This window comes from Coptis chinensis, chromosome 2, assembly GCF_015680905.1.
Source record: "Coptis chinensis isolate HL-2020 chromosome 2, ASM1568090v1, whole genome shotgun sequence".
In the NCBI taxonomy this organism is placed as follows: Eukaryota; Viridiplantae; Streptophyta; class Magnoliopsida; order Ranunculales; family Ranunculaceae; genus Coptis; species Coptis chinensis.
This window is the reverse complement of record NC_141457.1, coordinates 104415606-104537088: the sequence shown is the minus strand read 5'-3', so window position 1 is coordinate 104537088 and position 121483 is coordinate 104415606. Positions and strand designations below refer to the sequence as shown.

Here is a 121483-nt window from a genome sequence, read left to right as displayed (position 1 = left end):
AGATTCAGGGATACTTGGCAAACCCCTCACCATTCCTTTGCTTTGCTGAGTCTGAAGTCCTTTGTAGCTGAGGTGGCCATATCTACGGTGCCAAAGATGAGCTAGGTCATAAGTAGTTGCTTGGAGACATACCTCCTTTGGTTCCTTCTTGATTAGTTGCGAGTTTGATAGCAATACAAACATCCTGTTGGCTGTCATGTTGGTTTGAATGATTAAGCCCTTCGTGGGATGGTAGATTCGGCACTGATTAGACCGCATTAGAACGGCTAGGCCCTTTTCTTGCAGTTGCCCGACACTGAGAAGGTGACTCTTCAATTCTAGTACATAAAATACATCTTTTACAAGATGACTGACACCATCCAAAAATAAGCGCACACTTCCTTTGCCAACAATATTCAGCCTTGTATGATTGCCCAATCTGACCACCTTTTTGAACCCCTCCTTCAACTCACAGAAAAGAGATGAATCACCACACATATGGTTGCTGCAACCTGAATCAAGGAATCACACATCATCTCGGTTTACTCCATGTAATTCAACAAAGGCCATGAGTATCGTCTCCTCTGACTCATCTAGTTCTGCATAATTTGCTTCCTTCGAACTTGGACACTCGTATTGGAAGTGTCCGAATTGATGACATCGGTAGCACTCAATAGTTGCCTTATTGAATTTTTGGCGACCTCTACCTCTACCTCTTCCTCCTCGGAAAGTAGCTCTCCCATGTCCTCGTCCACCATAACCTCCATAACCTTCAACATGTGACACCGTGAGTGCTTGTTCCTCTTCTCCACCCCTTTTGAACTTTTGCTCATGAACAAGCAGTGAACTCTGCAACGCATTGACGGAGAGTTGATCGATATCCTGTGCTTCTTCTATGGAACAAACAATGTAATTCCATTTTTCAGTGAGAGTTCTCATAATCTTCTTGACGATCTTGACATCAGTCATGTCTTCCCCACAATTCCTCATGTCGTTTGCAACCACCATCACTCGACCAAAGTAGTCAATGATCGATTCACCTTGTTTCATTGTCAGAACCTCAAAATCTCTGCGAAGACGATTGAGTTGGGCCCTCTGTACGCATGCATTGCCCTGACACTTCATCTTCATGGACTCCCAAAGTTGTTTAGACGTATCCTTTTGTGTGATTGTCTTTAGAATTGACTTGTCAAGGGATTGAAACAAGTAATTCTTGGCCTTTAGATCTTTCAACTTCATCTCCTTTAAAGTTTTTCTCTATGCAGCAGTCAGCTTCTCTTCATCATCAGGTTGTGAATAACCGGATTCCACAACAGTCCAATATTCCTTGGATTAGATAAGATTCTCCATGATCATGCTCCAGTGATCATAGTCACCATCGAACTTCGGAATAGAAGGTTAAGCAAAGTCACTGTTTATTCCTGACCCCATCTCGTGGACACTCCCTTGTTGTCTCTCTAACTCACTCTTTCAATCTCTCAAGTTATGCTCTGATACCAGATTGTTAGAATGCAAGCAACTGAGAATGCAAAGAACAATTCTGGAATAACTTAATTATTGAGACTGAGAAGCAGCAGCATATAAATAGCTTTCTTACAGAATGACTGAAACAAACTACACTCACGTTCTTCCTAGAATCGTGGTAACAAACTTGACTAAATCAAATGACAGCAGTTCCTAAAAACTAGGACTTTATTAACAAACTAAATCTTATCATATTCTGTCCATTCAGAGCATCTCTAGGTGGAGGCATCAACTGCATATTTGCCTCCACCATTTAGAATTTTACCAAAAACCATTCTAGGTGTAATTTTGTGGAGGCAAACATTACGACATATTTGCCTCCACCATTCGAAACTTCTAAACTGCATACTTACCATTCCGTGGAGGCAAATTTGCGGTTTCAAATGCGGATGTGGCGCGACAGTGGTAATGTCGCCCGAAACTTTTTTTTTGACTTTGAACAGAACCACTGCAACACTACTAATATCGCGCGATAATCTCACTGTCGCGTGCTCCAACGGGAGAAAAAGGGCAAAAAAATGGTCTAAATTCTACCTCCATATATCTACACTCATTTCCTTCTTCATTTTACATACACTCAACACTAAAACATTCAACTCAACTATTTCACATCAATCCTCACCAAACAATACACACACACACATTGCTAAAAATAAATCATGAAGTGTATGATTTTTTCCCCCTTCAATCTTCATCATCATCTTCATCTTTGTCTTCTCCAGTGGAAAACTCTGTAGATAGTCTTGATGAGGAATTTGTTAACGTCATTCTTCTTATCAAGCACAGTTTGGCTGTACTTGCACAAGTACAAGTGCATGTTCCGAAGGCACCACATGGTTCAAAGAATGGTCAAAAAGTGAAACATAAAAACTATGCTTTGAGTTTGGAAATCTTGAAGCCCAACTACTTCGTCGATTGTCTTATTTTTCCGAAAGAGGATTTCAAGACGTTTTCGTATGAAAAAACCTTTATTCCTTCACATCTTCAACAATCTTTATTCTCATTTTAAGTACTTTCAGTCTAAAGTTAACAATATTGATAAACCTGGGATAGATCATTTGATCAAGGTAGCTATGGCTTTATGTATTCTTGGTTATGGTACGGTGACTGATCAAATTGACGATCAATTATACATTTATGAGCAATCTGGAAACCAGACGTTGAGGCATTTATAGGACGCAATTATCAAATTGTACGGTTCAGTTTACTTGCGAAGGCCAAACATTACAAACACAAAACGCTTATTTGCACAATTTACCGAACGTGGATGGTCTGGTATGTTGGGAAGCATTGATTGCATGCATTGGGGATGACATAATTGTCCAATTGGATGGCAAAGTGCTCACAGTGGTCATTCTGGAAAACCATATGTTATTCTTGAAGTTGTTGCAACCAAAGACTTGTGGATATGACATTCTTTCTTTGAGATATCAGGGTCACACAATGAACATCAACGTATTGGACAACTCCTAGGTGTTTGAGCACATGATTAATGATACTTCCCCCTGTTTATTTTGATGTAAATCATCATAGCTACAATATGTGGTATTATTTAGCTGATGGTATCTATCCTGACTACGCGACACTTATACAAACAATTTCAAAACCTAATACTCCAAAGATGAAGTGGTTCGCAACGACGCAGGAAACTGCAAGGAAAAATATTGAAAAAGCTTTTGAGGCTTTGTAATCTAAATTTGGGATTTTGACAAAATCTTGTAAATTATGACATGTGGAGACAATGTGTATTATTATCAGAGCATGTATCATATTGCACAATATGATAATCGGAACTAATAAGAATAAAAATTGTGAAATGAGGAGGTATATTCCTGATCTAGAAGGGCAGCCACATATCTCATATACTCGAAGAGGCTACATTGAGGGGACTCTACAAGTTCAATCAAAAACTATGCATGATAGACTTAAAAGTGACCTTGTCGAGCATCTACGGAGCATTAAGGGTGACCAACATTAAGTCAATTATTGTAATTTAATTCAATTTCGTAAATGTATGTTTCCTCTTAATCATCAATAAAGATGTCAATCAATTCCTCTTTTATTATATATATATTTTAATTAAACTAACAGATATTCATAAAAAAAAAAAAAATTCATTCATATTAAAAATAACACATTATATATTCATAGAAAATAAACTGATTACAGTAGTCTTAACCACTCTTAACATTTTCTATTACAGTACCCAACCACTCACATTTTTCACACACAATACACTTCAATAGATCAAGACCTTTTCCTTCAAGGTTCGCAAATTTCTTCAGCTCTCTGACACCATCACAACCATTTGGACATGGTATATGTGCATAGGGACAATACTTATACCAATAATCTTCCTCGCCACAACATGTGCATATCAACTCTCTCTCTCTCTCTACCAGGGCATGAATCATACATGCATTTCAAAAATCTTATTTCTTCACCATCTTCATCACACCTTCTATATATGATCATATAACCTTTGTAATGTGGTGTTTTAGGACATCTTGTATTCATATACTTGCATGATAATGCAACGTGTTTACTTGAGGTGCAAATTTGACACCTCAGTCAGTATATATGTTGGGTAGTTTTTTGCAATGGTGAAAAAGATGTCATGGTAAAATGAATGGTTGTGGAGATAGTTTTGGAATTTGAGTGTGGGGTGAGAATAAAGCAGTGAACTAAAATTTGCATTTTTTTACTCGATAGCACGCGCCATGGTAATGTCGCGTGACATTTGTTGGAGTTATCCCTCGCATGAGAAGATGAGAGAAATTAGTTTAGCTTGTGTGGAAAAGACAGAGCGCGCCCCGCGCCCTCCACAGCCTATTCTGAAGCGCGCCTTGTGCTCAAGTGCCTGGACATCGACTCAGGCAAGAGCGCGTCCCGTGCCCTCCACAGGCAAATCTCAAGTGCATGGACATCGTCCAAGGCAAGAGCGCGCCCCGCGCCTATGCCTAATTTTGGCAGAATTCTATTTTTAAGGATCCCGAGTTTTGCATTATATGTTGGGATTTTTGGCAAAACCTAACACACGAGAGACAACACAGAAGTAAGAGAAAACCCAATTTTGAAAGCTATCACTACACCATAACAGCTTTTTTGTGACACTAGGTTTTTCTCGTTTGTGACGCCAAATTGGCGTCAGGAATTTTGTGACGGCATTTTGGCATCACTAAACTGCTAAAGCCGTCACCAATAATTAGAGAATTATTTCAATTAAATGTTGTGGAATTTTACTAAATAAAGTGACGGCAAAAGAGCGTGAAGAACGAAAATTACAATTAAGGGACCGCATTTTCTCGGAAAAATTACGACCCAAACACTGCTCTCTCGCCACAGTGCCCATCTATCTCATCTTTCTTCACCACTCTCTCTCAACTTCCCACCACTACCTCTGAAAAAGATACATAAACCTAGAAATGATGATTGGTCAGTCACCGTTAAACGATTGAAGTATTTAGATCTAAAGCTTCAAAATTTCTTTATTGTCAAACTATTAAACGATTGAAGTATCTGAAGGCAAAGACACTGAAAAAGGAGCTCGAAGATGTGATTGATTTAATGGAGAAAGGTACTTACGCCATGAAAGTTTGTGATTAATTTGAAATCAAGTTAGGGTATTCAAATTTCTAATTTACTTAGTTCGTTATTCTAGTGTAATCTAGTTTGAATTCATTAATGTTTGGTGTGAAAAAATTGTAACTTTACTGTCTTGCGTGATTGATTGAATTCGGTCAATTTATGTTTACTTTCGTGTTATTGCAACAGAGAACTCCAATAACTCAAAAATGGGAGCAGATGTGGCATCAGCTATGGAGCTCTTAGCTTCACATTGTCTTGAAGTTGCAGAATCAGTCAGTGCAGATCATGATCGGGTGGCTTCCGTTGTAAGGTCGGCTGTTGGCGTTAGAACCCCAAAGGATCTTATGACTCTTATTGCTGCAGCTGCAACAGGTAACTCCACTTAATTGCTTAGTCTCTTGTGGACTTTTCTGAACAATTATGGCATGTAAAACTTCTCATTTTATTGAAGAAAAGCAGCGCTTTTGTGAATGCTTCACAGCTTCATGAATTGATAATTAACCGGTGGTACAATTTTCTATTGCTAAAGCTTTTACGAGGAGCTGCCAGACCGAAAGCAAGATCGCTAAAAAGAAGCAAGGAACAATGCAACCATTATTCCCTATGAAAGGGGTCTTACAGAGATTTGTCATTCTGAACTGGAAATCATGGATTCTCCCTGCAAGGGAGGATTACTTCTTCGGACACAAACAGGTACTATTTTCATGATAACGGTATTAGTTTTCTCACACTTTCTGAAAAGGGGGAAAGAAGTTTCCTGAGAATGAATTGAGAACTGAGACATACATGTATACAGTAGTTAATGAAATGTTCATGCTAGGCTAGCAATCCAGCATATAAGAAGTGTGGCTACCATAAATTACATCTCTTGTGATATTCCATGATATATGATGATCTATACTTTCTTAGTGGACGGTTGACAACAAATTAATTGCGTAAAGATATTTAGAGTGGTAACATAATTAAAGTATTACAGCAGATCGAGATTTTTTTTGAAGAGACGGTTCTCTGAGTAACATTGGGCAAGATTTCACCTAATGGCTTAAATGAGTATTCTGCTTGCGTTATATGTCTTTGCAAGTATTAAGTGGAATCTCAAATATTCAATCCATTCATGAAACAAATAATGGACTTGGCTAACTTTTTTTTCGGACCATAGTACTTGTTTTTACATTCCTATTTATCATGGTTATCATCGGATCATCGATATCGAATATGGAGCAAACCAATCTTGTTACTTTTCTATTTGCATCTCTCGGGTTTTGAATGAATAATTATCATCAAATTATCGTTATCTTTTTCATTTCTTTTCTATTTTGCATCTCTTGTATGTTTTGTCCATTTGTATTTTAATTGTCTTAAGGAATCAAGTTTCCTGCATTGCCTTGTTTAGTTTTTTCTATACCTATAAAAAGACATTGCTATATATCAGATCAGTTGGTATAGGCGTTATATATAACACAGTACAAGTTTTTGTTTTCTAATCTTATTCTGCTGATTTTGTGTTTCCTCTTTGCACGGATAGGTTACCTTAAAACAGTTTTTGTGTCTATTCACATTAACTCCTTTAACTAAACCAGGGGAAAATGTCATATGTGTCTAGGGAGTAGGGGTTTGAAGTTGTTGCTAGACATAATCCAACTCTCCACCATTCACTCATGGCAACTAGTTACACTCGAATGCTAGCCTCAATAATACCTAGATGTTTACTTCAATATGTTTTACTTCGTATGTGTAGATATTATATTGTACAACTTTAAAGTATATATATATATATATATATATATATATATATATATATATATATATATATATATATATATATATATATATTTTTTTATTTTTTTTTTTTTTTATTTTTATTTTTGCAAAAGATTATTGAGTCTGGTTAGTTTTGAGTTTGGACGCATATACGAATCATGCTTCTAGTTGTTGAAAAGTTATTTGAGGTTTTTCATTTTGAGATTTTCAATCATTATTGCAAGATAGTGAGAGTTCCTCGAACATAAACTATGAAAGGAAGATTTTCTAGGAAAAAAAGTTGATTGTGTGAATGGACTGGGTCGATCTGCACCTCAAGTTCTGAGCGTGTCACTGCTGAGTTGCTAGTGTGCCTAGTGGCACTTTCAGCTTTTGACTGCATAGCTCAGCTTATCTTTACAATTTTTGTAGTCATCTTTTGAGTGTTGCAACTCAGCTTTCTAAGTATATTATGTCCTTAAAGATTCCTTCAAGTTCTGTCATAATTTTCTTTTTAAATTTCTTTTCCGCTACTGTTTAGCTAGTCTTCGAAAGCTTGATGAACAGCCTAAATTGTTGAAAGGAGGAAAACTTTGAGATTATCAGCTTGAGAGCTTAAACTTTCTAGTTAACAGGTATGCTATATCCACCTTTCAAGAGTGATGTATAGGTAATTAGCAACATCCTTAGTAATATGGTAATCAGTGGTTTGTTTGTGACAGTTGGAGGAATGATACAAATGTAATTCTTGCTGATGAGATGGGTTTTGGCAAAACTGTTCATTCTGTTTCCATGCTAGGTTTTCTTCAGGTACGATCTTTTGGTTCTTTATGATATGGTTTTTAACCTTTAGTTATACCCTCTTTTTCTCAAGAATATCTTCTTTTGAATTTTCTGCAGAATGCTCAACAAATCCATGGGCCTTTTCTTGTTGTTGTACCACTGTCGACTTTGTCCAACTGGGCGAAAGAGTTTAAGAAGTGGCTCCCTGAGTTGAATGTTATTGTATATATTGGAAATCATGCAAGTCGAGAGGTAGGCAATGTTTTGTATGGTGATATATATGGCTAGTTGCAAACACATTGTTTTTTCTCAGGTTTCTGTTGCTAGATAATTGTAGTTAGTAGTTGCTACTTCTATGCTTAGTTTTTTGCTAAGTTTCTGCTTTACTTTGGGGTTCCCATGGTCTCTGCTAGCGGACCACATAATCTGTAACTAGTGCTCAAGTTAACCGTGGAGGGTGCAAGGGGCAATGGTAGTTTAGGACATTCTTTGTGTGATCTTTGTGTGTCTCCATGAAATTTTGTTTTAAGGATAAAAAATGAACAAGAAAAAGCAAATTAAATTGTGTGATACACCATCTTATTAATGTAAGTCAGTTTCCATGTCTTATGACACCAGGCTATATACTAGAAGGTAGAGGCAGTACCCGTTTAGTTGTATATATGTCACCTTGTTGTTCATATAGCTTCTAGGGATAAAGAGGCTCCCATAGGTGCTTTACTGTGTATTAGTGTTGTGTTGTCAAATAGTAATGGCCTATAGCTTCTTTGATATCCTAGTGGCATGGTTACCTTCTTGCTATGTTACTAATTTGGTAGACTAGAAACTATGTCACTTATTTTTAATTAGTATAAGTGAACCTATTGGTGTATATATCTCTCATTACATTTTAAGGTAGAAGTCTATCTAAACTCTTTTGTTAAATGAAACAGGTAATGCATGTGGCATTTGTTTGTTGCCGACCTTGAAGGATGGAGGTGGTTGATATTGCCACTTGGACACTTTCTAATAAGAAGACTTTCTTTCTAGCTAGTTGTAAGCATAATGTAATGTACTTTTTCGCTTTGATAAATGAAGTACTTGGTGTTTACAAGTGATTTGTATTTTCCTTGCGCTTGGAAAATTGAAGTATTTGGTGTTTACAAGTGACTTGATCATTTTGAGTGATAGAATGAATGTTTTATTCTTGAATGGGATTGACGGTGTGATTGCGTATTTTATGGAATGGACTATTTTTTAAAAGAGTTGTATCTTGGCTAGTTCATATAGCAACCGGTGGTGACTAGAGCTAGTTGCATCTCGAATAATAATAATAATAATAATAATTGGTTGATATACATCCACCGGTGGATGTATAGCAACCAATTTTTTTTTTTCTAAAATATATTTTGTGACGTCATAATGCCGTCACAAATTCAAAATACCATCACAAAATTACTGACGCCAAAATGTCGTCACAAATTCAAAATACCGTCACAATATTACTGACGCCAAAATGCCGTCACAAATTCAAAATACCGTCACAAAATTACTGACGCCAAAATGTCGTCACAAATTACTGATGCCAAAATGGCGTCATAAATTTTTGTGAAGCAAATTGGGATGCCTAAATTGTGACGCCTATTTGGTGTAATGTATCAAGATTGAGAGATAACCTTTACAGAGATACAAACCTGTAAAGAGAGAGGAGTGATCTAGTAAGGTGAGAGATTACAAAGAGTGATTGTAATCTTCATTCCCAATTTATAAAAAGACTAGCTCTTGTGGAAGTAGGCACCATTGGCCAAACCATGGTATATCTTTGTGTTGTGGTTTGCTTTTATTGCTTTACATTATTATCTGTTGTTAATAGTTGTTTAGTGAGTTGGGCATGTCAGTTTGGTTGTAGGAAATATTTAGATTGTTAATTGGAGTGGTTATTGTTCAAATACAAGTTATCTGTGTAGTGGGGAATCGATTGGTATCGGTGTTTAACCCCAACAAGTGGTATCAGAGCCTTGGTTAGATGAACCTAGGGTGTTATCCAAATCTTGGTCGGAAGGTGTTTGACAAACTCCTAAAAGAAGATTTGAGTTTAAATAACTTGTAGAGATGGACAATTCCGTGAACACTCGCATGACGAGTTTGAATAGGAAGAACTACACCATTTGGAAAGCCAAGATAAAAGACTTGCTTTATTGCAAGGACTTGACACAACCCATTGAGAATGGATGAGAAAGACCGGAACGGTTGTTGTGAGTACCAAACGACAACGAATTTGTTTGAAGAATTGGTTTGTTTGTTTGAAGAATTTGTGGATACCCATTCAAAACCCGAAAAATCGGGTTTGGGCCTGGTTTGGTACTCCTTCTTCGGCTATCCACCAATTCTTCAAACAAACCAAAGCTTCTAAGGTACTTGGAAGTAATTGTGACCTGTACTCAGACATAATTCTTCCACCTGCACTAAAAGCAGACTCGGAAGGAACTGTAGACACAGGAACACATAATAGATCACGCGCAATTACCGAAAGAACTGGAAAAGTTCCGGCGTAAGTCCTCCAATAATCCAATAACTTAGGGATAAGTTCATCAACTGCAGCACTATTATATTATTGCTTGCATTATCCAAAGTTATAGTGCTAATTTTGCCAACAATCTCATACTCAATAAGTTTTTCCATCAAAGCTTTAGCAATATATATTCCATTATGTGGTTCTGGATGCTCAAAATAAGCAATAATTCTTTTGCTAATTTTCCAATCATTGTCAATCCAATGTGTTGTGATACACATAAATTAAGATTGAGCTATTGAAGTCCAAAGATCAGAAGTAAGAGAAATCTTTATAGGAGCATTTTTCAACAATGAAATAATATCCAATTTTTTGGACTTGTCATTTTTTTGAATATCTCTACTAAGCGTTTGTCTAGAAATATTTTTGAAATTTGGAAAATAAGCACCCTTAATAAATTCCGAATAATATTTATCTTCAACCATTAAGAAAGGAAATTCTCTCATTACAAAAAAATTGATTGTGTGAAAGCGTTCTTGTGTTGAATTATATGACCAGATTGAAACTTCACCCATACTACTTCTAGACAAATTAGTTTGGTTAGCATTGGGTGCAATATTTTGTACACATCTTTCCACGTGACTTCTAAGAGCAGTAATTCCATTTGATGCAGAATGAGCTAATGGTTTTTGACAATGGCGACAAGATTACTTAATTATAAATAAATATAATTACTTAATATCCCATTCTTTATTTAATGGGGGAGCACCAAGATTATTTGAATCACTTTCATATCCCATTCTGTGGGATCATTATCATCATTCTTTTTTTTTTTTTACTAAAAAATATAAATAAATAAAAAACACTACAACCAAATAATATATATTACTTAATAACAAGAGAGTGGGGTTTGTGGAGAGAGTAATAAGTACCTAATTATATAATGAAAACTTAAATTGTGAAAGAAGTACTAACTGAATTAACTTTGGAGAAGTTCTTGAAGTATATTTAAATCACTTGTTAATCTCAATCTTCTTTATTTATCCTTGAATTAGAACTTGCTTGTAGTTGTAGAGAGAATATGATAACTAAGTTTATGATTAGAATTGGAAAATTTGAGGTATAGAGAATTGTATTTATAGGTTTTGTTATTCACAAAAATCATTTTCACCCTCAAAATAGAGTTATTAGGAGCCCAACAATCATAAATTAGGGACAAATATGTAAAATCTCAAGCAAAAGTAGATATTCTCATATATCTACAGGTCTCCATGTGGTGTATCCTCCCAGATATTCTGTTGCAGTTTCTATCAGGAGTATCAACACTTTTAAATAGTAATCAGCAAAAGACCAAAAATTGTTGAAGATAAATAGATAATAAATGAAAATAGAGTTGTTGGGAATTATGGGTCTGGTTCGGGTTTGGGTTTTGGTCGGACATTTTTATCCTCTCCAATTGGATTTTGGGTTCGGGTTCGGTTCGGATATGGTTTCAGGCTTTTTAACCCTTTTAACAGGTTTAGGGTCAAATTATCAAGTCGGGTCGGTCCGGATTTAGATAGTGTGACCAAACCCTACCTTATATATTTCGGTTTGAGTTCGGGTTTGGGTTTTGTCAGGTTCAGACAAGGTTGGGTGCTTGGTTTTTTCGGGTTTCGGGTGGGTTTCAGGTGAAATGGACATCCCAGGCGGATCCAAGGTGGGCAGGGGCAACTACCCGTCAAAAAAAATTTGGATATTCTGTACCGTCCCTCCACATTGGTATCACTACTCACCTTCATATGGCTATTATACATAATACGTGCAGTCTTGCAGGTTAACTCCGTACCTTTCAGGCTTTTATCAAGTCTTCAACTCGTCACAAGTAATAACTGTTGTTTACATGTACATGCTGTGCATATAGTTTATCGAAAAAAAAACATGATGTGCATATATACGGCTGGACAAGTTTTTCTACATTGCGAAAAAGGAATTATAAGCAACAGAAACCTTAATCTGCACTCTGCAGATATTCCACTTTCTATCTCTTGGAAAAAAAAAATGCACTTATTGGGTTCCTTGGCGGCAATACTGTACTCGCTCTTTAAATGCGAAAGAGCACCATGTGTCTATTATATTTTACCGGCTTATTTTTCCATTAGACCCCTTCATATACCATCAAGAAACAGTTCATTCATATAAGATGCATTTTTCAAATAGTGTATTGTCCCATTAAAAAAATAAATTGGATGTTGAACTATGATAGCAAACTGGATATACCACCCTTAACCAGCTAAATTCCGCCGTGTCACAATTTGCTGGCAATTATTGGATGGCCCACACTATTCCTTTTTATTAGATAGATTAGAACATCATCAACCCATTTCCATTTTTCGTTGTGACACCTCAATAGTTTTTGTACTTCAAAATTTCTAAAACGAAGGAAGAACCAACGTATTTTGGGCAAAATTAGCTTTTTAATTTTGGACGGGAATAGTTGTCCCGTGCCAAATTACAAAAGCCCAACGGTACAAAATCGAACCATTTGGAATTTTTTATTAAAAAAAAACGAAAAAAAATCTGGACGACCCAAGAGTGGGATGGGTCAAGTTGTCCCATGCGAGACATTTCTATTTTGGCTCCAGATTTGAATTTTTTATTAAAAAAAACAAAAAAATGATGGACAGCAAAAATAGTCTCATCCCACTCTTGGACGAGTCAAGTTGTCCCGTGCGAGACATTTTTATATTCTTCACCATTTTGGTTCCAGATTTGACAATTGTTAAAATCAAAACGATATTTTGACAACGCGTTGGTGATGAAAATTGTTAAATAAATTGTCAACTGTCACATTGGAAACGCATTATAACACCATTCCTTTTTATTAGATAGATTAGTTGAGATGTTTCGCCATTCCTTTTTATTAGATAGATTAGTTGAGATGTTTCGCTCTGATTTGATCTGATGCAACAGAATTGCTCATAAAACTTGGTAACCAGTGCTGGAACGATTCTAATGAACAATTGAACATTGCTAAATTCATGCCATTGGCCCCCCTATCGTTAATTATGCTTTGACCAGCAGTTTTGTTACTTACATTTAAATCAATTTGTATCGTATGTTTCATTTTACGCAAGTCAAAATGCTTGAAGATCGGGCTGGCTCGTTTTGCACAGTGACAACCCGCCCAAACGAGCAGAACTCAAAGCCTAATTATCTTGTACATTGCAGGCACACCCACCATGTTAACAGAACCAACCTCACTTTACCACAGTAAACTAAACTGATATTTGAAAAACAGCTCCATTTAAAATGGACTAGAGACTAGATTCTCCTCAACTTCAATCATCTACTCTGAAAAGCCAAAATTCCAGGGACTATTCTTACAATAATTTCACGTACACCAGTGATTTGTTTGTACCAGACAAAATGCAGGATGCACCCTTTTGGGTTTCTCTTACACGGGGGCCAGAGTCGCCAAAGAAATAAACTTCCTTTGACTAGGGTCATTACTTTCAAGGTAGCCTACAACTCATCCTTGGATGGCTCTGTCTCAAAGTCTCTAGCAGTGGCGTCTTCATCAGCTCCCTTTGAAGCGGTTTCTTCTTCTTTTACATCAGTCTGAACCTCGGCTTCTTCCGTGTCATCTTCCTCTTCTACTCCTGCATCGGGGTCAACATTCAAGCTTGCCTTAACTGAGTTGTATATACTGGAAGCAAATTCCTTAGGGTCATTAAGTACGAAACCACTCTCCATAAGAGCTGTCTGATACATTAGTCGTGCTGTCTGCTTTACAGTCTCATCCTGCAATAGAGAATCAATGATCACATGTACAACAGTGAAAATAAGCTAGCACATGACACAGCCGATATAATGTACAACATCAATGATATAATTAAGAAACACTAAAGAAATACCTCAGCGTCTTTGACAACTCTCTCCCGGAGCTCTTTGATGATTGGGTGCCTTGGGTTTATCTCGAGCACCCTCTTGCCACGCATATAAGCTTGCTTATTGGCATCTGACAGTGTCTGTGATTGCATGATCCTCTCCATATTGGCGCTCCACCCATACTTTGAAGTCACCACAACACAAGGGCTGTTGTCCAAACGGTTACTTATTTTTACAGAATCAACATTCTCACTGACAAGAGCATCTTTCCACCACTTGGTCAGATCCTTGAAAGACTCCTTAAGTTCCTTGTCCTTGGAGTCCTTCCCAAGTTTAACTCCTTCTTTGGACACATTTTGGAACTTCTTGTCTTCGTACTCCATCAGGTATTGCATCAAATACTCGTCAACTGGATCAGTGAAGAAAATCACCTGGAAGCCAAAAAACAAAAGACAAACTTGGTTTAGAAAACGTTAACATCTAGGAACACTGAGGCTTGTTTTGCTCAAGAAGCTTCAGCAATCACTCACTCTTACAAAGAAATAGTTCCCTGACAAAAATGTTTGACATTTGATACATACCTCATAGTTTTTCCTTGTAAGCCTCTCTAGGAATGGTGACTTTTCTAATTGTTCTTTGCTGGTTCCAGTGATGTAAAAAATGTCCTTCTGCCCTGATTTCATTCTTGAGATGTATTGATCTAACGAGACTAGTTTACCATCAGATTTTGAACTGCAAGGTAATAGATAGGTTCATAAGAAGAATGCTTGACATGGATGGGAAAAAATCACTTGTAAATTTCAACTTTACCTTTCAAATCTTAGAAGCTTTGCCAAGCGATTTCTATTAGATGCGTCCTCAATAATACCAAGTTTTACCGACTTCCCAAACTCGTTCCAGAACTTAGTGTATTGACCCTTCTTCTCATCTTTGTCACTGGCCTCAACATCTAATCGACAGTCAAATTCACATCCATCATATATCCATAAAGATAGAATAAAATAAACAAGTCACTCTGATCACTAAAAGAAGCTTTATTCAAAGATTCAATTGGTGGCAACATCACATTGCAGCAATGAACTAAGTAAAAATTGGAAGCACAACAAAACTAAGCTAGTATGCACACAGTACTTCAGAATTAACATATACATGGAAAAGAAAACATATTCATTTTATTGTGAAATCTTAATCTTACCTGTTTTTTCTTTGTCATTGGACTCGTCTGGATCTTCCTCAGCAATTCGACGGATCATATCGAGAGCCTTGCGGATGAGTTTCTTCTTAATTGTTTTCAGACTGCCGTGCTGCTGAAGCATCTCACGTGATACATTTAGTGGTAAGGTATCAGAATCAACCAAACCCTGCATGGAAAAGGAAACAAATTATGAGCTCTTTACCTTCGTCAGAACCAAACTCACAAGCCCATATTTCTGAATATCATCTTCGTTCAAGATAACATAATATCCTAACAACTACCTTCAAAAAGTTAAGGTACTTGGGTAGCAGCTCATCAAACTCATCAGAAATGAAGACCCTTCTTACGTATAGCTTCAAGTTAGACTTGTTGGAGTTGTAATAACTCTCATAAAGATCATGAGGAGCCTTAGGAGGCACATATAGAACAGCTTTGAACTCCACGTCACCTTCAGCAGTAAAATGACTCCAAGCTAAAGGCTTCTCTTCGCTAAAATCCTGTTAGAAAGATGAGATCATGAAGTAGGAATCCAGGGGCTCAGTATGATAGACTGCAAAATATATTCTGTGATCATGAGATTTGACAAGTCACCTTGGAAAGAGAGCGATAAAACTTTGTATACTCCTCTTCGGTCACCTCCTTTGGACTACGCAGCCAAATAGCCTTCACATCATTCAAAACTTCCCATTCTTGGGTTTTCTCCTTTATGGTTTTTGTCTTGGGCTTTTTCTCACCTTCTTCCTCTTCTACTTCTTCTTCTTCTTCCGAGGAGGTTTTTTCATCTGTTTGTATTGGGCAAGAGAACATGAATTTTAGTACATGTAAGATACAACATTTATACAGAGTAGCAGATAAACTACCATTCTAATTACACCTACTTGTATCCTCTTCACTTGATTCATCTTCATCTGCAGGAACTTCCACATCCACCTCCTTGGTTGCCCAAAGAGATATGGGGAAATTGATGAACTCAGAATACTTTTTAACCAGCTCCTGCAATCAGAAGAGTCGCTCTAACTGAATATTTGGAGGTCCAATACTGTAAATTGAAGCACAAAAGTGTATCTAATGTAGATGCAATCCTGACAGCATTGACAAGAATGTCCAAGCGAAACTTATCTTATGCAACATTTCAGTATCTGAGACTTAAGATATTATTTAGGGAACTGTTTATCACTACCAGTATAGGGTGACTATCTTTTACTTATTTGTGATTCTGAATGAGTATATCAATTTGGAGATACAACGCCTGATCTCCTGGGATTTTAGTTCAGATATATCATATCCATGGCTATAGTTTCAGCCAGATAGACAAGGGCTCAGAGGGAAAGTACAACATGACAATAAATGGGTCCAGCTGCTACTCACTTTCAATTTATCCTCCTCCAAGTATTCCCCAGCTTCTTCTCTGAGATGCAACCTAATCTCAGTTCCACGTCCAAGTGGTTCGTTCCATGAATCCTCAGAGATGGCAAATGCTCCATCAGCTTTGGACTCCCATACATACCTAAAAGTCCAAAAACAGAAAACATAATCAGTAACATTGCTACAAAACCACAGAAGAAGTTTAGAAAAACTTCACAGAAGCTTAGATGAAGAGAAAGTCCTACTGTATGTCATCGTTATGCTTGCTGATTACTTCGACATAGTCAGCAACCAAATATACTGAATAAAATCCAACTCCAAATTGTCCAATGAGGTTAAGATCACCTCCTGTCTGCATCTTCTCAACAAAGGCTGCATCAAAGAAAGAATATTGCAAATTGTCAATTTACATTCAGTTAAAAAAGAAAAATAGATATTGAGGGTGATTAGTTATATATACCTGAAGTTCCAGACTTTGCAATGGTTCCCAAGTTCTTGATAAGATCCTCCTTCGTCATTCCAATACCGCGATCACGGATAGAAATGATTTTCTTATCCTTGTCTAATTTTATCTACATTAGTCCATGATATTGTAAAATGTTACATTCTTGTTCATGATACAGTCCTCAAATTCTACAGTCAAAACATTGGGGTTAAACTCAATAGTTACCTGGATCTCAAGTTTAGCATCATCACCTTCTCCAAGAACCTCTTTATCGGTCAATGCAAGGAACCTAATCTTATCCAATGCCTGAAAAATGTTCCAACTTCAATTAATAAAACAACAGTATCCATACTTCCAGCTAGCAATGCAGTATAGACAATATAGATTCACTCACATCAGAAGCATTGGAGATTAGCTCCCTCAAGAAAATGTCTTTGTTACTATACAGAGAGTTGATAATAATGTCCATAAGCCGAGAAACTTCAGCTTGGAACTCAAACTTCTCTGCGCTACTACGCAGAGATTTCCTCGAAATCGACTCTGCCTCTCTGTACCAAAAATTAAATAATTCAATGATAAAAAAAAAATTAAAAAAAAAGACTATTAAGTATATATACAAACCTCTTGGCGACATCGGAATCAGTAGAGAGTCCACTTGGTATAGCACCAAACTTCTCTTCAACCTTTGGGGAATCTACTATCTCCTCAGATTCACTTTCTTCCGCATTAGCTTGTAACTTACGACCTATCCAGATGTCATCATTTTTTTATTATTATTTAATAATGCAAAATCTCTAGCAGATCTAAATCATATATTCAAATTATTAGTTGATTGGTAATTACACGACAAAATCTAAACTCGATCATAATGCGGATAATTAAATCTCGTTAAACTATAATAATAATCATCATAACATACCCTTGATCTGGAATTTGAGAGAGAAGAAGTAAGAGAACAAGTGTGGAAGGAATGGTCCACTTTCTCATCGCTCAGTTTGTGTGTGTTGTTAGATTTGGTTCTGCCCTCTTTGTTCGAGTGGGTCGTTATATATGCCAAAGTTTGTTAAGCCGGCGACTTTTAAGTCTTTTCCTCTATTAGCTAAAATTTTAATGGACCCTCGATTGTGCCAGCTTGGAAGATTGGACGGTTGGGATGTAGTAAGAGATACGTGTCTGGTTTCTACTGGCTTCGTTTTGTTGGTTTGACGTGGATACGTTTGTAGATCAAGTGTTCTGGATTGTTCGACACGGATAAATGGATTTGACGTTTGGACCCGGCGTACTTCTTACGCTGGGCCCATTCGACAAAAGTATGGGCTTTATTCGGCTAATCAAGCCCGATTAATTTTGTTTTGCAGCAAAATCCCAATTTCAGATGCGCCTTCTCTGGCCTCCTTTTCTTACTCCTTAAACCCAAAACCTCACTCACTTCTCTCATCATCATCAACTAAATGGCAATGCAAATGTTTGATTCTCAAGCTACAACAAGTGCAAGAGCAGCAGCAGCAGCAGCTCATACAGTATTCATAGACACCAATCTCGATACCCATCTCGTTATGATGGTCACTGACGACGATACCGTCGGCGATTTCAAACGTAAGAAATTTCCCATTATTAATCTGTGGATATTGTTTGATTTAATTTTTAATTTTCCGTTGATTTTATATTATTTGGGTCCTGCTTTTGATCTATAGAGAAATTATTGATTGAGCATCCTCGTTGCTTTCCTAAGATTGGAGAGATCACAATTCATTCATTGAAGGTATGTTACTATCCTACACATTACGATGATTATAATATCGGTTAAAAAATATTCTACTGTTATTTATCACTGTTTCGTATTGCATGCAGGTTAGGCGGAACGGGTGTTTTTACCACCTCTCAAATCAGATGCTTTTAAAAAGTGCATTTACTGGTGTTAAGAAAAGTTGGTTTCTCCATGTTGATGCTGCTTCCTGTCATGCTATTATCCAGTCAGAAAGCGTTCGTGACCCTTCAGCCCAAGCTGAAAGAAATAACATTTGTACTAATCATATATCCCTAAAAGTTCCTGTTCCGGGTCTCGATGATTCATCAGTGCCTCAAGTTGGAAGCAGTGGATTTGTGGACAAGCTTGTGCCTTTTTTGGGTCCAGGGATTATGGGTGAAGGAATGCCAAATGACGAAAGCCTAGGAGGGAAGTTTCTAGATAATGAACATCATAAATCTTCATCTTCACACAGTTTAGTTAGTGGAGAGAGTAAAAAGAAAAGTAACTCGACAGCTAATCTAGAAAAAATGGATTCCATAGTGAATTCTCTGGGCAATAATGTTAGGAAAGAGAGTTATAAGGAAGAATCGGGAAACAGTCACAAAGATTTGTCAAAAGAAGCTGATGCAACAATTTCTCCACACAACACACCTCTAAACTCTGGTGAATTCCTGGACAAGGAAATTCACTGCAGTCCGTTCAAAGAAATAGGTGAGGGGAATTCAATCCCGTGCTTACCGTTGGGTGGGCCTCATGGTATCTCTGCAGCAAACGAAGTTCCAAGTGCCGATACTGGTGGAGCTGGGGGCAGCAAGTTGGAAGCTGTAGTAGATGGTGCAGAAAAAAGAGTGGAATTTGGAGGAAGAAAAACAAAAAAGTCTAGGAAACACCGGATTGAGAGTGCAAATGAAGCAGAAACAAACTCTAAAGATGGGGGTGGTTCTTCTAATCTTATGGATGCTGCTGGAATAATTGAGGCTGAGGATCCTGAAAATAAAAGAAGAAAGAAAGCAAAGAAAAATAAGGATGCTGATGCAAAGAGCCACGTACTTGCAAATGTTGCTAAAGATAGCATTTCTTTAATTTCTAGCCATGAGAAATCACATGATGGTGATCATTACGCTGTTTTAGTAGATGGAAAGGGTGATGACTGTATTGGCTCCAAAGAAACTGATAAGACTGAAGTGGGAAAAGCCTTGTTACAGAATGGAGGTCCTAAGATGGTTACAGATGCAGAAAATACAAACATCAAAGATATAGAAGGCTCTTCTAAATCTTTTGATGCTGCTCGCACTACGGAGACTCAAGCTCCCACTGAGAAAAGAAAACAGAAGTCAAAGTCAAAGAAAATTAAGACTTCTAATGCAAAGAGTAATATTTCAACTTCAGGTGTAAAGCGTGTGAAAGAGCATGTCGAAAGTGCCGCAGGTGCCGTTCAGTCAGTGTCTGAACCAGATAAAGCTTTTCTTCAGGATGATCCTGGTATTGAAACTAAGAAAGGGGATAACAGTTTCTCCCAAACTGAAGTGCTGAAAGCATCAACATTGACAAGTTTAGATGGCTTGGTGTTTGCCGCTGATAATCAAGATGGGCTGGGAAGTCGACATGAGGATGACTTTCTGCAGCTAACTCAGGCCGTTAGGGTTCAAGAGACCACAGATACGGTAAAAAATAAGTCAACTTTGGTTTCAACTTCTACTTCACCTACCATTCTGGACCCAGGGTTGAAACAGCAAGTTGCTCAAACTGAATATCCTTCCATTACAACCAAAGAAAAAAAGGAAGAGGAGAAAGCAAGTTCGAAGAAGATAAGAAAGTCAAAAACGAAAAAAGATAGTTCTGTAAATCAGTTGTCCAGCGTAATGCCAGAAGCAGAAAATGGTGGTGGACACGGTGATGACTCTTTGCAGCTATCTCAGGTCGTCAGGGTCCAAGAGACCGTACATAAGGTGAAACGGAATTCAGTTAAACCTTCATCTTCTACTCCAAATTCCATTCTGGACACAGTGATTAAACAAGAAGTTGCAATAACTGAAGACCCTTCCCTTTCAACAAAAGAAAACAAGGAAGAAACAGCAGCATTGAAGAAAATCAGAAAGTCGAAACCAAAAAAAGATAGTTCTGTAAACGAACTATCTGACATGATACCGGAAGCAGTAAACAATGGTAATAAGATTGAGTTTATTGATTACTTTGTGCATAAAAACGACAACCCTGCCCTGCTCCTGCTCCTACTCCCTCCTGCTCCTGCTCCTGCCAGAGAACTTGATGTGCATTTGGCATCTACTGCATCTGACTTGGAGAAGTCCCACAGTTTAGTTAACAATCAGGGGCATGCAAAGAGTGTCAAGGATGTCACCTCTGATGCTTTCCAGTTTCAGCAGAGAAAACGGAAACCTTCTTCTAGTGAGAATGCTTCATTCACTTCCAGAGATGATTCTTCTAAGGACATTAAACCTGCATCTGCGGTACAGATCCATTATTCCTCTGGTGCTAAAGTTCAAAATTCTTCAAAGGTAAAAAAACCTAGTGAAACGGAGGACATGATTGTAATTTCTCATAATCAAAAGAGCTCGTTAGCTGCTCCAAACAGAAATGTCATTGAAAGTAGTACGGAGAGTTCTGAAGATGACGAATCTAATTCAGACACCAGCACCTTGAGTCCTTCAGATACTTCATCCTCATCTGACCACTCTGACGGGGAAAATGAGATGCTTCTGAACTCATCAGGAAATGGTAAATCATGACCTCCCTATGAATTCCTCTGTGATTCGTTATATTTTAGTTAGTGCAAAATGTCATCTCTTTGTACTTTTTTGCTGCTCTCTATTCCAAGAATTAGTTCCCATGTGTGGTATCTTGAGAGTATTTAGATTCTCGAGCTTACAGGTCCAACCGTCCAACAATTCTTTCATCATCCATTTAGTAAACTGCAAAAGTTGAAACTCAAAACTGACTTACCAAGTTCATTAAATGCTGTATAAGATCAAAGTAGAACCTTACTATGCCTGCTAGGTTAATTACTTAATTTGGATTGATAGACAGCATGCAGGTTTGGATCGATAAACAAATATGGGATCTTTACCAATCTAACAGGCTGACCCTTCTTCCAAAGTCTTTCCTTGAGGTTTACTTGTCAAGATGCTAATTTTAATTCCTTGCTACTGACTGGTTCTATTTCTTTCTTTCGTTCCCCCTTTTGGTTGTATTTGTTTATTTATGTGGTTTTTCTTTAGCTAAGAGACTCTACTGGTCTACTACAAACATAGCCTTGCCATGTTCACTTGCTAAAAATTGAACACCTTTTTTCAAATGCATAGCCATAAGTTTTTCTTTTCTTTCTTTTTTGTTTTGAATTATTAACGCAGCTCTGATTCATAGTTTCCGTGGAATCTATTTAGAGTAGCCTTGCTAAAAATCATTGTTGACTATTTACTTGAGTACCTTGTGTTGACTTTAGTAGTACCATCATTAAAATCCAGTTCAAGTTATGACATTTCTGATTATCATCAGTGCTCTGGAACCTAATTAACTTGTCATATATCAATATATGTCATTTTTTGTTTTGTGGCTACCATCACTAATCTAAGATGTCTGCTTGTATTGGGCTTGTTCCTTTAAAATTCAGGACCTTGTCATTTCGTTCAAGCTAAGGCTCCTCCAAAGATTTGTTGTCCCTGTCTTGGTAGTTAGTAAAAGCATCCAACAAATCAAACTCCTTGCGTACAACAGCTTCATAACCATGAGACATCTAAATCTACGTGACTGATATAGTTCTTAATCAGGCGTCCAAGTTGCTAATCGTATTACTACATATTCTACATCCCTGAAGCATGTGCCTTGTAGCCTATCATACCTTTCATATATTTGTGCCTAGGTCATCAAGATGCCAAAGTTCACATGATTTGAGGGTTTTCTGTTTTTTTTCCTTGTATATGTATATATTCCTTTTCTTTTTATTTGATAAACATTTTTTTTTTAATTCATCACTCCTATGAAAGGTTGGACTATAACCCTTTCGCGCTTTGTAGAGATACATACCTGATAACGTGAACTATAATGGATTTATGAATACAATCTTTACACATTTGTTTAGAGATTAACCTCTTTTTTTTCCTCCCTCCAGAATCTCATGAACGAAAAGTGATGGGAAACGGTGGTAGTAGTATAAAATCACAGTAAGTTAATCTTCGGAAGTTGAAGCTCTGTTTCTTTCACTGCGTTTTCGTCTTTCATTTGTTTGTTTGTAAGTTGTTTACTTGAATTTTGAAATTTGAATATATGATACACTTTTGGAATTTTCTCCATACTTTGGTCAAAAATTATAGTGGTTGGACTGGTGGCTGAACTTCAGTTCAACAATTTATCTTTAACTATTTTTTGAGCTATCTGAGATTTCGAATATATGACTGTCTTTGATGCTTTCCATTGAGCAGAATTACTCCATTGAAAAGAATTACTGCCCAGAAAAATAGAGATTTTGATGAAATCCTTAAAAAGTCAAGAAGCTACAGGAGGGCAAAGCTTACAGCATCTCAATCCCAGCCTGAGGATGATGGAAGTCAACCTATTCGACTTAATTTCGACAGTTAGGCCTATTTGAATGAGGGTAATCTTGTTGCAGTGAGCATCCCCTATAATGTTGATTTTTCCATTTATGTTTGCATCTTCATGGATGTTCCTTTTTCTTTTCATTTTTTTTTTCTTAATCTATCTTTTTGTGGGGTTTCAGCTCTATTTTGCACCATGAACACAAAGTTTCAGCAGCAGTTCCCAGATGTTTTGGCGCTAAGTCTCTACCGATCGATGTCTGTTAAAGGATAGCTGCTTTTGCAAGTTCTCTTATTTTCTCCAGGCCCTTTGCACATTAGGCTTCTGCTAGCTCCCCCGCCGTTGACAGTTTGTGATTACATCAACTTGAACATCTAGTGTGTTATCGCGTATGTTTAAGTTTGTCTTCTTTCCGTCTTCTTTCCTTATTTGTATGTGCAGCAAGGTGGATTTAACATGAAAACAGTTTGATATGATCATATAAAGCAATATATTAATGGGTCCAACCTCATTTTGCCCTTACTAAAAGAAGGTATCTTTTGATATCCGTTGTGTTCTAGAGAGGGAGAGAAACAAGGATGAACGTAAAACTTGATGGATGGCATTATGGCAATATGGGCGAGGTTAAAGAAGTTGCTGAAAATGCTGAGTACCATACTACAACACCGTTAAAATGGAATGACAACAATGTGCTATTCAGTCAATCAGTGCATGATCAGCTCTGTAATTGTTCTCAATCAGGTTCATCTCTGCATTCTCCCCAAACCATGCGGTTCTCAAGTCTAAAAACTCTCCATTCTAAATACAGATTAAGCTTTGGTAACGAAGGTTTGAAGGGATTTTACCATGCTTCGTAACTCTTGCTATAAAACTCCTTAAAATGGAATGACTCAAGTTTATAGTTTGACGTGAAATGCTTACAAATAACGATATGATTTTACCTATATATGTGAGCTAAAAATAATCATGGATGAGTTACAATTTGATGCTGAAGTGTCTAGTTTCATCACTTTTACATAGTGAAAATGTCGAATTTATGGATTTGCTACCATACGTCACATTCACATTATATTCTCCTAAAAAGCCGAAAAAACTATATGAACCATGTTCATCTGTCTTGCCTTTTCTTTCCCCAGTTTGCCATTCTTGTAGGAGCTTGTCGACTACATCACCAGCTGGTAAGTTATGAATTTCGTTATCCGTTAAACACATTTCATAGCACCCATTTGGATGGAGTGCAGTCCATAGCATTATCCCATTCACAGAAGGATGAGAGAATCCTTCTCTCAATACTTGTTCCAAATAAATAGCCTGTAAATGCATAGGAAGAAAACCATTTTAACTCTTAAACCGAAATAATAAAATAAAAATAAATAAGGTCGGAATTAATGTTTTAAAAAGGCGTTTGAGGCTAAAACACGCTAGAAGCGTTGAGTAATGTGTATATGCATAGGAAGCGCTTAAGTGTGAGGCGTCCCGAGGCAACGCCCATAGTTGCCAGGCGTAAGCCTCCATCGCACATTCTTTAGGCCATATATATACCCTCTTTTTTTAAGGCAGGCAGCAGAAGAATTTTAGTACCTGCGTTTGCTTATCGATGGTTTTGCTGATATCAATCTCAGTGAGCCAAATGGGAAGTCCCAATGTAGCCAATTTGTCTATCACAGCTCTCATCAGAGGAAGGTTTGGTACAGCGAAGTGTCCCTCTAAACCAATTCCATCCATTGTTGCCCCACCTCTCTTCAGTTCTTTGACCCTCAATATGTAACTATCAACAGTAGAATTAACATCTGTACAAGTCTCGACGACATTGAATTCATTCATGAACAGGGTGGCTAACGGATCAGATTGGTGAGCGGTCTTGAAAAAATCCAAGGTAGCATTTGGACCAAGTTTCTGCTCATAGAAGTCAAAGTGAAGCATTTCATTGCTGACATCCCAGTGAATGAATTCTTCCTTATATTTGCTCATTAGGCTTTGAATACGCAAGCTGACAGCAGTTTTTAACTCATCTCCTGTGAGGTTTCGAACCCATGGGGAGCATAAATAGGATCTTCCCAGAATATATTGTGACCTCTTACGGCTATTTGGTTAGCCCGAATAAATTTCAACATCTGGTCTGCTATGGTGTAATTGATCTTGCCTTGTTCGGGTTCTGTAGCGTACCATTTGAGCTCGTTTTCAAAGACTGCTGCATTAAACCGCTTAACGAACCAATCCTGAATTTTGTATTAACGATGAAAACAACATTAGATTTTTCATTCCCGATAATATGGTACTAGATATTAGGTGGCACATCACATGATCACATTAGAATCACCTGGTAAGGTAGATTACCAATAATGGTCTTAGCTATTGCAGAGCCAAATGGGAATTCTTTAGAAATTTGCTGAACGGATATCTGAGCCCCTTCAACTATATTTCCTTGTGTGTCTGAGACATGGAGGGTTACGGCACGTTTCCTTTCCTATGAACAAACAAATTGCATTATTCCATGAAGCTTGTGGATCCCATAGAGTTAAACGTCAATTATCAGATAATAGTTACTATTTCTAGTACAATTTGCAATGACATACACATTGCATCAATCAAGTATGAGTAAAAGCCAAAAAGAAGAATAGGATACTAGGGGAAAGTTTGTGTCATTACTGTATTGATTTTGTATTCTTGATTCTTTGACCATTGTTCATCAGTAAATGGCTGCAACGAAGAACTAGCAATTGAAATATCGACTAGGCCCTCATCTGCATTCTGCAAAGAAGAAGTGTTAAACTAAGTATTAATATTTGCGATCACATTTTAATGTCAAGTGTTTGTATTTATAAATATTCGTACCTGGAAAAATAGGAGTGATGTATTAGATGAAGAATTGAGAACAAATCCTCCTTTAAGAAAAGACCAGCATCCAGACCTGGCTATAACAGTTCCTATACATTTGTAGGTGGAGTTCTTATGCTCTGTGGATAAACTTGCCCTTATTTGAGCAGATTCTGCACCCTTGATTTGGACCCAGGCTGTGATTTATAAACTCGGCTCAGCACTTCTTGAACTTGTAAATGTATGCAAACACAAAGATGGTACACCCATAAGATATTACTTTCATACTATACAAGAAGGTAATTAGATGTATGGCTCGTTGAATACGTATGACATCTCCTACCTATTTCATGAGGTTGATAAGTTGATTTACTCGACTCATTATATTTGCATAATAAATTTCTAGTCGGTGGTTAATTTTGGTGAACAAACTAGATTGTGATGGACTTTTCAACAACAATTAACCCTATAGAGCCACAAGAAAAGTAGAAAACCAGATACTCTTACCAAGAAATCAACAACTGCCCTTCTAATTGAAATTAATGAGATGGATACTCACATAAGGTGTCCTAAATTCCTAATGAATAGTACAGAGGTGCATTATACGCACCACCAGTTGTTTGGAAGCTAAACTTAAACATATCTGGAGCCAGTCAAACTTTGATTCTATTATAAATTACTCAAATGAAACGATTTCTAGAAAAAGTACAACTAATGATCTAGCTCTGCCTCTCTGGGATACTTCTAATTGGGCCTGCAGAATACTCGCGTGCACCAGTGTTAGTTCACTTTCAGAAGCATGAGAAGGGACTATGTTGCACATTAATGTACATACTTGCGAAATCGTAAATGATAATAGCAAGAAACAAGAAAAGAGTTAAAACTGGAACATAACTGGAGAAACAATATTTGGTGCCTTGTGTGAGATTGCTCAAGACAAAAGCTGGAGAGTAGACTCCCGTTCCGGCATTATCGAGGCTATGGTTAACAGGTGGAATATGGTTCTCGAGAATTCCTCCCTTGTATAGCGGGCTCTCTGGGTCTTTTTTACACTACGTACCACGTCAATAATGCAAATAAACACAATTAGCATTCCACTTAATCTGTATAAACAAAGTAAATGCATCACTGAAAATGAGTACCTCTGTATAAGCTGAAGAATCATATAGAGGTCCATCTGCATTACGGAATAAAACAAATATAAACTAATCTCAACATATGACTCAAATGAAAAAAATGTTGGAAGAAATATGGATTATAGTTTGAGAGAGTAGTACCATACGCTAGAATGTAAGAAACTTGAGAGACGATCAATAAACCAATCCAAAGAGACAATCTGATGCTAACAACCAATGAAAATGTTGATGGTTTCTTCATGTTCCTTCTCTAAAAACAAGTGCAAATCCCAATATTGGAATAAAGAAATACTATGTAAAATGTGATATAAGTGTGTGTTAGGTAACTTTAGCTATATAGGCCAACTATACTTTCCCTAAGAGAGAATTCGAGAACAGACGTTTTTAGGGAAGGGGAAGAAAATAGGGAAAAGACAATAAAGAGGGGCCACCCATTAAAGAGGTGGAGCTTGGAACCAAGAAGATATCACGAGAGAAGAGTGCTAGACGTACTGCTAGTGTAATTCACCCGTGCCTTCTTCACATGTGGGCTTTTCATGTGGCGTAAAGAATGCAAACCAGTCACTTTTTCTCATTCTATTGGCATAGTTCCGTGGTAATCTAGTAGTTTTGGAGGTTTTGGGACTAGAATACTATACCCAGTAACCCAGCCTTCTATATATAGGCTCATTCTCCAACCCCCAACAGAAGGAGACAATTTATTGGCTCTCTTTGGCTTTACTTTGCCGCCTGTTTTTATTTTTCCTAAACGCCTTAGTTCGGGATTTCAGAATTGTCGGAATTACCACCGCTCCGAAAACCATAATTTACATATTTCGACCCTATTTTATTATTTCAACACCTTTTTATCAAAAACCAAAATATGTGGGCAGAATTATGAGATTCCATTTAAAATTACGAAAATTGCATGAACATGAATGCTCATATGCTAAACTGCCAACCTTCAATTTAAATGCCAAAAGAGAAAAAGTACAAGAATTGTCATGTTGTACCAATTATCCTAGGGTAATTTGGTATGTCAAGGATTTCGCGGTGAGTAGTGATCCTAGTGGCATATGTGTATTGTAATATTAAATTGTCAAATTTTCTATAAATTCAAATTTATGTAAAAAGTCAATTTTATTTATATATTAGGATAGTCTTGAGACCTAAGTGGAACTACACTCACTCTTAGCGGGACACGCTGAAAATACATATGTAGAATAACTAGACATATTCACCTGGTAGGAGTTAAACCTGGATTTGAACCTGAGATTTCTCATAAACCAGAGGCTCTGATACCATATTAAATTGACAATTTCTCTATAAATTCGAACTTATATAAATGATCAATTCTATTTATATATTATGGGAATCTTAGGAAACCACACCTAGTACTTGGGGACAACAAATTTTAGAATGCATAATTGAGTATATAACAACAGTACAAACAACACAAACCATCTTGTGTAGGTTATCTTCTCCCCTCACACTCTTGCTCCATATATATATGTGTGTGTGTGTCATATAAGATTTTACATATCCACATATTCATGCCCTTTACATTTATATATATTTTATAATGTGTTGGTTTACACCCATGACCCATGTCAGTTCCAATTAGGCCGGGGTGCCCATGGGTCAGGTTCGATTCGGTTCTGACCGGTTCTGGGTTTGGGTCTGACATCATCAGTTCCTATCAGTTCCGGTTCTATCGGGTTTATTATTATATTAACAAGAACCAGAACCAGAACTGCTTAGAACCACGGGGTAATCGGGTACCCGTCGGTTCTAGTTCTTTATACCAAGTGGCATAAATATGCTGCTACAAGTCTAATAGGACAGAAAAATGAGCTCCTAAGTCCTAACTTCCTAAGTAATGTAAATATGTAATGAACCAAATAAAGTAGTATGAAATAGAATTCGGCAAAGACTGGAGGGTATTACATGTATGCGTAGCACATACTAAAAAGTTAGTGTACTTCATTAGGAATAGTTAAAGAAAAACCAAAAGTATAGCTCAACACTTCGCCGGGGAATCTTCAATAAGCAAGTCAAAAGCATACGTTGCTTGATCAGTATAATCCTAGTGGCCATACTTTTGAAACTCCCATTCACTTTGTTATCTAATGGGCACACTTGGCGGGTCTTGAGCCAACGACCGATGCAATGGAAGTGAAATGCATGGTTGCATACGCCCGAACAAGCGGTGCATTCATCATCGGTCGCACTAGCTTGATTAGCTTGACATTCAATCTGAGAGATCCATGATATGATTCCGCAAATCTTACGGTTGTCCACAACAATATCCCAAGCCCAAAGAGAAAACAGCGTTCCACTTTTTGATATCAAACTTTTAATCGAGCCTTTTTTGAAGATGGTCTAGCACACCACGGTTGAACCACCCCGCCGAGCTTCACTTCAACTGGTAACATATATGTTCACATCCGTGTCCAAAGAAGCCATCGCCTTAGCTAATTGATTTAGTAATCGATGGTAATAAAGTTTTTGGAGGTAAGGTGGTGCCACACTGCCACAAAACAATTAACCAAAACCTCCCAAAGGGCAGAAGCTACATCTCCATAAATAAAAGATAGATACAATCCACCATCACAACTCGAAACTCCCAAAAGCTCACCGCCTAGAAATTTAACAGAATCCAATTCACTTATAGTGGGACGTTCAAGAAATTCTAGTATGCCAAGATTTGGCGGTACCTTTAACTTTTCTGGGGATTTTAGAGTCGGGTTCGAGGAGAGACAAGGCACTCCCACTCATCCAACAAATTCATACCATGAAATTGGAGATTCTTCAAGTTCGGAAAACATGTGATCATACCACCACCACTACTACTGTCTATGCCAATTTCCATAAAACTCACTACCAATATGTGTAACCGGCTCGAAGTGGTCAATGATAAGCGATGCTAGCTTACCCAAACCTGGCAATTGCTTGCACTGTTTGCAATCATAAAGTTTCAACACAACTAAATTGGACAACAATGCATTCATTGACATCCATAAAGGAAACTTGGATCCAATGCAGTGCATATACAGATATTAAATACTAATAAAGTTTTTCTGATTTTATTTGAACACCACCTATTTAGCAAAGCTTTACATATATAGCAAAAGCCTTACATGCACTATGTGCATAGAGCAATATATGCAAATAAAGCATTGTCAAGCAAAGAGAATACCTCTCCAAGTATGGTCGCTTGTTACAATAGTCTTCATAAAAAGAATCACCAGCAGTGAAAAGATTAACACCCTACCATATACATCTAATATTATTTTAGTAATGGTGCTAGATCATGTCTTCCAAAAGTTGTTCCATTCTCCATCCAAAATGTCAAGTCGTCATATTTCTTCTACAAGAGTTGGGACTACTGTTATCTTTCAAAAGGAGAAGCTATTTTTAGCGTTTGGTTAGCTACAAAACGATTACTAAAAATATTTGTCGAGGTTAGAGTGATTACCCATTAAGCTTCTTCATCCTCATCAATTTCCCATATGTCTAGAATAGGCACACTTGTGGCAGCAACTTCAGGTTCAGGATCGGGTTCGGGTTCCACAATATCACCACAATCTTCGTTAATTTCAAACTCATCAATAGCCTTATCAACTGTCTCAAATGCATATTTGTCCCCATCCAGTGCACCTTATAATATACAAAATATAATTGAAACACTTGGTAAATGGAACTATGAGATATTGTACAATAAAAAGGTTTGCCGTTTGCCATATATAAAAACAATATTATTACCTTCCAACTTCTTTCTAATCCAATCGAGTACATATCAATGCTTCAACAGTATGTGGTCGCATAGTTGATCGATATCGATTAACTACCCTACCACGGTAGAAAATGCGGATTCGGATGCGAACCGATGATGCGAGGAATTGCTAAAATATCACGAGCTATTTTACCCATGATAGGATACTTCGGAGAATTATATTGCCACCAGTTTAAAATATTGAAATTCTTGTCGTCCAAGCCTATCCCTTTCTGCATTGGGAGGACTGGTTCTTCCAAATATATCTCCAACTCACTCTTCAAGTCTACATCCACCGAACTATCTTCAAGGAATGCTTCAAAACGCCTTAGCTTTGGCCTAGAAGTTTTGCTTGCATTAGCACCAATGTCCCTCTTACTGCCAGAAGCCTTGCTACTAGTCTTAGTGTTCCATGAGGAGGGTTGACTTGGCTTAGAAGACCGAGTTGCATACTCGTTGTACAAACTTGTAAGTATATCACTTACCTCTGTTATCTTCTCTGGAGAATGTTCAGTGCCATATATCAAAGGAAAGTAAAATGAGATTGACTTCATCTTGATGCGCGGATCTAATATTGACGATAATGAGAAGACCACGTTCGTGATGTTCTAGTACTTCACAAACTTTTCTTTCATCCTCATGGCCATAGCCCAAATGAAATGATCCTCGGAAGCGCACCAGTCCAAGAGTTGTAAATAGACATCACACGACAGATCAAAATACCGATTCACAGTTGTATAGGAACTCCCGGATAAAATTTGAGTGTCATGAAAAAATACCTTCAAGCAATCTGCAACAAGTTCTGCATTCTCCCAATCCATTTCGGAAGGACCACACTTGAAATCTGGTTCAACTTCGGCATAACGTGTTAATGCATCTTTCAACTGGAGTGCTACTTCAAGCATCTTATATGTTGAATTCCATCTAGTGCAGACATCTTGAATGAACCTTTTAGTTGGGACTTGAGCTTGGGCACAGACACCTTCAAACTTTTGTTGTCTTTGAGGTGAGCCTTTGATGAACTTGATAGTAGTTCGAACTTTTTCAAGCTCCCCCTCTATTTCTTTCAACCCCTCTTGAACAATCAAATTCAAAATGTGTGCACAACAACGCACTTGAAGTAATTGACCATCCAAAAGAAGTGTCCCCTTAGGCTGAAGTTTCGAAAAATCTCCGCACTACACCGTCATTTGAAGCTGCATTGTCCAGTGTAATAGTTGACAACTTCTTGTCTAAATTCCAGTCATACAATTTTTCCAGCACAACATTTCCAATATTTTCTCCTGTATGTCGACCTTTCACAGTGCAAAAACATAAAATCCTTTTTTGTAGCTTCCATTTGTCATCTATGTACTGCGCGGTTAAAGCCATATAACTAATATTCTGACCTGATGTCCAGAAATCAGTTGTGAAACTGATTCTGCATTGGAGCTTTCCCAAACTCGCATAAAGATTCTTTTTTTCTTTTTCGTACAACTTCATACAATCCCTTCTAGCTGTGGTCCTCTTGTACAACTTGAATGTTGGTTGCATTGACTTCAAAACCTTTCTAAACCCCACATGTTCAACCATTGAAAAAGGGTATTCATGCAAAACAATCATCTTGATAATTGCTTCACGAGTTACAGAATGGTCGAACTGAAAGTTTTGGTAACTCACCCCTCCTTGTTCATCATCCACCTTTAAGGTCGTTTGGTATCCCCCTCGTTCGGATTTGAACTCCTTACATGATCGAGACAAGTGTTTTATCAGGCTACTAGTCCCATTTGTAGTAGTTGCACTTAAAATCTTTTTGCAATGCTTACACTGAGCTGAAGTAACTTTTCCATCCTTTTCAATTTCTTCAAATTCATTCCAGACAAGAGACGTTTTTCTACGCTTTGGATCACCCTCAGTAGGAGGTTGTCCAGAAACTGAATCAATAGCATTTTTTCGCTTAGGCATTCTACATGATCATGGAAAACAAATGTAAGATTTAGACATTCTACATGATCATGGCGATACAAAACAAGTTATAAGTCTGACTCATCAAAAGCAACGAAATTATAAACGATCAAAAGATTATAATTTACGAGAACTTAAGAGTTTTGTGAAAAAGAAAGATGTTCACCAATAGCTTCATTATCGTAAACAAGATCTAAGGTCAAAACACTTTGAGTGAAAAAAAAAAAACTTTGTGCCAAACCCTCACACCGTTCGGGGAAGTGAAGCGGTAGTGTAAAACGAGCATTAAAAGACACTTACACGGTGAAATTCGACAATTGGTCAACGTCAAATTGTGGGTTTAATTTCGGCGACCAAAATGAGTTGGTCTATGACGATACATTAGTTCTAATAATCAATAGTTTTTATCCTAATGATTACCTTAAATCAAGTAAACTTGTTCTTTTCGGTTTTCGGTTGCTCAAAGATAGTTAAACAACAATGGTTAAAACTAAAACACAAATACACAATAGAAATTGTAAACTATACTCAATTTCCTTGAAAATCCATCATTCTTTGCTATGTTTGATAACTGATATACATTCATTTCACATAAATATTTAAACCATTTAGCCCATTCGAAGGACCACTCATAAATTTCTAACCTTGCTACCATTCTTTAAAAAGTTCGTTATAAAAAATAAAAATCAACATCAGAAACTTGCCTTTACTTTATAGTTTATACATACATTAACAAAGATGAGAAAGAGAGAGGGGTGAAGGAATTTACCTCAAAGCTCAAAAGGGCTTGCAAGAATATTTGGATTTGGATAGTCTATTGCTCACAATCACTAGCAAGGCAACCCATGAAAACCCAGATGTAATGTTCAGTCAGAGTCACTTATCTAAGGTTATGTTAATTTTGTTTTGGCGCTCATCTCTCCCGCCCAAAATATTATATATTTGTTTTGTATGTAATGAGTTAATGACGTAATGTACTTATGTACTAATGTATTCCTAATTTCCTATTTCCTGTCTATAGCTTTTTAACCTTTTTAAAATTACTTCTGTTTTGGCGCTGCACTTTCCACCCCTATAGCTTTTCACTACTAATGGTCCAATACGAATGGGCCTGGTCAATCAGACAATCACCATGTCTGAAAATTTGTTTGATCCAGACAAATAACCAAATTGGTTGAGAAATATGTGTATTTTTTTCTAGTTACCCATCGGGTACCCATAAAACCACCGGGTATTTACCCATCGGTTCCGGTTCTTAAATGGTTCGGTTCTTTAGACCCATTTTTATTGGGTCTAGCATTTAAGGACCCAGAACCGGAGTATTCGGTTCTGGGTTCGGTTCGGTTTTGGGTATTTGGGTACCCATGCACACCCCTAGTTCCAATGCAGGGTATATTTGAATGTTTTATTAAGTACTAGGGTATGTCTCACGACCCGAGGCCTCGGCGTGCTGGCGCTTACCGACACTCCATATTTTAACGCGCGACTTACACTAATATATTGATTGAAGAGCGTGATTCTCAGCAATAGGAAGAAGATGAAAGGAAATAATATAAAGCGAATTTAGAATTACATTGAAAAAATTTGTTTCTCTTCCTTAACTTTTTCCAATCTTATGTACATTTTGCTCACGGCATCTCTAATTTGCTCTAACCGAACCAAAGCATGAAAATTTTCCCCAATGACAAACTATTGATTTTGATCCATAATCGACACTAATTACATTACCTAATCACCAAAGAACTTCGGCTTCTCTCACCGGTCAAAATATGAGTCGCCAAAGAACTTCGGCTTCTCTCACCAATCAAAATATGAGGATAATTTGAAGACATTGTAATTTTAGAAGCCAAAGTTCTCCTCGTCCCCCACTACTAATAGACTCCATCAACTGACTATAGTTATCGTTATCGTCCCTCGTCCTCCGTTACAATATCCAATAGGCCTCCACCGAGAAATTCGGTGTCCATCCCAAAATCACCATCATCAAATGCGTAGTCCTCAATGTCATCTACACTATCATCACCTTCATCATTGCTCATATCATCCACATCACTATCAACATCCGGGCCATCACCCAATAAAGGGTCACCGTCGGCGTCGAATCGTCATCATCTTCATCTTCCTCCTCTCGGCATCACCGGGATCGAATCATCACCCGATGGGTGGCCTTCGACCTATTTCATAGAGCCTAGCGAAGCATACATTTCTTCATGGTCATCCATGGTTACCAACCCAACAAATGAGTCGGGTTGGTTACGTGGCAAAGTCAAGCACGCGGCCGATCCACAGGGGATTGTGGCAATGTCCGAATAGTTGACAACATCCACCGTTCGAAATCAGAGAAAGGGGTGCGACGGACATGAATGCTGCGAAGTTACATCTTGAGATTACGCCTCGGGATCGCGATAGATGGCGTCACCATGAGCATTAAATGTTATAACAGTCGATCCAAAGAAGGGGCACTCCATAGGAGCTTAAACGTTCGAAGATCCCACACTTCTGAGTTTAATGAAACCACTAATAGTGAACAAAAATAAAGTAGTTAGCTAACAGATACTACTATTTTATCACAGTGATTTTCAGATTCGACGAAAAGCCAACTTGTACACCTATTCCACAACAATATTGTTATAAACTTTTCAAGTACAATTGTGAAGCATACCTCATTCCCAGAGGGATGAAAACCACCACCACCGTAGTCTGAAAACAGATCAAACTTACGAACAAGGCCAGATCCCCTTCGACCCCATAGAACGCCATTCCACAGAAGCATCGTGTCTAAGGGGTTAAAATGTATAGGAGAAGGTATATGCCCTCTCACGGCAGTTGAAGTATGTATCAGTCAATTTCAGCTCAAGTTTGCAAGTCTGGATGTCATACAAGAGAACTTCCGCGGCGTGATGGTTCGTAGATAAAGCGGCAAATGCCTCCCGCAGAGTTCTTTGAACCTAGCAGATTTGCACCCTTCAAAAAGAATGTGTCGAACCACCGATATTGAAGACGATTCCACAACCGCACCTCATGGGACCTAGAAGAGCAGCAGACGGTTGCCACCACTGGAAGGATTTGAATGAACAAATGTGATTTGGTGACTCCCATTACTTTCCAATATATTACCACTATTCGAAGTCGAAAATCTTGAGGTCGCCGAATGGTTGCCAATTGCAATTTGAGAGGAGTCCCCAGGAAAGTTAAGCATGTCAAAAGGGCATCATCGGCAAGTATGCCAAGGCACGAATCTGGCGTAGACAAACCGACGATCTCTACGGCTTCCATGAATGCCACCATACCGGTTTCGAACTCACGTGTGCTCGACCCTAGCCGATAAATTTGCGGGTGCATCAAAGCTATGCCTTGATTGATTACATGTGTGTGGGTGTAATAATGATAACGGAGGTAAAGTGGTAATAGGAGTTGGACACTGGTGATGCTGATGTTTCAGATACTGCACGAACAACATATTATGCGTCATTTATATGACAATTATGATGGAATTTCTAGTGAGTTGTGACGGTAGAAATAACTTTTTGATCGCAAACAACATATCCGAGATTGGAACTAAAACTTGGAATTTCAACTTGACCATGTTTCGTCAAAGGCTGTATTAATAAAACTCTGGCAATTGGGAGAATAGAGTTGCAAATAAGGAGTTTGATATTCACACTCACAAAATAAGATATTGGTGCAAACACGACCCTCCAAAGAGTCCTAACAACCCACCAAAGAAAGGGATGCACATTCCAACAAATCTTTGTGGAAAAGCGTAATATATATCACGCATAAGATAGCTTAGTACCAATCCAATGCCATATACTAAATTTTAGTTTAGACAGTTCCAATGAGTCAAAATTCATATGTACTTGCTTGTGTGGATGACGGATGACCACTAACCTTGGCGACTTCTCTTAATTCTCTGAGGGGTCTACTGGACTGCAACCTGCTGAGAGCTCCCACCGGAGGTATGGGCCCGTCGAGATTTGTAGTCGTTGAGGATAAGAATCATGTTCTTGGGAGACCTGGTGCTTTGAAATGCTACTGGTGGTTGCTGCTCCCGACCGCAGTTGGTACATCAATGAATCTAACTGGCAAAAACTTAGAAATAGCAACTTTTGACGGCGGCAGGAAGAATAGGGCATAGATGTTTTGTTTGAAGATATGAGAAAATAAGATCCAGTAGATCCGTGTGTTGTAAGGAAGCATACTTTTTGGATTATTTTATTTTGCTACGTCACAACTTAGAAAAGACAATAACAACCATTGGATGGAGTCCCTGCGGCCCCACACTATTGCTTTTTATTAGATAGATTTGAATGAATTTGTCAAACCCGACAAAATTCTCATCAAAATTTCCAAATTGATAACTACCATAAATGGTTTTATTTTGTGAGCGTTTTTGAAAATAGGGTGTTAAATTTACAAATTACAGTATACCACCGAGCTGGAGAAAGGGTTTACGAAGTCTCTTTTATAGCAAGAAGTCTCTCTCACTCCCAAGTTGAAATGATAGTGTTGGAGCGTGATGTAGGGTATTCATTACCTGAAGAAATTGCACGCGACGCTTCTGAAGCAAGGGATAATGTGAGCTTTCGTAAACACTACAGAGTTAGCAATTGCGGACGATGAGACAAGAACAAAGAGGTTCTCATGCATCGCCGTCCAAGATAAATTGCATGGCGTGTCAATCAAAACATTGTGATTGTGGTACTTCTGACGTGGGACAGCCAAACTAGACAGATTCAAGTGTACATCAGTATATCAGTTGTCATAGAATATGTTATTATCATTACTTTTTTACTAGAATACGTTAATTCTCATTAGCAATCACTTTAAACTTCAAAGAGTTGGACTCCTGCTCCAGCCCTGGCCGCCAAGAGTTCACCTCAGGAGATATTTTTGATACTCTGTAGGGGCAGCTCCATATTAATTGCAGTAGTATATCAAGAAAAATGTACTATCTGAAATTCCGATTATTTAATAATGAATCCGTTCAATAATGGATTTTCCACAATCCGAAATGGCCACCAATGGCCTTTATATAGCGAAGCCACTTAAAATCAAGTTGGTAGGTATTCAGTCATTTCAAGAATTTAAAGGGCCTTGTCCACAATCCATTGACACCCCTACCTGTGTTGTAAAAATTGGTATAGGCAGTCTTTAGGCTCTAGGCCATGCCCAACTGACTCACTTAAGCCCAAGTCAGTTCAAAAAGTGGTCTAGGCAGACTAATCGGCCTCTAGACAAATTTAGATGGCTGATTAGTTGGGCTAGGTGGACTAATTGGCTCAATTTTTATTTTATTTTTTTTTTTTCAAAAAATTATTAAATGTCAAAAATAAAATGTCTATAAAGACTTAAGATTTGAATGAGTTTAAAAGACTAGAAGTCTAGAACCCAATATAAATTATATGCCACTATAAGAAAGAGAATGTGTTTTTATATGAAATTGCTATTTGGTCTTCCTATTCAACTAATTAACTCGAGCATATCACTTTCCCTTTTGTAACAAGTACTTTGTTTGAATTATTTTTTAAATTATGGTAAATATTTATTTTCTTCATTTATTGTAGTATGGTGTGTGGCGAATATATATATATATATATATATTATAAAATATTTTTAGCGGGGGACGCCTATAGGCAGTGGCGCGGCACGTTAGGCGCTCACCCACTGCCTGACTACTCCTAGTTTTTTAGAACGTTGGTTCCGTGAACTTGCTAGAGATTATATCATTCACTCTTAATGAAGTAGTTCGAATACCTAAAATAAGCAATTCAGATCCATTGGACTGTAGTGTCGTGGGCTCGCTGCTCGTGGTAATGGTATCCAAAGAAGACTGCATGGTGAAAGAACGAAAGAATCTTAGAGATTGATGATTCTACAATTCAAAAGCACACGCAACAAAAAAGATATCAATACACAATTTAGTTACAACCGCCCGGTACATTTCACAGATAACAAAGGAATCACAGTAGCTCTGCATCAGAACCGGAGGCCAAATATCTTCAGAAAGGGCCTACTTGGTTGTTGTACTTATACCCTGCTACTTCAGTCTGACCTAGAAGATATCACTTGAGCAAAACACCACTCAAATTCTGAGGCCACTGTGTTGTAAGCTTGCATACTATGAAACTGAAGTGTGATTCTTGCAATCTTCCTGACATCCTGATGCAACTTTTCTCAACAATCAAAAGAATCTTCTACAAAGAAGATTTAGCCTTTAATGGGTTTCGCATTTACAGCAGATTTCTTGGACTGCTTTTTGATAGCATGGATTTTAGAATACAAACTTTTCGTTCTGATAGAGAGAAACACGTCCAAGCCAAACCCAATAATACAAGCCAAAGCCATGATCATGAATACAAGTCTGTAACAGTGAGCCCCTATGCATGTGTTGCCACCTCCTGCGGTTTGAGTTGCCTCTGCATCATATAAGAAGCCAGCGAGCAGTCCGGAAAAGAGGAAAGAGCCCAGGGGAAGATTTAAGATGAGGATGTTGTAAATCAATCCATAGTATTTGAGGCCAAATAGTTCAGAAGCAGTTGGAACTGTGACAGCAAGACGAACTCCATAGCATATTCCAACGACAATCGAACCAATGTAGAGGGATCCAGGCAGTGCAATGGCCATGACGACATATCCAACAGCCATTAGAATCTGAGAAGCAGCATTCCATAAAGGTCTTGGAGTTGCACCTTTCCTGCAATCAATATATATCACAGATTAACAATTTATGATATAAGAAAAGCAGTGCATGATGTCTAATTGATAACAACTACTTGCTCGTAAACTAAAGAGAAGATCACTCCAATCAATATAAGGTAAGTCATAGCTTCGAAAAAACAAGGTAATGTGATAAGAAGGGCTGTCATTTAAACTTGACCGAGAGTGCACTTTTACGATCTTAAAAACCAGCTTTAAGTAAAACTACTAGACTGGGATTCAGGCCGATGATTACTTTTCTTGCTCATATGTAAATTTATAAATTATAAGTCAAGCGTTAAAGGTGGGGGAAACTGGTAAGTGGTAACCAGAAGCAGGTTATCCAATATAACAAAAATATAAATAAGTAAATTACCAGAATCAAGTTGAATTACAACCTGCCCCAACGTGTTGTTAATGCTTAAAAGGTATCCCAATAAGATGAGCCGAAAAAACATGCCACTCTAAACTTCTCAACTAGAAAAACCAATTAAATTATAATGAAATTGTTCACTCAAGGGAGAAAAGCACTTCTGGGTTCTGTCACAAACAAAGTCACTAACCAGTGTTACACGAAAAGTACTATTATGGCTTATATGATCACACATGCGAAAAACTTGTAACACCAGAATATTAAAAGTGTGTAGTATGCATCAAAACTCAGTGATATTAAATTATTAATTCACTTTAATATTCAAAAATTGAGTTGTTGACAAAGCCAAAGAGATATACACGACAAATATGCCGAAAAAACTAATTCGACAGACCATATGGTTTTGAAAGTTAAAAGTACACTGTAAAATCATATTTGTATAACAAGATACAGTAAATCATATTTGTTAAAAGCTTCTCTATGCTTGAGTAAGCTTCAACCCATCAGAATAACATCCATATGGAGGGAAGGTAATAAGGGTCAGCCCCTTCCTAAACCACTTAATTTATTTTTTCCATTTTTAATCTAATTTAATCATACCTACCAAAAAATAGTATAACGGGTTAAACAAAACGAAAATCTAAAACAGGATCACTGGATGTTCGACAATATACACAGATCACTGAAGTAAATAATACACCATTAAGCAAGCATAACTATTTTTCAATAATAATTACTAAAAAAATAGTAACTTAACAATATAGCAATTGGGTCCGTAGTCCTTCAAAATATCTTTTAATTAAGTCGTAGGTTGCGACCTTTCTACTTAACTGTTCATAGTGGTCCAACAATTTGTGTGGTCTTACTACTATATACATGACAAGATTCATTGGATTCCATGCTCTCAGCTGTCAACTGTCGTTTGCACTCGCTGTTACAAAGAGTTGAGACTGTACGCATGGAAAATAAGTTGCTCACCTACACCAGACGTCCAGACCCCAACACCCGGACCTCTCCAAATGTACCCTTTCCCGAATTTAATTTACTACACCTCACTATATAATTAAATATTATTGAGTATATAATTAAATATTTGAAATAGCAAATTTCAGGTAGCGCCTTTTTAGCTCACATGGATTTTCAAACAAAAACAGAAACAAATAAACTAACTATTGTGTGTGGGACATACAAATATTGTGTATTAAGTAATAACAAATTTGACTCATATTTACTGTGTACTGTCGTGCAAATTAGTTCAGACAAAGAAATGCTAAGGAACTATTCCTTTATAGTGGGTGCGTAATCGTAAAGGTTGGTCCCCTATTCAACTCAGAAACAAAGTGCAAAGAAAGTTGAACAACTTACTCAAGGAAATATTCTGATATGGAACCAGATCCGATCCGTCCAAAGAAGCCGAATATACTCGTAAGGGAAACGAAAATGGATACATCCACATACCCAAGAGCCAAACCCATCTGCCCCATATTATTCATGACCGCCAAACCCGTACCTACTCCGCAAAGAAAAGAGACAAACAAGATCCAAAAATCCAAAGTCCGTACTGCTTCCAAAATCGTATGATCTTCTCCAATCGATGGTCGTCGTTTAATCTCAACATTAATAGATCCCACCTCCGTTTTCTCTTGCGACTCAGTTGGACTTTGTTGACTACGTAATAACGGCTCATGCACTTCACTTTCCACATCCCGATTCAAACTGAACAACCGACTCAGAAACGCGGAATGAATCGGAACAGCCAATGGACTTGCTAAAAGAAAGAGTAGTCCAATAGCAAATGCTAAAGAAAGTGTACGCCCATGGTTTCCTGTTGTATCAAAAACTAAAAGATAAACTGCGATAATTACCGAGACTCCGTTAAACGCTTGAAAGTAATAAGATTCTTGTTTTTCTTGTTCAGGTGTAGTTGTATCTGGAGGAACTTCCCGAAGGAAAATTATCGCGGAAAGGCAAACCAAAGCGGGTACAACGGCTAGCATGAGTAAAAAAATTGCAGGATTATTTGCAAAAATAGCTGTGGAAATATCGGTAAAGATTGCTGTACTGAGACCAACGAAACCCTTCAAGATTCCAGAGACAGGACCACGATTTTTTCTGAAGTTGCGCATACATGTCACTAAAATTGCTGTGTTCATCCATGTTGTGCTGTTCCCACCCATACACAAAAATATACACATCTGTAAACACATAAGTTTAAAATTTAGACCGTAATTACTGTGACATGAATGAACAGGAATGTAACATTGACGCAAATGAGTCAACTCACCTGCCAGTACGGGAGGGGGCTTATTATTTGGCTGACCACGAGCCATTGAACGCCGTAACCAATGAACCCTTCGAGTGAACCGATAAGTAGAATTGCTGGAGTGGGAAGACGATCAGACGCGAGGCCAGCGAGAATTCCAAAAGCTTTACCGACATCTTTTGCGACTGAGAGGTTATTGAGTTGTAGTTGTGTTAAGGACATGAGAGATTTTAATGCATCTGAGTAATTTGAAAAGGTGTAATTGTTTCCAGAAATTGCTTGCACCCAAACGGCAGTCACGAAGCCTAGCCATTTACTTGTTGTTGACGTTGGAGATAATACCCCAACCATCTTTTCGCGGTTTCTACTAATGAGAAGAATGGAATATAAATAAGCTATTGAAGCTAACTTAAAGAGGAAGCTGTGACGAAGGTTTGTTATTTATAAAGTTTTCTACATTGTCCTGAATCTTGAATTTTGAATTTTTACTTCTTTTTCAAGTACAAATATTATTATTTTCGATAATGCAATATACAAAAATTACAAACTACAAATATATTTCTACCACGAATGAGATATTATTTTCCGAGAGCCCTGAAACTGGCCTGATTTACCATTAAAAAAAACAAAAACTGGCCTGGTGCAGACGTATGAAAATAACACCTACGGTATGATGGTTGGGCCCATGATGGTTCATGACTTAAATCAGATTTTCAATGTCTCTCCCACAATATTTTAGTATTTTTCATGAACATTTTTATTTTTCCTTGTAAAGCAATATGCAAACTCTTTCCAATAGTTGCACGAGTGCAACCAAAGTTAAATGTTGTATCTTGTATTTTTTTTGGGTAAAGTTGTATTTTGCATGAAAATTGGTTTCTCGTGATCGCACATGAAATTCAGAATAGGGATTCCTTATGAATATACGAAACTCTAACAAACAGAATATTTAACCTAAATTAAGAAATCAACGTTAAATCAATGTGATCGAGTATCCCTAGTTCTTGATTTCAAACAGAATCTCATAATTTCATTGAATATTTTGGATTTTAAAAAATATAAGATATGCAATCTGTCCATGATTTCATTAAGAGAATTTTCATTGGTATCTAAATTAAATCTTGTTCATTTGGGATCTTCTCGACACATATTAATTCGGAAAATACACACAAATTATGGCACAATACCTAACAAGAAAAAACACCCACCAACTTAGACAGGGAGTTGTGAGGTGTACGTGAGTTGTGAGATAGAAACAATTAGGTTTACAAGTTTTTATGATATAAGACAAGTTATTAAAAGTACCCATACGGTAAGTGATAAATTACAAATGACAGTGTTATTTTAATTGAAAATATGTAACAAGGAGTTGGATAGTTTTAGTTGTGTATTTTATAGTGAAATTATAATTAGGGCTTAGTTAGGGTCGGGCCTATATTTCAGAACATTAGCCCGACGACCTTAGCTTTTAGCAGGCATTGGGGTCGACCGACCGCTTTCTAAACTCTGTGAGGACTTTAGTTGTAAGGGCTTTATAGGGCTTAGAATCGGGTCGGTCAGGGCCAAATTCCCACCCCTAAACAACCCTAGTCAACTCTTTCATGTTCAATATGCTCTTTCCAAAAGTAACATACTTTGAGACTTATAGTAAAAAAAGTGTCTTACTAAGAGCATCTCTAGGTGGAGGTATCACCAGCATATTTGCCTCAATTATTTAGAATTTTGTGAAAAACCATCTCTAAGTGGAGGCAAATGTGGAGATATCACCTGTCTAGCTGCATCCGTGCAAATTTTCAGTTTTGGATGCAGATGCGGCGCTCCATTGCCAGTGTCGCGTGGGTTCTTTTTTTTGTTATTTTTTCAATATGGCGTGACAGTGGGAATGTGTTTTTTTTTTCAACTTGGGCTACAGTGGTAATGTCGCACGACAATATCAATGTCGCGTATGGTAGACGCTACTCCAAATTTACAACTGATATTTGCCTCCACCTAGAAAGGTCAAATTTTGCAGATAATTGCATCAAATTTCGCCCTCAAATATGCAAGTGATACCTCCACCACCTAGAGATGCTATAAGCAACTCCATTTAAGACTTTAAGTGTTGCACTGAACTTTCTCGGAACCAACAACAACATTGTGACGTAGGATAGTTGCAAGTTTGTACTTTGTAGACGACTATTCCATTGTTATGTAACACCATCTTTCAATAATCAAGATTTAATATCCCAACCAAATGGTAGCCATCCTTGTTCATAGTCTGTGATTTTGAAAAAAAAACTTGAAATTTTGTTGAATATTTTGGTGTTTGATAAAATAGAGAATAACTTTTTTTTTTCATTAGCAAGCCTGATTTAAATGAGATCAGTAACTCTTTGACTATATATAGTAAAAAAAAAATGTAAATTTGGAGATTTAGTCAGAAAATGTCGGAATTCCATAAAACTTTTCAGCTTTTAAGACTATCATAATTCCGATAAATCCTTAACTATGTCCGTGTTAAAGCTCGCAGTCCACCAAGGCACCAACTCTATTGTGGGGCAGGAGAGAAACTAATAAAGAAAACAATTGTATATGACTTGGTGGTAGGGGTGGGCAATGGGCCAGGTCGAGCTAGCCCGGCCCTAAACATTTAAAGCCTTTCAATTATTAGGGTCGGGCCAGTCCGGCCCTAAAGTCTCCATAGGGCAGGGTCGGGCCGAGTCATAAGTCTAAATTTCAAGCCCTGACCCTACCCTAAGCCATCTTTAACAGTTTAGGACCGAGTCGAGCCGGGCCTATATATTTTCTTTTTTTTACTACATCAGTTTTAAAACTCATTTATATTACAAAAAAATTTCAAAGATTTGCAAACTCAAAGTCCCACCACTTTGAAATTTGAATAACAACCAATCTAGTAATAATTCTTGATAAGTCAAACAATTTAAAATGCATATCCACAATCTAATAAAATGAAGTACATAGAGACTCATATTTATATTTCAAAATTACAGTTAAAATGCACAAGACATATTTTGGAATGAGCTTTCACTGACATAAATCCGTTATTTCTTGTACTCAAATCTCACCAAAATTACATTTAACATTGAAGAACACAAAGACAAATAAGAGTATGGAATGAGTTTTTACTGACGTCAACCTATTTTTCATTAGGCTAGTGCCCAGTGCTCATTATTGTTCTTGGCGACTAGGTTAGACGGTAGGGGTGGGTAATGGGTCAGGTCGGGCTAGCCCGGCCCTAAACATTTAAAGCCCTTCAAATATTAGGGTCGGGTTGGCCCGGCCCTAAAGTCAGCATAAGGTCGGGTCGGGCCGGGTCACAAGTCTAAACCTCAAGCCCTTACCCTACCCTAAGCCCTCTTTAAAGGCTTTAGGGCCGGGCCTATATATTTTCTTTTTTTTTACTACATCAGTTTTAAAACTCATTTATATTACAAAAATGTACAATAATCTACAAACTCAAAGTCCAACCAATCTAGTAATAATCCTGTATAAGTCCAAAAATTTCAAATGCACATCCACAATCTAATGAACTGAAGTACATCGAGAGTTCGGAATTTGTTCTTCCTTGTACTCAAACCTTACTAAAATTACATTTTAAATTGAAATACATAGACAAATAATTATATTATCATTTCAAAGGAAGAAGTAATAGATATAAAGAAGAAACATAATAGTTTTGGTTAAGGGTCATGGAAGTTGTTAAACTATTTGTAATATCATAAATTATTTCTATAATAGATTCAAACAAATATAATATTACCTTTCTTCTAATTTAAAAGTGATTCAAGCTTTGTATATGGAAATGAAAATATTGGCTTTTGAACAAGTGATGGAGAAAGGTTTGAGATTACAAATGTCATTTTTCTGACAAAGGTTGTTTTTTGGTTTCTATGTTACAAATGTATGCTCTGTATTTTGCTTTAATGGTGTGGAAGGAAATCTTTAGTTTTAGAATTGGCTTGGATGTGAATAAAAATATAATTTATAAGAAATAAGTGAGAAAAGAAATTGAGAATAATAAGTTATGGACTTTGACTTGATGATCAAAGGAATAAAGTCTTATTTTTTATTAGGCTAGTGCTCAATGTTCTTCATGACTGTTAAGTTGACAAGTTTTTGTTATATAAGACAAGTTATTGAAAGTACCCTTGGGTGTAAGTGATAAATTACAAATGACAATATTATTTTAATTGAAAATATTTAACAAAGAGTTGGACAATTATAGTATGTGTATTTTAGTGAAAGTGTGAAACAGGGCCGGTTAGGGCTTGGTTAGGGTTAGGCCTATGTTTTAGAATCTTAGCCCTAGCCTTGCCCTAGAAGGCATTAGGGCCGGGCCGCCCTAAACTCTGTGAGGGCTTTATATGGCTTATGGTCGGGTCGGTCAGGGCCGGGTTAGGGTCGTTAGGGCCAAATTCCCACCCCTAGGGTTGTTCATAAAAAATTGAAAACTGATAAATCGAACCAAATCGATAGTTATTTTCAATTTTTAACATGACCGGGTCAGTTTATGGTTCCTAGTTGTGAGAACCGAGTATAGCCAGTTCGACTCACGATTTGTATCCTCAGTTAACCAAAACCGAATCGAATAAGTTGCAGTGCTTACAGGTTCAAAGACTTTGTTATTAATTAACCACTAGCTTTCGAACCCGTCCTACGAACGGGTGCCGTTATATTAAATTATTGTAAAAAATATTAGCAACTATGCATAGCTATGAGATATGAAAATTATATTAATCAGTCATTCAAATTTCTTACACCACTCTCTATAAAAAGAAAGCACCAAACCTTGATAAAACTCATCGACTTCTTTTTGTTGTTAGGTTTAATAATAGAAGTTTGATTGAAGTTTTGTGATAATGCTCAATATGACGAAGATAATATTGAAGCTACTTGAATAGCATGACATTCTTAATCATAATAAAAAAAAATTATGATAAACACTACTTAAAATGCAAAACTATATTTGTCGAGACATTTATTCCCCCTACATATAATACAAACATGTTTTAGGGTTATTAGTTCAATGCATTTGCATCAAGTTTCTGATTTTCCATTAATTATTCTTTGAGGTTAGTTCAATGTAGTACGTTGCATTTAGTTTCCAATTTCTCATTAATTATTCTTTGAGGTTAGTTCAATGCAGCTTTATTAAGTTTATGATTTCCCGTTAATTATTATTTGAGGTTAGTTCAATGCAATTGCATCCACTTTATAATTTTCCGTTAGTTATTCATTAAGGTTAATTAAGTACAGTTGCATCCAATTTTTGATGTTTCGTTAATTACTCTTTGTAATTTGTTCAATACATCTGCATCCGGTTCGATTTCCGTTAATTGTTTTTCTAGGTTAGTTCGATAGTTTATAATTTCTAGTTATTTATGCTTTTGAGGTCGGTCGATCTGATTACATCCAAGCCCGGATTTTCAGTTCACTATTCTTTTGAGGTTATTTCAATGCATTTGCATCCATTTTTGATTTTCCGTTAGTTAATCTATAATTTTAGTTTAATGCGGTTGCATCCAAGTTTATGATTTTCCGTTAATTATTATTTTAGGTTAGTTCAATCTGGTTGTATCCAATTTCGATTTTATGTTAATTGTTTTTGAGGTTAATTCAATGCATTTGCATCAAGTTTCGATTTCTGTTAATTATTTTTTTAAGGTTAGTTCAATGCATTTAGATCAAATTTATAATTTTCTGTTAATTATTCATTTATATTAGTTCAGTGTAGTTTCATCCCTTTTTTCAATGTTTTGTTAATTAGTCTTTGAGATTAGTTCATTGCAATTGCATCTAGTTTCTAATTTTCCGTTAATAATTCTTTAAGGTTAGTTCAATACATCTGCATCTAGTTTCTGATTATTTATGCTTTGAGGTTAGTTCGATGCAATTACATCATGTTTCTGATTTCCGGTTAACTATTCTTTGAGGTTATTTTAATGCATATTTGCATTTAGTTTCTGATTTCCCACCAATTATTCTATGAGGTTAGTTCAATGCATTTGCATTCGATTTTTGATTTTATGTTAATTATTTTTTGAGTTTAGTTCAATGCATTTGCATACAGTTTATGGTTTCCCATTTATTATTATTTGAGGTTTGTTTGATGTATTTGCATACCGCTTACGATTTTCCGTTAAATATTTTTTAAGGATTTGCATCCAATTTCTAATTTTCCGTTAGTTATTCTCTGATGTTAGTTTAATACAATTGCATCCAGTTTCCGATTTCTAGTTAATTACTTTTTGAGTTTAGTTTATTGTATTTGCATAAAGTTTTCGATTTCCCGTTAATTACTCTTTGAGTTCAGTTATGTATTTTAATCCAATTTTTGGTTTCCTTTTAATTATCCAATGTGGTATGTAATATCAACTTTCTCGATCCATCTGTAGTGTCCTTGCAAACATGACATAAAAAATAAATTATGTTTGATTTACTATGTGGGATCATCAAAGATTATCTAGTTCCTGATTTCCCATTAATTATTCTTTAAATTATGCATGACTCACTATGTGGAATCTGCAAAGATTATCTACGAACGGGTGTTATTATATTAATTATTCTAAAAAATATTTGCAAATATGCATAACTATTATATATTAATATTATATTGATCACGCATCCAAATTTCTTATAATGTGAAAACTTCACTCTCCATTAAAAAAAAAAACTCACCTTTGATAAAACCCTTTAACTTCATTTTCATGTTTAATAATATAAATTTGATTGAAGTTTTGTGAGGTTGCCTAATAAGGCGAAGTTCATATATATTGAAACTACTTGAATAATAAGGAGTTACCAGTCATACGGAAATAGATAAGATAAACACTATTTTAAATGCAAAACTATACTTATTAAGACATTCTCACAACATATAATCTAACTATGTTTTGAGGTTAGTTCAATGCATTTGCATCTAGTTTTCGATTTCCGTTATTTATATTTTGAGGTTAGTTCAATGCAGGTTGAATCAATTTCTGATTCTCGTTAATTATTATTTGCCAGTTAGTTCAATACATTTGCATCTAATTTCCAATTCTCTATTAATTGTTCTTTGAGGTCAACTCAATGCATTTGCATCCATTTTCGATTTCGTTAATTAATTATTACGTGAGATTAGTTTAATGCATTTGTATACATTTTCGATTTCGTTTATTATTTGATAAGGTTGCATTTGCATCTAGTTTTCAATTTTCCGTTAATTATTGTTTGTGGTTAGTTCAATGAATTTGCATCCAATTTCCAATTTTCCGTTAATTATTTCTTGAGGTTAGTTCAATGCATTTGCATCTAGTTTATTTTTAAGATTAGTTCGGTAAGTGAGTTGCATCCGGTTTTCGATTTTTAGTTAATTATTCTTTAAGATTAGTTCCACGATTTGCATCATGTTTCCAATTTATAATTAATTTTTCTTTGAGGTTAGTTCAATACATTTGCATCCGGTTCGATTTCCGACAATTTTTTTTTTTATATTAGTTTAATGTATTTGCATCCAAGTTTTGATTTCGTTAATTATTCTTTAAGGTTAGTTTAATGCGGTTGTATCCATATTCGATTTTCTATTAATTACTTTTTAAGATTAGTTGAATGCTTGTATTTGCATCCAGGTTTCGATTTCGGTTAAATATTATTTGAGGTTAGTTCGATGCATTTGAATCTAGTTTTTTGGTTCCCCATTAATTGTTCTTTGGCGTTAGTTTCATTCAATTATTATATATGTTTTGAAATATTTGTCATTATTGCTTTTTGTTATTTTTTTTTTTTCTATTTTCTATTATATATTTTGTGATGTTAATTTTTGTATAATTTAATTTTTCACATGTAATTTGTTTTGATTTGGTATATAATTTATTTAAGCCCAACGTCCACTTTTAACTGAATATATATATATATATATATATATATATATATATATATATATATATATATATATATATATATATATATATATATATATATATATATATATATGAAATAATGATGATATATATATAGTGTTGAAAATTTATAAATTTATAAATTTAATTGGAATCTGCTTATAATAATTATTGTGATCATAATTGTGATTTTTGGAATCTTTAACTATGAATAAATGTTAAAATCCCATTGTGGATGATGCATCAAATCGAAAGGGTTTTAGAAAAATTGTTTTCGGTGGAAACTATTGTTTTTAGCAATTTAGTTTTTTTGTCTCATATTTTTTTTCGTAATTAGCTATATTTTTTGGGAAAAGTTAGAGACTCTATGAAACTCTAGATAGGATTGTTTTTGTGAAACTCTAGATGGAATTGGTTTTTCATAATTAGTTATAGTGTTTAGAAAAAGTTAGAGGCTCTATGAAACTTTATATGAGATTGTTTTCTTATTTATATCCTACTTTTTTATAAGTAGTAATAGAGTTTAGAAAAAACTGGAGTCCCCTATGAAGTGTCCAAAAAAAAAAAATAATAATAAATAAATAAAATATATATATATATATATATATATATATATATATATATATATATATATATATATATATATATATATATATAATAATTGGAATATGGCATAATTATTGTGGTCGTAATTGTGATTTTTTGAATCCTTAACTATGAATAAATGTCTAAATCACATGATTGGTGGATGGCAAATCAAATCGAAAGGGTTTTAGAAAAATCGTTTTGGTGGAAATTATTGTTTTTTAGCAATTTAGTTTTTGTTTACTATTTTTTTTTTTTTTTTTCTTAATTAGCTATATTGTTTAGGAAAAGTTGGAGATTTTGTGAAACTCTAGATGTGATTGTTTTTTCTGTTTAGAAAAAGTTAGAGAATATGTGAAACTCTAGATGGGATTGTTTTTTATTTATATCCTTTTTTTTTATATTTAGTAATAGAATTTAGAAAAAAAAATGTTTTTATATTTAGTAATAGAATTTTAAAAAAAAAAACTGGAGTCTTTGTGAGGGTATAGTTATAATATATATCTAAGGATAAAGATAAATATTTGTTTCCTATTTTATCTCATATTTTTTCTTAATTAGTCTTGACACGTGGACACTCTATAAAGGCTTCCTCAATTGAAGAGGGTAGAGCTATAATATATATATAAAGATTAGATCTTCAAGTGAATTTATAACCATTGGATTTTCATATAATTTTGGGCGTAATCTTTAAACTACCAAAACTCTGCTTCTCAACTCTCTTCTCACCGAGCCGCTCCCTACTCTCACACACACAAATTCACAATCCAACAACCCATTTAGAACAACAAATTAAAGTATTATTCAATCACCTTTTCTTCTCACACCTCTCTATATTCCATCCAACAACACATTTACAACAATATTCTCTTCTCACACAGGAGTTCATCTATCACGAATTGAAGGAAGACAAAATGGTTGTTTTAGATCTAGACGATTATTGCGATTTTATTAATCTTTTTTCTTTTATTTTTATTCAAGCATAGTGCTAGTTTTTTAATTTATCTTGTAATTTCTCTTAATGTTCCATTTACTTGTATCTTATTTGTAATTTACTTGTTAGATCAAGAAATTTTGATATTTGTTATTAATAAGAGGTCTCTATTACTTTTTATTTGGAATCCAACGTTTTTATGTCTCTTGTTTTATGTTTCTTGAATGTGCTGGCGTAAATCTTAAAACTGATTTTCCGGTTCGGTTTATAACTGGTTATCAAGTTATCTCGGCTCGATTTCGATTTGTATTTCCTATAAACCCGGTATCTCGGTTCGGATTGTCATTTGACCAAACCGTGGACACCCTAATCTTAACAAAAGGATTTCCATAAATAAACCATTAGAAAAGAGTCTAGACTCTAGAAGACCAATTTCATGCCAAAGCAACTCTAGAAGACACAATTTTTTTTAGTAACTCACAAGTACAAACACGAACCCACAATTTCAATTTTAGTAACCTTCAAAGACAAAATAAGTTGGCCAAACCTTTTTATTTTTTTTTAAATACTATTTTTACCCCTCTATGTTATTGTAGATATAAAACATAGATTTTTTTTAAAAAAATATCATTTTCACCTCTCTGTATTATGTTTATAAAACAAATAAATTTGGTGATTGTTTGTACCCAAATAGGTGAACATACCTCATACACTATATTGTTGTATGAACAATGATTTTTCATACCCCAATATGTATGAACATTGATTGTTCATACTCCAATAGATATTATTACTAATCATATATTATGTTGACGTATGAACAGTGATTGTGCATAGCTTATGTTGAAGTATGAACAATGATGTTCATAGCTCATGTTTGAGGTGTGAACAGTGATTGTTCATACCCCAAATATATATGAACATTGATTATTTATATTCCAATAGGTGTTCTTACTAATAATACATTATGTTGAAGTATGAACAACGAACAATAATTGTTTATAGCTCATGTTGAGATATGAACATATCCCAAATAGGTATGAATAATCAATGTTCATATGTTCATATGTTAAAGTATTGATTGTTCATAGCTCAAGTTTGAGGTATGAATGATTGCCCCAAATATGTATGAACATTGATTGTTCATACTCCAATAGGTGTTTTTACTAATAATACATTATGTTTAGGTATGAACAATGATTGTGCATAACTCATGTTGAACTATGAACAATGATTATTCATACGAATAATGGCTGTTTATAGCTCATGTTAAGATATGAACATATCCAAAATAGGTATGAACAATTAATGTTCATAGCTTATGTTTGAGGTATGAACAATGATTGTTCATACCTAAATATGTATGACCATTGATTGTTCATACTCCAATAGGTGTTCTTACTAATCATACATTATGTTGATGTGTGAATAGTGATTGTACATATCTCATGTTGAAGTATGAACAATGATTGTGCTTAGCTCATGTTGAAATATGAACAATTATTAAGATTATTATTTATATGAATAGTGATTGTTTATAGCTCATATTGAGATATGAACATATCCCAAATAGGTATGAACAATTAATAACATTGATTATTCATACCCCAAATATATATTAACTCATATTCCAATATATGTTCTTACTAATCATACATTATATTGATATATGAACAGTAATTGTGCATAGTTCATGTTGAAGTATGAACAATACATGATTGTTTATAACTCATATTTAGGTATGGACAATTAATGTTTATATGTTTGAAATATGAGCAATGATTGTTCATATCCTAATTATATATGAACATTGATTGTTCATATTCTAATAGGTGTTTTTACTAATCATATATTATGTTGAGGTATGAATAATGATTGTGCTTAGCTTATGTTGAAATATGAACAATGATTGTGCATTATGAACAACCATTGTTTATACATCATGCTGATGTTCACCCCAAATAGATATACTATATACACCGAGTCGTTTCGGTTGGGTCAAACCGTTTATTATTTCGTGTCAGGGATAAATTTGGTTTTTCATTTTCTCAATCCGTTTTTTATTTCGCATCAAAGTTATACTTGATATTTTATCTATTGGTGTTTGTGAGTGTTACAAAAACAAAAATGGTGTTAAAAGTGACTTTTTTTTTTCGTTCGATTTGTCCTTGGGAATTACTCCCTTAAAGACAGACAAAAAATAAGGAGGGAAGAAAGGGGGGCATTTAGGGTGGTCGCCTGGCGGGGAATAAACAAGTGGCAGTGACTAGCGGAAAAAAAAGTGACAGTTTCCAACACGCTCTATTATTTTTTGTTGTTGTTGCGGATGTAATTCAGATTTGAAGCTTTGCTTCAAGTTGTAGCAGTGTCAACTGTCAATTGGGTTAGTGGGCCACTTGGTAGATTTGTTTGTTTATTTGATGATAGCAACTCCGGTAACATCTTAGTCAGCCATTACGCCGGCAAGATCCAAGCAGCTGGTTTATGGTAAATTGTTATGATTTGACCTTGTTCTAATCAGTTTGTAAAGTAGTCGGCTGGGCCCAGGTCCTTAAGAACCTTTCCGTGTTTCCATCAGAAGCAGATACATCAAACAGAAATCCCAGTCGGTTTTTTTTTTGGGTCTTCTTCCAGACTACCGTGTTAGAAATTAGAAAAGGGTTCTTATCAAGAAAGTGAATTGCCCAAAGTTGAAAACACGGAAAATAAAGTTTTCAATTCAATTTAATAACATAAATCTTCCACTGGAACTCATTAAAAAAACAGGCAAAGTTGAAAAGTTAGCTCGTTACCTCTCTTTTTGCTGAGCTAAAACCAAAAGACGATTGTATAGTTTCCAGCCTCTCCTGCCAGTGAACTCAAGCAGTGACCATGTTCAGACTTCAAAGTTACAGAAATGTAAATTAGACATAATCCTTTTAGACAACTTATTCGCACACAACTCTTGTCCAGTGATAGGAAGTTTGATCTGGGACTCCAATTTCCAAATTGAAGTATCAATTAATTAAGATAAAAATTCTTTGACAAAACAATTCTTTAAATTTTTAAGTGCTTTGCTCAAGCGGTTAAAATTTAGTTGTGCACGAAATAAAAATAAAAAAAGTGTGAAAGCAACCAATTTATTCATACCTGATTGGAGCAACTTGCACGTTGGATGAATTCCTGTGGGCTCCAATGTTGATGCAAGGGTTTGGACGGTCTGAACTTTGAACTTTCTAAGTACTGCTGAGCAGCACATGGTTTTCTCTGATATGATGGCCCCTCCTCTGTCCTTTTCCTCAATCTTCTGGCAGATGGCTGCTTATCACCTATCTCTTATCTCTTATCTCTTATCACATATCACTCTCGTTTCGTGATCAATCCATTCACGCCATCGCCTCTTTTCTCCTAATAAGGACAGATTATTCTTTATATTTTGCATTTTTACATTCGAATTTCGAAGGCAATAGCAGTAAGCGATATATTTTTCTTAAATTCGAATTATATTCAGTTCATTTCCTTTAACTGTTAATTTTCACAGTTTCACTTGACTCTTGAAGACTATATTGGGTCTATCATTTAATTCATCCACTTCACCAATTGAGTTTGTAGAGCAATGCCAGTATTACAGTATACCACCTGTAAAGTTGCATTTAAATTACGGTAAAGTACAAGAAGGTTAAGGGTGTAGATTGTCGAACTTTTGCATTAAAAGGAATAATAAGATAAAACGGAAAATGAAATTCAAAAATATTGTCATATGTATGTGCCTGTGTGTTTCTTTTTCTTGTGTTTTCTATATTTTTTAAAGTTATATTTCATCGTTTCTTTTGCAAGTTGCAAGCAGTTCAGTGAGAAAGCCGAAATAAAAGAAAATTAATTAAATAGTGTGGGGCTGCAGATCAATAAAATAAAAAATAAGTGGCATTAGAAAGCACCCTGCAATCCTGCATATCGATCTACATAAAATCGAAGCATGCCAAAATTTAGTTGAATGAGCTGAATTGACTTTTAAGCGTCGCATTTTCCTCATATTTGTGGTCCATGTATACTATATTTTAAAACGCTCGTTTTTGCCTGTCTGACATTATCTTATTCACCCTCTCAGAACCCCAAAACATACCTTAGAATAGTCCTAAAGCGGAGCTGATAAAATAAATTTATAAATCTCTTTAGTAATTTTTTATTTTATTTTATTTTATTTTTTTTAAATTTGTAGGTATGTCGAAATCAAGATACTTTAAGACTAAGTCCAATCATGCGGCAAAACACCAAATATTACGTAAATTGTGATCCAATGATGCGTAAAATCGCTAACCCGCTAACGTTATCGATATAAGTTTCGTTATGTATATAGCCAATTTTAACGATATAGTGTATGTTATGCATGTCAGAACAAGTGGCGGCCACAGAAAAAAAATCGATTTAATTTCGAAATAAATCTACACGCCTATCACTCCGGCGGTTAGAAGAGGGAGAGAGATGGCGTAAAAAAACAAAGAGCCACACGCCAGTGTGAATGGTGGTTACAAAAGAAAGTTTTTCTCTCCTACACGCCAATGTGAGTGACGGCTACAAAAGAAAAACCATTAGGACGAACAATACTATCCTGCTAACAGCATATACTGTTTTATTACGGCATATACTGTTTTATTGTGGTTTGCTGTTTTAGTTGACCAAACCATTCGCAATAGACTAATCTTATTAAACAATTCTAACATAGAAAGTTGTAGACTAATCTTATTAAACAATTCTAACATAGAAAGTTGTGACGCATGAGGTGATGAAAGATGCCTCTTGTTTGTTTTATAGAAGAGAAGACAGTGACACTGCGACGTTAAAAAAGCACAACATTTCATGGCGTAATCCGTAGACAAAAACAAAAGTGTTATGGGCGGCAGCACAACATTTCATGGCGTAATCCGTAGACAAAAACAAAAGTGTTATGGGCATGCCGCATGCCTAACAGAGTAACAGTAGTTGCTATCGGCTCTAAGGGATGGATCCGAAGATATAAGACATAGGCCCAATAAGCGATCTTATCAAAAGCCCAACAATTCCCAGATTTTGGCATTGTATGAATTTCGGCATTATTCTCTATGCCGGCACTATCGGTATGAATCAGTCGTGCATCTCGAGGTATTAATAGATCAAGGACATCACTTCAACACTCTTACAGAGTCACAATCAGCACATGCGCTTGGTCTTGGGGAAGGTTAATACTGAGTTTTGTACGGACAGATCTTCTTCTCTTATTGATACCTGTCCTCGAAACCAAAAAAAAAAAACGCCGTGAGAAAGAGAGAGAGAGAGAGAGATGGTGGGTGGAAGAAGGTGGGAAGAAGAGATCCTGTAGAGCAGAGTAGCAGCTAAGAAGAATGCGTCGAGATTTGTCGCGGTTTATACAGCCACGATGTCTCATTGTCTTGCTACTTCTCACCATTATTGTCATTCTAGGCGTTTCAATCTCTCACAGGGTAACGTTCTCTTCATCCCCATTTCATTATTTAATGCCTAATCCAATTAATCCCTTCTTTCATTCTTGATTGGATTATGCACAATCTTTTGAGATGGATTTTGATCTATTTCGTAATTGAAGATTCAACTGAGGAAAGGAGACCATGTTGATTGTTGAATAGCCCTATAAAAATCTGGTAACTAGCTCAGTGTAGTGTCCTGCCCACCTTTCTTCGACTGCCCTACCTTTGCAACAAGTTTGGCCATGAAAAAAGAAAAACAATTTCCATTGCCTTGAGCCCCGTGCAGTATATCCAGTATATTGGAGTTTCGTCGATCATCATCGTGTTGATATAAGCAATGTCCAATAATTGTCAAGTTTGTTACCGTACAGCTCAAGTTGATACCGCAATTGTAAATTTTCCCATGTCATATTGTTGTGTAGGAGGAGTACAAGGTTGAGGAGGTGCCAGAAATTACTCACAGAGTATTCTTGGATGTTGATATAGAAAAGCAGCGTATTGGTACATATATCTTACTTTCTCTAGTTTTTAAGTAGATTTAACTCTGTAATTGTTAAAGTTCACGTTCCTTTTCTTTTATCTTGATTGGGCCATCTACTTATCCTTTCCCTTACCAGTTACCTGTTTCCACTCTTATCTAACTAATCTATAGTAGTTTTTCTGGCTATGTTTATACTGCCAATGTTGCATGCTTTGGTATAGTACTCTGAAGTAATATATTCCTGTGATTGGTTTGAGTTCTTCATCCGAATATTTCCAATGGATAAATTGAGATATAAAGTCCCACTTTGGGCATTCAAAGTTTTGCATTGTGATATATAAAATCCTGGGGCCATTTCACTCATTGCCAATTGGTTTGGAGTTGGATGCTCCACTTTTAAGATAGTCCACGTCAAACTTGAGAGAAATTTGGTAAGACATGATTTGAATTGTTTAGTCAACTTAATAATGAATAGCTCATATTAATCAAGGGCGATCAAGTGTTTTAACTTCCATGACGACTGCAAGCAAGTTAATCATGTAGGTATCTGAGTGAGATATCCCGCTCTTATACTGGAAAGAACATCTAGACAAATGGGAAAACTGCGTTCGCGTGTCTGTATAAAGAGTATTGTTTATAGTGTTTATGCTGTTGTAAAATTCTCTTGGCACGACTGGTTGCAACATGGTATATAACTTCTCCTAATTATTTCCATGAACTTCATTCACAGACTCAATTTAACAACCTGAATGATGTTTGGTAGAGTTTGCTTTAGATATAGAATGCAAATTGAAATACTTCTCAATGTTTTGTATGTATGCATGCTTTTATATGTACAATACTGATTTAAATTCTTCGTATAAAAATGGCCACTATTTCAGCATTCATGCTTGTGTGTTAACATTGCTTGTTTTTTATCGTGATGCATAACTATCAGTTTATAACTTTATATCAATGAAAGTTTGATGTCATTTTTGCTGTCGCCTAACTCATAATTTCATAAAAATCTGATTGTGTTTCCTGTAGGTAGAATTGTGATTGGACTATATGGCCAAGTGGTACCAAAAACTGTTGGTATGAATCACTCTTACTCCCTGCTACCTTTTCAAACCCTTATGTGACTTCATATCCTTTTTTTCCTGGGAAGTTCCTTATTAGTGGAAATTCGCCGTTTACCATATGACTTGTATCTTGTTGACTTTTTAGACAAGTAGATTGTAGTTCATCAACTTCCGTGATGAAATTGTATCAGTTTCTTCTCACAAGATACTCTGAAGGGCCATATAGTAGCCCAGGATTGCTCCATACTGGCAAAGTGCTCATCCTTGTTGAGCAATTGCATGTATAAGCAATCTTGCACATTGTGAGATATGTGGACTAAGTACATTGAGGCTATTTTGGATTTTCCATATGTCTGACACACACATCCGCAACCCAGCATTTCTTCTTTTGCTTTCATAGTACCATTGCAACTCTAATATAAATTTATCTTGACTTCGCAGAAAATTTCAGGGCTCTGTGCACAGGTACTGAGAGGTTTATCTTAGTCTTTCAACTACGTAATATGATTGAACTTTCTGACTAGTATTAAGTATGTATATATACACCCTCATACACAACCCAAAGCTGTGGGCTGTCGCCCTATGTTTTAGTATGCTGTACTGAAAATTGTGTGGCATCTCCATGTGCAGGGGAGAAAGGCACAGGTTCCTCTGGAAAAGATCTTCACTATAAAGGAGCACCATTTCATCGTATAATATCTGGATTTATGATACAAGGTGGGGATACTGTTTATGGGGATGGGAGGGGAAGCCATTCCATTTATGGTGGCACCTTTCCTGATGAGAATTTCAGGATAAAGCACTCACATGCAGGTATTACAAATCTCCAACTGTCTCCTATTTGTCTTTTGTTATGATTATATGATCCACGATACCTTAGTTTTGCTGTAGAATTTGAAAGAGTCTGTCTACTTCACAGTTTTTTTTTGTCAACCTGTCTCTAATCATTTTGTTGTATGCTGTGTTCTATGCGTAGACGTGGATCACTGCCCATTTTTTATTTTTATTTTTTCGTGCATGCTTCCAGTTATATCACATCTTCAATGATTTGAGAAGCACTGCTGCTTTTTGCTTTAAATTATGTTCTTATGAAGGGTATGCCAGAAATTTAAACCATAGTCTCTACTGCTTGTAGGTACAATCTCCATGGTGAACTCGGGACCTGATTCTAATGGCTCACAGTTCTTCATAACTACAGTTAAGGCTAGCTGGTAAGCTAACCCCTATGTCAGAAGTCAGTTTGCTAACGTTCAACCTATATAGAAATGAATTCATGATCATTTTGAATCGTCAATATTTGCAAGAAAAATTGCTTAAATAGAATAACAGTATCAGAAATAATGATTTCTATGAGCATGATTAGTGTAGATGCATAAAAATATCCCGTGAAAGGTGCACCGGGGGTGGGGTGGGGTACGGCCTTTGACTAAGGAAGTGGTCCGGAGGGTGACGAAATGCTGAATCACAAATCTAGACATCGGTAAGGCATAGGGTGCGCCTTGCTGTAACGCTTGTTGACTGATGCAGTACAAAGGCAGCAGGGACCACTTGGTAGTAAATTAGTTAAGTAACATACCAGCTGTTTCCTTAACTGACTTATCACGTGACTAGTCACCTGACTGGCTGAAAAAGCCTGTATTTAATCCTGATAAGACATTCCCTTTCACTCAATTCCTTCTTTCCCTTTTCAGCTCTGCCTGTGGTTTCGGCGTTTCACATATACCGTAACACTATTCTTAGCCATCTCTTCCAAATTTACCTAAGACCTTATCCAAGTAATCCAGAATTTACCTTCTTGAAGCATGATTAACAGATTTCTCATATAAACGAAAGGAACTAGAAAAGAAGATAATAAACTTGTATATTGATTATGTAATTCAGGGTGTATCTTCAATACCTCTTTATTACTGTCTGGTAGAAATGCAAAAGGCTAAGCATGTGTTGTAGGTCCTTGTTACTTTGCAATGTAATCTTGCAAAGTAACCCACTAAACTAAAGAAGCTTAAACTAATAAGACTATGCAATTCTATTTACGTGTTTTACTGACTACTTGGACATCTTTATAGGCTGGATGGGGAACATGTCGTATTTGGCAAGGTTATTCAAGGTATGGACACTGTATATGCAATAGAAGGGGGAGCTGGAACCTATAGCGGGAAACCCAGGAAGAAAGTCGTCATTGCGGACTGTGGAGAGATACCAATGAGCAAGTGGGACGAAGAAAGCTGAAAATTATGACCGATTGGCTTGTAACATAAGAAATGCAGATGGACTATGTTGTTTACAGGATTGATGGCAGTTAGTTGATATGTATCTTGTTCATTGAATTAATGTAGGCATGCGTAAGTTATATAGATGAACCTCAAACCCATGTTGTATCCAACGTTTACTAATCTATTCATGTTTGAGATTAAATGGCGTATATGTTTGTATCAAAGAGAATACGTGAATGTTTTCATGTTAACTACCAGGCTGTTGTTTTGCCCCTTGGTATTACGGTATTACCCCTGAGCCAATTAGGATGCCCCCCCCCGGGGGTACTCGTTAACCCTTAATTCGATGGCTTGTCTCTTCGCACTAGTGTAGATACGTTCCTCTCAAATAATTCATTCTTCTCCCGAGATGCTCATAGGGAGCCACGCAAATTCTTTAAAAAAGATTCTATGTGAAAAATAATTTCTTTCCTTCTTACCAAAATAATCCTGAATTTGGTTTTTTTTCGGAATTTTATACCCCTATTTGGTCGTTTCAAGTGTGTTGGAAACAAAATACCAAAAACACGCCCTTTCCCTTTTATGAATTGTACGTTGGGGTACTTAGGTAATTAAAAACCTGAAAAGTAACCCAACCCTTCATCAAACATTTTTGTAAAAAAAAACACCAATTTCCAAACCCTCCTGTTCTTCCCAAAACACAAATAAAAACTCTACCCTTCTTCACACCATGATCTTTGAGATTTTTCTATTCCTACCAATACTCCTTATTTAACATGACGGTGAATTATGGGGAGATGACGCGGAATTGAAGAATTCAGACCTGAGGGGTTCTCAAAAGAAACTTTTAAAGTGTCGATGGACAAATTGAAGAAGGCAACGTTAAATTTACTCATTATTGTTATATTTAATTAATTTTTATACTCCCCAATTAGTTTCATTCAAGTTTTAATTTATTCATTGCCAAGAGATCTCCTTTCAATGGGTTTAGTGTCTCTACATACATTTCGATAGTTGAATGCATGAGTCTACTTTCAAGTGGTTTAGTGTTTCTTCACATATAATTTGATAGTTGAATGCCTGAGCCTAATTATAAACGCTTGCTTTGTCATAGAGTTATTAAAGATATGATTATTATGTATAGTTGTTTTAGGGTTTTTTGCTTCAACACATATAGTCTGTGACTCCGTGTTGCAAAGTACTTTGCAAATACTTGGCGCACAATAAGCGATTTTTTTATAACCCATTTGCTTGAATTTGCATAATTTTGTTCCTTTGATGTATTGATAATTCAGATTCCAAAGAGAAAAGTATTGCAATCTAATTGGATATGTATGCATTTTTAATTCGCCATATGCTTTCGATTGGGTAGTTCATTAGTTTTGCTTAAGAACTTTATGCAGATATTATGGAAACAAGACAATGTTGAGTACAAACCTTTGTCTTATCATACCATGATTGGTTTTTAATTAAATGAAATTTTTTTAGCTAAACTTTAGTCTCATTGATGTCATCCATTTCAAACAGTTTTTGGAGATGCCATATTCATGATATGAGACTTTTAAGTACGTTCTTACTAGTATTTACAAGTTTCTTTACAAAAGTGGAGGATTTTAATTTGGTGATCACGCGTACGTGAATAAACACAGTGAGTAGTAGAGCTGTAATGGAAAGTCAATCTTGGAACAGTGTTTACCATTTTGGTTATTAGTGTCATTCTAAATTTCTGATACATGATTGAGTCATTTATTTATTTTGTGAAGATAATGAATTTTTAGGTTTTCTTTCATTTGGCAGAGCGAGCTGGCGGTGTGGTTCTGACAATATTGAGAAGATGACCAGAGTTTAATTTTGCAGTCGTAAGCAAGGGAGCAACTATTCAAACGGTAATATTTACCGTAACTCACGTTACCAATGTCAATCACATAATTATCATACATAATTTTGATACCGTCAAGTTTATACTAATTGGTAAAAAAAAACCTTATGTCATAAAATACAAACTCTAGCTTTATTTAACAAAAAACACACACACACGCACATTCATGAAAATCACCAATTTATCTCAACATCACTTGTGACAATTGGTATGTCATACTTGAGGGTACATAATGTTGGGTTAGGTTGCTTACATCTGATGTCTTCTGCAGGTTGATTACATCAAAAGTGCATTGAATACCAAGTTAATCGATTTTCTAATTCAACTATGAAGTAAATTGAGCACCCTCCTCATCGCTCATAGGCTGCTCAATTTAATTTATACACAATTAGTTCTGAACACTAATTTACTATGTTCTGATCACAAGTGATATCTTACTCAAATGATATGTGTGTGGGCTGGCATAGTCGTGTTTGGTTACTCGCTCATCTCAACTAATACGTACAAGGACTAGCATTGACGTGGGTTTGGTTACTGCACTCATCTCAACTGATATGGACAAGGACTTGCATTGCAGTGCAGTTGGCTATATGTTCCCTACCTAATATTTCAACCAAGCAAGTTGGTTTTACAGTCATGTGTAACTGAACATTCTTAGTAATAGTATTTTAATCCATGTGTAAGTTTATTTTAGTCATTTCTTAATAAACCATCAACGATTTTACAAATTTGTAAGCAAGTATAGTACAATTCAGGTGAATATCTATCATTATGATAATATTTCAACCAAATTGTGAATATCTGTTTTATAATATTTTCTATTAAAATGGGAGAAAAAAGTAGCAAATCCGGCCATAGAACGGGCATATTATCTAGTTTAGAAAAAATATATAATAATAATCAAAGACCATGAATACTGAGTAGTTGAGAATGCTCCCAGAAACCCACGTCAACCCCCTTTTTTCTTTGATACTGACACATAAGATTTTACAATAATTCGGTATAAAAAAAGTAAATTTACACCCTCTTTTACAGATTTCAATTGTTCGTAATCCAAAATAGATAAAAAAAAATAAAACCCTTCTTTCCATACTCTCTTTTCAATTGTACAAAACACCTCCAACTCTGCAAAAAAAAATTCATCTCTTCAAACCCTCTCTCTTATTCTTCTTCCAAAATTAAACTAAGGTCATCCCTTCAAGCTCTCCATTCATCAAGTAAATCAAACTATTTTCAATCTTGGATTCTAAATTCTCTAGGTCAGCACGTTCAATTCTAACCAATTCACTCAAGAAGAGAGCAATCTGTTAGGTTTGGATTTCCCTCCAGAGAAGCAAGTGACTAGAGAAGTAAGTGACCAATTTAAATCATGGTTTGTTGAGGATCTCATACCAAGGATCTAAAAATGGTGTTTCTTTTCTACATTGTACTTCTGTGGTGTCCGCTTTGGTGTTGGTGTGATCAATGGAGGAATCAAAGCTTGCTTGACGATTCTGCAGAAGCATTCTACGAATAGTCTGTTGTGATTGATCGGCTTTCTATCTGATTGATCTTTGCTTTGGTGGGGAGGCATACCTAATGGAAGAACTGGTTGTTGGGCATTCTTAGGAAGAAACTGGATGTACCGGCCTTGATTGCTATTATCCGTGGGAGGCGACATTTGCGGGACTTGCTTTGAAGATGACGGAGGTGAACGCATAAAACAAACTTTGTTGTGATGAGCTTGAGGGTTGAGGAACCAATGGTTTACTTCGGTGAACATGAGTTGAGCTGAACCAGAAAACAAACTCGACCTTGCAAGCGGATGCATGACTTGCTCACCTTTCTCAGCAACTTGATTTCCAGCAGCCATAGTGAGACCATTCGCATGGGAGGCATCCAACGAGATGTTTTGATGCATCACCATGTTCCCCCTGCCCATTCGCTTCAAGCTTAGTCTGGCTTTGTTGAGGTATGGATTCTTTCTTTGTTGTGGATGGTGCTCCCAGGATGTTGTTGTTGTTGCTGACGCTGCCGTTGCTTCAAGATTTGATTTGGCAAGTTACCACTAACGGCTTGGGGGTTTCGAACCAGCCCATGAGCTGCCATCTGAAGTTGTTTCTGTTGGGATTGCGAAGATACTGGATTCATTGGAGAAGAAGAAGATGTTAACGGGTGGTGAACATTTGGAGGGGTAACCGATATTGGTTGAGATGATGCCTGCTGGATTTGGGAACTATTTTGCAACGAAGAGGATACAAGATGCTGCGGCTGTGGTTGCACATGTGTCATTGTAGTATTGGAAGAAGCAAATTGGTGGTGGTGGTGCTAATTATGTTGATGCACGACCCTCTGATGAAGTTGCCTCTCCTTAGCAATACGAAGCAAGTAAAGCCTGCTGTTGAGGGGTCGCAGTATGATTGCTTCCTTGGAGATGTGGGTGGTGATTGTTGCTGAGCACATGAGGTTGTTGGGTAGCACTCTCATTTTTTGTCCCGTTAGTTTTTATAAGGTATTGGAGTGCTGAAAGAGCAGTATCAACATTTTATTTTTGCATTTGTATTCTTTATTGTTCTTTTATGAAAGCGCTTAAATGTGCCTTACTTTTTCTATGCTCCCTAATGATATGCGTGTCTTCTTTTTTTGCAGAAAATGAGATGAAATCCAACAAATGTCCTTGCATGGAATGTATAAACATCTCTTCAACTTCAAATTCAACTCAAAGTAATAATGATTTCTCCAATATCAGCAGTACCACTAACACCACTATTGAAGTCATTAACATATCCGATGTGCCGCCTCTTATTATTGTAAGCAATATCAGATTAAATGTGATTCATTTTGCATTGAAGTTTAGGTGTATTACATATAGTCATTTCGTTAGCTAACTTTCTGTTTGCAAACCTTACCAACATTATAAAAAAATTTGAACTGAAATTCATTTTGTACTGAAGTAAAATGTGACTCGTTCTGTTAGCTAGCTTATCCTGTTTTGTTAGTAACTTGATTTGATTGCTATTTGTTTTAGGAGAAGAGTAGCTTGGAAAAAATTGAAGAAGGTTTAGCTAGAGCTAGAACTGCGATTAGAGAGGTGGTTCGCACACGAAATTATACATCTCAAAAGGAAGAAGATTTTATCCCCAGAGGATCACCGTCAACCTCCTGAAGGACAAAAGCCAACAACATAATAGGTATTTGAGTCTGAGACTTGCTATTATCTGAAGCATTGATATTTTCAGGATATACCTAGAACACAAAGGGATCCAAGGTTTCACCTCCTTAGAAAACTTTGTCTCTCATTATATTCGATGACGAGATTTACACCTTAGTTATAATCCATGGTTTTATTGCATTTTTGATAATTGTTTCTCCTTCAATTTACTGAGATTTGAATGCATGTACTCGACTTAAATTAGATACTTTGTTCTTTCATTTATTATGGATTTATTAATGCTATCATTATATAGATATTTCTACTGAAGCTGGTGAAACTTCATAACAAAATTGGCTTCATCCTTGGAAAGATGAAAGGAGAAATTATAGTCGGCAACAATAATAAGAGAAAAGATCTATCGCAAGAGTTGCACCAAAAAGGCTTCACACCATTCCCTAGAAATATTAAGAATGTTGAAGTGGTACTTACCGAGGTGGCGAAGATGGAAAGGAAACCAAGACAACTTAGTGGTAGAATTTTGGGACGCTTAGGAACAGAGGAGGTTATTAAAGTGATCATGAATATCTATTGTGATTGGCACTTGGCACATTGATGGAGAAGGTTCGAGGGGAGCTAATTGCCCGAAGGATAATTTGGGTAAATATTTTGAGCAATTGAAAAGAAGGATCTCCAAAGTACCTGAGGTTGAAATTTCTAGATTCACTTGAGACACACTTGATGTATGAACAGTTCAAATTCCTTTTTATTTTTATTCCCCTAAAAAAAAACACCCAAGCCTAAAGTTTGTTGTCTGATTGTTTTGTAATTTTCCAGATCAAGCTAAGGCCGATGCAGAAGGAGAGTTGTAAGTGAGCAGTTGAAAGGCGAGGTGAAGAACAAAGGTGGCATGAAGGGCTTCAAAACTACCAATGCGGAATCCAACAAAGTACATTTCAATGAAGACCAGCCATTTATGTTACTGAAAATGGACCAAATTATGTTAATTAGCTCTACAACTGAAACATGTTTAATACTCAGCCAAGTAACAACTTATTCTACGATGGTTATAAATATTAACGTGTTTAACATTGGACTTGGTACCGGTGTGTTGTTAACTTAGGGAATGTTATCGTCTTGATACTTTTCCAGATTAGTCGGCAGGTATTGTCATCTTAACATTGTCAGCTTTCTCAATGTTCTACTGGTAATTGTGAGCTATATATTAAATTTATACCTGGCTTTGTGTTATTCTTTCCACAGCCATGGAAACTTAAGAGACCATCCCAAAAGAGACAATGGTAGAGAAAGTAGATGAAGACAAAGAATTTGTAGCCGGGCCCAAAAGGAGAATAGGAGATAAGAAACCTGCTACAACTGCTAAAACAGCTAAGCCTGCAGCAACTAGAAGGAATAGAGGTCAAACCCGTTTAAAGCCAAAGCTAATAATTGATGTACTGAAACCACAAAGGGCCAACTGTTGAGCGGGAAAGTATGTATTGAGTGAAAGTGAATCTGAGGACACTACGGATGATTCTTAGTATGATGTCATAGAGGTAGATGCTAATGAAGATTAAAGATGACACATTTTATTGTCACGCTATGGAAAGGGTTGCTTCCTTCTGATTGTTAGATGGGTTTGTTCTCATTAGTGTCGTTGTACTGCTAAAATCGTTATTTTCTGTTTAGTTGATCAAATTGTATAACAAATCGCTTTTTCCCTGAATCTTCAACCATGGGCTTTTATTTTTTCAGATTCTTATTCTTTGTGGTTTTTGTTTTTTCTAAGAATGGATCTTAAAGGTTTCTGAAAGATTGAACCTATACGATTCTGAACTTGCTACATGTTTCAATTTCTTAAATGCAACATGGGTTTAACTACAATGGGTCCTTAACTCCTTATCATTACAAGGCATTCATCATGAGTTTGAACACAGAATTTTAGTCTATATAGGACCACTATCTCCCTTTATTTTTGTTACTGATTGCGTCCATTCGTGTTAAGGTTTTGCTATTAGTGAATCGACAAAGCTTCAACAGTTACTGATTTCTCGATTGGCAGGAGTAACCTCAGTCAATGTAGTTATGAAGGAAGCATGTAATTTATTATGTAAACTAACCGTGTATTTATTTCTATTAAACCGTGTATTTATTTCATGTGAACCGTGTACACAATTGATATTTGGCTATCATACTCTAATCTTGGTCTAGAAGGAAACTCTGGCTTAATCTTATGATTAAGGGTGCCCAGGAAAATATTTCACCTTAGTTTAATTTATTTGTTTATGTCAAGATATTGTAATTTGTGTTGTCTGCAAGATTCTCTCACATTACCATGAATGTGTAGAAGTAGATGTGGATGTACATCCAATTGTAATTCTTCATTGGACATGCTAGTGGATCGGAGTGGGTTCTACGTCGATTATGAGTTATAACTATAGATTATTTAGGGTCTATTTAATTGTACAAAGGTACCCGACCTGCTTGGTCTACTAAATGAATGTTTTAGTATAAAATCTTTGAGAATTAGAAATGTTCACCAACGTCAAATTTTTTTGAGGATCCCAATAGAAGTTTATACACGTACTGTCCAATGTAAAAGTTTTTATCAAAATGTTACATAATTATAGCAGTTCATTGAGTTGCTAGAGTGTATCATTTAAAAACGTTGTTCAAGCATTTATTCTGACATATATGTGCTTTGGGAGTTGGGACAGGCTTATTTACTAAGTAATTTAAAAAGCTTCTTAGTTTCTCCTTGAGATGGAAAGTTACACAATATTATTAAGTTTTACCACTGCAAAATATTTCATAATCATTAAAGAAGTGTAGTATTTATAGGCAATCATGCATAGATTGAACCCAGTAGATGGTTTATGTGTTTCACCGATTGGAAACGGTGGATGCATAAATCAATTAAGTCCTATGCCATTTATAATGTTGTATATGACTCAAGTATGTTCAATCGATTATCCTACTCATATCAAGACTCAAGCAATGGCCTGATGTTTTGCTCGCAATGTACGTGATGGGTTCCAGTGACACCCAAGCAATGGTCTGATGCTTTGCTTGCAATGTTGATAGCTTCTCAGTGAGACCTCAAACAATGGCTTGAGCTTTGCTATTATAGGTTAAATTTCAGTATTTACTCATTGATGTTTTGGATATAAAATTTCTATCTATCTCAATATTCGCTTATTGACTCATAGTTAGATATGACATAGGTTATGTGGAACTCAACAACAAGATGATCATTGTGCGCAATGAATATAATTTGGTTATCGCTTAAACATATGGTATGTTTTGAGTGTTTTATTCCTTGATTGTTGCGTTATATTTTGATAGTTTATATAGGTGAGGATGATAGGAAATGTTATTTAGGACAATAATAACCCAAAAATAAAATCAAAACCTTTCAAAAAAAAAATTAGAATAACATAAACCCTTCAAACAAAGTATACATATATTATAAGTAATGAATCATTAGCTATCAATATACATATATTATTTATTCAAGTGGACTTTAGGCTTTTGAGTCATTACCTATCTATGTAGCAAGTCCGGCCATAGGCCGAGCCAAGTGGCTAGTAATAATAAGGTTATTTAGCTTTTGGCCCTACTAAAATAGGTTTATTGAGCATTGGGCCCCATATTGTTGGATAATTTGTTTTTGGCCCCAATTTTGTTAGTTGACTCAGTTAATTTTATATGCAGCGTTACAATTTTCCTAAATGACATGTTTAACCTTTCACGTGTTTTAATTGTGGCCCCTCTCTCTACACTTATTTTTTTGCTTCTGTCCCCTCTTTTTACATTTATGTTTAACTTTTGGCCCCTCCACCATTAATGGTTAGTTGAAGAAAAGTTGAAAATTGTTACAAACATGCAGCAAACTTCAATGGCCCCTCCACCATTATTCAATCTTGGAGCAATAAATGCAAGTATGGGACAATTCAATATGTATAAAACGCTTCCCTAGTTAAATCAACAACAACTAATTCAATGAGTCCATATCGATGGAGCAATAGAGTCGTTGGGAGCAACATCACAGTTCTAATGATATATATAATATATTTTCCTAACTAAATCAACAACAACTAATTCAGTGAGTCCATATCGATGGAGCAATAGAGTCGTTGGGAGCAACATCACAGTTCTAATGATACTTTCCTAGTTAAATCAACAATAACTAATTCAGTGAGTCCATATCGATGGAGCAAAAGAGTCGTACACTTCCCTAGTTAAATCAACAACAACTAATTCAATGAGTCCATATCGATGGAGCAATAGAGTCATTGGGAGCAACATCACAGTTCTAATGATATGTATAATACACTTCCCTAGTTAAATCAACAACAACTAATTCAATGAGTCCATATCGATGGAGCAATAGAGTCATTAGGAGCAACCTCACAGTTCTAATGATATGTATAATACACTTCCCTAGTTAAATCAGTAACTAATTCAATGAGTCTGTGTTAAACACAAATCTCACTAGCCATCTCACTCCTTCACCTCCCCTCTCTTTTTTCTTCTCTCCTTTTCTCTTCCCTAACGTTCCTTTTTATCCCTCCCTCTTTCATTCCCATCCCTTGATCTTTTTTCTATCTCTCGGTCGACCTCTTTACACCTGTTGTTATAGGGTTCCGCGGACCCTATCTCATACTCCCCGTTCCTTCTATGTTAACTTGCCTTCCGTTTGACTCTGACACCTCTTTTCTTACCTGCCGCTGTATGGCCTTGTCCCTTCCATGGTGCCGCAGTCTCGATCCGGTGCTTCGCGCCTCAACTTTCTTATTCTGCTTCAGGCTAGCAGACCTGCCACCTCAGTAGTTATAGAATAGGTTGATACAGATGCCCCCTCTTGGCCCTTGGATTTGCTTGGGTCCATGGGACGAGACTTGTCAGCAAACCCCTGGTGGTGTTGTCACATCTATGGGTTGGTCGTCTAATTCTGAACCATCACTTCATCTGACACCCCTACTCCCACGCCTGTCTTGAGCTTCGCATTATTGAACACGTGTCACGAAGCACGTGTCTCCCATCGCATGCGCCACTGCCTTTGCCTCTTCGAGTTCTGTGCACCCACGTGTCTTTTTCTGGGTGGTCCTTTCCTTTGCGTTTTACGCTTATACCCCTGCCTCTTCGAATCCTGCCTAAAATAAAACTCTTTTCTCGTTCACTTTGCCTTCCTCACTTCAAACTTTGCCTATCTAGTTTCCAACTTCCCCTTTCCTTGTCTAGCACTCACAGCTCACACATCCTCCCTTGCCTCTTTTCTCTCTGGTGAACCCTCTCATCTCTCTTGCTCTCATTCTCCAGCGAATCACCGTCGGGCTCTTGCTTCCTCTTGGACAGGTTCGTATTTTCCCTTGTATTTTGTTTATTGTGCATATCTATTGAACGCGTTTATCTCGATCTTGTCAGTTCATCTCTCTCTTCCTCGAGTGTTCTTTACCGCCCAAGGCCCATTTTGTCTTCGAACTATGTCTGAATCTCATTATGGTGGCTACTTCGCTACCAGATCCGCCAGATCTGGGGATTCGACCTCCAGATCTGTGGGCTCCCCTGCCCAATCTGAATCCTCTGGACCCACCACGGACCGGTTGGAATCCCTTTCTTTGGGGACTACTCATTCATCCGTTGTCCCCTCCACCTCGGGGAAACCCTCTACGCTTCCTCCCCCGCCCTCTCATTATCGCAGGCCTAACTTGGCCGCTGTTCAAGCTGCGTACGGCATCCCGGGGGACGTGGTCCTAGAACATGTACCCGGGGTCACACACTTTCCTCACCTTGTCCCACCACAGCCCGGGTTTTTAGTGGCCACAGTGGGGCAAATCGCTGCTGGACTCCGCTTTCCCTTATCCCTATTGGACGTTGAGGTCTCCAATCACTTCAACATCCCACCGTGTCAAGGCATCGGCAACTTCTGGCGTATCATGTATGCCGCCAATTATTACAACAAAACGAATGCCCCGCGGATCAGCCTGCATGACATCAGGGTTCATTACTTCATAAAGAAGAGTACCAAACTGGGGAGCATAGGGTATCAGTCATTCTGCGTGCGTCCGCAAAAGAAGTCTTTCGTCATCCGCATCACCACCTTTGACAAAGTGTGGCACCATTACTCTCTGTATGTGTCTGGGAATTTCCTTTCAGCGGATATTCCCCCATAACTATCCTTGAGACACTCCCATTTTATTGACCGCGGTGAGTGCTACTAGTTGCTCTGTTTGACCTCCGGCTGATCCCTGTCTTAACACATCCACTCTTCTATGTTTCAGGTTGGGCCCCGGATTCGCACTCCTAAGTATACGCCGGTGTTTTCTCAGAGATCTTCAACAGACTCCGCGGCCTAGGAGACAGTCAGTGTGACATCCTCGGCATAGACCCTGACAAAGGCAGTCCGCTCCTTTTGGATCCTTCCCTCAAAGATATTGGAAAGTACCGCGGCCCTTTATACCTTCTTTCGCCGCCCAAGGAGAGGAAGCCCAAGCCATCTCCCCCTAAAAGCCGGCGAGCGAAGCGCCCAGTCCATCGGTCCTTCGGGTTTACCACCAAAATCTCTCATAGTCAAGCTCTCGCATGGAAGGTCGCTGCTTCCCAGACTCGTAAGGCCCATGTTAGCTCTCCAACGACTATCCCTGATCTTGTTCCCAGATCCTATTCTTCCATAGCTGATTGGGAAGACGACTTTGCTCTCCCTGCAGGCCCCAACGTTGACATGTAAACTCAAGCTGTGGGAGAGTGATTCAGATGGTGAGGCCCCCTCTAACGCCGCGGCCAAGGGCCCTCCTGCCAAGAAGGCCATGACCACCGCCTCTACTACCACCGCTACCGCCTCACGGTCAACCTCGCCACGGCCTATAGCCCCACCCCGCCGCTCCGAGAAAGAGGCTGTTCCCATCGGTCCCCTACCCGCGGGGCCGGTAGAAATCTAGCATCCCCAATTCAAGGCCAAGGACCAGGACGTCACTACTCGGGACTCCGCGCTGGACAATCCAGCGGTGGCCGCCTCTCTATTCTTCAGCTCTCATCTCCCCAAGGACCAAGCTTATGGAGACTCCGGCTCCTTCGCCTCCCACCGAGCTGCGATCTACACTAGATGGGAGAGGGTACGTCTTCCCCCTTTTTCCCTTTCCTTCATTACCGCTTAATCCTTCCTAAATTTGTTTCTTTTTCCAGCTGAGTCTTGATGTGGGCTATGTTATCCGCGGCCTCACCAATACCCTGGATTCCCTTGAAACAGTGAAGACAGAGATCCATGGACCCGAGGGGTGGAAGGCCAAGTACGCTCAGCTGGAGGCGGAGAGGGATGACGCCCACCTCACAGCCCTCAAACAGCACAAGGAGCTCCAGCGTGCAGAACAAGCTCATCAGGACTATGTGGCTGGAGTCACTTCCCAGCTGGAGAGTCAGAGGGAGACGGATCGGGCCGCGGCCAAGACCGAACTTGAACAATCACTGAAGGACGCAACGAAACACTTCAAAGCCTTGGCCTCCAAAAAGATGGCCCGGGAGCTGAAGCAACAACTAGATGCCCTTACCGCCTCCAGACATTTGCTTCCTGATCAGCCCCCATCTTCTGCCCCTTCTGACTCTGGCCACTTAGGATCCTGAGGCCGTCGCCCAGACCGGCGTGTCAACCTATCCCATAGACGTGGATGGAACTCTAGAAGTGGTGGAGGAGGACCGACTATTCGTGGAGGCTTCGGGAGATGCCAACTGAAAATTGCTTGTGTTTAGCTTCAGCCGTTTATCTATCTTGCTGTGCATTTTGACTTTGAATTTAGATAATCCACGCTTATGTTATAACTCACGGGCCTGGGTTTCTGGGTACTCCCAGCAGGCCGTGGTGGAACTTATTTCTTGTCAACCACTTTGTCCATGGTCAAACTTGATGATAAATGTATCCCTTCTTGCGTAGCATGTGCCGCTCTATCCATACTTACCGATTTCTTTGCACCACACTGGCATTAGCCTTACATACACATTCATCCAATGCTACCCCCACAGCATAGGGGCCACTAAGTTGGCTTGGGCCGCCCAACTCGCACCCAAGTGGACTATAAAGATGTTGGGGGCCGCTGAGTTTGCCGGACCACTTAGCTTGCACCCAAGTTGGCCATGGAGATGTTGGGGGCCGCTGAGTTTGCCCGGGCCACTCAGCTTGCCCCCAAGTTGACGATGGAGATGTTGGGACCGCTAAGTTTGCCCGGGCCACTCAGCTTGCACCCAAGTTGGCCATGGAGATGTTGGAGGCCGCTGAGTTTTCCCGGGTCACTCAACTTGCCCCCAAATTGACGATGGAGATATTAGGGCCCCTGAGTTTGGCCGGGCCACTAAGCTTACACCCAAGTTGGCCATGGAGATGTTGGGGGCCGCCGAGTACGCCCGGGCTACTCAGCTTGCCCCCAAGTTGACTATGGAGATTGGGGCCGCTGAGTTTTCCCGGGCCACTCAGTTTGCACCCCAGTCGCCTTCGGAGATGTCGGGGGGCTGCTGAGTTTGCCTGGGCCACTCAGCTTGCCCCCACTCTGAATTCGGACTCCGCCGTCCGCTGTCCTCGACCTAATCCACATGCACATGAATAAACACACATCAGATGGAGAAAGTTTGCCATCTCTTTCATTGATATATTAGATAACACAAAATATCATTACAAAGCTTGCTGGTCCTATCTAAGGAATCAATTAAACTCTTCTTTAATTGAAAAGAAACTATGGACAGAGTCATTCATGGAGTTCCTTCAACATCCTGATGTTCCATGGCCGCTTGACGTTCTCCCCCTGAAGCGTCTGTAACCTGTAGGACCCCGAATCCCCAACCTCCACCACGGTATAGGGCCCCTCCCAATTGGGACCCAACTTTCCATCTGTCTCCTCCTTGGTGGCTGGTGTCACCCTTCGCATCACGCGATCGCCCACCTTGAATTTCCGTAGCTTCACGCGCTTGTTATACTGTCTTTGTAACCTTCTGTGGTACTCCTCTAGTTTGATGCGTGCGGTGTCTCTCCTTTCCTCGGTAAGATTCAGTTCCCGGCCAATATTTTCTCATTAACCCCTGCTTCCACAGCTTTGGTCCTAGTGGGTGACACCATCATTTCCACTGGGATCACAGCCTCCACACCATAGGACACCATTTCCACATGGTTCAATTCATTTGCCCAACATCCCTTGCGTTCCTCCAACTTCTTCTTTAGATTATCCATGATAATTTTATTCGAGGACTATGCCTGCCCATTTCTTTCTGGATTGTACAGGGATGAAAAACCTTGCTTCACCCCGAAGGCTTGGAGGAAAGCTTTCACCTTTCCCCCTGTAAACTTGGTACCGTTGTCCACAATGACAGTGTGTGGTAGCTCGAACCTGCATATGATATTCTCCCACAGGAACTTCCTCACCTGTTCCTCCTTCACCTGCTGCAAGGCCACGCCCTCCACCCATTTCATGAAATAATCTGTTGTAGCCAGCATGAATCTCCTTTTGCCGCTGGCCATTGGAAGGGGTCCGACGATATCCAACGCCCACATAGCAAACGACCATTGGCTATAGACTTTGTGCAGCGGTTCCCCAGGTGCATGAATCAGCGGTGCGAAACTCTGGCATTTTACACATTTCTTGGCATACTCAGTCACATCTCTTTTCATGTGGGGACAAAAGTACCCCTGTGATAGCAACCGGTGTGTCGTTGTCCTCCCGGCTGAGTGGCTTCCACAATCCCCTTCGTGAACTTCACCTAATACTTCTTGCACCTTCAACGGCCCTAGGCACTTCAGAAGCGGTCCGCTGACACTTCGCCGGTACAACTCCCCATCCACAAAGTGTATCTCTGGGATATCTGTTCCATCCTCCTCCTTTCTTGCTTGTCCTCTACCTCTATCCCCAACAGGTAACTCTTGATGGGTTCCATCCATCCGGGCCCTTGCTCAGTAGTTAGCCACACTCCCTCATCCTCTGCGGTACTTGGTTTGCTCAGCACCCTGACCTCAATAGATCTACCCTTCGTCCCAGGGATTACTGCGGCCACATATGCCAGGGCATCGGCGTGCTTATTCTCCCCCTATCCCAGATGAGCAAAACTGATATTCTCGAACTCGCTTGCCTTTCGCCTCAGTACCTCCAGATACTTGGCCATCCTAGGGCATCGGGCCGCGAACCCTCCATTGACCTGGCATATTACCAAGTTGTAATCAGAATATACTGTCAACTTTCACACCCGCAGATCCCTGGCCAAATCCAATCCCGCTATCACTGCCTCATACTCAGACTCATTGTTTGAGGCAGCAAAACCCAACTTCATGGATAACTCTAGGCAAGTGTTCTCGGGAGTGACCAGCACCACCCCAATTCCATTTCCTGTATCTGTGGGACCCATCTGCGAAGAATCTCCATCTATTCCGCATATCCCAAGGGTCCAGAGGGTCGCGGTGTTGGTCCATTTCCTATTCCATGACCATCTCCTCCCCCCAGGTGGGGTCCTCGGCCGGAAACTCGGCCAAGAATTCAGCCATAGCTTGGGCCTTCTCCACGGTCCTGGTTTGGTATTCAATGTCATAAAAACTAAGTAGCATGGCCCATTTCAACATCCTCCCTGATTTCTCTGCCTTCAATGCCTACTTGAGTGGCAAGTTGGTCACCACTACCATCGAATGAGCATCAAAATAGGGTTTCAACTTTAGCGCAGAAAAGACCAATGTCAAGGAAAACTTTTCAATCCTACTGTACCTCATCTCGGCGTCTAACATCGTCTTGCTCTGGAAGTACACCGGCCTCTCCGCCTTGTCCACTATCCTTATCAATACTAAACTGATTCCATACTCAGACACCCCTAGGTATAAATACAGCTTCTCCCCCTGTCCTGGGCACGATAGGATTGGGGCCTTCCCCAAATATTCCTTTAATTCCTGAAAAGCCCTTTCACATGCCGCAGTCCACTGAAACGGTCGTTCTCCTTAAGAGTAGGTACAGAGGGCGGCACTTATCCGAAGACTTTGATATGAATCTATTGAGAGCTACGACCCTCCCCGCCAACCTCTGCACCTCCTTCACATTCTGCAGCGATGGCATCTCCTACAGTGCCCTTATCTGTGCAGGGTTGGCTTCTATTCCACGGTAGGTGACAATGTACCCCAGAAACTTCCCCGAAGTCACCCCAAATGTACACTTCTCTGGGTTCAACATCAGCTTGTGTCTTCGCAGTATAGAGAACGTTTCACTTAGCCCCACCAAATGCTCCTCCTCGGTCATACTCTTCTCCATCATGTCATCTATATAGATCTCCATTCCCTTTCTGATTTTGCTCCCGAACATTTTCTCCCCTAATCTTTGAAACATCGCCCCGGCATTCTGGTGTAGCAGTACGTTCCCCCCTCAACTATGAACGCGGTCTTCTCCTGGTCAGGGCCGTACATCACCACCTGGTTATAGCCCATCGATGCGTCCATGAATGAAAAAATCTTAAATTCTGCGATTCGATCCACTAACTTGTCTATTCGCGGTATAGGATAGCAATCCTTTGGACACTCCTTGTTGACGTCCGTAAAATCAACACACATTCTTACTTTCCTGTTCTTCTTGGGTACCGCCACTACATTCGACAGCCACTCGGCAAATTTACATTCGTGGATGATGCCAGCATCTTTCAGCTTCTTTACTTCCTCCTGAATCCCTTGTGCATACTGCGGCTTCATGCCCCTCATCTTCTATTGAACTGGACGGGCACCCTCCCTCATATGTAATCGGTGACAGGCGAATTCTGGATCCAACCCTGCCAAATCCTTGACTGTCCATGCAAACACATCGTTGTTTTTAGTTAACAAAGCAATCAACCCCACTCATCAGTCAAGCTGGTTCCTACATTCACAAACTTCTCCTCCTCTGACACCCCGATGTTTACGACCTCAATCTCATCCATTGTCTTGGCCCCTACGAGTAGCTCCTTCTCACAGGCCATGGTCTGTAATTGCTATGCCAACTTGTCCCCCTTCTCCGTTGCCTCTTTATCTAGAGCGCAGACCAAACCCTTTGCTGACACCTGATGGATGCTCTGAGACGTGACTTGATATCCCCTTATTTCATATGTTCCTCCATTGGTCGGGAAGTGGACCACTTGGTAATAGGTGAATGGGATTGCCTTCATCTCATGGATCCATTTTCTCCCCAGGATCGCATTATATTGTGAATTGGTATCTACTACCATGAAGCGGATGAAAACCGTCACCTGCCCTGCTATTACCGGCAACACCAGTTCCCCTAGCGGCTTAGTCATGCTGCCATTGAACCCGTATAAATTAGTCTGACGGGGCTTCATCTACTTCTTTTCAATGCCCATCTCTTCCATCGCGCCCTGAAATAGCAGGTCCACAGAACTACCGCAGTCTATCAGCACTCTTTTCACCAGGTAATTCCCCATCGCGATAGTGATCACTAGCGCATCTTCATGGGGCAAGATCACTGACTCCAGATCCTTCGGGGTGAATTCTATGCCGTTATTTCCCTTGCTGGCTCCTGGAACTGGCCGCAGACTGCCCACCACTTCATTTATCTGTTGTAGGTTGGCGGTCCTCCTCACCTTGTCTCTTTGGGCGTTCCTACCCAGCATTTCTCCACTAACAATAATATTTATTGTACCCAAGATTCTAGCCGCGGTCGGCACCATTTCACTTGGCCTCACCTCCTTGACAAACTCCTTCAATTGTCTTCTCCCAATCATTTTCTCTACTAACCATTGCAAAGCAAATCATTCGTTGGTAGCATGATTTCTGATATGATGATACGCGCAAAATGGCTTTGCCTCTAACTCCTTGGATGAATTCTGCGGCTCTTCGTAATGCGGCTGACCCTTGATTAGCGGTAGGATTTCCTCCAACGGCCGATTCAGCGGAGTTAGATCCAGTTCACGGTATGGTTTCCTCTCCCTGTATTCACGTCGGGCTTGTTCTCTACCTCTTTCCGCCTTCTGTGTCTCCTCTCTGTAAGTTCCCCGCTCTCTAGCCGCGGTCCTTTCCCTGTCTTTCCCATCCTCCTCTCCTACTATTCCTCTGCAAAATATCCTCGTATCTGATGTACCTCTCCACCTTCAGGTACAAGGCGTGTAAGGTGGTAACCTTGATCTTGGATATTGATTCGTGCACTCTAGTTCCCTGTTTCAATCCGTGTTGGAATGCTATGACCGCGGTGCGCTCATCCAGATTTTCCACCCTTAGCGTCTCTTCCTTGAACCTACACAAGAAGTCTCTAAGTGTCTCGACTGACTTCTGCTTGACATTAAAGAGATTCGCGACATCTACTACCCTCTTCTTCTGGTGGATGAAGTGATTTACGAAGGCCTGTTCCAGCTCCTCAAACCTTTGTATACTCCGCGACGTCAACCGATAATACCAGTCGGACGCTCCCCCTTTCAGGCTAGCCGGGAACATCATGCAATGAAGGCCATCATATTTAGCCTCCTGCCACAGCGGCATCTACTGCCTGAAGTGATACAAATGGTCCGCCAGATCTCCTTTCCTGTCATACCTCTCAAACCGTGGTTGTGTGAACCTCTTAGGTACCTCGGAATTCCAAACTGAGTCAGCAAGTGGGTTCTGTTTCAGGCTGTCCACCACCTTCTTGGCCGCGTCTTGTTTCTCCTTTTCCGCCACGCGGCTGGCCTCTCTGTCTCTCTCGATCATCGCCTGCACCATTTCCATGGTGATGCCTCCTGTGTTGTTCGCCTCGGGTTCCCGAGGACGTTCCTCGCTTTGTCCTTCCACCTCACTACCCGCGGGTGCTGCTGTTTCCTCTCCCCCTTGGGTAGCTTCTCTCTCTCTCCTCAACTCATCATTCTCCTCCCTAAGTCTCCCTACCTCCTCTTGAAGCAGCCTGGTCGTTTCCGCCACCGTATCCTCACTCTTCCTCCATCTCCACATTTTCAACACTCACTGTTTCGTCCTCAACGACCTCCACCCTCATAGGTCTTCCTCTACCTCTTCCTCTCGTAGCTGGATCCATGTTCTGCGCCTTCCCTTTCTTCCCAGATCGTGTATCTCTTTCTTCCCCACAGACGGCGCCAAATGTGTTAACCACAAATCTCACTAGCCATCTCACTCCTTCACCTCCTCTCTCTTTTTTCTTCTCTCCTTTTCTCTTCCCTACTATTCCTTTTTATCCCTCCCTCTTTCATTCACATCCCTTGATCTTTTTTCTATCTCTCGGTCGACCTCTTTACACTTGTCGTTATAGGGTTTCGCGGCCCCTATCTCATACTCCCCGTTCCTTCTATGTTAACTTGCCTTCCGTTTGACTCTGACACCTCTTTTCTTACCTGCCGCTGTACGACCTTGTCCCTTCCATGGTGCCGCAGTCTCGGTCCGGTGCTTCGTGCCTCCACTTTCTTATTCTGCTTTGGGCTAGCAGACCTGCCACCTCAGTGGTCATAGAATAGGTTGATATAGAGTCCATATTTATCGATGGAGCAATAGAGTCGTTGGGAGCAACATGACAATTATAATGACAAGTTCACAGTGGATATTGGATAAAATGTTTAAGATGTTGACACGTGTGTTTGTTATCATGTTCAAAATAAAATTGACTACGTGTACTACATGTGAGGGGCATTTGAGCCATTATGAAAATATGAGGGGGGCAACTCACAGTCAACACAACCTTGACTGAGTCAACTGATGAATTGGGGCAAAAAATGAATTATCCAACAAATATGGGGCCAAAAGCTAAATAACCTATCTATTCTATGTTGTAATAAGGCGTAGTCGAGTGAGCTAGGAAGCCGTGGAAAATCCGTTCGGCACAAAATGACAAATCCGTTCACACGACGGTTTTGTCTCCAGTTTCCAGCTGAAATTACCATAGAGTCAGCTAAATATCATTGTAATATTGATGAGATTTTAAGGTCTAAAAGATAAAGAAAAATGCTGATTTTATGATTGCGTGGGCTAGCTTCTTCATTGAGTTGTTTCTATCAATACAATCTCTTTAGACGATTCTGTTCCTATTTGGTATCTTAAATTATAAGATAAGTATTCGGATATCATGCTAATAATTGGTATACTTTAGGGGCAAAAACGTTGTAGGATTTTTTGAAAAAGTTGGTCAAAGCAAACGAATTGTGCATAGACACGCTACGTGCTCAAACCTATTTGATCTAAAATTCTCTACGGTGATGATTAGAGTGCATGATTATTATTTTTTTAAAACAAAAAAAACACTAGAAAATAAAATCCAATTTTTTTTTTTCGATAATCCTTTAAATTCACAACTATCAAAGGTCTACTTGTAATAATAATAAAAAAAAGTTGGGCACCTGGGACATTAGGCCAATCTCTACACTATATGATAGTCGGGTCTTTCGGAAGCCTCCTCAACTCTCGAGTAGGCAAATTGCAATCTCTCTTTTGTTATTATTTAGCCATTTCTCACTTTTCTTTTGTTATTATTTAGCCATTCCTCCTTTATGTCTTGCAATCGAAATCAAACACTGATGTTCTCTTGCAATCGAAATCAAACACCAATTCCTCAATGTCCAACTCCACACCAATCGAAATCAAACACTGGTGTTCTCTTGCAATCGAAATCAAACACCAATTCCTCAATGTCTCTCTATATATTCTTGAGAGGTATAAGGTTTTTTTTGTGGAGAATCATTAGAGAAGAAGGTGAACAGTAAAAGGGTATAGTAAATAGAAAACTGCACTGCGCAGTCAAAAGTTTCATATTTTAGATGGAGGTCGATCCATTATTAGATGGATCAAATATTTAATCGAAAGTTGTATAAGACTATGTAGATTGACGTATTTTAAATATAAACAGATCCAACGGTTGGATTTCTGTCGAGGGATGCATAGGCTGGTCGAAGTATAAACTACGCCAGGAAACTGCATTGCGCAATCATAAGTTTAGGCGTAAATGAAGGATGAACCTATCATGGATTTTCCTCAAATTTAATCTGTAGATATATAACTCGCAGTATCATAATATATTAGAATTTAAGATAGATCGACCGGTTGGATATCTGTCGAGGCTTTCATTAGCCAGACTGGTTGTAGTTGAAACTACAGTAGAACACTGCAGTGTGCAATCGTACTATTTTGCTTAGATGGAGTTTTATCCAATACCGGATTGACTTGAAATTTAATCTATAAGGTTATCATACATAGTGGTGTGACATATTTGAATGGTAGACAGATGCAACGGTTGGTTGTTTGTCGAGGCAGCATAGAAAGACAAGCCTATTGATATTTGTTAAGTTGTAATGGAAACTGTTAGGTGTTTAACTTAAGGGTTTTGTATACTATTTGTGACCTACTTTTAGATTGTAATTTTGTTTGGTATAGACATTTATGTCGTGGAGGATGTTTTGTATCTACGGTACGGTTCAAAGGTGAGTTATAGTTAATTTTTCTTTTTGTAATGAGATAAATGATGGTACTTAGACATATGAGTGTCTTGAATCTTGATTGCTTAATTTCACATTTGTATTATATTCCAAGTACAATTGTTGCATATACACTAAATGTTAACATAGATGTATGTTAGAACACGTGACATGTACATTAAAGTTTGAGTTTAATATATATATAATTGAGGAATGAAAGGGAAATGAAGAGTGCAACCTTAAGGCATGAATTTTTATTGTTCTTTGACTTTGACTATGTGACTTAAATATGAAGGCTTGATTCCAATCTTGAAAGATTTGGATACGTAGGTAGCTTTGAGCAAAAGTGTAGTCACTATATTATATATTATATATTATATATTAGTTTTTGTGATAACTATAAGTGTATAATGTTAGTATTTAATTGTGTATGTGATTGTGGTTGTTTAAAAGATATTCATTGAATGTGTCATGAATGACCTGTTAGTGTTATGATGGGTATTCCTTGAATGTGGCGGGAATGACCCAAGTTATTCATTGAATGTGCCATGAATGACCTGTTAGTGTTATGATGGGTATTCCTTGAATATGGCGGGAATGACCCAAGTTATTCATTGAATCTGCCATGAATGACCTGATAGTCTTCTGATGGGTATTCCTTGAATGTGGCGGGAATGACCCAAGGTATTCATTGAATGTGCCATGAATGACCTGTTAGTGTTCTTATGGGTATTTCTTGAATGTGGCGGGAATGACCCAATGTATTTATTGAATGTGTCATGAATGACCTGTTAGTGTTATGATGGGTATTCCTTGAATGTGGCAGGAATGACCCAAGGTATTCATTGAATGTGGCATGAATTATCTGTTAGTGTTATGATAGATATTTCTTGAATGTGGTGGGAATGACCTAAGGTATTCATTGAATGTGCCATGAATGACTTGTTAGTGTTATGATGGGTATTCCTTGAATGTGGCGGGAATATATGACCCAAGATATTAATTGAATGTGCCATGAATGACCTGTTAGTGTACGTTATGATAAGTGATATTCCCCGAATATGCAGGACAAACTATGTTTTATCAATTAGACTTCAATATCTTAAATGAGGTTTGATTATGAATGTAAATTTAACTAGCTTAAATGTAAGGTGTATCAAACTCATATTTAAATAAGTTATCATATGTGTAATTAATAAGTGGATTGTAAATGGTATTTGTTGTGAGTTATTTTGGAAAGTGAGAATGATGAATATTGTTATATGAGATTTCTTGGAAATGTATATTGAGATTGAAATCTTACTTGGGAAGAAACTACATGCCGTTTTGAGAAAACGGAACTAAATTGTCTTCCAAGTTGAAATGATTGAAATAGTATATTTCTTTATTTGAAAGATTGAACATACTGCTATACTATTTTGTATTTAGTCTTACTCAAACCAGCAAATTCAATTTGCTGACCCATGTTTGCTTTCTTTTGCATTGTGGGTGTGTTCTTGGAAACATAGATGATAGAATGCAGTGGATGAAGATGCTTGATTTGGATTCGCTCTTGGAGTCTTTCTGGTTATAAGTTTTCTAGAGTGTATAGTTTTGCTTTGATACAGATGTAATAAGGTTGGTTAGTAATTCTTGAATTCGTGAATGAAGAGTTGTTCTTTTGATCTAGTTTGATCTCATATTTTTAATGTCGTGTAAGAGAATATGCTATTAGGGTTTCGCTTCATCCTAGGTTTTCAGATGATTGAATATGATGACAATTGAGATATTTATATCTTGGATAAGTCCCTATTTTAATTTTTTTGGAAATTTGGGACGTGACAGCTCCCGTCTCTGCATAGCCACTTTCAACAATCTCCCAAAGGTCTTGAGAGATGAAAAAGGTCTTCATCTTAATGCTCCAGAATTCATACTTCTCTCTACTAAAAATTGGAACTAGAGAGTGAGAATGTGAGACATTAAGAGAATTGACACCATTTGACGGGATACTGCCATGCTTCTCTATGAAGATTTGCTACAATAACTAATCTCCAAAAAATAGTGATACGCCCAACCTAAATCGAACCTTGCTCCGATACCAAAACTATTGGAATAATGCAGTGGAAAGCTAAAGAACAAGTACAAAAACAGAAAGAATAGACTGCAAGTGTTATTGGTTTTTTGGAAACTAAAAGACTTAATTCTTACATTGTACAGACTCTGACTTATTTATAAAAGAATCATAGCCTATGTGGGCTATACTTGTGCAAGTCTGAATTTGTTCACCAGCACATTGCTGGTGAAATCTACCAGGCGCTAGGAGGAGAACACGTGTATTACTAAAGTATTTTTTTTTTTTTAGAGAAACTACTAAAAAAAATATATACACCTCAACTCAAAAACCAATAAATAAATAAGATTTTGTACGAGATTTTCTCTCAAAAAATTTGCCATATTCTCACCCCACTTCTCTGGCTCCATCTCTCTTCTTCTATGAGTTTCTTCTCCACTCTTTTATCTCTCTGTTTTTCAGTAAATGTCTCTGGCAAAGAAATTAACCACAAAGAAACAATTTTCTCTTCCTGATGCTAGTAACATTGGAGCAAACACACCAGCAAATACAAGTTCTTGTCTTACCATTGACAAAGTTAAGTTCTTAACACATTTTAAACAATTCTAATGTGTAAATTAGTTAACACATTAGATGCAGTGCTTGCATTGAAGTATGACACCAGTTCCAAATCCAAGAATCATAACTGAACATAATTGTCAAAAAGCCCATCCCTGCTTCCACAAAATCTTGATCCCATAGTACAAATCGACGTTCCAAGTCTGATGATAACGACGTTGTGTACAAACTGATGATGACATTGTTCAGCCTGTTCTTAAACTGATTGATGCTTGCATTAGAGCTCTCTTTTCAAATTAGTATTTATTAATTTTAGGCTGGGTAACTGATCATCCTTAATAGCTGCTCTATGCATAATGCATCTTATTTATGTGATAACTGATCAAAACCTGAAAGAAGAGTGTAAGGAAAGAGATAGTTCATTTTGTAAGTAGTGGAAGCAAACAATATATGATACATAATCTAAATCTAGGCTCAGCAAGTGAAAAAGAAAAAGGATGGAGGGAGAAGAAGTTGGAGGGAAGTGGAAGAGAGAGTATGCACTGGAGACAATTTTTGGAAAAATCGCTATTTTTGGTTTATTGGGTTTTTCTTTTAATTAGTTTCTGTAAAAAGGAAAAATAAAATTGAGAGATTTATTAAGACAGGTGAGTGATTAGGAGCCAAATGTGATTTCACCAGCCAAATGTGCTGGTGAACAAATTTAGACTCTACTTGTGCAGTCTAAGACTCCATAAAACTAGCACAACTCATGAAGTATAGTTAACATACTCCTAAACCACTCAAACACTATGGCCATTTACATAGACCACTTGGACTACTAACTTGCATACACTGATACACTAACATTTAGACTACTAATTTGCAAACACTAAACCCACTTGTTTTACATCAGTTCTCATCATCATCATCATCGTCGTCGTCGTCGTCACCACCACCACCAGTAGCTTTTAAAATCAATGCAGTTCCAATACCGCCTATCACGGTACTCACAATTTCAGTTGCCGCCCGAAAACCGATTTTCCTCTTGTTCTTGGACGGTTGCGGTATTGGTGCTGGAGAAGACGTACCTACAGGCTCCTTTACATTCCCAGTCGGGTAATCTGTTTGCGGTTGGACGACCTTTTGACCAAACTCATACGAAAAACTTAGCTCCCCTTTAGATTCTCCCTTAGTAAAAACTGGATAACTAACAACCTGTTTCCCATTACCAAGATTGTGAGGAAGGTTTTTAATCGGCACATTAACTTCCCCAATATCACGATCACCAAGACTCCTTTTGCAACGAAGTTGGAAAACAATAATCGAACCCTCATCTATGGTAAACTCCATATTGCAATTCCAGGTTGGGTTTTCCCTACCATCGTGATCAACAGGTGTAGTTTTCTGTTCCGTTCTTAGATCAGAAGAGATCTTAACGACGACATAAGCTTTTGTCTTGGAAATATGCACCACTTTTTTTAGATCTTTAGCTGAAAGAACAGTTAAGTCTAACGGCATTTGGTCCATGATGAAAGATTAACGTTGAGATTGAAAGTTGATTTTTTTGGTGTAGAGATATAAAAAGTTCCTTACTCTACGTTTAGAACCAACTAGAAAGATATATAGAAAACTCAAACCGCGAATTATGTCTTGGAACATATGTAGGGTGTAATTGTCTAAATAGTAAATACATGTTATGTGGGGTGTGATGTCTCTTATTATTACTAGTTTTGAGCACGTGGGCTATGCCACGTGTCTGTGATACAATTCGTTTGTTTTACTCATTTTTTCCCAAAAATTTTAAGACTTTTTTGCCCCTAAAATATACCAATTATTAGCTTGATATCTAAATATTTATGTTGTAATTTAAGATGGCAAATAGGGACATAATAGTCTAAAGGGATTATCTTGATTGAGACAACTCAATTAAAACATTTGCCCACGCCAATCATCTCGTCAGCCTTCATATTTACTTTTTAGCCCTTACAATCTATTTAATATTACAATAATATTTAACGGTCTCTATTGTAATTTTAGATGGAAACTGGGACAAAACTGTCCGAAATAATATAAATGAAATTGTCTCTTTGTGCGAACGGATTTGCCACAGCTCTCCAGCTCACTCACCTACGCCTCATTACAACGTAGAATAGATTGACGTGAGAGTGGTGCTCTCTTATCTAGAAGGTATTTGGGCATTATTGCATTACTAGCTAATAATTTAATATGTGTTGCATGATTACTCCGTACGTTCGTAGTATTGACTTGAGAGTCAACAATTATGGTCTCTTATCATTATTGACGTGAGAGTCTTGCTATCTTATTCCTAGCCATATAAGCTGTCTATCGGTTCTGCCCATTTCTATGTTTACGATACGTGTCCTCTTTATCAATTCCAGCCATATAAGGGCGTCTCCTTTATCAATTCTAATTTACTATTTACTTTTTGTTTTATTTCGTTTTTTCCCAAGTCCCTACCAACCATAGCTAGTAATTCGTCGAATTATTTGCGAATTATAAGGTTTGCCGAATAAAATGAATAATTCGGCGAATTTTTGAATGATACGGTTTAATTCGCGAATTGGTTGGGCCAGGCTTATAATTATCGAATTATTCGCGAATTATTCACGAATTATAAGGTTTGGCGAATAAAATGAATAATTTGGCAAATTTTTGAATGATACGGTTTAATTTGCGAATTGGTTGGACCGGGCCTTAGTTGGAACCAAAAATAAATGTGTTAGTAATAGTAAGTAGAACAAAAAATTTGACATTTGTATTATTTTTTCATGAATAAAATTGTAAAAATAAAAATAAAAATATTATATACTTATATATCAAAATTTTAAATATAAAATATATAGCCGAATTTTAAAAGAATGCATTCGTATTATACCCGTTTAAAATACATATATCGTATTTTTACCGTTAGCGTTTTATTGGACCGAATATTTAAAAGTATTATTATTGAAAATTTCGAATCTTAGGCGAATAATTACCGTATCGAACTTTTGCCGTCCACAAATTTACTAGCTATGCCACCAACTACTTTTTGTCTCCTGTTTTTTTCCAGATCCCACCAACTACTTTTTGTCTCCTATTTATCTGTTTTTATTTCTATTAGGTCCCTCTACTAATGGTTTTAACCAAGACCAGCCACTACCACGTCAAAATAAATAAGAGAAAAATGCGGGTACTAACTTCATCACACGTGTTATGTACGTGCCATTTTGCTAGTGTAATTAATCTAGTGATGGGCACTTCAGCATTGATTCGAAGACTCTGTCTTCTTTGTAGAATTTTTTGGTCATCTGCATGTTAACAACAGTTTGCATCAAAAGAGGAGGTTTTATATTCTGTGTCAAAAATATATGGATAAGAGAGATGTCACTCCTCATCTAGAGCAATTCCCAACTGCTGCCATGTCGCACCTTTATCAACACTTTTTGAAACGTGAATGTCCCCTTGCAAAGTGTGGAAGAAGAAAGAGACAGTGCGTGCACGCTTTAGTTGCACATGATGAAGGCGCGTGCGCGCTCAGTCGGTTCATGACAAGTTCGACCGATATTGGTGTTTCTATAAAAGGGAATACTCCATTCTTAGAAACTAGAGACGATTTTGTACACTTGTGTTGTGCTTATATATATCTCTGTAATAGAACCCGGCCTAAACATTAACCAAATAATAACATCTCTTTCTTCTCCAGTGGACACAGGTTGCTGTAATGGCACCGAACTACTATAAATCTTGTGTTTTGTCTCTTTGATTGGTTGTTAAATTTTACATGGTATCAGAGTGGAGCGCTTAATCTCTTCTCTAAATCAACCTAAATAAACACAAAACACTATGACATATCCAAAACCAAACCCAAAGTTTGCTGTAACAACAAAGACTGATTCTAATCCCGGTTGGAAGCTGTCATCAATTCTTTTGAATGGAATAAACTATATACCTTGGTCGAGAGATGTTTCGCTATCTCTAGGTGGCAAAAGGAAATTAGGGTTCATTAATGGTGCAAAGGTGTGTCCTGCCATTGATAATGTCGAATACGAGAATTGAGTTTCCAATGATCAACTTATTCGATCTTAGTTACTCAATTCGATGGAGTCAACTATTGCTGGAATTTTTACTTTCTCTGATTCTGCAAAGGAGATGTGAGATTCAATTGAAGATTTGTACGGAAACCAGAACAATTCTGCCCTGTTTTTGAACTTCAACTTGCAATCAGTGCCATGCAACAAGGTGAGAAGACTTTTACATAACACCTTGGGAATCTTAAAAAATTATGGGATGAGTTAAACATATATCGTCCACACACCACAGATGCTAAGACTCTTTTGAAACGGGCTGAAGAGGATAAAATCTTCACAGTATTTCGTAGTCTTAAACCAAAATATGAAAATCTGGAAAATAATATTCTAATGGAAAACACTCTTCCATCACTTGCTGCTGTTTGTGCAACTATTCAAAGAGAGGAAACAAGGAAGAAAACCATGAACTCCGAGGTGAAGTCTTCAATCTCTGAATTTTCTGTATTACTTGCAGAAAACGATTTTCGAAATAAGTCACATGGATTCGAAAAAGGTAAGGAAAAAAAGGAACTGTCGATCTCACTGTGATCATTGTGGAAAAAACTGGTACACCAAGGACCGTTGTTGTGAATTACATCCGCATCTTAAAAAGGAACTGTCCAAGAAAGATCATGCCGTCAGTAGCCGAGACATCAATTTTCAACTTAGATATTAGTCATCAGTTGAGTCAAATTCTCCAACAACTTACTAAGTCCATGCCATCTAGCAAATGTCAGTATGTCTCAACTCATGTGTCAGGTAATTTGCATGCCTATTTTACTATGCCAGAAAATAGTAACTCGTGGATAATTGATTCGGTGGCTACTGATCATATGACTAATTACCCTGCCTCTGTCCATAATTTTGTGTCCAAAACCGAAAAACATAATATTTCCATAGCCAATGGATCCACTGTCCCCATTCTAGGTAGTGGTCAAGTGGATTTTTTTAATCAAAGTCTCAAGAGTGACGCTCTAGTTGTTCTTTCCTTCCCTGTCCAACTTCTATCTGTTGGCAAACTTACAAATTCTTTAAATTGTGATGCCATTTTTTCTCCTAACTCTGTCGTCTTTCAGGATCGAAAGTTGAAGAGGAAGATTGGTGAAGGAATTTATTCCAATGGGCTCTATTTGTTGAAGTAGCATAAGACGGCGTGTCAAGCTAGTGGTTTACTTGAGAGTCGCATTTTGCATAAAAGACTTGGGCATCCATCTAGTCATGTCCCGTCAAATTTGTTTCCGTATGTTTCTATAAACTCTGATGATGTTTGTGATGTTTGTCAATTTTCTAAACAAACTCGTTTACCTTTTCTCAACTCGCATACTACGTCTAATAATTTGTTTGAGTTAATCTACTCTAATTTATGGGGACCTGCTTCCGTTAATTCGTATGATGGCTATAAGTATTTTGTGTTGTTTATTGATGATAAATCTCGTGCTACATGGCTATATTTGTTAAAATCGAAGACTGAGGTTGTGAATGTTTTCAAAGATTTTCATAATATGGTTACTAATCAGTTTGGTGCAAAAATCAAGATGTTTAGATCTGACAATGGCACTAAGTTCTGCAAAGGTCTGTTACCTGAGTACCTTCATAGTCAGGGGATAATTCATCAAATTAGCTGTGTTGGCACACTTCAGCAGAATGGCGTGGCTGAAAGAAAAAACAGACACCTTTTAGAGACCACTCGTGCTCTTATGTTGGGCATGAATGTTCCTAAGCAATACTGGTCCCATGGCGTCTTAACTGCTGCTTATTTGATTAATTGCCTCCCCAGTCGGGTTCTTGTTTTTAAATCCCCATTGGAAGTGCTCAAATCTAGGCCGTTGGATCTCTCTCATCTGCGAGTTTTTGGGTGTGTTTGTTATGTGCATCAACAAGCTATTCATAGAGATAAATTCGATGCTCGGGCTACTCGATGTATTTTTGTTGGTTATTCTACTACACAGAAAGGCTACATTTGTTGCAATCCGGCGACAAGAAAACTGGTTGTCTCTCGTGATGTATGATTTGTGGAATTTGAAGCTTTCTTTCAAGATTCAGCTGTGCCTGGGAATCAATCCCAGGGGGAGTGTTTGGCAGATTTGGCACCTCTCCCAGCAGTTGGTGAAGGTATGGTTCTTGTCCCAGCGGTTGGTGAATATATAGTTCCTGCCGCATAAGTTATTGAACCTACTGAAGTTATAGGTTCTACAGAAGATAGGGCGCAGGCGCGCTCACATGCTGAGCAACCAAGGGGCGCGCGCCCTCTTACTACTGACGACTTTACAGAAGACAGGGCGCGAGCGCACTCACATACTGAGAAACTAAGAGGCGCACGCGCTCTAGCTCCTGACGACTTTACAAAAGACCGGGTGTGGGCGCGCTCACATGTTGAGCAACTAAGGGGTGCGTGCGCTCTAGCTCCTCCAGCTACTCCAGCACCTCCAGTTTCTCAACAATCAGAACGAGAGAGACGACCTCCAGTAACTCTCAAGAATTACTATAAATCTGATAGAGAGCTGCATCCTCCAGTGAATCACAGAAATTTTTATTCATTGCATGACGTTTCATATCCTTTACAGGAGTATATAACGTATGTCAATATCACTTCATCTCATCATGCTTTCTTAAGTACAGTCGATGATGTGCAAGAATCCAAGAACTTTAGAGAAGCTAACTCTCGTCGAAGTATATATGGAGAAAGGCGATGCAAGAAGAACTTTGTGCTCTAGGCGAGAATAAAACTTAGGAGATTGTTATGCTACCTTACGAAAAGAAAATAGTTGATTGTCGTTGGGTGTTCAGAAACAAGTTCAACAGTGATGGTTCCTTAGAGAGGTCTAAAGCTCGACTCGTTGCAAGGGGATTCACTCAAACATGGTCAGGACTACAAAGAGACTTTTGTACTAGTTGCAAAGATGAACACATTTAGAGTTCTTGTATCTCTAGCTGTAAATCAAGACTGTAAATTGTTTTAGATGGATGTTAAAAATGCATTTTTACACGGCGATCTTAAAGAAGAAGTGTATATGAGCATCCCACCTGGACATCCGAAGGAGACTAAGGTTGGATTAGTGTACAAGTTAAAAAAGGCTATCTATGGACTTAAACAATCTCCACGAGTGTGGCATGCCAAGCTCAATTCTGTTCTAGCTATGACCGGTCTTAAGCAGAGTGATGCTGATCCCTACTTATTTGTTAAGTCTAGCAAGTCAGGCTTGGTTGTTGTTCTTATTTATGTTGATGACATAGTTATCACAGGTAATGACCATATCGAAATCTCTAAGCTCAAGGATCTACTGGACAAGAAATTTGTTATCAAGGATCTGGGTATTATGAAGTACCTTCTTGGGATCGAAATTGCTTATTCAAAAAGAGGTATATTTCTTAATCAAAGAAAGTATGTGTTGGATCTTTTGAGTGAAGCAAAAAAGCTGGGGGTAAAACCATCTGATTCTCCAACTGACAGTGGAGGCAAGTTGGACAACACCGGTGATCTACTTACTGACATTGGTCAGTATCAGCGATTAGTTAGTAAACTAATATATTTAACTATTACCCGACCAGATATTTCTTATGCAGTAAGCTTGGTTAGTCATTTTATGCATGCTCCAAAGACTCCACATATGAATGCAATTTCCAGAATACTGCAGTATCTGAAAAGGTCACCAGGCAGAGGTATTTGGATGCAGAAAAATAGGCATACATCTATTACTGCCTATATCAGATGATGATTGGGCAGGATGTCCAGTTGATCGGCGGTTTACTTCAGGTTATTATACCTTTGTGGGAGGTAATTTGGTTACTTGGAAGAGCAAAAAATAGAATGTAGTGGCTCGTTCTAGTGCTGAAGTTGAATATAAGGCTATGGCTTCTACCACCAGTGAAATCATATGGCTTCGCGCTCTTCTGAGGATTTGTGTTTTGGTTTGCATCTACCAACTACACTTTACTGTGATAATCAAGCTGCTATGCACATTGCTGCAAATCCGGTGCTCCATGAAAGAACTAAGCAAATTGAAGTTGACTGTCATTTTGTGCGTGAAAAAGTGTAGTCTAACATTGTCACTACCTCCTTTGTTCGAAGTGACCAACAGCTTGCAGACATTTTTACCAAGGGACTTCCAGCTTCCAAGTTTTATGATATACTCTCCAAGTTGGGTACGCTGGATATCTTCGCACCAACTTGAGGGGGAGTGTGGGAGAAGAAAGAGACAGCGCGTGCGCGCTTCAGTTGCACACGATGAAGGGGCGTGCGAGCTCAGTCGGTTCATGACAAGTTCAACCGATATTGGTGTTTCTATAAAAGGGAATACTCCATTCTTAGAAACTAGAGACGATTTTGTGCACTTGTGTTGTGCCTATATATATCTCTGTAATAGAACCCTAAACATTAACCAAGCAATAACATCTCTTTCTTCTCCAGTGGACGTAGGTTGCCGCAATGGCACCAAACCACTATAAATCTTGTGTTTTGTCTCTTTGATTGGTTGTTAAATTCTACACAAAGTGATTGAGTTCTTGGTTTCATAAAACAAATACAGTATATCCCCCTGGTCATGCAATTTAAAAGATTGATTCAGATAGCTTAGAAGCCAGAAGGTTAAAGTAAATTAAGATTACACCCAAGGAATGAAAGGTTGGCAGTGAAGTGATGAACTATTGGTAGCCCAGAGTCAAACCAGTAAAATATTGACTAATTTTCCTAGGTATCAAATGTCAACCACAGTCGTAATGCCAAGGCTTAGTTTGCATTGAACTAAGCTTTGACATTACATTATGCTTTAAAAGTAAACACATTCTTTATTGAGTCAGATCCGCAATTGGTTGAATGAACTATACTCTTCAGAAGGTAATTTGTTGATTTGGGTGCAACTGCCTATGGTATGACTCATCCTCATATGCAGGCCCAACCACCTCCGAAACCGTATGCAGCACCATTGCCTTATGGAGCTGAAAGAAATGGAGATAATAGCATTGCTCCTGCAAGCAGTGTCATTGGCTCCACCGTGCAGGAAATGGCTCATGCTCAAAGCTGAAAAGTACGTATAGTGTCTTTAACCAACATTTTCTGGGGTTAGAACTATTTCATAGACTGTTTTAGGAAATCGTTTTTTGGTCATACAGTGATGGGCATGGTGCTGGCCATAGACTAAGCAAGATTAGCACCAATTTTTTTTTATGGGATGCATGTATTTTAAAAGGATCTTAACAGGGCATTGTTAGTAGTTGAAAAAACAATCATGTTTCTTCTTTTATTGGGTTCATGTAATAGCAAAACAATCTATGTTGGTAGTGGAAATATGGTAGACCTAAACCTTGCATCTAAGACGAAACTACAATACTGAGTGGTATGCTTCTCAGATGATTCAATTCAGTGAAATGAACACCTTTGTTTTTTATCGTGCTCAAAAGTGTAAGCCGGTTCCTGTTGAAGTGCGTCGCATAATAGGGAAGATGTTGGCGGATTGCGAGTATCAACTATTTCTAAAGGATGGCCAAAATAATCATTCGGAAAATTCGTGGGTTGGTCCAGTGGTACTGCTACAGGTTTGCTTATTTAAATATCTTACAAAATTTATAAATGTTCATACAAATATGCTTGACGTCTATATTTTGCTAGATTTTGACAAACACCAAAAGCCAAGTCCTGAGGAGTTCTTCTTCAGCTTAGTTAAGAAGTTGTAATTTCACACTTACAGCACCTCTAGGGGTGGGCATGCATTTACGACTGCCTATCTTAGCGCCATTACTGGTCTGGAGAATTGAACGCATCACCTTGCAGGGCCTACATGCTACTGCTCTTATACTATGTCACTTTACTTTAGTGACTGGGTTGGTAATCTCCCTTCCCTGCCATCAATTGCAACAGAGAAGAAACACACTTCTCCAAACACATTATTCAAGTAGGTGGCATCACATCGCACTGCTTCTGTTGTTTGTAGAATTCTAGCAGGCAGCTTCCGTGCATAAAACATTAAATTTGACAAGTTCTTAAGAAGGCGTTTTGTCATTAACCATTTTTTGATGTATTAGGCTGCTAGGTAGAGGATAAAGATTTCAACCATTCAATATTTCTTTCTTTGTTTCTTTGTTTATTATTATTGTTATTATTATTATTTTTTATATATTGGTGTATCTTGCAGATTGAAAGACCAAAGTCTCCTGAACAAATGCTTGCAATCCTTCAGAAGGTAGTAGAAGAGAGCACTCTAGTTCTGGTCACAGCTAGGCTTGATGCAGAAGAAAGGAGGAACAACTCAAGATTGAGGGAGGAACATGACATTGCCTACAGGGCAGCCCTTGAAGTTGATCAAGTATGCTACTCAAGGATTTTGAACAATTATTTGAAGCCATCTGCTTATATGTCATGAAGTTTAGACCAAACAGAGTATGTATGAATTATGATGCATCTGTTGACTCGAAAATGTGGCTTTTATTTATTTTTCTGATCAACATCTGTTAACATTAACATGCGGAAACACTAATAATATAAATTTATCTAAATTGAACAGGCAAGAATGTACGCAAAGGCCATGAAAGCAACACTCTTCTTTTCGAGTGCAACCCACAATATAAACGTCAATAAGATTTTCAAGTTCATCACAACAAAGCTCTTTAACTTGCCATGGACTGTAGAACGAAATTTGACGATTGGAGAACTTATCATTGATTTCTAAGCGTCTTAAAGGCTTAGAAGTCATGTACATACCAAAGTTACAAAAGATCTTACTTGAAATTAGTGGCTTCTTTTTATTAATTAATCCAGTTTAAATTTTGATAGAGAAGAGAGATTTTAAAAAGCCTCTAAAGCATCATGGATATACTTTTCTAACATGGCATTCATGAAGGCATACAGTTTGGAGAAAAGTGTTGTAAGTGGTTCCAACTTTTCAACATGAAAAAACATTTAGGTGTGTTGTTATTTTCTGTAGTGACACTTCAGGTCAATAGTCCCACGGAAAAGAAGCTTTAGTCCTAATCAAATCTCAATCCTCCAGCCCAAACATATACCATGGGACAGGATAGCGTATATAATAATTGCTCACTTGAAGATAGGTGACCTGGTCTTACAGAGCATATACATATATCATATATACACGTGAAGCTATTAAGCATCAACTTAGAATAATCCGTGAGCAGAATTTTCTTAAAATACTACGTGTGCACCGGTTACTTTTGATAAACCGGTGCGAAGCACGGTTCGCATACTAGTTCAAAAGTAAGGCTTGCGGCTCGCGGTTAGGTTTTAGTCCATTGTAAGGTTTCAGCCCATCTTTTGTTTTTCTCCTATTTTTGCTGCAATCAACAAAACTAAGGTGCACATTCATACTCAACGTCACGTGTCACCTACACCTATTAAAGGTTCGCATATTTTACACTACAACACTTTTACTTCTTTCAAACATTTTATCATACACGTGTTAAATTACTTATGTGTTTTTATACAGTTTCAATGAGTACTGAAGCTACATCGAAGATAATTGATGGGAAGTTAATTTCAAAGCAAATAAGAGAGGAAGTTAAAAGTGAGATATCAAGAATGAAGGATGCAACCGGTGTTGTTCCTGGGTTAGCTGTTATTTTAGTTGGTGATAGGAAGGATTCTGCGACTTATTGAATAAAAAGAAGGCTTGTGAAACTGTTGGGATTAACTCTTATGAAGCTAATTTACCTGAAGATTGTGCGGAAGAACAAGTGCTTAAGTATATTGCTGAGTATAATAATGACCCTTCTGTTCATGGCATCTGTAAAGGAGCATTTTAGTTCACCTTTACATACAAGGAGGAAGAGGGAATGGGATTGAATATGGTGAAGACCGAGTTCATTGATGAGCGAACTGCCTATGTATCTTCTCTTGATTCTGGGGGGAGAGAAGAATCAGGTCTGACATAGTTCATGTAGGTGGTATTTATAGATGCTGAGGGTATATATCCACGAGACACATGTATTCTATGCACAAGTGTGGGGTGAAGATTAAGAATGAGTGTTAGGTGGGTTTTGGTAAGAATGATGTAATGATTGGGAGTGGTTGCAGTAATTCGTATATCACGGTGATTGGAAGTACATGTATGGCTCTGATAATGATTGCCTATGGATAAAGGATGATGTTATCAGATGAAGCGTTCTACTTGAGGTCGTCTGGTCGATCTGTGACATCTTGTAGCGAGCTGGAGTAGACCACCTACATGAAGTGAGCTCAATACGAAGCGATCTTGGGGGTAGGAATGAACACGTGCTTAATATTCCTGAAAGAGAATATTACTCCCTCACACAGCCCCCTCTCAGTAGGTCGTGTTGTACATTGAAGCGATCTGCTGAGAGAAAATGTTGGCACGTGTTGATCGTGAGCGGAGGAGCGGATTGGTGATAGCGGAAATGCGTATCATACTGGAGAGATCGATTCGCGCTGTGTGACGACCTGGTGCGAGGTATAGCTGGCACGTGAGAGAATCAGAGCAGTTGTAGAGGAAACGTATCGCCGCGTTTTTCAAAATCTTGAAAAGACAGGTCCTTGGTACATGTGTGCGGGCTAGGGCGTAGGCTATAATTATATTGCATTGGGAATTGAACGGGCGGTTATTCAAAGCCAAATTTGGGAGAACTGAAAAGCTATTTTTTGTTTTTTTCTTCAACAAAACCGCAAGCTAGGGTTTCCCAGGTGAGTGCTTTTGATGCCGTTGCTTTTCCATTTTCAGTTTTCTGTTTTCTTGTTCAAGTGTTGTGTCCAGTAGGTAGGTCGGTGTTAGGTTTTGTTGTTTAGGTTTGGGTATTTGAGAAGAAGAAACACAAAAATGTCTGACTCTGATGATACTCGATCTGAAGAGGTTCGAGAAGTATCTTTAAGTTGTGGGGAATATGAGGAAGATAAGGAAGAGTCGGTGAGTTTTGAAAGTCGTCCTGAGTATGGTGAGGTTGAAGCTAGGGAAGATGAGGGTAGGATACGATCTGGCTCTGTGGGTGTTGTGGCTAGCACGTCAGGTCGTGATGAGTGGTCGTCCTCGAGTGAGTTACCCCCTAGGACGGTGGATCGACTTGCAGCGAGTGCGTTCCCCGAACTAAGGGCAGCTTATGGGATAGAGGTAAATGACCTAGAGATATACGAACCAGAGCCGAGCGAAAATGTGCGAAGTGAGGAATACAACCCTCCGAACGGTAGGATAATAATCTGTGAGGGTCAGCTAAGAGCACATATGCGAATACCGTTCTCGAATCTAGTTTGTGACTTTTTAGCTCATTGTTGAAAATCCCCTTGTCAGTTTGTTGGTAACATTTGGCGGTTGTTCAAGGTGTTCGATCTACTGAATGCTAGTGGTGAATACCACATAGGGGTATCTGATATTACTGAGCACTTCGTTGTAAAGCGATCTCGTAATTTCAATTTTAGCTTACAAACTTTGATAAAGCGTTCTAGTGTGATGGATGGTGTAAGCAACGAGGCTTGGAAAAAGAGGTCGTTGCTGTTAGTTGGAAACTACTGTGCTAGAGAATGTAGGTTGCAAACTAGGGTTTGCAATATCTCCGGTGGGTGGGAATGTATTGCTCATGTTATTTTGATGGTTGGGTTACTGTTATTTTAACTGACTCATGTTTTTGTTCTGCTTGCAGAGTTCGTTGTAAAGACACAACTGACCGGAAGGAGATAGAGAGGTTCGCAAGGTTGACTCGGGCCCAGAAACAAGCGAAACTACCTGAAGTAGCTCATTTCTTCATGGAAAAAGAAGGTCCAGTAATCAGGGAGAAAAGAAGAGATCAGAAGAAAAGGGCTCGGGGGTCAAGCTAGTGAAAAAGTGATGGAGAAACGAAAGAGCAATTTGGTGACAAGGGAAGATAGGAATCGAGGTCGCGCTGGTCCTAAGCAACCCTCTGGGGGTACTGGTGCCTCAGGGACTGGTGGGTCGGCTGGCGACCTGAAGGGGGGTCGATTGGTGCGCCTGTGGAGCTGGATAGGGTGGTCTTCAATCCTCGTGAGCGGAGCAACTCATTGAAGAGGAAGGCTGATGCGTCTGAACAGGACGCTGCGAAGGTTGTCAAAGCTACGAAGCATGTGTTTGGGGAGAGCTCCAGTACTGGGGGCAGTTCTGGCGGTGGGCGAGTTGGCGGTACATCTACTCGTAGTACCAGGTTGAGGCCAGCATCGGTTATGGACCTAGAGACCTTTGGGATCAGGCAGAGTTCGTCCCCTGCTTCTCGAGAGCCCACCCCGTTGGCGAAGGCAAAGGGCCCGAGTAAGGTGAGTGGGAAGTCTGCTATGACTGTGGAGGAGTTGGAGCCCCAAGCAGTGTACTTGGATGACACGGACTGTGAGGCGAACTGACGTCAACTTCAAGTCGAGTAAAATATCGACGTGTCTGCTTGATCATATAGCTCTGGATGGCAACCGTAAGGAGCTGGATTCCAAGGGGCTAGCTGATAACCTGAGGCGAATGGATATAGCGCAATGTCTGGTAAGTGAAATTCCCCAAATCTGGATTGCTTGCTTGTTTATAAGAATGTTGCGGACTGACTGCTATTGTATGTGTGCTAATGCAGCTGGTGAGTGGGTATCAGAAGTTGAAGGAGATCACCCAGTTCGCTGAATTAGAAAGGGATACTGTGGTGAAGCTGAAAGATGAGTTAAAGAATGTGCAGGACGCGTGTAGCATAGATCGCCAGGAACTTGAGGAGGCGAAGAAAGAGCACCAGGCGCTTAAGTTGGCAAAGTTGCTGTAGGATAGCGTGGTGGAAGACCTTAAACTGAAATTACATGCAGCTGAGGAGAACGTTGCAGCTGCGACTGACAAAATTGGTAGGTTGAATGACTATGCCCAGCATTGCAAGGGAGTTGCTCAAGACGCTACTAAAGCGTATGACAATTTGGATGCTAATTATCTTGAGCTGGAGGCAGATTATAAAGCCTTGAAAGAGGAGTATGAATGCGGGGCTCCCAGTATATCATTGGTACCTATACAGGGAGATGCATGTGATGCTCCTACTTCTGCGGTACCTGCTCAAGAGGTCATTGAACCCTGAACTGAATGTGCTACGCCCGATGTGTTTGTGAACTTGGGTGCGGATGGTCTCTCTGTTGTAATTGAAGGGGGTGATGTGGAGGTTGAAGACCCTCTAGTTGCTGAAGATTTGGCTGTGCTTCCTGGAGTTTGAGAGTTGTGAGGGTATTCTCTTGATTTTGATGTTTGTAATCTGTGATACATTAGAGCTGGTTTTCCGGGGTAACCTGGACAGTTCGATTTTCTTTTTATGGTTGTCAAAACACTGGGTGAACTAGTTTCCCGTACTGTTATGGGGAGCCCGCTGTATGATGAATGGTGACAAGCCGAGTTGGATTTCCTAAGTAGACTCAGTAGCTCGGTAGGTAGACGAACTGGGGCCTGAAATTGGCTTAACCATTCGTCTTTTTGCTTTGATGAAATGCCATTTTTGCTTTTTGCTCTGTTTAACTTTTGCTAGTGTGAATGTTTGATTATTGGTATTGCTATAATGATCAAACTGTGTAAGCGACCCGTGGTACGAGTGGGGTGGCTAAGTAACTTGTGACCCTGAGTGAGCATCCTGCTTTTTGTGCGTTTCTAGCATTGTAGGTCACAAATATCTTTAGGATGCATCATCCGTAGATCGGAATGGACTACAGTACGTGCGTGGCACGTGTAGGAATATGAGCGGTTGGGGATATGAAATGATGGCTGCTAGATGGCATGATGTTTGGCATCTCAATGTAATTATGGCATGCCTTGGGAAGGGACGTTACCTGAGCATAAGTAGAACTGTTACTAGAACCTCCAAGGTATTTGTTCTAGTTCATCTCCACGCTGCTCTGCTCCGTAGTTCTTGTTCTATATTCTTTGCTGATCAACTCAGGTATGTGTTTTTCATTGCTTAGTTCTCCGTTGAATAAGAAAGTGTTGCTTGTGTGTTAGTTCAACAACCTTTGGTGTCCTTTGTAGGCTCTAGTATGGCCTCGCGACGTCAAGCTGATGCTGGTGGTGATGAGGGGGTGAGGGAAACCTCTCCCTTGTGATGGAGGAGATGGAATTTATGCCCCATCCGTTTGGGAACCGTGGCAAGCGAAAGGCGGTTGCCACTGGTTCAAAAACTGGCAAGCGTGCCAAGGTGGAGGGTCGTGTGCAACCTAGAGGGATCGTGTTCAGGTCTCCAAGTCGTGGAGGGGGTGATGACTTAAATCGGGGGGAACATGGCGACCTGGGTCAAGGTCACGATGCTATAGTTGGCAATTCGTTGCCCTGTTTGGGGGATGTAGGGCGCGACTTCTTCTACGTTGGGAAGACGGGGAAGAAGCGCATAGTCAAGCGTTCTGATTGCAGCTTCCATTCGACCTCCATAACGACCTGTCTATTGGAGGGAATGGTGCTGGATAGTGATAAAGCGGAACTGGAAGGGGATACTCTGGAAACAACCCTAAAGACCACCAACTTGGCATGCTGTTTGGTGAGTTTCTTACTTAACTGAGTGCTTGTTGTTTAAATGATGATTAATAACGTTGGTGTTTTCTCTGTAGTTCTTGGCTGGATATGATAAGCTTAAGCGAACTGTGAAGCGTACTGACAACCCTGACGGTGATACGGCCGAGTTACTGAGGATGCGTGCTGCTAGGAAAGCTGACAGGAAGAAAATAAAGGCCTTGAGGAAAAAATCAGGACGCTCTGGAGGAGAAAAGGGTGTTGGTGAGTGCGATGGTGAACCTGCGGGAAAAGCTTGCTTCCGTGATTGAATATGCTAAGCAGTGTCAAGGTGTGGCACAAAAAGCGCAAAGGGAATATGATCGAGTTTGTGAAGATCATGCTGTGCTGGTGGAAATGTACGTTGAACTACTGGAGAAGCAAGACCGTGAGGCCGAGGGTACTGATGCACTTGTTGTGTCACGAGATGCGAGTAATGTCCCTTCTACCAGTGTCGCTCCTACTGATAAACATATTGTTGGTAATGCTTGATTCTGATGCTAGACTTGTTTTCTTATAAGTGTTGAAGAATTTTTGGATGTTTTGTTAGTTCTTCTATCTGTAAGAGAGTTAAACAGTAGAGCTGATTTCTCAGGCTTGCCTGAGCAGTTCGCCTTTTGGTGCAAATACATCACAAACTGGTTTCCACGAAGGTGGCAGTTCGGTTATTTTGCGAAAGTTATAAGAAATACCGATCTGGATTTCCTGGGTAGACCCAGCAGATCGGTGGATTCACGAACAGGTTTCCTGTCTTTGGTCGGGCAGTTCCAATGATGAATATGTATGGAATGCATGTTTTTGCTTATGCTTGATTGCTTGTAGCTAATGTTCCATTGATAATGCTTATAACCCATAGTGGCTGGGAAGCCTGAGGTTTAGCTTAAGGAGGCGTTTTGTTCGTAAATAACGTTTTCATATGTGACTCGCTCATCAATAAGAACCGTATAGGTTGTGGAGCTTGTCAACTCAGGTGAACGTACTACTCTCGGAGAGCGTGTTAGCTTATGAAAGTGTATTGCTCGCTGAGAGCGTTCTCACGAAGTTGATCCTAGAAGTATAGGTCCTCAACTAGTGAGACTTGGAGAGGCTATGGAGCCTGTGAGCTAGAGAGAGCGTGTTGCTCACGGAGAGCGTGTTAGCTTATGAAAGCGTATTGCTCATTGAGAGCATTGAAACTCATGAGAGTGCTGGAAATGCACGTATACTGGTGGTGCGTTCGGTGCAAGCTCAGTGTTTTGTTGAGGAGATTGAACAGAATAGTTTGCAATACAAACATTCATAAACTAAACCTGAATTTACAGTAAATAAAAACATGGCATATACAATAATGCATTTTTATTGATAGAATTTCTTTAACAAATAAGTGTTCCAAGGGCGTGGCAATGGTTTCCCATCTTGGGTCTTGATCCAGTACGCTCTTTTGCCAACAACTCGTTCCACTATGTACGGTCCTTCCCATGTTGGTGCTAACTTGAAGTCATCTTGAGTCTTTTTCAGAACTAGATCGCCAGGTTGAAAAGATCGAGGATGTACTCGCTTGTTGTAGGAATTCTTCAGAATTTGCTAGTAAGATGCCACTTTAATGGCTGCGAGGTCGCGGCGTTCTTCCAGCAAATCGACCTCTCGAGCTAGGACGGAGTCATTGTAACCAGACTCGACGAGCTATAATTGAGTCGTAGTGACTGTCAGTTCGGTGGGAATAACGGTTTCTGTGCCATAGCATAAGGAGAATGGTGACTCGCCTGTGCTGGAGCGAGTTGTAGTGCAATGAGCCCACAGAATGTTCTCTAACTGGTTTGGCCATTGGCTCTTGTTCTTTTTCAATTTTTTCTTCAAATTTTCTAATATTGCTTTGTTACTAGCCTCTGCTTGGCCATTGCTTTGAGCGTACTGAGAAGTGGAGAATGCGTGAACGATCTTCCATTTGGCCAAAAACTCCTTGACTATTTTTCCTTTGAATTGGGAACCGTTATCTATCACCAATGTGTGTGGCAAGCCAAATCTGGTGATGATGTGAGTCCAAATGAAGTTTCTGACGTGTGATTCCTTGACATAAGCTAAAGAAATTGCCTCGACCCACTTGGTGAAGTAATCAGTTGTAGCTAAGACGAAGCGAAAACTGATACTTTTTTGTGGGATTAATGGTCCCATGATGTCCATGCCCTACATGTGAAATGGCCAAGGGCTCACAATGTTGATTAACTCCCATGCTGGTTGGATGATGTTGTGACCAGAGGTCTGGCATTTGATGCATTTGAGGACATATGCTTTGGCATCGATCTGCATTCGAGGCCAAAAGTATCCTTGGGAGATCGCTTTGTGGGCCAAAGAGCGACCTCCAGCATGGTTTCCACACTCTCCCTCATGAATCTCAACAAAAATCAACTGACCTTGTTATAGGCTTATGCATCTCAAGTGAGGTCCGCCAGCAGATTTTTGGAATAACTTGTTATTGACCAAGAAATAACAGCATGCCTGATATGGAACTTTGTTCGGCTTTGGTGCACGCTCTCTTTCAGAGCCGCATCGCATCCCGATATATCTTGTATGATGGGCTGCATCCATGTATGACTCATCTGATTGTCAGAGAATGGGAACAAGTCATTGATTTTTAAGACGTGTTCCACTTGGTAAGCAGGTCGGTCAACTACTTCAATGAGTAATTGCCTAGGGCAGCTTCGGTTTTAGTAGCCGTAAAGCTAAACGCATCTGCGTGGCGGTTCGCCATCCGCGTAAAAGTGGTGGATGGTGGCTTTCTTAAAAGAAGGCAGTAACTGATAAACGATTTGGAGGTATTTAGAAAGGTTACCTTCGTGGGTAGTGTACTCTTTTGCAATCTGGTGAACAACCAGTTACGAGTCACTGAAGACTTAAAGTTCCTGTACACCTGTAGCGCCATCCGAAGCCCCATGATTAGTGCCTCGTACTCAGTCTCGTTGTTGGAGGTTGCAAAGTCGATGCGAACTGATTTCTCCACCACAGCTCTATCTGGGGAGACTAAGACGACTCCGATTCCACTCCCTCCAGGGTTACTAAAACCGTCGACGAAGAGAGACCAAACGGTCTTGTCATTTATCTTTGTGGGTGAGATATCTGTTTATGGTTCCCAATTTAGGTCGTCGACAGGGAAATCTGCTAAGAAATCTGCCACGACCTGCCCTTTCTGAGAGGTGCGTGGGGCGAACTCAATGTGGTATTCTCCAAGCTCTTCAGCCCATACTGCCATGCGAGTTGTCTCGTTCTCCTTATGAAGGATTTTCTTTAACGGGAGGTCGGTGAGTACCTTGATTGGATACGCTTAAAAGTAAGGCCCGAACTTCCTTGCCGAATATAATAATGCAAGTACTGCCCTTTCAATGTAAGAATAATTCTTTTCAGCTGGTGTTAGCGTCTTACTTGTGAAGTAGATCGGTTTCTCCGAGTTGTTGTCCTCCTTGAAGAGAACCGAACTGATAGCAAAGTCTGATATTGCTAAATAAAGTCCTAGCATTTCCCCATCTGTTGGTTTTTCCAGGACGGGGGGTGTTGTCAGGTATTCTTTGAGGGTGGAGAACGCTTGATGGCACTGGTCGTTCCATGAGAACTGCTCACCTTTTTTTAAGAAGTTGTTGGAACGGTCGGCACTTGTCTGACGCCCTTGATATGAATCGGTTGAGTGCTGCAACCATTCTTGACAATTTCTGTATCTACTTCTTTGTCTGTGGATCGGGCATTTCCAAGAATGCTCGGATTTGGTCTGGGTTAGCTTCGATCCCGCATTGTGACACTTGGTACCCTAGAAACTTCCCGGAGGATGCTATAAAAAGGCACTTTTCTGGATTCAGCTTCATTCGAGTACGACGTAACCTGGAGAACGCTTGCTCAAGGTAAGTGAGGTGGTCACTTGTTTTCTTGCTTTTGACGACCATGTCATCGATATAGACTTCCATGGTATCCCCTAACATGTCCTGGAGCATGTCAGTGACCAGTCGTTGATAAGTCGCTCCAGCGTTCTTGAGGACGAATGGGAGGACGTTGTAACAGTAAATTCCGTGTTCTGTGATGAACGATGTTTTCTCTTGGTCTTCCTCAGCGAGTGGGATCTGATTGTACCCACTGTATGCATCCATGAAGGACAAAAGCTCGTGGTCACATGTTTGGTCCACCAGTCGGTCTATTCTAAGTAACGGGAAGCTGTCTTTTGGTGTTTCTTGGTTAACATTAGTGAAGTCAACACAAAGGCGAACAGTGCCATTCTTCTTTGGAACTGCTACTATGTTAGCGATTCAGTCTGGATAATCTACTTTTCTGATGAACCCGACTTGCTTGACCTTGTCGACCTCATCATTGATGGCTTTTTGAAATCGCAAGGATAATCGTCGAGGTCGCTGACGAACTGGTCTAGCATTAGGGTTTACATTTAATCTGTGACATGCAACCTTAGGATCTATTCCGGGCACATCGACATACGACCAAGCGAAAACATCTTTATTCATGGATAAAAAGTTTACAAGCTGTGCCTTGAGTGTAGGGTCAAGGTTAGCCTTACATAGACAAATTTAGGGTCGTCTTCTGTTCCTAAATCACTCGCTCTTTTTCTGCTGGCGGGGGTGCTGTTTTTGACGATGATGCATCCTCAAGTGGATTGCTATCTGGCGATGCTTTGTTGACCTGAGGGATAGTGGAATTGGCAGCAGGGGTTGGAGCGACCTCTGTGGTTACGACAACAGGGGTTGATGTGTCCTCTATGGTCATGACAACAGGGGCTGGAGTGAATTCTAGAACCTGTATCAGTTGTCTAATACATGATGGAGCAATCTCTGGGATCCTGACGAGTGGAGCAACAACTGCTGGAGCGACCTCAGCGGTCCTGTCTGGTGGAGCAACAACTGATGGAGTGATCTCTGGGGTCCTTCCAGATGAATAGACCTTTTTGTTGGTGCCCCCAGAGTTCTGTTTTGGTGCTTTGGCTCTGACTTCAGCGACCAAGTCTTTGGCCATTGTGTAGTTGATGGGCTCATTCCTTGTGCTGATAAGTAGATCGGTTGTCTTATTCACTGAGAAGATTTGGTTACAATGATAAGTCTCGAGCTAGTTGCTTCGAAGCTCCATCATGCCCCTAGGGCCAAGAAAGCGAAGTACCTGATGTAACGTGGATGGTATGGCTTGCATTTGATGAATCCAACGTCGTCCTAAGATGGCATTGTAGGATGACTTGATGTCGAGAATGCTGAAGCGCTTATTGAAGTTGACTTTGTCCTCTCTAGATCCCACAGAGACTGGGAGTATGATGTCGCCGATTGGGTCGGCTCTAGAGCCGTTGAACTCGTAGAGAGGAGCGATTGGGTCGATGAAGACCGACTTGGGCAAATTCATCTCTTTAGTAGTATGGTAGAATAGAATGTCACATGAACTACCGGGATCTATCAAAACATGTTTGACTGTCAGTCACTGATTTTGACGTGGACTACCAGTGCGTCATTGTGTGGGAGGCAAACTTTGTTGAGGTCGGCCTCCGTAAAAGTGATATCACCTGAACTGCGACCCGAGCTGCGTGGGGTAGGTGCGGCCTGGGAAGAAAAATAGTAAACTTCTTGAAGGGCGCCTACACGCCTTCTCTTCTCTCTGGATGATGTTACTGAATCATCTGGAAACGTGATCATATGAATGGTTCTGTCATTGTCCCGATCAGACGAGTGCTGACGACGCTCATGTCGAGAGCGATCTCTTGGTCGTCTTCTGCTACGGGAGCGAGCTTGGACGTTGTGACGATCATGGCGAGGTGGAGATCGATTGCGCACTTTGCGAGCCATGAGTTTATGGTGCAGATCACCATCAGTGATGTTGGTGTACTGTTTGATATGCCATGCTTTGATGAGGTCCTGAAGGTAATGCTTTAGCCCCCAACACGCATCGGTCTCGTGACATTTTGCTCAGTGAAAAGCGCAGTAAGGCTTGTCAGGTCGATCTGCTGGTTGCCGTAGATCTGGTCGGTAGTATGCAGCTCACTTGATCTTTTCCAGTATGTAACTGGGAGATCGTGTGAGAACGACGAATTCCCAGTTGTTATTTGCTCTGTTCCCCGACTTCTATTCTTGCGGCTTTTTGGTAGGTGGGGCATCGTCGAAGTTCGCTACTACTTCTTGTTCTTCTGTTAGGCCATGACGATTCAAGCCTTCTTGCAACTTAATGTACTTGTCAACTCGAGCGTATAGCTCAAACAGCATTTCTGGGCGCTCTTTCATCAGCGACCTGGAGAGGTTGGTGTTGCGCACTCGACAGGCGTTGGATAATGCCAGTGTGGCGAAGGACTCTTTAAGACCACTCTCCATGCATAACAGTTCAGCTTTGAACCGTCCTAGGAATTGGTGAATGGTTTCATCATCGCCAAATGAGAGCTGAAAGAGTGAATCAAGATCAGATTTTTTATGTCTATTATGGACGTACTGGCTAGCAAATTGAACAGATCGGTGAGTTGCTCAAAGGTCTTTATCGAGTCTGACTCGAGTGAAAGAACCAGTCGAACGCACCGTCTTTGAGACTGGCAGGAAACAAACGACAATGAAGATGATCGAACTCCGGTGCACTATAGAGTGCCAAGCTTTGAATATAGCGAGCCACGTGTTGACCAGGACACGTGCTGCCATCATACATCGAAAACCGTGGTTGGATAAAATCTAGAGGAGAAGCTCTACCAAGTACCTCAGCAGTGAACGGGGATGCTCGGTATGTCTTCAGTATTTTCTGAACGATCTGGGTGGCGTCTTTCTTAACTGCACTTTGGTCGATCCGTTGTGACAGTTTATTAATCTGTTGATTAACCTCGTTGATGTCATCCTCTGCTAAAGCACCTGGTGGATTTTGCGTGTCCACTTGCGCACGTAAAGCAACATTCTCCTGCCTGAGCAGGGTAATGTGTTCATTCATTGTACCTATCTGATTTGCTAGACTATGGATTTGAGCTTCGAGGCTTGCCATGCTTCGTGGGCTTGAGAATTTATCTTTGTAGTTTTGGGATTGGTTAGGTGGTTTCTCAAAAAATCGAGACCACAGACGGTGCCAATGTAAAGGAGCATTTTAGTTCACCTTTACATACAAGGAGGAAGAGGGAATGGGATTGAATATGGTGAAGACCGAGTTTGTTGATGAGCGAACTGCCTATGCATCTTCTCTTGATTCTGGGGAGAGAGAAGAATCAGGTCTGACGTAGTTCATGTAGGTGGTATTTATAGATGCTGAGGGTATAGATTCACGAGACTCGTGTATTCTATGCACAAGTGTGGGGTGAAGATTAAGAATGAGTGTTAGGTGGGTTTTGGTAGGAATGATGTAATGATTGGGAGTGGTTGCAGTAGTTCGTATATCACGGTGATTGGAAGTATAGGTGTGGCTCTGATAATGATTGCCTATGGATAAGGGATGATGTTATCAGATGAAGCGTTCTACTTGAGGTCGTCTGGTCGATCTGTGATATCTTGTAGACCACCTACATGAAGCGAGCTCAATACGAAGCGATCTTGGGGGTAGGAATGAACACGTGCTTAATATTCCTGAAGTAGAATATTACTCCCTTACAGCATCCTTGTTCAATTACCTCTATCTCGCGTAATTATCTCAACCTTATAATAATATGTTCTGTCTTTAGAGTATTTTTTTACCAAATTACTTTCTGTTTAACAATGTCTCATTTGAAATTTAAGGTTCTTATCGTTTTAATGGATTTCATGTCAGCATATGAATGAGGAGAACATCTTGAATGATGTTAAGATTGAGAAAGATGTGGATGGCTTTCATCCTTTAAACATTGGTCGTCTTGCCATGCGAGGTCGGGATCCGTTGTTTGTTTCATGCACCCCGAAAAGATGCTTAGAGTTGTTGCATCGGTATGGGATCACTATCAAGCGAAAGAGAGCCGTTGTAATTGGTCATAGCAACATTGTTGGAATGCCTGCTGCCCTACTTTTGCAAGTAAAATTTTTGTTATATATGTAGCATTTTATTATTATGGCGATTCTTGTTGCTCATTTTTTACCTTTTCATATGAACTTGACATTGTGATGCAGTTTGCAGAGAGAAGATGCTACGGTGAGTATCATACATTCTAGAACTGAAAATCCTGAGGAAATCACAAAAAATGAAGATATTATAATAATTGCTGTTGGGCAACCAAACATGGTGAAAGGGAGCTGGATAAAGCCTGGTGCAGTTATTATTGATGTTGGAATTAATCCAGTTGATGTAAGTTGGTTCAGTCTTTGTCCGTCTATGCTAATATGTGCCACTTTCGAATTTTTCAATTTTGTTGCTGCTAGGATTTCCTGTTGGGTTTATTTATTGATATTAAAGGGCAAATAGGAAAAGAGAAATTAAAAGAGCTTATCCCCCATGGGAATACATGATTTCCATTTGAATTATAATATTTCTTTGCTTCAAAGTACATTATTAGGAAATAATTTAGATGTTTTAGATATCTAAATTTTGATATAAATTCAAGTTATTGTTAGCTGAGCTTAGGCAGAACTCGGAGTGGGTACCAAATGGAGTACCCTTTAGTTAGAATTAGCCACATTCTTTTTGTCCTACAACATGAAGAGGTTTAGGCATTTGGTTGACAAGTGGTTCTTTATGTCACAGGATCCAGAAAGTCCTCGAGGTTCTAGGTTGGTTGGAGACGACTGCTATGAAGAGGCATGTAAGGTAGCTTCTGCTATTACTCCAGTTCCTGGTGGAGTGGGTCCAATGACCATAGCCATGCTTCTATCCAATACTCTCAGCTCTACTAAGAGGGCATACAACAATTGTATGAGTCTTCTTTCTGTATCTGTTCAATTCTCTGAGCGTAGCAATCTCCGGCTGTACAACATGGAGCAGGCACAAGGCTTAATAGGCCAGTTTCTCCTTCCATGATAAGAGTAGGTTCTGTGGTTGTGATGCGAACAAGGTAATTACAATCCACATGTAGGTTGATAGTTTATCTTGTCATAAATATTACAGTTTCAACCTGTTTTTCCGGGCAGCAGGCCACTTAATGTATTAGCATTTGTTTTTAATATGCAATGAAAGAAATGGTGTCCTTTATTTTAGTTCACATTGATGTGCATGAAGGTAATGTTTGTAAGAGTATTTTTTGGCATTTGTGGTAAGACAGATAAAAGGTTTTGGTCTTTCTTCTAGGCTTTACCTGCATATTCTGAACCCCTGGGTCTGAATTGCTGAAATAGCTTGACATAGCCCATCTGTGTCATGGTTCAACCTTCTCATTTGGAAGAATGGACTAGAAGCCAATGTTGTGCTCCACAAATGGGAGATTGAGAAGTTGTTCCAGTTTTCATCCAAAGATATGTTTAGCTGAAACTCAATCATTTGATGGACAAAAGAAGCTATGACTGAACAGAAAAATGATCTAGGCCACTACTGCATGGTTTTGCAGATGGGAACCAGACTTATCAGTGTCTCATCTGAAGTGTAGGCAGTTATTCTATGAAAGCTGTCGGTTGAATTAAGTTGTTGATGTTGCATTAATGTGTGAGGAATGGTTTATGTGCAAGTGTTGAGAAGTAGCATTGTTTGGAGGAATAACCTGTTTTTAATCTTTATGAGGGACAAGTTGATGTGACCAGTAGTTTCCTCGAGTTCATAATCAAGATTGCACAGAAAGAATTTGATGTAAATGGAATCCATGGCAACCGAGTCGCGAACATAGTAACCGATTTATGCTGAGAAATTCCGCAGAGTCATTATGCTCAGTATCTCTTCCGTAAGAGTATATGACCATACTGTCATTATTGGCTCAGGTAGCTTCTTCTCACTCAGTTGATCAACTGACGGGAATAACTGCAGAATCGTAACTGTCTTATGCTCTTATGCAACAAAGCCTACTGAGTGGACTATATATAATCGTGTTCTGAGACTGGCCAAAACAAAATTTCAGAACATTGTTACCAACATTGCTGTAAAGGAGCGTTTTAGTTTTCTCCTGATTACAGTAGAGGAGGACGAGATGGGTTTGGATTTTGGATGTGACCGAGGTCGTCGCCGGTGGAGCTTAACCGCCAATATCTTCTCGATTTTCTTTTTTCGGGGAGAGAAGAATCAGGTCCGGACGTAGTTCCAGTGAGGGTGGTATTTATAGGATTTCGGGAGTGGAGATCCTTCGCATTACGTGTACCCTTTGTGTACAAATGTAGGGTAGAGATCGTGAATGAGTCTTTGGAGTGGTTTTGGTGTAAGTCGCGGCTCGATTGGGAGTTGGCGCGGTAGTCCCTATTTCCCGGTGGTGGGACATACAAATAAGATTTTGGCAATGATTATATCTGGTGGGGCGCGTTCTGTCTCTGGCAAAGTGTTCGTACTGAGGTATCTTTGTTCGTACCACCTACTTGTAAGGAGTCGCTCGCAGATCGGTCTTGGAGGTCGATGCGTTGAGGTCGCTTATGCTTCGTCTGCAATGTTCCTTAGTGGGGATATTGCTCCCCTACACAGCCCCCTCTCAGTAGAATGGCTGGGTTCATGCAGGCGATCTGCTGAGAGAAGACTCAACACTTGGGTGAAGCATGAGCGAGCTATGGAGATCGTTCTGTTTGGGATGCCGCTGAGTTGGAAACTTGTAGCAAGGTGGTTTTGGCGGGAAAGAAAAATTGTGCGTGTTGCTGGCACGTGACAGAATCATAGCAGTTGGAAAGGAGTCGTGTCCCCGCGGTATTCGAAGTCGAGGAAAAAGAGTTCCTTGGACGTGTGTGGGCTATATCATAGGCCGTAATCATAACTTCTTGGGAACGAACGAACAGCGGTTGTGCAAAATCAAAATTGAGGCAACCAAAAAGGCATTTCCAGGCTTCTTCTTCCGCAAAAACGCAAGCGAGGGCTTTGCAGGTGAGTGCTTCTGTTGCTGTTTGCTTTTCATTTTCGCTTTGCTTTCTTCTCGTTCCAGTAGGGTTTGTTAAGTTGGTAGGTCAGTGTTAGGTTATAGGGTTTAGGGTTTGGTGATTCGAGAATAAGGTGATATTACAATGTCGGATTCTGATGACACTCGTTCGGAAGAGGTACGAGAGGTTTCACTGAGCTGTGGAGAGTATGAAGAAGAGAATGAGGATTCGTTGAGCGGCGGTGATGGTCGGACTGTAGTGGAAGAAGAAGTTAGGGTAGAGGAGGTTAATAGCCGATCTGGGTCAGAGGATGAGGTGGCTAGTACGTCTGGTCGAGGAGAGATGACGCCAGCAGGTGACCTACCCCAAGAGTTTGTAGATCGGCCGCCATTGCGTTTCGTTTCCGCGAAAGCGGCAGTATGGGATTAATATGCCCGACTCGAAATATCTGAACCTAGGTTGAGTGAAAATGTTCAGAGTGAGGGTACAAGCCTCCGAATGGTGGAGTAATTATATGTGAAGGTCAGCTGAGAGCGTTCATGCAGCTACCGTTCTCGAAATTGGTTTGTGACTTCTTGAGTCATTGTGGGAAGTCTCCATGTCAGTTCGTTGGAAACACCTGGCGACTATTTAAGGTGTTCAATCTGTTGAATGCGAGTGGGGAATTCCACATAGGTGTGTCTGACATAATAAAGCATTACGTAATGAGGCGGTCCGGTAATCGAACTTTAGCTTGCAAACCATGCCGACGCTGCGTTCCGGCGCGGCTTGATGGTGTAAGCAATGAGGCACGGACGAGGAGGCCGTTGTTGCTAGTGGGCAACCACGCGTGCTAGTGGATGTAGGTTGCTTAACTAGGATGTGTAGTCTAGCCGGTGGGTAGGCTTGTCTTCCTCTTGTTGTTTTAGTGGGTGTTTAACGCTTCTTCTAACCGGTTCATCTCTTTGTTTTGTTTGCGATGTTCCTGCGGCGGACTCGAATCGATCGTAGGGAGATAGAAAGGTTCGCGACGGTTGAGTCGGGAACAAAAGCGAAGCTAAGCTTCCGAGTTTGCTCATTTCTTTGAGGAAAAAGGAGGTGCCGCGATCCCGAGAAGAGAAAGGTGCAAAAAGGAGCGAAGCCTCTAAGTCGAACGGCGGGCGGTGATGGAGAAGCGCACAAGTGATCGATCGATAACACGGGAGGACCGAGACCGGGCGCGTGGTGTCCTCGAGGCAGGCCCCCGTTGTGGGGAGGCCGGGGCCGGTAGCTCGAAGCCATCCCCGGGGAGGATCGACCATTGATGCTCCTGTGGAGTTGGAGACTGTAGCTTTCGATGCTCCTCCCAGGGGTAGGTCGGAGAAGAGGAGAGCTGAAGTGGCTGAGCCAGAGGGAGCTCGAATGGCTAAAGTGGTGCGACATGCCCTGGGGGAGGGCTCGAGTGGAGGAGGTGGTGCTAGCGGTGGGCGCCGGAATCGGGCGCGTCCTGAGCAGGTCATGGACTTGGCCACCTTCGGTGCGGGATCTAGTCCGCCTCGACGAGGACGGGAACCCAGTCCGCTAGTGAAAGCGAAGGCTCCCCGTAAGGCGAGTGGAAAAGCGGCTGTGGGTGGCGATGAGCTGGAGGCCCAATTTGTGTACCTGGACGAGCACGGAGGGCAGCGAACTGTAAAGCGCACCGACTGCAGCTTCAGGTCGAGTAAGGTAGCGGCCTGTTTGCTGGAACAGATCGCCCTGGATGGGAACCGCAAGGAATTGGATGAGAAGGGACTGGCGGATACCATACGTCGGATGGAAATCGCGCAATGTCTGGTACGTAGAATTATCGTCCGTTAGTATAGCATGTTAACCTATGTTCGTTGCTTTGATCTGTTTGCATGTGTGCATTGTTGTAGCTTGTCAGCGGCTTCCAAAAGTTGAAAGAGATTGCGCAGTTCGCTGAAACAGATAGGGAGTCTGTGCTGAAGTTGACGGAAGAGCTGAAAAACGTGCAGGACGCGGCCAAGATGGAGCGTGATGAGCTCGAGGGTCTGCGGAAGGCACATGAAGCTCGACTGGCCGAAGATGCCGAAAAGACACCGGGTGAAGATCCGGGCGAAGTTAGAAGCGAGCGGAAGGTAACGTCGCGCCGCGAATCGTGGAAATCGGGAGGTCGAACGATTATGCCCTCCATCGTAAGAAAGTTGCTCAGACGCTACTAAAGGCGCGCACGACGATCCGGATGCCGACTCACGGAGATCCGGAAATGGATTACAAAGCTTTGAAGGAGGAACACGACGCCGCACGCCCCATACCACGCTGGAACAGTAACGCAGGAGACGCCGCTGGGGCGATTGGGTCCTCCTTGATCATGCCGTAAAACCGTGGTGTCCGGTCGAGCCGAGCTGCGACCGACGATCTTGATGAGTTTAGAACCGACGGGATATCGATCGGGCGGGAAGGGAGGGTGCCGAGGTTGATGAAGCGTTTGAGCCTGGCGAATCGATCGTGGTGCCCATGGAGGGCGAAGCCGCGGAATTTATTTTTGTTTCTTGCCGCCTTTATATGCCGCGGATACAATAGAACCGGTTTCCGGGTAACCCGGCGTTCGCTTTTCTTGTGTTGTTATACTATGCTCTTGAGCAAAGCCGGTACCCCATGCTAATTCGGGGTAACCATGTGATGTTACTATTTGTGTAGCCGGGTTGGATTTCGAGTAGTCTCAAAGAACTTCGGCTAAACAACGACCAGATGAGAAAACCGGTAAACCAGTCGTCCCTTTGTTTTCACGCGGTGTTTATTTATTTGTTTTGCCGTGTGCTTGACTCGCTTTGTTTGATCATAGCTGTTTGTGATTAGATCCGCGCGATAACGTAACGTGATAGATGCATTCGCGATGACCACTTCGCTGCTGATGACTGGTAAGCTTGGATGAGCGTCCGACTGTTGGGTTATACCGACGCAGACGTTGTTCAATGCGATGTATTGATGGCTACAAACCGGTTGTTTCTTCACGCGTGACACGTGTAGGGGAGGCGAGGGTTCGGGGACATAATGATGGCGGCAGATGGCGTTTGGCGCCTCAAGGCAATTATGAGGTTTAGGAAAAGACGTTGCCTAAGGAATATAAACGGTTCCTCGCGATACCATCAAGGTATTTGGCCATCGTTGAAGTCATACGCCGCTGCTCTTCTTCGCTCTACCACCGCCGCCGCCGCTTCTTCTTGCTTCTTCACCAGGTATGTGGTTTCTTCTTTGTACATGTTATTCCTTTTGAAAAATACCCGGAGTAAGCTTTAGCTGACGCCGTGATATCTTTGTTGCTAGGTTAGACCATGGCTAGATGTCGCGCGTATGCGAGAGAAACGTCACCGTTGATAATGGAGAAAATGGAGTTTGAGCCTCATGTTCATGGCGATCGGGGGAAGAGAAAGGTTGCATATAGAGAAACGGCGGTCATAAAAATCGAGGAGAGATAGTCGCCGCCGGGCGGCATTGTATTCGTCGCCACGCCGAAAGTGGGCTTAAACCATCGGGTCGCTCGGGCCGAAAGTGCAACGAAGTGGGGCAAGGTCACCCGAGCATATGTGAGAGTTCGGCCCCGCCATGTAAGGATGTGGGGAGCTTAATTCTACCACCGGGAAGACGGGAAGAAGCGGATGGTGAAACGCCGGATCAGAAGGCTTCCACTCGGCCCCATAGCGACTAAGCGCTCAGCGGCGGGATTGTGCTAGATGGTGATAAAGCAGAGGTCGAGGACGAGGACATGGGGACACCACCGGGACGATGGATATGGCCGCTTGTTTGGTGAGTTCCCGATAGCTTAAGTCGTTGCAAACCGACTTTCCGGTGGAGTCCGGTGTTCTAACCGTGTTCATGCAGTTTCTTGCGTGGTATGATAAGTCGAAAGATGTCAGGCAGCGCTCGAGACTAGTGGTAACCCGCGACGGAGCCGGGTTGATGCGAAAGCCGCGTGGGGGTGGACAAGAAGAAACTAGAAGTGATGTCCACCAAGTACCGTAACGAATCGCCGAGAACGCCTGTGATCTTGGTGGACGGATATGACCGAAATGGAAAGGGAATTGGCGTCAGGATCGCTTATGCTAAGAAATGTCAGAAGGTGGCGAAAAGCCGAAGAAGGCGATATCGAAGCATGTAGATCGCTTATGCCGCTACCTGGACCAAAAAGTATGACACGCCGAGGAAAACGATTGCGGCGAGGAAGAAAAGCTTGAAATGCGTGTGGATGCCGAGGTCATTTCAAGATATCGCTTCGACTAGCGCAGCCCCGGAAGACAAGCATGTCATTACTGAGAATTGATAAGGTGATCGTCATCTGACTCTGTTAGTCTTAAGTTGTGAGTGTAGTCTACATTTCTCTCTCTTATACGAGAGCAAACAATAGAGCTGTGTTTTCAGGCTTGCCTGAGCAATTCGGCATTTTCATTTGGAGAACTGGTTTCCACGAAAGTGGCAGTTCAATACTTGGTGAATTTTTGTAATGATCATCGATCTGGATTTCCTGGGTAATCCCAGCAGATCGGTGGATGTAGCTGTGATAACGTATGGTCCTATAATGTTATTTTGGATGTGTATGCATGCTTCTGTGTACTTGTGTGTAACTAGCATCCTGACTCGGGTTCTAGAAATATGCGTCCTGTTATGTAGTCAACCCTAGAAATATAGGTCGTTGATGGGACAGGAACTGGATGGGCTACGGTGCCTGTGAGCTCCGGAGAGCGTTTGCTCGAGGAGAGCGTTCTCGTGTGGTCGATCCTAGAAATGTAGGGCCGCGACGTAACAAGACTTGGAAAGGCTGTAGAGCCGGTAAACTCCAGAGAGCTGTATGCTCGCGGAGAGTGTTTTCGTGTAGTCGATCCTAGAAATATAGGTCCTCGACGTAACAAGAATTGGAGAGGCTATGTAGCCGATGAGCTCCGTGAGAGTCGTGCTTTCCGGAGAGAGCGTTCGCGTAGTCGATCCTAGAAATATAGGTCCTCGACGCGTAACAAGAATTGGAGAGGTTGTAGAGCCGATAAGCTCCGCAGAGTCAGATTGTATGCTCATGAGAGCGTTCTCGTCGTAGTCGATCCTAGAAATATAGGTCCCTCGACGTAACAAGAATCGAGAGGCTATGTAGCCGCGAGCTCCCAGAGTCGTGGTGCTCAAGGAGAGCGTTTCTCGTAGTCGATCCTAGAAATGTAGGTCCTCGACGTAACAAGAATTGGAGAGGCTATGTAGCCGAGTGAGCTCGCAGAGTGCGGTGCTCCGGAGAGCGTTCTCGTAGTCGATCCTAGAAATGTAGGTCCTCGACGTAACAAGAATTGGAGAGGCTATGTAGCCATTGAGCTCCGCAGAGCGCGCAGTTCTCATGAGCCGTTCTCGGGTTGGGCGAGTATCGCCGGTCGAGGGCGAGCCAAGTAAAACGTGTTGAGCGTCTATGCTTTGTAAACTGGTTAACTTGCCAATACAAATAAAGATAGTAACCTGTATGAAATAACACAGAAACTTATTTAACATTAATGTGAACCAAAACATGTACAACATGGATGGCTTATTGGTAAAAAATTTTCAAGAGATAAGTATTCCAAGGTCGAGGCAACATCTTCCCCTCTGGGGTTCTTATCCAAGATGCTCCATTGCCGACCACGCGTTCCACGCATGTAGGGGCCTTCCCATGGGTGCTAACTTGGAATCGCCCGTCTTTTTTTGAGCACTAGGTCTCCCAGTTGAAAAGACCTAGGATGAACTCGCTTTATTGTAGGAGTTCTTCGAGTTTGTCGGTAAGATGCGACTCGACGGCAGCTAAGTCTCGCTTTTCTTCCAACAGTCGACGCCTCGCGGATAACACGGAGTCGTTATGCCCCGACTCAACAAGTTCGATCGAAGTTGTAGTGACGGTCACCGGTGGGAATTACGCTTCGTGCCATAACATAAGGAGAATGGCGACTCACGCCATCATCGAGCGAAGCCGCGGGCGTGAGCCCATAGAATGTTTTCCAACCGGTTTGGCCATTGGCTCTTATTCTTTTCAATCTTTTTCTTCAAATTTTCCAAGATTGCTTTGTTATCGGCGGCTTCGCTGCCATTACTCGAAGCCGCATCATGGAGTAGAGAACGCATGAATGATCTTCCACTTGGCTAGGAACTCTTTAACTCGTTTCGCCTTTGAATTGAGGCCCATTGTCCATTACTAATGTATGTGGTAAACCAAATCTGGTGATAATGTGAGTCCGGATGAAGTTTGGACATGGGACTCTTTGACGGTGCGCGAGGAATGGCCTCACCCACTTTGGTGAAGTAGTCGGTTGTAGCTAGGACAAAGCGGAAGCCAAGATTCTTCGTGGGATGAATGGTCCCATGATGTCCATGCCCCACATGTGGAATGGCCACGGGCTCGCTATATGCCGATCGGGTTCGCGAGCAGGTTCGATGATATTGTGGTTTAACGTTTGGCATTTGAGACATTTTGAGGACGATGCTTTAGCATCGACCGTGATCCGGGGCCGAAATATCCTCGAGAGATGGCCTTGTGAGCTAACGAGCGTCACGGCGTGATTTCCACATTCTCCTTCGTGGATTTCGCAAAAATCAATTGACCCCTCGCTCGGGTAATGCATCGTAAGTGTGGGCCACCGCCGATTTCCTGAATAGTTTGTTTTGGACTAAACAATAACGCCGAAGCTTGATAAGAGACCGCTCGGCCTTGGTACGCCCTCGGGGAGCGCGGCGCGTCTTGGATATAATCGATGATGGGTCGCATCCATGTTTGGCTCAACCGACCGGGCGGAGAGAGGAAATAGGTCGCTTTATCATCAAGGTGTGGTCGACTTGGTATGCAGGTCGGTCGACGACTTCTATGAGAACTTGTCGGGAACGCAGCTCGGGTCCGGGTAGCCAAATAAAGCTAAAACCGTCAAGGCGTGGCGGTTCTCCCCTCACGCAAGAAATGATGTATGTGTACCGCTTTAAAAGAAGGCAATAACCGATGAACGACACGAAGATACTTGGAAAGGTTACCTTCGCGGAGTAGTGTACTTTTTGCAACCCGGCTAATCCACCGGGGCCATGAAGTCACTAAAGACTTGGAGCTCTTCGACACCGAAAGCCGCAGCCATCCTTAGTCCCTTTAATTAGCGCCAGACTGGGCTTCATTGTTGGAAGTTGCAAAATCAATGCGGATCGACTTTTCAATCATATTTCCGCGGGGAAACTAAGACGACTCGATACCGCTTCCACCAAGATTACTCGAACCATCCACAAAGAGAGACCAGGCGAAGTTGACTCCGTTTTTGTGTCGGGAGGTCGGTTTGTTGTTCGGTTGGGGGTCCTCGACCGGGAAATCGCTAGGAAATCGGCGATGACTTGACCTTTTCGAGAAGTGCGCGGGGACGAACTCTATGTGGGTTCTCTCCGAAGTTCTTCGCCCAAACCGCCATTCGGTAGTCTTGTTTTTTTGTGAAGGACTTTCTTCAATGGAAGGTCGGTAAGAACTTTGATTTGATGTGTTTGAAAGTACGGCCCGAACTTCCGCGCGGAATACAACAAAGCAAGTACGGCTCGCTCCAAGAAGGAATAATTCTTTTCGGCCGGGCGGAGTGTCTTACTCGCGGAAGTAGATCGGCTTCTCCTGAATTGTTCTCCTCTTTAAAGAGAACCGAAATGATGGTGAAATCGGAGACGCCGATAAAGCCCCTGTCTCTCCATATATTGGTTTGGCTAAGACGGAGGCGTGGTGAGATACTCTTTGAGAGTAGCTTAATGCATGATGACATTGATCGCTTCCATGAAAACGCTCGCTTTTTGAGGAGCCGCAGAACGGTCTACACTTATCCGAGGCCCTTGATATGAACCGGTTGAGCCACGACCATTCCCCGACAATTTCAGATTTGTTTCTTTTTGCGTGGATCGGGCATATCTAAGAACGCCGGATCCGGGTCGATTTGCCTCGATCCCGCTGCCCGCGACACCGATACCCTAAAAACTTGTCGGAGGACGCCCCAAAGAGGCATTTTTCCGGTTCAACTTCATGCCCGCATGGGCGTAGTCCGGAGAACGCTTTGTTCGAGGTGGGTGAGGTGATCACCGCCTTTTTGCTTTTGACCACCATGTCGCCAATGTAGACCTCCATGGTGTCGCTTAACATGTCTTGGAACATATCGACCAGGCGTTGGTATGTCGCCCGGCGTTCTTCGACCGAACGGAGGACGTTGTAGCAATAGATCCCTTTGTCTCAGAATGAACGAAGTCTTCTCTTGATCTTCCTCGGCGAGTGGGATTTGGTTGTATACCAGATGCATCCATAAAGGAGAGGAGCTCATGACCACGTGTTTGGTCGACAAGTTGGTCAACGCGAGGCAAAGGGAAAACCGCTTTGGCGTGCCCGATTGACATTTGTGAAGTCGACACATAGGCTTAACTATGCCATTCTTTTGGGACGGCGACAATATTTGCAATCCACTCGGGGTAATCTACCTTTCGATGAAACCGACTTGTTTGAGTTTTTCGACCTCGCCGTTGATGGCTTTTTGAAAGCCGCAGGATAGATCACGAGGTCGTTGTCGGACCGGGTTTAGCATCGGGGTTCACATTTAATTTATGGCATGCGATTTGAGGATCGACTCGGGCACATCAATATACCACCAAGCAAAAACATCTTTATTCATAGATAAAAATTTACAAGCCGGGTCTTTAACATGGTCGAGGTTGGCCCCTACATAGACTAACTTGGGGTCGCCGTGATTGCCTAAGTTCACTCTTTCTTTTCTCGCCACCGGAGGTTTTACAACCGGTGGCACTACTTGGCGACTCACTTCCGCAGAAGCGGCTGAACCCGGCCGGTGGGACGATCCGACCGGGTCGCTAACGGTGGAGTTTAATTGTTTTCGCAACGCCGCCGTGGGTAGCCACTTAACCGGGAGTGGGACCGGCCGCAAACACATTGATGGCGCGGCTGCTATCGGGTAACCGCGGGCGGCCCGACATACGAGACGACGATCTCGAAACTTTAATCGACGGAGCCATCTATCGTTGGGTCAACGCTAGAGGTCTTCGCCGGTGCATTGAGGACTCGGGGAGCGAGTGCAGGTATCGGCATTGGAGAGAACTTCTGCTTGTAAGAGCCCCCAGCGTTCTGCTTGGCAGTTCGGGGTTGGACTTCTGCGACTAAGTCACGGGCAATGTGTAGCTGGAGGGGATCCTGTATGGTGGGAAGCAATTCACGAGCGGTCGCATCTGTTGATTTGACCTGGTTACAATGGTACGCTTCAAGTTGATTGCTTCTAAGCTCCATCATGCCTCGAGGTCCTGGGAAACGGAGAA

General features: G+C 39.7%; 9 protein-coding genes and 2 long non-coding RNA genes across 16 annotated transcripts; 6 read left to right on the top strand and 5 right to left on the bottom strand.

Annotated features, from left to right (window-relative positions):
- Positions 1 to 5663: 5663 nt before the first annotated feature.
- LOC147519998 (uncharacterized) lies at positions 5664 to 8785 on the top strand. The gene is made up of 5 exons (XR_015214343.1): positions 5664 to 5784; positions 7373 to 7466; positions 7554 to 7641; positions 7732 to 7866; positions 8547 to 8785. It is a non-coding gene; the product is annotated as an uncharacterized LOC147519998 (long non-coding RNA).
- A 4563-nt stretch (positions 8786 to 13348) lies between these two features.
- On the bottom strand, positions 13349 to 18055 carry SHD (Chaperone protein htpG family protein). 2 transcript variants are annotated; one of them, XM_086591505.1, is made up of 15 exons: positions 17903 to 18055; positions 17602 to 17727; positions 17375 to 17528; positions 17206 to 17286; positions 16996 to 17107; positions 16781 to 16907; positions 16539 to 16677; positions 16049 to 16163; positions 15762 to 15952; positions 15452 to 15667; positions 15171 to 15336; positions 14786 to 14924; positions 14557 to 14707; positions 14002 to 14406; positions 13349 to 13888 (listed from the first exon to the last, which is right to left on the bottom strand). In XM_086591505.1, the coding sequence occupies exons 1-15, from the start codon at positions 17965 to 17967 to the stop codon at positions 13610 to 13612; spliced, it is 2466 nt and encodes an 821-aa protein (XP_086447631.1). In that variant the 5' UTR covers positions 17968 to 18055; the 3' UTR covers positions 13349 to 13609. The 2 variants fall into 2 exon arrangements, with proteins under 2 accessions (XP_086447631.1, XP_086447632.1); XM_086591506.1 differs by having other exon boundaries at positions 17602 to 17725; positions 17900 to 18050.
- A 280-nt stretch (positions 18056 to 18335) lies between these two features.
- LOC147519996 (uncharacterized) lies at positions 18336 to 23787 on the top strand. Of its 2 annotated transcripts, none has more exons than XM_086591503.1 (6): positions 18336 to 18576; positions 18675 to 18742; positions 18832 to 21466; positions 22857 to 22908; positions 23167 to 23353; positions 23463 to 23787. In XM_086591503.1, the coding sequence occupies exons 1-5, from the start codon at positions 18432 to 18434 to the stop codon at positions 23321 to 23323; spliced, it is 3057 nt and encodes a 1018-aa protein (XP_086447629.1). In that variant the 5' UTR covers positions 18336 to 18431; the 3' UTR covers positions 23324 to 23353; positions 23463 to 23787. The 2 variants fall into 2 exon arrangements, with proteins under 2 accessions (XP_086447629.1, XP_086447628.1); XM_086591502.1 differs by having other exon boundaries at positions 18337 to 18576; positions 23167 to 23339.
- A 369-nt stretch (positions 23788 to 24156) lies between these two features.
- LOC147519995 (endo-1,4-beta-xylanase 5-like) lies at positions 24157 to 27611 on the bottom strand. Its single transcript, XM_086591507.1, is given in 9 exon segments — positions 24157 to 24592; positions 24863 to 25317; positions 25320 to 25500; positions 25602 to 25748; positions 25931 to 26032; positions 26117 to 26295; positions 26994 to 27150; positions 27241 to 27275; positions 27376 to 27611. Coding segments are annotated over 9 exon segments (1692 nt in total). The 5' UTR covers positions 27476 to 27611; the 3' UTR covers positions 24157 to 24256.
- An 11162-nt stretch (positions 27612 to 38773) lies between these two features.
- LOC147519994 (protein NUCLEAR FUSION DEFECTIVE 4-like) lies at positions 38774 to 42699 on the bottom strand. 2 transcript variants are annotated; one of them, XR_015212398.1, is made up of 3 exons: positions 42289 to 42699; positions 40008 to 42199; positions 38774 to 39629 (listed from the first exon to the last, which is right to left on the bottom strand). XR_015212398.1 is itself a non-coding variant. In XM_086591501.1 (3 exons), the coding sequence occupies exons 1-3, from the start codon at positions 42616 to 42618 to the stop codon at positions 39143 to 39145; spliced, it is 1647 nt and encodes a 548-aa protein (XP_086447627.1). In that variant the 5' UTR covers positions 42619 to 42697; the 3' UTR covers positions 38774 to 39142. The 2 variants fall into 2 exon arrangements, 1 of the variants encoding a protein (XP_086447627.1); XM_086591501.1 differs by having other exon boundaries at positions 41370 to 42199; positions 42289 to 42697.
- A 14118-nt stretch (positions 42700 to 56817) lies between these two features.
- On the top strand, positions 56818 to 61082 carry LOC147519993 (Cyclophilin-like peptidyl-prolyl cis-trans isomerase family protein). The gene is made up of 7 exons (XM_086591499.1): positions 56818 to 57122; positions 57548 to 57626; positions 58633 to 58680; positions 59109 to 59132; positions 59298 to 59480; positions 59803 to 59878; positions 60734 to 61082. The coding sequence occupies exons 1-7, from the start codon at positions 57024 to 57026 to the stop codon at positions 60894 to 60896; spliced, it is 672 nt and encodes a 223-aa protein (XP_086447625.1). The 5' UTR covers positions 56818 to 57023; the 3' UTR covers positions 60897 to 61082.
- A 247-nt stretch (positions 61083 to 61329) lies between these two features.
- Positions 61330 to 63487, top strand: LOC147519992 (uncharacterized). The gene is made up of 3 exons (XR_015214342.1): positions 61330 to 61756; positions 62678 to 62766; positions 63031 to 63487. It is a non-coding gene; the product is annotated as an uncharacterized LOC147519992 (long non-coding RNA).
- Positions 63488 to 78201: 14714 nt separating this feature from the next.
- Positions 78202 to 78603, bottom strand: LOC147519991 (uncharacterized). Its single transcript, XM_086594222.1, has one exon. The coding sequence runs from the start codon at positions 78601 to 78603 to the stop codon at positions 78202 to 78204; it is 402 nt and encodes a 133-aa protein (XP_086450348.1).
- A 277-nt stretch (positions 78604 to 78880) lies between these two features.
- Positions 78881 to 79354, bottom strand: LOC147519990 (uncharacterized). Its single transcript, XM_086594221.1, has one exon. The coding sequence runs from the start codon at positions 79352 to 79354 to the stop codon at positions 78881 to 78883; it is 474 nt and encodes a 157-aa protein (XP_086450347.1).
- Positions 79355 to 108811: 29457 nt separating this feature from the next.
- Positions 108812 to 111284, top strand: LOC147519989 (bifunctional protein FolD 4, chloroplastic-like). 3 transcript variants are annotated; one of them, XM_086594905.1, is made up of 5 exons: positions 108812 to 108944; positions 109071 to 109307; positions 109403 to 109577; positions 109974 to 110280; positions 110514 to 111284. In XM_086594905.1, the coding sequence occupies exons 3-4, from the start codon at positions 109512 to 109514 to the stop codon at positions 110244 to 110246; spliced, it is 339 nt and encodes a 112-aa protein (XP_086451031.1). In that variant the 5' UTR covers positions 108812 to 108944; positions 109071 to 109307; positions 109403 to 109511; the 3' UTR covers positions 110247 to 110280; positions 110514 to 111284. The 3 variants fall into 3 exon arrangements, with proteins under 3 accessions (XP_086451031.1, XP_086451029.1, XP_086451030.1); XM_086594903.1 differs by lacking the exon at positions 110514 to 111284 and having other exon boundaries at positions 109974 to 110422; XM_086594904.1 differs by lacking the exon at positions 110514 to 111284 and having other exon boundaries at positions 109071 to 109577; positions 109974 to 110422.
- A 2200-nt stretch (positions 111285 to 113484) lies between these two features.
- On the top strand, positions 113485 to 118307 carry LOC147519988 (uncharacterized). Its single transcript, XM_086594220.1, has 3 exons — positions 113485 to 113995; positions 114079 to 114300; positions 118221 to 118307. Exons 1-3 carry the CDS (start codon positions 113585 to 113587, stop codon positions 118305 to 118307), a joined length of 720 nt encoding a protein of 239 aa, XP_086450346.1. The 5' UTR covers positions 113485 to 113584.
- The last annotated feature ends 3176 nt before the right edge of the window (positions 118308 to 121483 follow it).

Bases quoted from the DNA above. Each gene is read 5' to 3' on its own strand.
- LOC147519989 (XM_086594905.1), top strand. From the start codon at position 109,512: ATGGTGAAAGGGAGCTGGATAAAGCCTGGTGCAGTTATTATTGATGTT. The intron at 109,578-109,973 runs GTAAGTTGGTTC...TTTATGTCACAG, and splicing joins TTGGAATTAATCCAGTTGAT to GATCCAGAAAGTCCTCGAGG.
- LOC147519990 (XM_086594221.1), bottom strand. From the start codon at position 79,354: ATGCCGCTGTGGCAGGAGGCTAAATATGATGGCCTTCATTGCATGATG.
- LOC147519996 (XM_086591503.1), top strand. From the start codon at position 18,432: ATGGCAATGCAAATGTTTGATTCTCAAGCTACAACAAGTGCAAGAGCA. The intron at 18,743-18,831 runs GTATGTTACTAT...TATTGCATGCAG, and splicing joins TCACAATTCATTCATTGAAG to GTTAGGCGGAACGGGTGTTT. The intron at 21,467-22,856 runs GTAAATCATGAC...TCCTCCCTCCAG, and splicing joins TCTGAACTCATCAGGAAATG to AATCTCATGAACGAAAAGTG.
- SHD (XM_086591505.1), bottom strand. From the start codon at position 17,967: ATGAGAAAGTGGACCATTCCTTCCACACTTGTTCTCTTACTTCTTCTC. The intron at 15,668-15,761 runs GTGACTTGTCAA...TCTTTCTAACAG, and splicing joins TTTATCGCTCTCTTTCCAAG to GATTTTAGCGAAGAGAAGCC. The intron at 14,407-14,556 runs GTATGTATCAAA...TTTGGCTTCCAG, and splicing joins TTACAAGGAAAAACTATGAG to GTGATTTTCTTCACTGATCC.
- LOC147519994 (XM_086591501.1), bottom strand. From the start codon at position 42,618: ATGGTTGGGGTATTATCTCCAACGTCAACAACAAGTAAATGGCTAGGC. The intron at 42,200-42,288 runs GTGAGTTGACTC...ATGTGTTTACAG, and splicing joins GCCCCCTCCCGTACTGGCAG to ATGTGTATATTTTTGTGTAT. The intron at 39,630-41,369 runs GTAAGTTGTTCA...TATTGATTGCAG, and splicing joins ATATCAGAATATTTCCTTGA to GAAAGGTGCAACTCCAAGAC.
- LOC147519988 (XM_086594220.1), top strand. From the start codon at position 113,585: ATGGCTAAAGTGGTGCGACATGCCCTGGGGGAGGGCTCGAGTGGAGGA. The intron at 113,996-114,078 runs GTACGTAGAATT...GCATTGTTGTAG, and splicing joins TGGAAATCGCGCAATGTCTG to CTTGTCAGCGGCTTCCAAAA. The intron at 114,301-118,220 runs GTAACGTCGCGC...AAATTTTCCAAG, and splicing joins AAGTTAGAAGCGAGCGGAAG to ATTGCTTTGTTATCGGCGGC.
- LOC147519991 (XM_086594222.1), bottom strand. From the start codon at position 78,603: ATGATTGGGAGAAGACAATTGAAGGAGTTTGTCAAGGAGGTGAGGCCA.
- LOC147519993 (XM_086591499.1), top strand. From the start codon at position 57,024: ATGCGTCGAGATTTGTCGCGGTTTATACAGCCACGATGTCTCATTGTC. The intron at 57,123-57,547 runs GTAACGTTCTCT...ATTGTTGTGTAG, and splicing joins GCGTTTCAATCTCTCACAGG to GAGGAGTACAAGGTTGAGGA. The intron at 59,133-59,297 runs GTACTGAGAGGT...CTCCATGTGCAG, and splicing joins TTTCAGGGCTCTGTGCACAG to GGGAGAAAGGCACAGGTTCC.